General features: G+C 44.6%; 3 protein-coding genes and 1 pseudogene across 5 annotated transcripts; 2 read left to right on the top strand and 2 right to left on the bottom strand.

Moving 5' to 3' along the window:
• Positions 1–45,409: 45,409 nt before the first annotated feature.
• On the bottom strand, positions 45,410–50,108 carry LOC116625350 (annotated as a pseudogene).
• OGT (O-linked N-acetylglucosamine (GlcNAc) transferase) lies at positions 49,938–81,954 on the top strand. 3 transcript variants are annotated; one of them, XM_032393803.1, is made up of 23 exons: positions 49,938–50,066; positions 50,164–50,209; positions 53,071–53,221; positions 54,094–54,337; positions 60,490–60,558; positions 63,871–63,987; positions 66,146–66,225; positions 66,793–66,988; positions 67,241–67,381; positions 67,954–68,054; positions 68,221–68,374; positions 68,460–68,561; positions 68,986–69,165; positions 69,831–69,989; positions 70,961–71,050; positions 72,709–72,834; positions 73,242–73,412; positions 73,530–73,646; positions 73,739–73,909; positions 75,987–76,139; positions 77,865–78,117; positions 78,377–78,500; positions 81,750–81,954. In XM_032393803.1, the coding sequence occupies exons 2-23, from the start codon at positions 50,173–50,175 to the stop codon at positions 81,922–81,924; spliced, it is 3,111 nt and encodes a 1,036-aa protein (XP_032249694.1). In that variant the 5' UTR covers positions 49,938–50,066; positions 50,164–50,172; the 3' UTR covers positions 81,925–81,954. The 3 variants fall into 3 exon arrangements, with proteins under 3 accessions (XP_032249694.1, XP_032249693.1, XP_032249692.1); XM_032393802.1 differs by having other exon boundaries at positions 53,041–53,221; XM_032393801.1 differs by having other exon boundaries at positions 49,938–50,209; positions 53,041–53,221.
• Positions 81,955–101,167: 19,213 nt separating this feature from the next.
• Positions 101,168–119,435, top strand: GCNA (germ cell nuclear acidic peptidase). The gene is made up of 7 exons (XM_032393896.1): positions 101,168–101,529; positions 102,756–102,828; positions 105,744–105,888; positions 107,279–107,417; positions 108,187–108,391; positions 108,659–108,773; positions 119,351–119,435. The coding sequence occupies exons 1-7, from the start codon at positions 101,322–101,324 to the stop codon at positions 119,378–119,380; spliced, it is 915 nt and encodes a 304-aa protein (XP_032249787.1). The 5' UTR covers positions 101,168–101,321; the 3' UTR covers positions 119,381–119,435.
• CXCR3 (C-X-C motif chemokine receptor 3) lies at positions 111,950–114,199 on the bottom strand. The gene is made up of 2 exons (XM_032393894.1): positions 114,139–114,199; positions 111,950–113,044 (listed from the first exon to the last, which is right to left on the bottom strand). The coding sequence occupies exon 2, from the start codon at positions 113,042–113,044 to the stop codon at positions 111,950–111,952; it is 1,095 nt and encodes a 364-aa protein (XP_032249785.1). The 5' UTR covers positions 114,139–114,199.
• Positions 119,436–142,912: the final 23,477 nt, after the last annotated feature.

The following is a 142,912-nucleotide window of genomic DNA, read 5'->3' as shown; positions in this document are numbered from 1 at the left end:
TAATTGGATTATTCATTTTTGGGGTGGTCAGTTTTATAAGTTCTTTATATATTTTGGATACTAACCCTTTATCAGATATGTCATTTGCAAATATCTTCTCCCATTCCGTAGGTTGCCTTTTAGTTTTGTTGATTGTTTCCTTTGCTGTGCAGAAGCTTTTTGTTTTGATGTAGTCCCAATAGTTTATTTTTGCTTTTTTCCCCCTTGCCTCAAAGGACCTATCTAGCAAAAAGTTGCTACAGCCAATGTCAGAGAAGTTACTGCCTGTGCTCTATTCTAGGATTTTTATGATTTCAGGTTTCACAAGGAGATCTTTCATCCATTTTGAATTTAATTGTGTATATGGTGTAAGAAAGTGGTCCAGTTTCGTTCTTTTGCATGTAGCTATCCAGTTTTCCCAACACCATTTGTTGAAGAGACTGTCTTTTTCTTAAAGATTTATTTATTCATTTTAGAGAGGGACAGGGAGAGAGTCCCCGCACACATGAGCAGTGGGGAGGGGCTGAGGAAGAGGGAGAGGGAGAGGATCCCAAGCACACTCAATGCCGAGCGCAGAGCCCAACACAGGGGCCCGATCTCACGACCCCAAAATCACAACCCGAGCCGAAATCAAGAGTCAGATGCCCAACCACCTGAGCCACCAAGATGCCCTGAAGAGACTTTTTCTGATTGGATATTCTTTCCTGCTTTGTTGAAGATTAATTGACCATATACTTGTGGATTTGTTTCTGGGTTTTCTATTTTGTTCCATTGATCTATGTGTCTATTTTTGTGCCTGTACCATACTGTTTTGATTAATACAGCTTTGTGATATAGCTTGAAGTCCAGAATTGTGATGCCTTCAGCTTTGCTTTTCTTTTTCAAGGTTGCTTTGACTATTCAGGGTCTTTTGTGGTTCCATAAAAATTTTAGGATTTTTGGTCTAGTTCTGTGCAAAATGCCATTGGTATTTTGATAGGGATTCCATTAAATCTGTACATTGCTTCAGGTAGCATAGACATGTTAACAATATTTGTTCTTCCAATCCATGAGCATGGAATGTCTTTCCATTTTTTGTGTCTTTTTCACTTTCTTTCATCAATGTTTTGTAGTTTCCCAGTCCAGGTCTTTCACCTCTTTGGTTAGGTTTTTTCCTAGGTATCTTATTATTTTTGGTGCAGTTGTAAATGGAATCAATTCCTTAATTTCTCTTTCTGCTGCTTCATTATTGGTTAGAGAAATACAGCAGATTTCTGTATGTTGATTTTGTATCTTGTGAATTTACTGAATTCGTGTATCAGTTCTAGCAGTTTTTTGGTGGTATCTTTTGGGATTTCTATATAGAGTATCATGTCCTCTGCAGATAGTGAAAGTTTTACTTCTTCCTTACAGATTTGGATGCCTTTTGTTGTTGTTGTTGTTGTTATTGTTGTCTGAATGCTGTGGCTAGGACTTCCAGTACTATGATGAACAAAAGTGGTGAGAGTGGATATCATTGTCCCTGACCTTAGGGGAAGAGTTCTCAGTTTTTCCAAACTGAGGATGATGTTAGCTGTGGGTTTTTCATATATGGCCTTTATTATGTTGAAGTATGTTCCCTCTAAACCTACTTTTTGAGGGTTTTTATCAAGAAGGGATGTGGTACTGTGTTCAGTGCTTTTTCTGCATCTATTGAAATGATCACGTGGTTCTTATCATTTGTGTTATTGATCTGATGTATCATGTTGATTAATTTGCAGATATTGAACCACGCTTGCAAGCCAAGAATAAATCCCACTTGATCATGGTGAGTGCTTTTTTTTTTTTAATGTATTGTTGGATCCAGTTTGCAAGTATTTTGTTCAGAATTTTTGCATCCACGTTCATCAGAGATATTGACCTGTTCTATTTTTTCATGGTGTCTTTATCTGGTTTTGATTTCAGGGTAGTGCTGGCCTCATAGAGTGAATTTGGAAGTTTTATTTCCTCTTCTATCTTTTGGAATAGTTTGAGAAGAATAGGTATTAACTCTTCTTTAAATGTTTGGTAGGGTTTGCCTGTGAAGCCTTCTGCTCCTGAACTTTTGTTCACTGGGAATTTTTTGATCACTGATTCAGTATATTTGCTAGTAATTGATCTGTTCAAATTTTCTATTTCTTCCTGTTTCAATTTTGGTAGTTTATGTGTTTCTAAGGAATTTATTCATTTCATCTAGGTTGTCAAATTTGTTGGCATATTGTTTTTCATAGTATTATAATTGTTTATATTTCTGTGGTAGTTATTCTTCTCTCATTTGTGATTTTATTTGGGTCATTTCTCTTTTTTTCTTGATAAATCTGGCTGGAGGTTTATCAATTTTTTGATCTTTTCAAAAAACCAGCCCCTGGCTCACTGTTGTGTTCTATTGTTTGTTTGTTTTTTTTAATTTCTCTGTAATTTATTTCTGCTCTAGTCTTTGTTATTTCCTTCCTTCTGTTGGTTTGGGGTTTTGTTTGTTGTTCTTTTTCTAACTCCTTTCGGTTTAAGGTTAGGTTGTTTATTTGAGATCTTTCTTGCTTCTTGAGATAGGCCCCTTTGCTATAAACTTCTCTCTTTGAACCACTTTTGCTGCATCCCAGAAGTTTTGGACCATTGTGTTTTCATTTCATTTCCATTCATTTCCATGTACTTTTTTTTTTTTTAGATTTTATTTATTTGAGAGAGGCAGAGAGCTGGAGAGAGAGCACAAGCAGGGTGAAGGGCAGAGGGAGAAGCAGGCTCCCCACTGAGCAGAGAGCTTGATGCGGGGCTCGATCCCGGGACTCTGGGATAATGACCTGAGCCGAAGGCAGACGTTTAACTGACTGAGCCACCCAGGCACCCTTCCATGTACTTTTTTATTTCTTCTTTTTATCTCCTGGTTGACCCATTCATTGTTTAGTAACATGTTGTTTAACCTCCATGTATTTGTGGTCTTTCTAGATTTTTTCTTGTGGTTTGAGACTTCAGGTTTCATAGCGTTGTGGTCAGAAAACATATATAGTATGACTTCGAACTTTCTGTTATTTGTTGAGGCTTGTTTTGTGGCCTACTAATGTGATCTATTCTGGAGAACATTTCATGTGCACTTGAGAAGAATGTGTACTCTGCTGTTTTAGGGTGGAATGTTCTGAATATATCTGTTAAATCCATCTTTTCCAGTGTGTCATTCAGACATTGTTTCTGGGACACCTGGGTGGCTCAGTCGTTAAGTGTCTGCCTTCTGCTCAGGTCATGATCCCGGGTCCTGGGATTGAGCCCCGCATCGGGCTCCCTGCTCAGCGGGAAGTCTGATTCTCTTTCTGTTTCCCTCTCTCACTCTCCCTTTCTCTCTCGAATAAATAAATAAAATCTTTAAAAAGAAAAGAAAGACATTGTTTCCTTGTTGATTTTCTGTTTGGATGATCTGTCTATTGATGTAAGTGGGGTTTTAAAGTCCCCTACTATTATCGTATTATTATTTATTAGTTCCTTTATGTTTGTTATTTACTGTTTTATGTATTTGGGTACTCCTATGTTGGGTGCATAAATATTTACAATTGCTATGTCTTCTTGCTGGATTGTCCCCTTTATTATTACATAGTGTCCTTCTTTGTCTCTTGTTACAGTCTTTGTTTCAATGTCTATATTGTCCCATATAAGTATTGCTACTCTGGCTTTCTTTTGATATCATTTGCATGATAGATGTTTCTCCATCTCCTCACTTTCAATCTGCAGGTGTCTTTAGGTCTGAAATGAGTCTCTTGTAGGCAGCATACAGGTGGGACTTGTTTTCTTATCCATTCTGACACCCTATGTCTTTTGATTGGAGCATTTAGTCCATTTACATTCAAAGTAATTATTGATGGATCTGTATTTATTGCCATTTTGTTACTTGTTTTGTGGTTCTTTCTGAAGATTTTCTCTGATCCTTTCTTGTCTTTCTCTCTCTCATGGTTTTCTGATTTTCTTTAGTGATATATTTGGATTTCTTTCTCTTTATTCTCTGCATATCTATTAGTGGTTTTTGATTTCTGGTTACCATTAGGTTTGTATATAACATCTTCTGCATATAGCAGTCTATATTAAGTTGATGATCATTTAAGTTTGAACTTATTCTTTACTCCTCTCCTCTCCATGTTTTAGGTATATTGTGCCATAGTTTATATCCTTTAATTTTGTGAGTTCCTTGACAGACTTTTTACAGAAATATTCATTTTTACCTCTTTTGTGTTTCCTACCTTCATAGTGTCACTTTTGTTCTCTCCTTTCCACTCAAAGAGTTCCCTTCAATATCTCTTGCAGGGCTGGTTTAGTGCTCATGAGCTCCTTTAGCTTATGGAATGATAGCCTCACTGGATAGACTCTTCTTGGCTGCAGGTTTTTCCCATTCAGCACTTTGAATATATTATGCCACTCCTTTCTGTCTTGGAAATTTTCTGCTGAACAATCCACTGATAGCCTTATGGAGTTCCCTTGTATATAGCTGTCTTCTTTTGTCTTGCTGCTTTTAATATTTTTTCTTTATCACTATATTTTGCCATTTTAAAAAAGATTTCATTTATTCATTTGTCAGAGAGAGAGAGAGAGCACAAGCAGGGGGGAGCGGCAGGCAGAGGGAGAATCAGGCTCCCCGCTGAGCAGGGAGCCCAACGCGGGGCTAGATCCCAGGACCCTGGGATCATGATCTGAGCCGAATGCAGATGCTTAACTGACTGAGCCACCAGGCATCCCTATTTTGCCATTTTAGTCATAATATGTCTTGGTGTGGATCTGCTTTTGTTGATTTTGATAGGAGTTCTCTGTGCCTCTGTTTCCTTCCCCAGATTAGGGAAGGTTTCAGCTTATTTCTTCAAACAAATACTCTGCGCCCTTTTCTCTCTCTTCTTCTTCTTCTGGGACTCCTAGAATCCGAATATTATTACTTTTGTTGGAGTCACTGAGTTCCCTAAGTCTATTCTTGTTTTGCATAATTTTGTTTTCTCTCTTTTGTTCAGCTTGATTACTTTCCATTACTCTGTCTTCTGGGTCATGAATTCTTCTTCTGTTTCTTCCAGCCCGCTGTTCATTCCATCAGGCGTGTTTCTCATTTCATTTATTGAACTCTTTATCTCTGCTATGTTATTCTTTATCTCTATGTTAAGGGTCTCGCTGATGTGCTCCACTCTTTTCTCAAGTCCAGGGAGTATCCTTATGATCATTGCTTTAAATTTAAAATCTGTGTCAAGCATGTTACTTATATCTGTTTTGCTTAGATCTCTGTCTATAGCTTTGTCCTGTTCTTTCGTCTGGGACAAATTCCTCTGCTTTCTCACTTTGTGTAAGTCTCCGTGCCTGTTTCTCTGTGTTAGGAAAGTCAGCCACATCTCCTGTTCTTGAATGTAATGGCTTTATAAAGAAGAGGTCTTGTGGTGCCTGCAGTGTGGGTTTCCCTGTTTCCCAGGGCCTGGCATTTCCAGGAGTGTCTCCAGTTTGTGTGGCATACACTCTGCTATTTTGTGATGGCTGTTTTATCCCTTAAGCCAGTCATCTGCCACGGCTCTCTTTGTTTGTTGTGGGCAGTGTTTGGTCCCTGGCCTGAATGTGGTGAGTTTCAACTAGGTGTGCTGTGGTCTGCTTGTGAAATGAGACCTGTTGCTACTTCCACCAGAACCAAAGCCCTGCAAAGCTCCTGGGGTGGAAGACAGACTGTGGGCATGGTTTGGGCCAGGCTTCTGAGGTAGGGGGCCAGCCACACTGGGACTGAGTCAAGCGTGACTAGCAAGGGCAGTTCTTCTGAAGTGTGGGGGGGGGGGTGGGGTGGGGTGGGACTAAGCAAGTTAGGTAGCAAGTGTGGGCACTGCACCGGTTCCCTTAGGTGGCCCTGTGCTTATGCTAAGGGGCAGGAGAGGGAAATGGTGCCTGTCAGTTCCTTTGTTTCCAGAAGGGTCTCTCCATGAATGCTGTCTCTCTGGGAGGCCCTCCAAGATAAACAAATAACCTCCCCACTTTGTGCCCCAGGGGCTCTTCGGATCACTGTTTCCACACTGTATATTCCTGGGCTGTCTGCCTGCCTTTTCTCCAAGAGCAGCCCACTGTCCTCCAAGCTCTCCCAGAGCCAAACATGCTGACCTTTCAAACTCCAGGCTTTAAGCCTCACTGGTTGGAAGAACTCACAAAATTCAGGCCCTCTCGCTTTTCAAGCCCATTGCTATAGGGATTCATTTTCTCCCGCACTCGCTTGTGTGCTAGTCTATTTCTTGCGCTTCTCCATGACTGCGACTCCCTCCCCACTGCAGGAGCCATGATCTGTTTCTCTCCCAAGCCATGTCTCTGCACGTCTGACCTTCTTCAATGGTCTCTTCTCTGCCTTTAGTCGTGGAGTTTGTTCTTCCTGTCTTCGGATTGATTTCTGGGGTATTTAGGATGATATGATAGTTATTTAGTTGTATTCATGGGATGAGGTGAACCTAGGGTCTTCCTACTCCACCACCATCCTAAAGTCTCTGGTTCACCTGTCTTTTAAGTCCTTTGTAATCTTTAACAGTTCCATCTCTCTCTCTCTTTATAGGATTTTCTTGGGGAAACCAGATCGCTTTGACTTTCTCACAGTATAGCTGATTGCATCCCCAATATTCTGTCCCCTGTATATCCTACAAATTGGCAGTTAGACCAGGATGCTTGATTGGGTTCAGTTTAAAAAGTTTTTTGTTAGGGAGAGAAGGGAACAAGATGCTTCCTGAGTGATGGGTGTGTGTCCTTTGCATCACATCAAGAGGCGCGTGGCATCTGTTTGTTACACTGGCCGATTTCAATGGCTGGTGTCATCAAACTGTGATAACCTCATGTACCCATCTTCTCTATAGGGATGGATCTGATACTACAACTCCTCACCACTAGACAGTGCTGGTGAATACTGATGAATTTGGCTTCTACTGTTGACTGTCTGATGTCTTACAGACTACCCTTATTCTGTTAATATATCATTTTTATCAGATGAAGCTCATTATAATTGCTGAAACCAAAGCTTCTTTTGTACTGGAACAATCCATCCTGGGCTTATCTTATCTCAAATCAACTTAATTGAATTTGGAGTATTAAAAATTTCATAGATCCCTTCCACCGATGGCTTAGTTTACATCCCTTACATTTTTTCCTTTATTGTCTTTTAATTATGAAATAGTTCATGTGTATAAATGAATATAATGGATATACTAGATGTAAAGGAGAATAAAACCATGAGGGCGCCTGGGTGGCTCAGTCGGTTAAGCGTCTGCCTTCGGCTCAGGTCATGATCCCAGGGTCCTGGGATCGAGTCCCACATCGGGCTCCCTGCTCTGTGGGGAGCCTGCTTCTCCCTCTCCTCCCCACTTGTGCTCTCTCTCTCACTATCTCTGTCTCTCTCTCTCAAATAAATAAAATCTAAAACAAAACAAAACAGGGGCGCCTGGGTGGCTCAGTCGTTAAGCGTCTGCCTTCGGCTCAGGTCATGATCCCAGGGTCATGGGATCGAGCCCCATATTGGGCTCCCTGCTCAGCGGGAAGCCTGCTTCTCCCTCTCCCACTCCTCCTGCTTGTGTTCCCTCTCTCGCTGTCTCTCTATCTGTCAGATAAATAAATAAAATCTTTAAAAAAATAAAAAATAAAAATAAAATAAAATAAAACAAAACAAAACAAAAAAAACCATGAAATGTGCCTACCACCTAATTTAAGAAATTACATTTTTTTCTTCAGTAATTGTATTTTGAAGTGATTTTGGATTTACAGAAGAGTTTCAAATATAGTGCAGAGAGTTCCTGTATACCCTTACCTGGCTTCCCCTGATGTTAACATCTTATCATAGTATATTTATCAAAACTAAAAAATTCGCACTATACAATTCTATTAACCAAACTACAGACACATTTTCCCAATTGGACTAGTTTTTTTCACTTATGTCTGTTTTCTGCTCCAAGATTCAATCAAGGATACCATGTTGCATTTAGTACTTATGTTTCTTTAGGCTCCTCCAGTCTGTGGAAGTTTCTTGGTCTTTCCTTGTCTTTCATGACCTTCATGCTTATTGAAGAGTACTGGACAGTATTTTATAGAATGTCCCTCAATTTGGGTTTGTCTGATATTTTTCTCATTAGACTGGTATTATGCATTTTGGGGAAGAATACCACAGAAGTGAAGTGTCTTTCTCGTGGCATCACATCAGGTGGTACACACAATGTCAACGTGACTTATTACTGATGATGTTAACCTTGATCCTTTGGTTAAAGTTGCTGGCTGCCAGGCTTCTCCACTACAAAATTACTATTCTCCCTTTTGCATATACTGTTCCTTAGAAGCAAGTCATTAAGTCTAGTCCACACTCAAGGTGAGGGGAAATTAAGTTCCATCTCCTACAGGGAGAAGTAGCAAAGAGGGTGTGGACATTAATAATTAATGTGTAATTAATAATTAATCAATGTGTAATTAATACACTTTTATTTTTGCTTCTTTTTATAATTTTTATTATGTTATGTTATTAATAAACTTTTAATATATCCCTTACATTTTTTAAAAAAGATTTTTATTTATTTATTTGACAGAAAGAGCGAGAGAACACAAGCAGGGGGGCAGGAGAAGGAGAGAGAGAAACAGGCTCCCTACTGAGCAGGGATGCGGGGCTCGATCCCAGGACTCTGGGATCATGACCTGAGCCGAAGGCAGATGCTTAACCATCTGAGCCACCCAGGCGCCCAGATCCCTTACATTTTGACTCTTCCTAATTTTATGATCATTACCAATATTGCCGCACTACCCATCAACCACTTCATATTTCTTTATCCATCAGTTCATTATGAATTTGTCATTGCCCCCTTGAAAGCTATGGTTGTTTGTACAGCAATTTCCCAGACTTGTCTGATTATCATCATCACCTGGGGCACTTGTTTAACTATAGGCTTCTAAGCTCATCCTCTACAAAATAATTCAGCTTGTCTGGGGTGTGGGCTTGGAAAAGAACTTTACAGCATTGCAGATGATTCTTATTAGGGGAACAAATTTGAGAAACACTGGCTTATAGCATTTCTTTCTTCTCCCTCTTTTCTAGTTAAACATGGACACAGAACTTATTTTTCTATGGGGCACCTACGTGGCTCAGCCAGTTAAGCATCCGACTCTTGATTTCGGCTCAGGTCATGATCTCAGGGTCCTGGGATCGAGCCCGCATCAGGCCCCACGCTCAGTGGGGAGTCTGCCTGAGGATTCTCTCTCCCTCTGCCCCCACCCCCGTTCGCACGCTCTCTCTCTTTGTTAAATAAATAAATAAATCTTTTTAAAAAAACTTACTCTATAGTTTATGTTTATAGTTTCCTTATTTATATAGCTTGTAGTTTCCTTCTTTCCCTTTTTGAAATTCATGAAATTTGTACTTTGCCATTCTTCCACAAAATAAGGGCATTTGAATGTAAACTACAAGAGATATTTCCAGTTGGGGAAGGGCTGGTGGTCTCCCAACTCTTTTCCCTGTAGTTTTGGTCTTTTCCCTTTAGAGCTTTGGTCTTTCTCCTTTTATACTTGAAGCCTCTACTGCTTTTCTAAAAATGCCAGAGGGTTTTCTTTAAGAGTTTCTCTCTGCTTATTTTCTTCTAAGTTTTGGGGGTTTCTGTAGGGATGCCATTAATTTCTTTTATCCTGCTTCCATAATAATTTCAATAGCTACCATTTATTTGACCATGTAATATGCCAGATATCATGCTTTATGTATTAGGTTGAACCATATGGAAAACATTTTTGTAGATCAAAGTGATTGAATGGTGACAATTTCATATGGTTCAACCCCATACATTATCTTCTTTAATCCCCACAATAACCCTGGGGGTAGGTGGTAGTATGTCCATTTTTACAGACAAGAAAACTGAAGATCAGAATAATTAAATAACTTTCCTAAAGTCACACATTTATAAATGGTAGAGCCAGGATTTGGATATAGGGCTGTTTCTGAAGCCCATGTTTTTAAACACAATACTGCTTTAAAGAACCTGTTAGGATGACAATGTAAGAAACAGGCACTGATACCCTATGTGTGGGAGTGGAAGTTGGTACAACTGTGCTGAAAGCCATTTGACACTTGCCTCAAGAGCCTTAAGAACTTTCATACCTTTGCATCTAGTAACTCCATTTCTAAAAAATTATCCTAAGGGAATATTCAGAGATGAACATGAAGATTTATGTAAAATATGCTTATCAAAGTATTATATTTTTAATATTAAAAATTGGAAACAATGATTTTCAACAATAAGGGATTAAATTAAGCTACAGCCACAAGATGGACATGGGACATGGGCAAATGTTCATGACGCAATGTCCAGTAGACAAGCAATATACAAGATTAAGTATGACCACATATTTTGTTAAAAAAATAAGTATAGAAAAAGTCTGGGGGCACCTGGGTGGCTCAGTCGGTTAAGCATCCAACTCTTGATTTCACCTCAGGTCATGATCTCAGGGTGGTGAGATCAAGCCCTGCATCGGCCTCCTCACACTGGGTGTGGAGCCTGCTTAAGATTCTCTCTCTCCCTCTGCCCCTCCCTGCTCATGCTCTCTCGCTCTTAAAAAAAATAGGGGAATATTTCTATAACATTGGTATAGGAAAGGATTTCTTGGACAAAATATAAAGCGCATTAACTAACTGGAATTTAAATTAAAACTTGGGGAAAAAATAATAAGAGAAAAAATATATATAAAGAACAAACCATAAAAGTTTTATATATTTGACTACATTTTAAAAACCAACTTCTGTTTATCAAAAGACATTATTTAAAAAGGCTACAGTGTCTGGCAAAAGATATTTGAAATTTACATAACTAATAAAGAATAACTATCATATATATGTATGTGTGTGTATATATATATTTAAAATATATATCAATAAGGAAAAGACAAGCCACCCAATAGAAAATTGACCAAAAGACATGAATAGGTATTTCACAGAAAACAGGAATGACCAATAAACAATGAAAAGATGAGCTACCTCACTGGTAATCAGGGAAATGCAAAGTATCACCATAATGAGATTAATTTTATATTAATCAGACTGACAAATATTAATAAGTCTAATAATACCAGTGTTGTCAAGGAGGTTGTGCTATGGAAATCCTGCTAGCAGAAATGTAATTTGGTACAATCACTTTGTTCTGTTTTTTTTTTTTTCTTAGAGAGAGAGAGAGAGGAGAGGGAGAGAGAGTGGGGGGGATGGGCAGAGGGAGAGAGAGAATCTTAAGCAGGCTCAATGCTCGGTGTGGAGCCCAACGCAAGGCTCAGTCCCATAACCCTAAGATCATGACCTGAGCTGAAATCAAGAGTTGGACGCTTAACTGACTGAGCCACCCAGGCGCCCCATAATCACTTTGAATACATTTTGACATTTAATAAATCTAAACATGGTTATACTGTATGATTCAGCAGTTCTACCCCTAGAATATATACTACAAAAAATATTGCATAAATGTACAAGAAAATATGTACAAGAATTCAAGTGTGGGGGCGCCTGGGTGGCTCAGTCTGTTGAGCGCCCGACTCTTGATTTCGGCTAAGGTTGTGAGATCAAGCCCCTTCTTGGGCTCTGCACTGAGCGTGGAACCTGTTTACGATTCTCTTTCCCTCTCTTTCTGCCCCACACCCCCACTCTCTCTCTCTAAAAAAAAGGGGGGGGCGCCTGGGTGGCTCAGTCGTTAAGCGTCTGCCTTCAGCTCAGGTCATGATCCCAGGGTCCTGGGATGGAGCCCCGCATTGGGCTCCCTGCTCCACAGGGAGCCTGCTTCTCCCTCTCCCACTCCCCCTGCTTGTGTTCCTGTTCTCGCTGTGTCTCTCTCTCTCAAATAAATAAATAAAATCTTTAAAGAAAAAAAAAGAATTCAAGTGTGTTCATAGCAGCATTGATCTTAATAGCAAAAAGCCAGAAATAGCCCAAATGTCCTTCAGTAGGACATTTGACATAATAAATTGTGGTGTAATCATCAAATGGAAAGCTACACATTGGTGAAAATAGATACCTACAGTTACAAATATCAATGTGATGAATCCCACAAATGTAATGGAGAGAGAGAGCAAATTCAGGGGGAAAAAATCATATGTTATGATTCTATGATGTAAAGCTCAAAAACACAAGCAAGAAAGCAATAAAGAAAAGCAGAATTCCTGATAGCAGTTATATCTTGTGGAAAAGGAGAGGAATGCAATTCAGAAGGGCATATAGATGGTTTCAGAGGCTCTGGTAATGTTCTGTTTCTCAAGCTGAGTGGTGGCTATGCAGGTGTTCACTTTATTATTCTTTAATTCACATATACATTTATGATTTTGTTATTCTTTACATATATATGGTTTAAAGAATTAAATCTTAAGAGTATATACGTATATACTCTTTTGTATTTGTGATACATTTTCTAAAAGTTCTTACGCTAAAAAGTAGTAATTGGAAGGTGTGGACATCTGGGGGAAGATCATTCCAGGTAGAGAGAATAAGGACGCTGAGACGGTAAAGGTGTTTGATGTATTAGAGGAATAGCAAGGAGGGCATTTTGTCTGGTGCAGTGGAAACAATGGGAGAGTGGTAGGAGATGAGGTCATAGAGGTTTCCAGGGGCCAGATTACATAATTCCTTGTGGCATGGGAAGCCATTAGAAGGTTGTAAGCATGGAGTGCATGGAGTGACATAATTTTATTTATGTTTTATAAAGGATCACTTAGGCTTTGTGGTAAATACTAGAGGGCAATGGTTTTGTAAAATGTTACCATTTAGAGAAACTAGGCAAAGTGTACAAAGGATGTCTATTATTTCTTACAATTATTATCTCAATAAAAATTTCAGTTAGAAGAGAATGAAGGATGTGTGTGTGGAAAGGGAGAGACATACACAGTATATTAAGTGCAAAAAGAAAGTTGCAAACAAACAAACAAAAAACAGAAAAAGAGCCATAAATATAGAGAACAAACTGGTGGTTGCCAGAGGGGAGGGAGGTGGGGGGAAAGGGGAAAAGGGGTGATGGGGAGTGGGAGGTACTGGCTTCCAGTTATGGAATGAATAAATCATGGGGATGAAAGGTACCACACAGAGAATACAGTCAAAGATGTTGTAATCATGTTGTATGGTGACAGATGGTAGCTACACTTGTGAGCGTAACATAATGTATAGAATTGTGGAATCGCTATGTTGCATACTGGAAACTAATGTAACATTGTGTCAACTATAATTCAATTAAATCAATCAATCAATAAAACAAAAAGGGGCAACACATGAAGGCATAGAAAGAAAATCAGAAGGAACATGACACTTCTGATTTTTAAAAAAAGTTGCAGAGTAATATCTACAGTATGACCTCCACAAATTCCTATCATATTCTGTCCTGTGTATTTATGGGTCTGTTTCTGCCTTTTTGTTTGTTTGCAAAACTATAGCATAATATAACGAGGATGCTGTCATCAATCTTTATTCAGATTTCCCCTCATTTTTATTTATTTTTTTTAGAGACGGAGACGGTGGGGAGGGGCAATGGGAGAGGAAGAGAGAGAATCTTAAGCAGGCTCCACGCCCAGTATGGAGCCCCACTCGGGGCTCAATCTCACAACGCTGAGATCATGACCTGAGCCAAAATCAAGAGTCGGATGCTTAACCGACTGAGCCACCCAGGCGCCCCACCCCCTCATTACTTTTTAACATCCTACTGACGGAATTTAATTTTTCAATTTTTTGCTCTTAACAGTGCTTGAGTCTCCCAGCTTCCATTCAGTTCTGTTAATCTTTTTGTTTATTTCTAGACCAGTCTAAAACTGTTTCAGTTACTATGCATTTAATTACATCTGGTGGGTCAAATGCCCATGTTATTCATCTTTAAAGTATTTTCTTTGGCTACTGTGGTAAACATATGGCCTCCAATGACTCCTACCTCCTGGCATTCATACCTCTGTATAATCCCCTCCTCTTGAGTCCACAGTGGACTGGATCTAGTGACCTAACAAATAGAATATAGTGAAGGTGATGGGATGTTGCTTCCAAGACCGTTCCAAGACTGTTGTTTCCAACTTACAAAAGACCATGCCTTCCATCTTGATGGCACTCTCTTGCTCTCTCTTGCTTGCTCACTCTGAGGAAACCAGCGGCCATGTTGTGAGCTGTCCTGTGGAGAGGCCAAGATGGCAACTAACTGAGACCTTCAGTCTAATGGTCCACAAGGACCTGAATCCTGCTAACAAACACAGAGTGAATGGGAAAGCAAATCTTGCTCTAGATGAACCTTAAAATGAATGCAGTCCTGAGTGACCCCACTTTGCAGCCTCGTGAGAGAACCTGAGCTGTAGGAGTTAGGTTAGCAGTGCTCAGTTTCCTGACCCATAGGCACAACGAGATAATAAACATATGGTTTTGTTTTAACTTTTTGTTTTGAGATAACTGTAGATGCACAAAGAGTTGTAAAAAAAATACATACGGAGATCCCAATACCCTTCACCCAGTTTCCCTCAACGGTGAAAACTTGCAGAACTATGGCAAACCTTCCAACCAGGAAACTGACATCGATGCAATCCACAGACCTTATTCAGATGTCACCAGCTTTATATACACTCATTTGTGTGTGTGTGTTTGTGTATGCGTTTAGTTCTACACGATTTTATCACATGTGTAGATTTGTGCAATGACCACCGCAGTCAAAATCCAGAGCAGTTCTCACAGGGTGGCTTGTGCTACCCTTTTGTAGCCACGGAGCATAGAAGTCTAGGTTGGTGGAGGGTTTTTTCCTTTTGGTACTTTACTTTTTTAAGATTTTATTTATTTATTTGAGAGAGAGAGGGAGCGTGCACAAGCTGGGGCGGGGGGGGCAGAGGGAGAGGGAGAAGCAGGCTCCCTGCTCAGCAGGGAGCCCAAGGTGGGGCTCGATCCCAGAACCCTAAGATCATGACCTGAGCTGAAGGCAGACGCTTAACCCACTGAGCCACCCAGGCGCCCCTCTTTCAGTACTTTAAAGCTGTTGCTACACTGACTTCTGGTTTGCGTTGTTCCTGATGAGACTCTGCTGTCGTTCTGACCTTCATGCCTGTGTACATGGCATATCTTTGTTCTCTGGCTGCCTTTAAGATATTCTCTTTACCAATGAGAAAGATTAATTGTAAGCACTGTGATTATGATGCACTCTGTTTTTTAAAGCATGTGGTAAATATATATATATACATTAAATGTGATATTTTAGCCATTGTTAAGTGTATCATTCACTGGCATTGAATTACATTCATAAAGTTGGGCAACCATCACCACTATCTATTTCCAATACCCTTTATCACCCCAAACAGAAACTCTGTACCCATTAAGCAATAACTCCCCATTTCCCCTACCTCCAGGTCCTAGTAACCACCATTCTAATTTTTGTCTCTATGAATTTCACTATACCTCATGAGTGGACTCATGCCGTATCTGTCTTGTTTCACTTAGCGTGATGTCTTCAAGGTTCATCCGTGTTGTAACACTGCTATGATTTTTTTCAAGTATCTATGTTTCAAGTTTCCATTTTTACAAGTATCTATTTGATTCTCTGTTTTCAATCCACTTGGGTGTATACCTAGGTGTGGAATTGCCAGATAATATGGTAATTCTACATTAAACTTTTTTAGGAACTGCCAAACTGTTTTCCACAGCAGCTGCACCATTCTACATTTCCATCAGCAAAGCACAAGGGGTCTAATTTTTCCACATCCCTGCCAACATTTGTTATTTTCCTTTATTTTTATTTTTATTTTTTCCTTTTATTTTATAATAGCCTTCCTAGTGGCTATAAAGTGCTATCTCATTGTGGTTTAGATTTACCTTTCTTCATGGGTAATGATGTTCAGCATCATTTCATGTGTTTTCTGGCCATTTATATATCTTTGGAGAAATGTCTACTCAAGTCCTTTACCCATTTTTGAACTTCCTGTTGTTGAGTTGTAGGAGTTCTGTATATATTCTCGCTATTAATCCCTTTTCAGGTATATGATTTGCAAATATTTTCTCTTATTCTGTGGGTTGTCTTTTCACTCTCTTGATAGTGTCCTTTGATGCGTAAAATTTTTTAATTTTTATGAAGCTCCATTTATCTATTTCTCTTTTGTCGTCTGTGCTTTCAGTGTCATATCCAAGAAATCATTGCCAAATCAAATGTTGTGAATGTCCCTATGTTTTCTCCTAAAGAATTTTATAGCTTTAGATCTTACATTTATATGTTTGATCCATTTTGAGTTGATTTTTATGTATGGTATAAGGTAAGGGTCTAACTTACTTAATTGTTTTGCATGTGGACATCCAGTTGTTCCAATGCCATTTCTTACAGAGACTGTCCTTTCCCAAAGATTGGTCTTGGCATCCTTGTCAAAAATCAACTGGCCATATATGCAAGAGTTTATTTCTGGGCTCTCTATTCTGTTCTATTGGTCTATGTCCTTATACCAGTATCACACTGTTTTGAAGACTGTAGCTTTTTTTTGATTTAATTTTTATTTTTATAAAGATTTTATTTATTTGTCAGAGAGAGAGAGAGAGCAAGTGAGCACAAGCAGAGGGAGTGGCAGGCAGAGGGAGAAGCAGGCTCCCTGCTGAGCAAGGAGCCCAATGCAGGACTCGATCCCAGGACCCCGGGATCATGACCTGAGCTGAAGGCAGACACTTAACCGACTGAGCCACCCAGGCACCCCGGTAGTTCATTTACCCACATTCACTAACCAGTACTCAGCTGAAGACTCCAGGGGGATCCTCTGCAGATCTCCAGAGATTTATCTCTCTGCAGTTCTTTTCTCTCCAATACTCTGTCCTGTGAACTTTAGCTACCTTGGCCCCCATGGACTCCCATTTTTGTCTTCTCAGCTCAGAGATACTGCTAGGCTTTGTTTACCTCTCTATATTGTGGCCTAGAAACTCTCTCCAAACAGTATGCTAAGGCAATCGTAAGACTCAGCTTGTTTGTTTCTCCTCTTTCTGTGATCGATGTAGTGAAGTGCCTGATGCCCAATGTTTAAAAACTGTGTTTCATTAGTTTGTCCATTTGTTGTTGTTTCAGGCAGGAGGGTAAATTATTCAATCTTGACCACAAGTGGAAGTCCCCTCTGGATTTTTGTGAGTGGGGCTTAAGATTTCAGAAGTCACATTTTTCTAGGCAATGAGGAAGTCCAGGACATGGCTTTGAGAATGGAAGCTGAAGTAGAACGGAGACCAAAGTTCCTAGACTAAAGGCAGAATAAGAAGTGGAAGGCTAGATTGTAAAATGAGTCATTCCTATGGATGTTCAACAAGCAAACTACGTGGGGGTGGAATGGCATTACAGACAGAGGGATGAGGATGGCAAAGGGCTTGGAGGAATAAATTAGCTGTGGCCTTGGAGAACTGTGAAGCATTTCTTATAGCTGGAATATAAAGTACCTAAGAAGCCATGTCAGAGAATAAAGTACATCAGTGACTATATTTGAAGAATGCTGTCTGTCAGCTAAGGAATTTTGATATTTTCTTGAAGGCAATTGAGAAAGTAAGGAATTGAGAAACCAGGAAGTCAGATGGTCAACCAGATTAATTCTGGTGTCTTCTAGCTGATAATAAGACCAGGGGTAGAAAAGAAAACTGACAGCTCGATTCAAAAATTTTTACAGAAAAGTGAGGCTGGAATGAGGGCTTTTTTAAGATTTATTTATTTATTTGAGAGAGAGAGAGAGAGCGGGGGGTGGGGAGGGACAGAGAGAGGGAGAAAGAGAATCTTAAACAGACTCCCCGCTGAGTGGGGAGCCCGATGAGGGGCTTGATCCCACAACCCTGAGATCATGACCTGAGCTGAAATCAAGAGTCAGACCCTTAACCGAATGAGCCACCCAGGTGCTCCTGGAATGAGTTTGTTTTTTTTTTAATCCAGTTAGTTAACATATACTGTTATATTAGTTTCAGGTGTACAATATAGTGATTCAACACTTCCGTACATCACCCTGTGCTCATCACAACAAGTGAACTCCATAATCCCCATCACCAATTTAATCCAACCCCCACTCACCTCCCCTCTGGTAACCATCAGTTTGTTCTCTATAATTAAGAGTCTGTTTCTTGACTTCTCTCTCTTCTCCCTTTGCTCCTTTGTTTTGTTTCTTAAATTCCACATATCAGTGAAATCATGTATTTGTTTTTCTCTAACTTGTTTCACTTAGTATTATACTCTCTGCTCCATCCATGTCATTGTAATTGGCAAGGTTATGTTCCTTTTTATGTCTAATATTCCATCGTATGTATATATCACATCTTCTTTAGCCATTTGTCTATTGATGGACACTTGGACTACTTCCATAACTTGGCTATTGTAAATAATGCTGCTATAAACATAAGGGTGCATGTATACCTTTGAATTAGTGTTTTTGTATTCTTTAGGTAAATACCCAATAGTGTGATTGCTGGATTGTAGGGTAGTTTTATTTTTAACTTTTTGAGGAAACTCCATACTGTTTTCCAGAGTTTTCCAGAAAGCTGCACCAGTTTGCATTCCCACCAGCAGTGCAAGAGGGTCCCTTTTTCTCTACATCCTCACCAACCCCTGCTGTTTCTTGTGTTTTTTATTTTAGCCATTATGACAGGGGTGAAGTGATATCTCATTGTAGTTTTGATTTGTATTTCCCCGATGATGAGTGATGTTGAGCATCTTTTCATGTGTCTGTTGGCCTTCTGTATGTCTTCTTTGGAGAAACATTTATTCATGTCTTCTGCCCAGTTTTTTTTTTTTTTTTTAAGATTTTATTTATTTGCGAGAGAGAGAATGAGAGACAGAGAGCATGAGAGGGAGGAGGGTCAGAGGGAGAAGCAGACTCCCCGCTGAGCAGGGAGCCTGATGCGGGACTCGATCCCGGGACTCCAGGATCATGACCTGAGCCGAAGGCAGTCGCTTAACCAACTGAGCCACCCAGGCGCCCCTTCTGCCCAGTTTTTAATTGGATTATTCATTTTGGGGGTGGTTAGTTTTATAAGTTCTTTATATATTTTGGGTACTAACCCTTTATCAGATATGTCATTTGCAAGTATCTTCTCCCATTCCGTAGGTTGCCTTTTAGTTTTGTTGATTGTTTCCTTTGCTGTGCAGAAGCTTTTTGTTTTGATGTGGTCCCAATAGTTTATTTTTGCTTCCCCCCCCTTTTTTTAATTTTTATTATTTATTTGACAGAGAGACACACAGCGAGAGAGGGAACACAAGCAGGGGGAGTGGGAGAGGGAGAAGCAGGCTTCCCGCTGAGCAGGGAGCCCGAAGCAGGGCTCGATCCCTTGATCCTGGGATCATGACCTGAGCCGAAGGCAGATGCTTAACGACTGAGCCACCCAGGCGCCCCTGCTTTTTTCTCCTTGCCTCAAAGGACCTACCTAGAAAAAAAAGTTGCTACAGCCAATGTCAGAGAAGTTACTGCCTGTGCTCTCTTCTAGGATTTTTTATGATTTCAGATCTCACATTTAGGTCTTTTATCCATTTTGAATTTATTTTTGTGTTTGCTGTAAGAAAGTTGTCCAATTTCATTTGCTGTCCCGTTTTCCCAACACCATTTGTTGAAGAGACTGTCTTTTTCTGATTGGATATTCTTTCTTGCTTTGTTGAAGATTGATTTTCCATATAATTGTGGGTTTATCTCTGGGTTTTCTATTCTGCTCCATTGATCTATGTACAGCTTTGTAATATAGCTTAGAGTCCAGAATTGTGATGCCTTCAGCTTTGCTTTTCTTTTTCAAGGTTGTTTTGGCTACTCAGGGTCTTTTGTGATTCTATACAAATACTAGAATTGTTTGTTCTAGGGGCGCCTGGGTGGCTTAGTCAGTTAAGCATCTGCCTTCGGCCCAGATCATGATCCCAGGGTCCTGGGATCAAGCCCCATGTCAGGCTCTCTGCTCAGAGGGAGCCTGCTTCCCTCCCTGCCACTCCCCCTGCTTGTACTCTCTCTCTCTCTCTGTCAAATAAATAAATAAATAAAATCTTAAAAAGAAGGAATTGTTTGTTCTAGTTTTGTGAAAAATGCTGTTGGTATTTTGATAGGGATTGCATGGAATGTGTAGATTGTGTTGGGTAATACAGATATTTTAACAATATTTGTTCTTCCAATCCATGAGCATGGAATGTCTTTACATTTCTTTGTGTCATCTTCAGTGTCTTTTATAGAGTATAGATCTTTCACCTCTTTGCTTAGGTTTATTCCTAGGTATCTTATTTTTGGTGCAATTATAAATGAGATTGATTCCTTAATTTCTCTTTCTGCTGCTTCATTATTGGTGTGTAGACATGCAACAGATTTCTGTATGTTGATTCTATATCATGTGACTTTACTGAATTCATTTATCAGTTCTAGCAGTTTTTTGGTCGGAGTGAAAGTTTTACTTCTTCCTCACCTATTTGGATGCCTTTTATTTCTTTTTGTTGTCTGATTCCTGAGGCTAGGACTTCCAGTATTATGTCAAATAAAAGTGGTGAGAGAGGACATCATTGTTCCTGACCTTAGGGGAAAAGTTCTCAGTTTTTCCAAACTGAGGATGATGTGTGGGTTTTTCATATATGGCCTTTATTATGTTGAAGTATGTTCCCTCTAAACCTACTTTGTTGAGGGTTTTTATCATGAATGGATGTTGTACTGTGTTCAATGCTTCTTCTGCATCTATTGAAATGATCACATGGTTCTTATCATTTGTGTTATTGATCTGATGTATCATGTTGATTAATTTGCAGATATTGAACCACCCTTGTAAGCCAAGAATAAATCCCACTTGATCACGGTCAGTGATTTTTTTAAAAGATTTGATTGATTGATTGATTGATTGAGACAGAGAGTGGGGGAGGGGAGAGAGAGAATCTCAAGCAGACTCTGTGCTGAGTGCAGAGTCCGACGTGGATCTGGATCCCATGCCTGAGATCAATATCTGATCCGAAATGAAAAGTCTGATGCTTAACCAATTGAGCTACCCAGGTGCCACATGGTGAGTGATTTTTTTAAATTTATTGTTGGATCTGGCTTGCTAGTATTTTTTTAAAGATTTTATTTATTTTTATTTGAGAGAGAGAGCAGAAGCGGGGTGGAGAGGTGCAGAGAGCAAGGGAGAAGCAGATTTCCCACTGAGCAGGGAGTCTGATGCGGGGCTCCTGGGACCAAGACCTGAGCCGAAGGCAGACGCTCAACTGACTGAGCCCACCCAGGTGCCCCGCTAGTAATTTTTTTTAAAGATTTTATTTATTTATTTGAGAGAGAGGAGAGAAAGAGAGAGAGAACACAAGCAGGGGGACGGGCAAAGGGAAAAGCAGACTCCCCACTGAGCAGGGAGCCTGGTGTGGGGCTCGATCCCAGGACCCTGAGATCATGACCTGAGCCAAAGTCAGACGCTTAGCCAACTGAGCCACCCAGGTGCCCCTGGTTTGCTAGTATTTTGTTGAGGATCTTTGCATCTATGTTGATCAGGGATATTGTCCTATAATTCTCTTTTTTAGTGGTGTCTTTATCTGGTTTTGGTGTCAGGGTTATGCTGTCCTCACAGAATGAATTTGGAAGTTTTCTTTCCTTTTCAAGTGTTTGGAATAGTTCGAGAAGAATAGGTATTAGCTTTTCTTTAAATATTTGGTAGAATTTGTCTGTGAAGCCATGTGGTTCTGAACTTTTGTTTGTTGGGAGTATTTTGATTACTGAATCAATTTCTTTGCTGGTTATTGGTCTGTTCAAGTTTTCTATTTCTTCCTGTTTCAGTTTTGGTAAGTTATATGTTTCTAGGAACCTATCCATTTCTTCTAGGTTGTCCAATTTATTGGCATATAGTTTTTCATAGTATTCTCTTATAATTGTTTATATTTCTCTGGTTGTTGGTTGTTATTTCTCCTCTTTCATTTGTGATTTTATTTATTTGTGTCCTTTCTCTTTTTTGTCTTTATAAGTCTGACTAGGGTTTATCAATTTTGCTGATTTTTTCAAAGAACCAGTTCCTGGTTTCATTGATCTATTTTTTTTTTTTTAGTTTCTATATCATTTATTGCTACTCTAATCCTTATTATTTCCTTCCTTCTGCTGGTTTTAGGTTTTGTCTATTGTTCTTTTTCTAGCTTTTTTTGGTGTATGGTTAGGTTGTTTATTGAAGGTTTTTCTTGTTTCTTGAGGTAGGCCTCTTTGCTATAAACTTCTCTCCTAGAACCTCTTTTGCTGCATCCCAGGGGTTTTGGATTATTGTGTTTTCATTTTCATTTGTTTCCATGTACTTTTTTTTATTTCTTCTTTCATCTCCCGGTTGACCCATTCATTGTTTAGTAGCATGTTGTTTAACCTCCAAATATTTGCGGTCTTTCTAGATTTTTTCTTGTGGTTGACATCTAGTTTCATAGTGTTGTGGTCAGAAAAGATACATGGTAAATAAAAAAAAAAGAAAAGATACATGGTATGACTTCCACCTTTTTGTTAATTTTTGAGGGTTGTTTTGTGGCCTACTATGTGATCTGTTCTGGAGAATGTTCCATGTGCACTTGAGAAGAATGTGTATCCTACGGTTTTAGGATGGAGTGTTCTGATTATATCTGTTAAGTCCATCTTTTCTAGTGTGTCATTCAAAGCCATTGATCTTCTGCTTGGATGATCTGTCCATTGAAGTAACTGGGGTGTTAATGTTCCCTACTACTGTTGTACTTTTATCAGTTAGTTCCTTTATGTTTGTTATTTACTGTTTTATGTATTTGGGTGCTCCCAGATTGGGTGCATAAATATTTACAATTGCTATGTCTTCTTGCTGGTTTGTCTAGCAAGGCAGCGTCCTTCCTTGTCTCTTTATTATTACATAGTGTCCTTCTTTGTCTCCTGTTACAGTCTTTTGTTTTAATGTCTATATTGTCCAGTATAAGTATTGCTACTCTGGCTTTCTTTTGACATCCATTTGCATGATAGATGTTTCTCCCTCCCCTCAATTTCAATTTGCAGGTGTCTTTAGGTCTGAAATGAGTCTCTTGTAGGCAGCATACTGATGGGACTTGTTTTCTTATCCATTCTGTCACCCTATGTCTTTTGATTGGAGCGTTTAGTCCATTTACATTCAAAGTAATTATTGATGGATCTGTATTTATTGCCATTTTGTTACTTGTTTTGTGGTTCTTTCTGAAGATTTTCTCTGATCCTTTCTTGTCTTTCTCTCTCATAGTTTTCTGATTTTTTTAAAAGATTTTATTTATTTATTTGACAGAGAGAGAGACACAGCAAGAGAGGGAACATAAGCAGGGGGAGTGGGAGAGGGAGAAGTAGGCTTCCCGTGGAGCAGGGAGCCCGATGCGGGGCTTGATCCCAGGACCCTGGGATCATGACCTGAGCCGAAGGCAGACGCCCAATGACTGAGCCACCCAGGTGCCCAGTTTTCTGATTTTCTTTAATGATATATTTGGATTTCTTTCTCTTTATTCTCTGCATATTTATTAGTGATTTTTTTTAAAGATTTATTTATTTATTTATTTGAGAGAGAGAGAATGAGAGAGAGCACATGAGAGGGGTTAGGGTCAGAGAGAGAAGCAGACTCCCTGCCGAGCAGGGAGCCCGATGCGGGACTCGATCCAGGGACTCCAGGATCATGACCTGAGCCGAAGGCAGTCGCTTAACCAACTGAGCCACCCAGGCGCCCTATTAGTGATTTTTGATATATGGTTACCATTAGGTTTGTATGTAACATCTTCTGCATATAGCAGTCTATATTAAGTTGATGGTCACTTAAGTTTAAACCCATTCTTTACTCCTTTCCTCCACAAGTTTTAGGTATATGGTGTCATAGTTTACATCCTTTTATTTTGTGAGTTCCTTGATTAATTTTTTTAAAAAAGATTTATTTATTTATCTGAGAGAGAGAGCAGGGCGGGGGAAGGGGCAGAGGGAGAGAGAATCCCAAGCAGACTCTGCACTGAGTGTGAAGCCTGACTCGGGGCCTGATCCCAGGACTACAAGATCATGACCTGAGCCAAAACCAAGAGTCAGATGCTCAACCGACTGTGCCACCCAGGTGCCCCTCCTTGATTGATTTTTTACAGAAATATTCGTTTTTACCTCTTTTGTGTTTCCTACCTTCATAGTGTCACTTTTGTTCTCTCCTTTCCACTCAAAGAGTTCCCTTCAGTATCTCTTGCAGGGCTGGTTTAGTGCTCATGAGCTCCTTTAGCTTATGGAATGATAGCCTCACTGGATAGACTCTTCTTGGCTGCAGGTTTTTCCCATTCAGCACTTTGAATATATTATGCCACTCCTTTCTGTCTTGGAAATTTTCTGCTGAACAATCCACTGATAGCCTTATGGAGTTCCCTTGTACATAGCTGTCTTCTTTTGTCTTGCTGCTTTTAATATTTTTTCTTTATCACTATATTTTACCATTTTAAAAAAGATTTTATTTATTCATCTGTCAGAGAGAGAGAGAGAGAGCACAAGCAGGGGGGAGCGGCAGGCAGAGGGAGAAGCAGGCCCCCCGCTGAGCAGGGAGCCTAACGCAGGGCTCGATCCCAGGACCCTGGGATCATGACCTGAGCCGAAGGCAGACGCTTAACGACTGAGCCACCAGGCATCCCTATTTTGCCATTTTAATTATAATATGTCTTGGTGTGGATCTGCTTTTGTTGATTTTGATAGGAGTTCTCTGTGCCTCCTGGATCTCTGTGCCTCTCTGTTTCCTTCCCCAGATTAGGGAAGGTTTCAGCTTATTTCTTCAAACAAATACTCTGCCCCCTTTTCTCTCTCTTCTTCTTCTGGGACTCCTAGAACCCGAATGTTATTACTTTTGTTGGAGTCACTGAGTTCCCTAAGTCTATTCTTGTTTTGCATAATTTTGTTTTCTCTCTTTTGTTCAGCTTGATTACTTTCCATTACTCTGTCTTCTGGGTCATGAATTCCTTCTTCTGTTTCTTCCAGCCTGCTGTTCATTCCATCAGGCGTGTTTCTCATTTCATTTATTGAACTCTTTATCTCTGCTATGTTATTCCTTATCTCTATGTTAAGGGTCTCGCTGATGTGCTCCACTCTTTTCTCAAGTCCAGGGAGTATCCTTATGATCATTGCTTTAAATTTAAATTCTGTGTCAAGCATGTTACTTATATCTGTTTTGCTTAGATCTCTGGCTGTAGCTTTGTCCTGTTCTTTCGTTTGGGACAAATTCCTCTGCTTTCTCATTTTGTGTAAGTCTCTGTGTTAGGAAAGTCAGCTACATCTCCTGCTATTGAGTGTGATGGCTTTAGGAAGAAAAGTTCCTGTGGTGCCCTGCAGTATAGTGTCCCCTGTTTCCCAGGACCTGGTGCTTCTGGGAGTGTCTCTGGTGTGTGCTGCATATGCTCTGCTGTTGTGTCCTGGCCGCTTCATCCTTCAGACCAGTTGTCTGCAGAGGCTGTCTTTGTTGTGGGCAGTGTTTGGTCCCTAGCCTGAATGTAGTGAGTTTTAACTAGGTGTGCTGTGGTCTATTTGTGAAATGAGATCTGTCACCACCTCCACCAGAACCAAGGCTCCCCGAAAATTCTGGGTCTGGAGACATGGTGTGGGCAGGGATTTGGGTGCTCTTCTGGGGGAGGGTACCCACCGAGCTGGTACTGATGCAAGGGTGACTGGGAGGGGTAGTTCCACCAGAGTGCGGGGCGGGGGTTGGTGTATGCAAGTTAGGTAGCGAGTGTGGGCACTGCGCTGGTTCCCACTAGTGGCCCTGTGCTTATGCTGATGGGTGGGGGAGGAAAATGGTGCCTGCCGGTTCCTTTGTTCCTGGAAGGGTCTCTCTGGGATACACTCTGCTCCGAAATGAGTGAATAACCTCCCCACTTTGTGCTTCAGGTGCTCTTCAGACCACCATTTCCATGCTGTGTGTCCAAGATTGTTTGCCTGCCTTCTCTCCAAAAGCAGCGCAGTGTCTTTTGGGCTCTATCCCAGCCAAGCACACTGACCTTTAATACACCAGGCTTTAAGCCCCACTGATTGCCAGAAGTCATGAAATTTGGTGCCTCTCACTTTTCGAGCCAATTGCTATGGGGATTCATTTTCCCCTGTACTCCCCTGTTTGCTAGTCTGTCTGTTGCCCTTCTCTGTGACCCTGTTCCTTTTCCACTGCAATGGCTACAATCTGTTTCTTTCCCAAGCTCTGTCTCTGCACTTCCTACCTTCTTCAATGTGGCCTCTTCTCTACCTTTAGTTGTGAAGTTTGTTCTGCCAGCCTTCAGGTCAATTTCTGAGGTATTTGGGATGATTTGATAGCTTTCTACTTGTATTCCTGGGATGAGGCAAGCCTAGGGCCCTCTCACTCTGCTGCCATCTTCCTGTCCTTGCTCCTGGAATGATAGCTTAAGGTTGTGTAGAGAATTATAAAGCCAGATGCCATGACCCTTAAAGGAACGGAAATTGTTTATTCATGACTGGTGAACTTCACAATGGGGCGCAAGCAGAAAGCTTCCCTCATCCTCCCCTCCCCATCTTTGGTATTCAGAGTATGGGAGAAGAAGCAATCTCCTCCTGGAGAAGACTCCAGGAAAGAGCCTCAGTTCAGTGAAGGCAAGGGACGGAAGGGAACGTGAAGTTAAGAAAACCAGGGTGTAGTGTAATTTCTCATGAAACAGGGGCTCCAGAGGGCATAGTGGAAAAGGCTCTGAGAAGAGCAAACACGAGGAAAATAGTTTGGGGGTGTATGTGGAGTAAACAGAGCATCTGGGGCTCTCATATAAGATATTAGCTCCTTCCAAATCTTGTGGAAGTGGCAACAGCTACTCTACTGTCATTTTTTTCTTTAATGCAATTCTTTTTTTTTAGAGGGAGGGAGGGGGTGGGGCAGAGGCAGAGGGAGAATCTTAAGCAGGCTCCACGCCCAGCCTGGAGCCCCATGTGGGGCTCAATCTCACAACCCTGAGACCATGACCTGAGCCAAAATCAAGAGTCAGATGCCTAACCAACTGAGCCACCCAGGCGCCCCCTCTTTAATGCCATTCTTAATGTGCTTCATTGCAACCAATTTTAGTTTCACTTGAACATATTTCTAACTCTTACTTTCCTTTCTGTTTAAAATCCATAAAATCAGATTGGCTTGTCTCCAAGTAAATACTCTCTCTAACCCTTATGAAATGTCCTCATTCGATAGCTAAAACCCTGTCATTCCAATATCTTAAATCTGGTCCAAAAGGCCAAATTGATTTTTCCTTTCTTTTTCTTTTTTTTTTAAAGATTTTATTTATTGGGGCACCTGGGTGGCTCAGTTGGTTAAGCGACTGCCTTCGGCTCAGGTCATGATCCTGGAGTCCCGGGATCGAGTCCCGCATCGGACTCCCTGCTCAGCGGGGAGTCTGCTTCTCCCTCTGACCCTCCTCCCTCTCATGCTCTCTGTCTCTCATTCTCTCTCAAATAAATAAATAAATCTTTAAAAAAAAAAAGATTTTATTTATTTATTTGACAGAGCGAGCAAGAGAGCACAAGCAGGGGGAGTGGCAGAGGGAGAGGGAGAAGCAGGCTCCCCGCCGAGCAGGGAGCCCAGTGCGGGACTTGATCCCAGGACCCCGGGATCATGACCCGAGCCGAAGGCAGATGCTCAACCGACTGAGCCACCCAGGCACCCCCCAAATTGATTTTTCTAACGCTATCAAATAGCTATGCATTTACCTCTGTTCATATCCTCCTTGCTCTTCCAAAAACCCTTCCCTCAGTTGGATGAAGGAATGGAAATGCTCCCTTATGCTCTTAAGGGCTTCAGCTTTTGGCCAGGCACCATTCCATACAAGTGCTTTGCAAAGTAGTTGTAGAAGTGCTATTCAACCCTCTGGGAAGCACCAGGAGCAGATAGAGGTCAGAAAGTTTGATAGAGATTCTATGACATACTCCAGATTCACAGTTTGGGCAAACAGCACCTCATCCCCTTTGAGCATTGCTTTATATACAGTATTTAATTTTTATATACATAATGTATAGTACAAAAAGGTATGTGGAAAGAGTAAGTCTCCCTTCCTTTTCTTTCCCCCAACTCACTTACCCTCCCTAGAGACAACAACAGTTATCAGTTTCTCGTATGTTCTTCCAAATATTCTATATGTTTATCAACATATATCTATACATTAAAAAAAAATCCCCACAAATTGTAGCATTAGGTGTCCACAATTTTGCACCTTGCTTTTTTTCACTTACTAGCACACCCTGGAGTTCTTTCCAAGTCAGTCCACATAGAGTCACTCATTGTTTCTGTAATTGCATAATATTACATGCTAACTATACCATAGTTTATTGAACCAGTTCCCTCCTGGTGAACCTTTAGGTTACTTCCAACTTTTTGCTCTTGCAAACGATGTTTCAGTGACTATTTTTGTACATGTGTCATTTCAAACATCTATTTGTAGACTATAGATAGAACAAATATATATATTATATATAGAATAAGTAAATAGAGAAAACATCCCTCAAAGTGGAATTTCTAGATCAAAGTCTACGGCACTATCCTTTTTGACTGGCTACAAAGAGGCTCTATCCAGTGATCTCTTGAACACTGTGGCAACAGGCCACCCACTTCCACAAAGTCTTTGCTACTCCTGCCAAGGGCAACTGTTTCCAGTTCTTTTTGTTTCCACTTACAGAATCCTCCCTCTTCCTTTGTGGAGTATGTGACAAAACATCTTGTCTAGTGAGTATGTACAAATCCCTCATGGGGAATGCTTCATATCTGGGGTGTAATGAATGTGGCTGGTTCAATTTGGTTTTCTTTTCATATTCTCCGACTTATCATTATAACTTTAGTTATGGAAACCCTCTGCTGACCTCCTGGCATCTTCCTTCTCCTTTTTCTCTTTGTCCTATACCTCTTTCTTCTCCCTCGCCTTCTTTTCCTTCTTATTCTCCTTTCCATTCTCCTTTTCTACTCCTCCTCTCCCCTCTTCCTCCTTCTCCTTTGTGATTTTTTTTTTTTTTTTTTTTTGATGTGCCAGTTTGGTTAGGCTTTGGTCCCCAGTTACGGAGTCAAACTAATCTTGGTGTTGCTGCAAAGGTATTTTGTAGATGTGATTAAAATCCGTAACCAGGGGGACGCCTGGGTGGCTCAGTCAGTTAAGCGGCTGCCTTTGGCCTGGGTCATGATCCCAGGGTCCTGGGATCGAGTCCCACATTGGGCTCCTTGCTCAGTAGGGAGCCTGCTTCTCTCTCTCTCTCTCTCCCTCTGCTTGTGCTCTCTCTGTCAAATAAATAAAATCTTAAAAAATAAATAAATAAAATAAAATCCGTAACCAGGGGCGCCTGAGTGGCTCAGTCGGTTAAGCGGCTGCCTTCGGCTCGGATCATGATCCCAGCGTCCTGGGATTGAGCCCCACATCAGTCTCCCTGCTCGGTGGGGAGCCTGCTTCTCCCTCTCCCTCTGCCTGCCTGTCTGCCTACTTGTGATCTCTCTCTCTCTCTGTCAAATAAATAAATAAAATCTTAAAAAAAAAAATCCATAACCAGTTGTCTTTAATAAAGGAGAGTATCCCCCAAAAAGGGAAATTGTGCTAGATAATCGGGGTGGGCCTGAGTCAATCAATTGAAAGGCTTTAAGAGCAGAGCTGAGGCTTCCCTGATGAAGAAGAAATTCTTATATATATAATATACCTGTGCCCAGGTGTTCTAGCCTGCCCTTCTTGATGGCCTGCCCTATGGATTTTGGACTTGCCTAGCCAGCCCCCACAACTATGTAAGCCTATTTCTTGCAATAAATTTCTTTTCTTTTCTTTTTTTAGATTTTGCTTATTTATTTGAGAGAGCGAGCAAACACGAGCAGGGGCAGAGGGAGAGGGAGAAGCAGACTCCCCGCTAAGCAGGGAGCCTGATGGGGGACTCCATCCCAGGACCCCAGGATCATGACCTGAGCCGAAAGCAGACGCTTAACCAACTGAGCCACCCAGGCACCCAATAAATTTCTTAATATATGTCTTCTACTGGTTCTGTTTCTCTGGTTGAACTCTTACTAATACACCTTTTAAAGTGTTTTCTCCATCCAGCCTGGGAAGTCCTTATTTCATTGATAAACATACGGAGGCACTCCCTAAAGGCACTCCCTTTTATCTGTACCTCAAGGAGGAAGATCAACTTCAGTAAATACTTACAGAAAGCCGTCATTGCTTCTAATGGGAAGGAAAACATTCTGCATGTCCCAGGAAAGGTTTCCCAGTGTCAGGAACAATGTGCTAGGGGTGTCAAGTGAACCACCCTATTATTGGTTGGTTGATGCCAGAATGCTGTTAATTGCATAAAAAAGAAAGTAAAAATGATTGAGCATAAAAATGAGAGTGGGGTAAAGTATAAAGACCCATGAGTCCATACTGATATAAATAAGTGATTGAATAAATAGATAAATAGGAGAGAAGAGACAAATGTCCCATGCAGAAGAATTCCGAATAATCTATGTAGTTACTCTGCCCTCAAAGGGGTGGAGCATTACTTTCTATTTGTTATGCTTGGGTGTGTGCAGTGACTTCCTTCCAATGAGTACAGTATGGGAAGGGGGGGAAAGAGTAACTTTATAGGGGAGAAATTTGACAAACACTACCTCAGTCAGGTAAGTGGTCAACATCAGTAGTGAAAACCCATGTTCTATGTAACTATGTAACCATGTAACTATGATACAATGACGATGGCACTTTACATCGTGGTCTTCCTTCTGAAAACTCATAATCCCAGTCTCATCATGAGAAAAACATCAGAAGAATCCAAATTGAGGGACATTCTACAAAACACCTGACCAGCACTCCTTAGAGTTATTAAGGTCAGGGTGCCCCTGGGTGGCTCAGTCGGTTAAGCCTCTGCCTTCGGCTCAAGTCATGATCTCAGGGTCTTGGGATCGAGCCCCACATCGGGCTCCTTGCTCAGTGGGGAGTCTGCTTCTCCTTCTGCCCCTGCCCCTGCTCATGCTCTCTCTCTCTCAAATAAATAAATAAAATATTTTAAAAAAAGAATTATTAAGGTCACCAAAAACAAGGAAATTCTGAGAAACCATTACAGCCAAGAAGACGTGATGACTAAGTGTAATGTGGTGTCTTAGATGAGATTCTGGAACCAAAAAAGGACATTAGGTAAAAACTAAGGAAGTCTGAATAAAGTGTGGACTTTGGCTAATAATGATGTATCAATATTTGTTCATTAACAATAACAAATATACCACAGTAATGTAAGATGTTAATAACAGGGGAAGCTGGATGTTGAGTGTACGGGAACTCTGTACTGTCTTCTCAGTTTTTCTACAAATATAAAACTTTTCGAAAAAATTAAGTTTATCTATGGAGGTAATAAAAAGGTCAGGGGTTTCCAGAGGTTCAGGGAGAGGAAGGAGAGGTTGATTAGGTAGAGCACAAGGGATTTTTAGGGCAGTGAAACTATACTGTATGATAGTGTAATGGTGGATAAATGTCATTATACATTTGTCAAGGTCCATAGAAGGTGCAATACAGTGAGCCCTAATGTAAACTATAGATTATTAGACTATAACAATATCAGTTTGGGTTCATAAATGGTAACAAATGTACCACACTGTTGCAAGATGTTCCTAATTGGGAAAACTACACACGTGTGAGTGAGTGGGAATGGGTAGAGGTGGAGAGAGTAAGTTGGGTACATGGCACTTTATGTAGTATCTGCTCAATTATTCTGTAAATGTAAAACTGCATTAAAAGAATTAAGTCTACTAAAATAAATGGATGGGGACGCCTGGGTGGCTCAGTAGGTTGAGCGTCTGACTCTTGATTTCGGCTCAGGTCATGATCTCAGGGTCGTGAGATCAAGCCCTGTGTTAGGTTCTGCACTCAGTGGGGAGTCTGCTTCTCTCTCTCTCTCCCCCTCTCCCTCTGCCCCTCCCCTCGCTCACATGCTCCCTCTCTCTCTAAAATAAATAAATAAATCTTAAAAAATTTAAAATAAGAGGCACCTGGGTGGCTCTGTCGGTTAAACGTCTGACTTGGGCTCAGGTCATGATCTCGGGGTCCTGGGATCAAGCCCCATGTCTGGCTTCCCACTCAGCAGGGAGTCTGCTTCTCCCTCTGCCTCTGACCCTCTCCTTGTGCTCTCTCTCTCTCTTTCAAATAAATAAATAAAATATTTTTTAAAAATTGAAATAGGGGCACCTGGGTGGCTCAGTCATTAAGCGTCCGCCTTCGGCTCAGGTCGTGATCCCAGGGTCCTGGGATTGAGCCCCGCATCGGGCTCCCTGCTCAGCGGGAAGCCTGCTTCTCCCTCTCCCACTCCCCCTGCTTGTGTTCCCTCTCTCACTGTGTCTCTCTCTGTCAAATAAATAAATAAAATCTTTTTAAAAAATTGAAATAGGGCACCTGGGTGGCTCAGTCGGTTAAACGTCTGCCTTCGGCTCAGGTCATGATCCCAGGGTCCTAGGATCGAGCCCTGCATTGGGCTCCCTGCTCAGCAGGGAGTCTGCTTCTCCCTCTGCCCCTCTCCCCTGCTCATGCTCTCTCGCTCTCTCTCTCTCTCAAATAAATAAATAATTTTTTTTTAAAAAAAGATTATACCTTTTTTTATTTTTTATTTATTTTTTTAAAAGATTTTATTTATTTATTTGACAGAGAGAGACACAGCGAGAGAGGGAACACAAGCAGGGGCAGAGGGAGAGGGAGAAGCAGACTCCCCGTGGAGCAGGGAGCCCGATGTGGGGCTTGATCCCAGGACCCCAGGATCATGACCTGAGTTGAAGGCAGACACTTAACCGACTGAGCCACCCAGGTGCCCCAAGACTATACCCTTTTTTTTTAAAAAAAGAAATTTTCATACAAATGATGTGTGACTTGAGTCAATCAATTTATGAATCAATTATCAAACATTTTGTGTGCATACTAAATGCCAGGTATACATTTATATACATAAGGTATACATTGAGGATATACATAATTTCAGTTCTCATTTTCCCGTCAGAGAGCTCACAATCTAGGTGGGAGAGGCAGATACATAAATGGACAATTACAGGGCCTTGCATTAAGTGCAATAATAGATGTATGCACAAAGTATTGTGGAAATAAGAAGAGTCACCCGTTACAGCCTGGGGGTGTTGGAAAGAAGAGCAGGAAGTGGCCAAGTGAAGGGGGTAAGGAAGGTCATTTTAATCAGAGGTAAGAGCACAAATGCATGGAGCGAAGATATGGAAGATATGTGTGTGTGTGTGTGTGTGTGTGTGTGAATAATTACAACTGGTTCCATGTTGTAATAGCAACATTTTTCACAATAGGAAGTGGCAAGTAATGAGGTTGAGAGCAAGTGAATGACAGCCCGGCTTATGTTTTCTATAAATCCCTCTTTTAACAGAGTGGAGGCCAGGATTGAAAGGGGACAAGATTGGAGGCAGGAAGATTAATTAGGAGGTATAATAGTCCAGCAGAAAAACTACCGGGGCCTGAACCAGGGAAGTGGTAACTGGGATAAAGGGGAAGGTTCGGGGGCGCCTGGGTGGCTCAGTCGGTGAAGCGGCTGCCTTCGGCTCAGGTCATGATCCCAGGGTCCTGGGATCGAGTCCCGCATCGGGCTCCCTGCTCAGCGGGGGGCCTGCTTCTCCCTCTCCCTCTGCCCCTCCACCCTGCTCATTCTCTCTCTGTGTCTCTCTCAAATAAATAAATAAAATCTGTAAAATAAAAAAAGAGGAAGGGTACATTTATGCAATATTTTTTCTAGTGTATATTCTAGGGGTAGAACGGCTGAGTCGTATAGCATAACCATGTTTAGATTTATTAAATGTGAAAATGTATTCAAAGTGATTATGGGGTGCCTGGGTGGCCCGTTGCTCAGTTCCAAAGCAGAGTCTCACACAGGTGTTTCTGATTGGAGGAGCCTAAATTCCCGGATGGTGTCCTATCCACAAGGGGGGCTGGTGAAGTGTTCTAACTCTTACATGAGGGAGGCAGAGCTCATAAGGTGGAAATTCTTCTATATATAGAAAGGCTATTCCAATAATGAGGACAGCCAAAAGTGTGACCCAGATGATGCTGCTGTCAACTAGCATAGGGTGTACAAGAGTTTCGGGGTGCTGGGGCGCCTGGGTGGCTCAGTCATTAAGCGGCTGCCTTTGGCTCAGGTCATGGTCCCAGGGTCCTGGGATCGAGCCCCGCATCGGGCTCCCTGCTCGGCGGGGAGCCTGCTTCTCCCTCTCCCGCTCCCCCTGCTTGTGTTCCCTCTCTCGCTGTGTCTCTCTCTGTCAAATAAATAAAATCTTAAAAAAAAAAAAAAAAGAGGACGAGTTCCATTGTGAACACGGGGAGTGTGAGGTGTCTGTGGAACACACAGATATAGATGCCTAGCGTGGGGGGTGTGTGAGATATTTGAGGTTCTTAGCACACAGGTAGCAGCTAAAACAAGACTGAGTGGGATGGTGAGATGAGAAGACAGAAGAGAGAGTCCTGGTGTGGGAAATAAAACTTGCCCAGGTTTCTCAGTGGCCCTGTAAAAAGCCTTAGCCCCAGGGATGTATACAGTATACAGATCGAAAATATTTGATTTCACTTCCCCTAGACGCATTTCACTTTTCACATACCAAGGGGCTATCTTTAGCCATTTGTCTAGCTAACGGCTCTGATCTGAGTGGATAATAAAACTTCTCTTATCTCCCTAAGAGATTCAAAGGGTCACAGCCAGGATTAAGTCCCCTGCCGAAGCTCCCAAGGTGTCAGGAAGACGAGCATTATTTCCCTAAGTATTAACACTTCAAAAGGGATGAAGCCTAGACCTTAGAGACAGCTCTAGGCTGTAAAAACTGGAGATAACAGGGCTTATCTGGCCTTTGGAAAGACGTTAACATTACAGAAGGTTAGTGTCAGAACCAGGATCCTTTACTTCCAACCTCTGAGGAGCAAAGTTTTCTCTCTCTCTCTCTCTCTCTCTCTCAGAAGGGAGCAGGATGTCTGTCTCTCTTCCATATATATATATATATTTGTTGTTGTTTTTAAATTTTATTTTTTATTTTTCATTATGTTCAATTACCCAGCATATAGAACATCATTAGTTTTTGCTGTAGTGTTCAACGATTCCTAGTTGCGCATAACACCCAGTGCTCATCACCACACGTGCCCTCCTTAATGCCCATCACCCGGTACCCCATCCCCCACCCACCTCCTTCTGTAACCCTCAATTTGGTTCCCGGAGTCCAGAGTCTCTCATGGTTTGTCTCCCTCTCTGATTAAATTTTATTTTTTTAGGGCGCCTGGGTGGCTTAGTTGGTTGAGCGACTGCCTTCAGCTCAGGTCATGATCTTGGAGTCCCAGGATCGAGTCCCGAGTCAGGGTTCTCCCTCTCCCTCTGCCTACTACACCCCCTGTTTGTGCGCTCTCTCTCGCTCTGTCAAATAAATAAATAAATAAATAAATAAATAAATAAATAAAGGTCTAGGCGGACTGGGATGAAGGGGATGGCCATTCCTGATAGAGGGAAAAGATTGGGAAAAGGCATGGACAGAAGTGTGGAACAGCCTGATATTTTCAGGCAACTGAAACCAGCAGGAATGTGAACACAGGGAGATGGCAACAGATGAGGCTGGATTAGCAGGAGGAGCTGACGCAGGATGCACAGCCCCTGAGGAGTTTTCAGCAGAGTATTGACTTAATTCTGATTTGTATTTTATTTTATTTTATTTATTTTTTAAAGATTTTTTTTTGAGAGAGAGAGTGTGAGAGAGAGCGCGAGTGGGGGGGAGGGGCAGCGGGAGAGACAGAGAGCGTCTTAAGCAGACTCCCCGCTGAGCAAGGAGTCCAACGCGGGACTCGATCCCACGACCCTGCGGTCATGACCCGAGCGGAAACCAAGAGTTGGACGCTTCACCGGCTGAGCCCCCCAGGCGCCCCTCTGATTTGTATTTTCGGTTGTCTAAGGTGAAGCATGGAAACTTAGGGCCAGGTAGGGCTGGAGACCAGTAAGAGGGCTGTTGCAGTTGTCCAGGCCAGTACCAGGGGAGTGGGAGTGACATTGGAGGTGGAAGATGAATTCCAGAGCTATTTTGTTTTTTGTTTTTTTTTTAAGATTTTATTTATTTATTTGACAGAGAGATAGACAGAAGAGCACAAGCAGAGGAAATGGCAGAGGGAGAGGGAGAAGCAGGCTTCCTGCTGAGCAGGGAGCCCGATGCCGGACTTGATCCCAGGACCCTGGGATCGTGACCTGAGCCGAAGGCAGACGCTTAACCATCTGAGCCACCCAGGTGCCCCAGAGCTATTTTGATATCACACATGTGTTCTTTCAGTGTGCAGTAGGAAGCCTGGTAGCTTTATCCTCTCCGTTTTGGCTTTCGTGGCCCAGCTCCCCACCCCAGAGGCAGCTGTCAGGACCTTCGAGAATGGGATGTTTTCCTTCACCGTATAGGGCAAGGAACACAATTATCAAAGGCTTTTGGCCTCAGCTCATTTCTTTTTTCCTTACTTGCTTTTGCTTCCCTCTGCCAAATCCTTCAAGTAATCTGAGACAAGAACTTGTTATCTTGAACATTATGGGATTAGGCTGTTTGATTCTTTCTCACTGCTCTGTTGCCCTACTGTACACATGTGGTAAATTGAAGGGGCTCATGCTGTATATGAAAATTGAACTCCGGCTATCTGACAGGCACCAGGCAGCACTCTCTCCTTCCTCAGGCTTACTCTGCCATTCGTGGTAGGCAGAATTCTTTCATGGCCCCCAATCCTGGCCCCCTCCTCCCAGTTATTTAGTCAAAAACCAATCTTGGTTGGGGGTAGGTGGGTAACGCCTGGGTGGCTCAGTCGGTTAAGTGTCTGCCTTCGGCTCAGGTCATGATCCCGGGGTCCTGGGATCGAGCCCCACATTGGGCTCCCTGCTCAGCGGGAGGGGCCTGCTTCTCCCTCTGCCTCTGCCTGCCGCTCTCTCTGTCTCTGTCAAATAAGTAAATAAAATCTTAAAAAAAAATCTAGATGCTGCTGTGAAGGAATTGTGCTGTTGTAATTTAAGATCCCAAATCAGCTAACTTCAAGATATAGGGATTATCCTAAATAAATTGACCTAATCAGGCAAGCTTTTAAAAAAGAATGGGCTGGGGCACCTGGCTGGCTCAGTCGGTAGAGCGTGCAACTCTTGATCTCGGGGTTGTGAGTTCGAGCCACACATTGGGTATAGAGATTACTTAAAAATAAAATCTTAAAAAAAACAAAAAGATTGGGCTCTTCAGTCACAGAAAGACAAATATGGTATAATTCCACTGGTACGAGGTATGTAAAGCAGTCCAATTCATAGAAACAGGGACGCCTGGGTGGCTCAGTCAGTTAAGCGTCTGCCTTCGTTCGGCTCAGGTCATGGTCCCAGGGTCCTGGGATCGAGTCCCGCATCGGGCTCCCTGCTCAGTGGGGAGCCTGCTTCTCCTTCTGCCTCCTCTGCCTGCCACTCCCCCTGCTTGTGCTCTCTCTCTCTCTGACATAAATAAATAAAATCTTTAAAAAAAAATTCATAGAAACAGAAAGTAGAATGGTGGTGACCAGGGACTGGGGGAGGGGGGAGATAGGGAGTTGTTGTTCAATGAATATAGCGCTTCAGTGTTGCAAGATGAAAAAGTTCTGGAGATCTGTTGCACAACAATGTGAATATATTTAACACTACTGAACTGTACACTTAAAATGGTTAAGATGGTAAATTTTAGGTTACGTATTTTTTAAATCACAATTTTTAAGAAGTGAGAGGAACTGGGCCCTTTGAGATTCAAAGCGTGAGAGGAATTTGACACAAGGGAGACTCCCCACTGCTGACTTTGAGGATGGAGGGAGCCACATGACAAGGAATGTGGGATGCCTCTAAGAGCTGAGAGTGGCCTCCAGCTGACTGCCATCAGGGATATGAGAACCTCAGTCCTATGACCATAAGGAACTAAATCATGCCACAATCACGAGTTTGGAAGAGAACCCTACACCTCAGATGGATTTGCAGCCTGGCTGACACCTTCATTTCAGCCTGTGAGACCCTGAGCTGAGGACTCAGTCAACTTGTGCCTGGATTTCTGATCCATGAAAATTGTGGAAAAAGGGATGCCTGGGTGGCTCAGTCGGTGAAGCATCTGCTTTCGGCTCAGGTCATGATCTCGGGGTCCTGGGATCGAGCCCTGCATCAGCCTCCCTGCTTAGCGGGGAGCCTACTTCTCCCTCTGCCTGCCGCTTCCCCTGCTTGTGCTCGCTCTCTCTCTGACAAATAAATAAATAAAATCTTTAAAAAAAAAAGAAATTGTGAAAAAATAAATGTGTGTGTTGAATGAAATTTTTATTTATATACTGTATCTAGAAGCAGATACATAAATTCTTACACTGTTTACTTCCAGAAATGTGCAAGAAAGTACTATTATTTTTTACAAACCAAACCACAAATTACAATCAATGGATTTGGGATAATTCATTCTGTGGGGTTCTAAGGACAAATGGTACATACCTGACTTGAGACATACAGAAAAAGTATAAACTATAGCAGTCTGGAATGAAAATATTACTTTCATGACACTCCATCATGACTCTAAAATTTCTTTAACCCAATATGTGTATTTATTACAAAATTCTGTAAGACCTTTTCATCATCTCTACATGTAGAATTTGTTAACACTTTTCAGAAATAGCAGCTACACATTTTGGCATGTCATGACCGATTGATAAAAAGGATGTTCATAGGGGCGCCTGGCTGGCTCAGTTGGTGGAGCGTGTGACTCTTGATCTCTTGATCTCAGGGCTGTGGGTTGAGCCCCACATTGGGTGTGGAGATTACTTAAAATGAAAACTTAAAAAAAAAAGGATGTTCATTAAGAAAATCTTTACAGGATTAAAAAAGTATTAAAAGGAATTAAATCTGTGATTACTGGTGTACCAACACTTTATTTTAGAAATCTAATTTTATTTATGAAACTGGCGATTTTTCCTTATTAGGCTATTCAGCAAAACTGTGTATTGCTGATAGTATGATTTCATTTTCAAATTAAGACTTCACATCTGATTAAAAGCCATTAAAATTTAAATATATATAAAATATAGTTTTGAATCACTCATAAAGCAACTCATACGTAATGTGAAATGTACAATAATTAAAATCACCATTTCTGAAAGTATTTTTTGAAGATTTATTTATTTATTTATTTTAGAGGTGGGGGAGGGGCAGAGGGAGAGGGAGAGAAACTCTTAAGCAGACTCCCTACTGAGCGCAGAGCCCCACGCTGGGCTGTATCTCATGACCCTGAGATGATGACCCTGAGATCACGACCTGAGGCAAAACCAAGAGTGGGAAGCCCAACCGACTGAGCCACCCAGGTACCCCTCTGAAAGTGTTTTAAAGAATATATTTAGACCTGTAGTGTTAGATATTGTGCATAACCTGTTTAAGATTTTAGTAACAATAATACTCAGAAATTATAATGCATACTTTATAGTTTATTTCATATATGCCAATGATTTAGGCTTTGGCATGTGACTTTATTTAAGAGCAAGATGGTCACTGGTTTCCTTAAAAACTATTTTTAGTTCTATGATCATTTTCTGTGACAAATGTTTTGACCTTCTAAATTTTCAGATTATTTCACTAAGTAAGAGGAGAATAGTTTTTCTTAGACTGAGAGACAGAGACAGAGACACACAGAGAGAAAATTTCTAAATTCTTTCTATAGCTTTCTTATTATTTGTAAAAATGCACAATAGTTTTCTAATAAGCCTGACAATAGCTTGGGCCTTCATCATGGTTTTCTGAAGAAACATTTGACAAAAAACAATTTAATCCATTTATTATGGTGAAGGGACACATTTTTTCTGGGTTTTTTTCTTTCTTTTTTTTTTTTTTTTGCCTTGATCTCAGATTTTTAGAAGCATATATTTAAAAGTCAAGTACGAGTTTTTACATATGTCATTTAAGTTACCATTCAATAGAATCCAAAAATATCTTCCAAATGTACTTAGACCAAACCAGAGGATGAAATTTTATCTCTCTTTTTTCTCTTCCATTTTTAACTAGACTGTTTCTGTATCATGGAAAGCTAACCTTTCGCATTATGTTGTGCTACCTACATCAAATGGCTCTCTCTATATATGAAAGCAGAAAATACTGCAATACCCCTTTCTTTATGTTTATAAACTTAATTTCTTGGCAAATACTTTCACTTTTATCGAAACACTATCAGAACCTAACAATTTCAGATGGCATTTTAATGGCGTCTTTCTTTTTTTAAAATTTTTATTTAAATTCAATTAACATATAATGCATTATTGGTTTCAGAGGTAGAGGTCAGTGATTCATCAGTCTTATATAATAACCAGTGCTCATTACATCACGTGCCCTCCTTAATGTCCATCCCCTATCCCCCATCCCCCAACCTCTCTCCCCTCCAGCAACCCTCAGTCTGTTTCCTATGCTTAAGAGTCTCTTATGGTTTGTCTCCCTCTCTGATTTCGTCTTGCTTTATTTTTCCCTCTCTTTCCCTATGATCCTCTGTTTCGTTTCTTAAATTCCACATATGAGTGAGATCATAGGATAATTGTCTTTCTCTGATCGGCTTATTTCCCTTAGCATAACATCCTCTAGTTCCATCCATGTCGTTGCAAATAACAGCATCTTTCTTTTCTTCTTCTTATTATTTGAGAGAGAGAGAGATAGCGAGAGAGATTACGAGCAAAGGGGTGGGGGGAGTGCGAAGAGGGAGAAGCAGGTTCCTCGCTGAGCAGGGAGCCCAATGCAGGACTCATCCCAGGACTCTGGGATCATGACTGGAGCAGAAGGCAGACATTTAACTGACTGAGCCACCCAGACATCCCAACAGCATTTTTCTTTACAGTATTTTATATTATGGATATCCAAAGGCACATAAAAAATTGGTTTCCTGAATAAAACAGTATTAACATTGGCCCCACCTCCAAAACAACACAAAATAAAAAATTTGAAACACTTAGATTAAAAAAAAACATTTACATGAAAATCAGAATAATTTTAGCTTGACACTAAATAGCTAGATTTTATGTACATGGTATCACATGAGGAAAACCTGAGGAATGGGCTATGTACACATGATGAAATGGGGGGTTCAGGGCAAGTCCAAAGACCTTCGTGTACCATGATTTCACAAATAATATATGTCATTGCTTCTAGAAACATGGAGAAGTTATTTCAATAGTTGTTATTAATATACAGTGGCTCTCTGACAATACCTGCCATCGAATATAGATGCACAAAGACTTTTCCCTCATCCTAGATATATTTTAAGTTGTTTAAGGACCTGAATAAGTCCTTTCCAAAGAAGATGGTACAAACATACAGTTGGTGAACAGACACATGAAAAGAGGCTCAACATCACTCATCATCAGGGAAATGCACATCAAAACCACAATAAGATATCAGCTTACACCAGTTAGATGGGCTAAAATCAAAATGACAAGAAATAACAAGTGTTGGTGAGGACGTGGAGAAAAAGGAACCCTCATGCATTGTTGGTGGGAATGCAAACTGGTGCAGCCACTGTGGAAAACAGTACGGAGGTTCCTCAAAAATTAAAAATGGAGGGGCACCTGGGTGGCTCAGTTGGTTAAGCATCTGACTTGATTTCGGCTCAGGTCATGATGTTGGGTCATGAGATGGAGCCCCACATCGGGCTCTCCACACAGCGGGGAGTCTGCTTCTCTGTCTCTCTCCCTCTCCTTCTCCCCCAACTCGCACTCTTTCTCTCTCTCTCAAATGAATAAATAAACCTTAAAAAAATAAAAAATAGAAATACCATATGATCCAGTAATTCCATTACTGGGTATTTGCCTAAAGAAAACAAAAACACTGATTTGAAAAGATCTATGCACCCCTATGTAATTTTTTTTAATTTTATTATGTTATGTTAGTCACCATACAATACATCATTGGTTTTTGATGTGGTGATGCACCCCTATGTAATTTATTGCAGCATTATTTACACTAGCCGAGGTATAGAAGCAACCCCAGTGTCCATTTTTTTAAATTAAAAAAAAAATTAATTCCAGTATAGTTAACATACAGTGTTATAATAGTTTCAGGTGTACAATATAGTGATTCAACAATTCCATACATCACCCGGTACTCATCACAAGTGCCCTCCTTAATCCCCATCACCTATTTCACCCATCCCCCTACCCCCTTCCCATCTGGTAACCATCAGTTTGTTCTCTATATTAAGAGTCCATTGATAGATGAATGGATCAAGAAGATGTGATATATATATATATATATATAAAGGAATATTACTCAACCACAAAAAGGAGATCTTGCCATTTGTGACAACATGGATGGACCTAGAGGGTATTATGCTAAGTGAAATAAGTCATGCAGAGAACGGCAAATACCATAGGATTTCACTTATATGTGGAATCTAAAAAAAAAAAAAAAGCCAACAAAATAAATGAACAGACCAAAACAGCACAAACAGACTCATAAATACAGGGAACAAACTGGTGGTTGCCAGAAAGCAGAGGGGGTGGGAGGAAGCGCAAAATGGGTGAAGGGGCATGGGAGGCTCGGGTTTTCAGCTAGGGAATGAAGGGTATAGCATGGGGAATATAGTCAGTGGGTATTGGAAGAGCATCGGAGGGTGAAGGATGGTTGCTACACTGGTGGTGAGCATAGCAGAATGTTGTTGAATCACTATGTTCTACATCTGAAACCAATGTAACACTGTGTGTCAACTATACTTCAAAAAGTTGTTTACAAAGAAGTAGCTTTGCAACAGACTTCTGCGTGTTGATTTTACATCCTGCAATTTTGCTGAATTCCGGCATCAGTTCTAGCAATTTTGGGGTGGAGTCTTTCCGGTTTTCTACATAGAGTATCAGGTCTTCTGTGAAGAATCGAAGTTTGACTTCTTTGCAGGTTTGGATACTTTTTACTTCTTTTTGTTGACTGATGGCTGAGGCTAGGACTTCAAGTTCTATGTGGAACAACAGTGGTGAGGGTGGGCATCCGGGTCTTGTTCTTGACCTTAGGGGAAAAGCTCTCAGTTTTTCCCTGTTGAGGATGATATTCGCTGTGGGTCTTCTGTATATGGCCTTTATGATATTAAGTTATGTTCCCTCTATCCCTACATAGTGGAGGGTTTTTATCAAGAAAGGGTGCTGCATTTTGTCAAATGCCTTTTCTGCATCTATTGAGAGGATCGTATGGTTCTTATCCTTTCTTTTATTATTGCGGTGTATCACACTGATTGACTGGCAGATGTTGAACCACCCCTGCAGCCCACAAAGAAATCCCACTTGGTCGTGGGGGGTAATCCTTTCAGTGTACTGTTGGATCCTATTAGCTAGTATCTTGTTGAAAATTTTATTTTATTTAAAAAATAATAATAAGTAGCTTCATGAAAAACTAGTTTAAAATGTCTTACGTTAATTTGACAAGTTTACAACTTCATAATAATTCTTAATCCAAATAGTTTACAGTGAAACCTTAAATTATATTATTACAATATTCCATGGTCAATCTTATTAGGTGAAAATATATCAGAAAATGAAAAAGGAGCCTTCTTAACAAGGTACAATCAACGCTCCACCAAAATTAATTAATTACCTTTTCCCCTTTTAGTACAAACACATAGTACCATGATATTATGGCTTTGTGTCTTTCCTTGGTAATATCTCAATTCTGACTTTAAGAACACAAATAGAGAAAAAAGTGGGGATACAGATATGTTTGAATGACAAAGTCACGGGTTTGACTTAAGACTTCTACCCTTGCGTTCACATGAGGACAAGTAACAAAGGAAGAAACATCTTGAATTACATCTTTCATCTTAGATAGAAACATTTCCCTTTAAGGCTGTGTAACTGGAAACATGTTCTGTACTGGGTAATCTCAAAACACTATATTACAGCATTGTGCAATGAATACACATTCTGCATTTCAAAATAACTAAAAAATATTAGGGATAACCCCCCCCACCACTGAATCAGAGGTAAAATGATTAACCAATGATTCCAAATTAACCAAGACTTAGCTAAATTAAAAAGAAACAAACAAAAAACTTTTTTTTTTAAAGATTTTATTTATTTGCCAGAGAGAGACACAGCGAGAGAGGGAACACAAGCAGGGGGAGTGGAAGAGGGAGAAGCAGGCTTCCCACGGAGCAGGGAGCCCGATGCGGGGCTCGATCCCAGGACCCTGGGATCATGACCTGAGCTGAAGGCAGGTGCTTAACGACTGAGCTACCCAGGCGCCCCAACAAAAAACTTTTTAAAAATGGCACTATATACGGTAGGCAATAAGACTTCCATATATCTGATATGGTTTTAGTATTTTTCTTATAATGCTTCACATTTTCCACATTTTTTGAACTAGAGTATTTGGTGGGGGCAGGGGTCAAATCTAGCACATTTTACTAGTGACTACATTAATGAAAAATATGAATCCAACTGCAAAACAATGTTCTCCTTATATCTAAATCAATTAAAAACTTGATAAAAAGTTTAATGTTGTAAGAGAATCAAATCTGTTTATGAAAGTGAGTTGTACAATCAGGTTCCACCCAAGAAATTGTTGATTAAGTTGAAGAAATTAAGAGAAAATTTTTGCCAAAGGAAAGTGACACAAAAATTTGCTACCATAGGAATCTAACATCATGTAATATTTCTTTAATAATAGTTCTAGTTCCATGGGTCTTTATATGTTATGCCAATTTGTATCAGTTTAATGACAGAAAAGGCAACAATTTCTAAGTTGGTGCATACATTTCTTTAAGATTTTTTTAAATGTAAGGTCATTAAAAAATATACAAACAACTAGATGAAAATGAAGGCAACGGAAAAATTCTCAACTTTTCACAACCAGAAAATTCGCACAATCTTAAAAATAGAGAAAAGAGCGTTATTAATTCACTACGAGATTAAAAATCATTTTCAGTGTTTATGTAAACTCTGCATTTTTGTCACATGTCTCTTTAACACTATCTTTTTGAAAATAAGCCATTTAAGGAGACAACAATTTTCATCCTAAAACTTTCATTCAACTTTACTTTGGGTTGAATACACGTGCAATGTATTCTCAATGCATAGAAATCACAGTGGATAGCAGCACAGGATGGTGGGGGGGGTGGATTAAGGAGAATCTGATAATTCACATGGCAATTTTTTTTTTTTTTTTTTTGCCCATGGTGGATGATAATTCACACTTCTAAAATCTCAAGACTTTCCTTTTTAAAGAACCAAAAGCAAACTCAGGACACCTTGCTGACACTTTCCCACCTCTAAACAAATGGATTACTCTTTTCGTCAAAAACTCTGAGAGTTGGGGCGCCTGGGTGGCTCAGTCATTAAGCGTCCGCCTTCAGTTCAGGTCATGATCCCAGGGTCCTGGGATCGAGCCCCGCATCGGGCTCCCTGCTCAGCGGGAAGTCTGCTTCTCCCTCTCCCACGCCCCCTGCTTGTGCTCCCTCTCTCGCTGTGTCTCTCTCTGTCAAATAAATAAATAAGAATCTTAAAAAACAAACAAAACTCAGAGTTGTAGCAGCAAAAGATTTTAATAGCAATGGAAGTTTGTAAACTGGATTTCAAATTTTTTTCTTGAACACAAAGTGCAAGATGCAGGGTTCTCCTCATTTTCATGAATGCTTCTCCTGTCACTAATCCTTCATTTTGTTTGGCAAAGGCAGTTTTTGAATTAAGTCTGTTCTGGTATACAGAAACATAACAAAATGAGACAGGTATTACAAAGAACGCACCTGCATGAATCATGATACTCAACTGGTAAGTCTGACGGGGTGAATTGCAGATTCAGGCAACGAAGGCCCTGAATAAGACAAAGCTCCGTTTTCAGAGTCCCTGGTTGAATGTTTAATTAGATCAGGAATTGTCCATCCACACATCTGGTTGTTCATCAAAGAGAAACCTACTGTTTGAGTGCTCAATTCTAGTGTGAAGTGTTTTTACCATGGGAGCGAAAGCTCGAGCTTAAAAGATAACAGTCATCAGAACTATCCAGAACAAGAAAAGAACCATCTGGCACATTTACTAGATTCCCTTCTGCCTCCCAGCATGTGACTGGTTCCCAGTACCATCTTTATTTCACAAGTTTTTTTTTTTTTTCCAGCAACTCTGTAAGGCTTGTCACAACCATAAGACCACTACTTTTCATTGAGTCATAAGCTCTTGCAATCCCAGGAGCGGAGTCAGGATCAAAATTCAAATGGTAGCACATAATTTTATTTTATTAAATATTTTTTTATTTATTTGAGAGAGAGAGAGTGTGTGCACGGGTGGGGGGAGTGGCAGAGGGAGAGGGAGAAGCAGACTTCCCGCTGAGCAGGAAGCCTGACGCAGGGCTTGAACCCAGGACCCTGAGATCATGACCTGAGCTGAAGGCAGATGCTTAACCGATTGAGCCACCCAGGCGCTCTGATAGCACATAATTTTAGACACAAGAACATCTGTGCCGGTGAGTCCGCTGAAGTTCCTTTGGATTTGATTATTCTGCATTGGAGGTAGCAATGGTGAGCGTGGGGGGACATCATCATGTCTTGCTCTTGGGCTCTGCAATGTGATGCCTATGGTGTCAACAAGCCATTCACAGACTGATCCACAAAGATTTCTGGGGCAATGACTGTAGGGCTCTGGTCTACCTGACTTCCATTTTCAGAGAAAGAGTCCCCCCCCTCCCCCCGCACTTGAGAAGGAACTGCAGAGGGGCGCCTGGGTGGCTCAGATGGTTAAGCGTCTGCCTTCGGCTCGGGTCATGATCTCCAGGTCCTGGGATCCAACCCCATGTTGGCTCCCTGCTCAGCGGGGAGTCTGCTTCTCCCTCTCCCTTTGCCTCTCCCCCTGCTTGTACTCTCTCTGTCTCTCTCTGTCTCTCTCAAATAAATAAATAAAATCCTAAAAAAAAAAAAAAGAGAGAAGGAACTGCAGAAACTTCCATGGGAGAAGAACTAACCAGACAATAGCTAGATGATCCTTCCACCTTTGGAAGGATCCAGAATACCAAATACAGTATTGAGGTGTGTGTCCACTAACTACAGACACGTTTTCATTGAGGTGACATTGCAGGTCTCCATTTGGGGATTCTGAACTCCTTTATGAATTATTTTGTTCTTGGCAGACGGTGCCAGGCTGAAGACTGTGAAAATCTTTTCAAACACCATTCCGTGCTGGACTTGGATTGGAAGAAGGAACCAAAGCTGTGACTCTCGCCTCCTCCATTTTGATACCCCTCTCCTCAGAGTTCGTGGGTCAAGAGGCCACAAGGTAGGACTATAGTGATGATTGCTAAGGGCAGTGGACCTCATTGGTCTTTGAGCTCTCACATCTTTAAAGACTATGGGTGCTGAAGAGAGGAAAAGGTATCCTCATCTGGCAGAGCTCCCAGAGGGTGTGCTCCCCTTGTCTTTCTGCTTTTGTTCTGCAGAAAGGAGCCCTTTTCATGTATCCATTAAGCTTTGACTCTTTGATCTCTCCCCCCCCCCCTCCTTTTTCATCTCCACTGGTGATAGCACAGACGGTCATATCTCCACCTTAGCAGCTACCAAATAAGGAATCGTGGTTTCCAAACACTGGCTAGGGATGGTTATTGTCCTACCATGAAGTCAGTGTCTCGTTTACTTTGATTCAGGTTCAAAGATTTCTGGAAGGTTTTAAGACTACTTTTCTTCGTGATGACTAGTCCTCTAATCCCCGGGGGCTCAATCTCTTTCTGGAATGTTATTCCCGAACATCTGGAGACGCCTGCGGTGCTACATCCCTCCATGCGTGTTTCTCCGGCTTCCTTTAACCCTTGGAGCCATTTTCCAGCGGCGGCGGGTGGCGAGCGGCGGGCGGCGACAGCGGCCAGATCGTGACTCCCGCTCCGTCGCCCAAAGCCCGCGCCAGGGCTGCGAAATGCGTGCCGTTGTAAGCCGCGAAATTTGTGGCACTTTGCGGCACGGTAACCAAAACCTAATACGCCATTAGCGATGTTAGCACGCAGGCAAAGTTTGGGGCTGGGGGTGGAAGACGGGGCTGGTTTATTTCAGATGATTCTGAATTTAGAATCGCTGCACATGAAAGGGAGGGGGGAAAAATAACCAGAAATCAGGGTGAAAGAGAATACACAAAAGCCCCCTCTTCCATGCCCAGGTCGGGCCTCCAGCCTGAAGTGACTATTCCCTCCCCAGATATTTATAGACCTTAATGTATTTTATCACCTAAATAATACCCTTCTGTTTTATGCTCCAGGGGCTTTTTGTGTCTACCTAACTGGGCTTCAAGTTCCTTGGGGGCAAAGATCTCGTCTTGTTGATTTCTGTGCCCCCCACCGTGCCTTGCACAAAGGGATGTGCTAGTAAATGTTACCTGACTGGCCAAAGAAGGTGTGTTTGTCCAATGAGTAAGTCCTTCAGACTAAACCTTCCGGGTGCTATGCCCGGAAGGTACCTGGAGGGGGTCTTGAGCCTTCAGCTGGGGTTTTTTCCTGATTGAACCACTGTGAGCCTCACCATCCAGCTTCTCACAGCAGTAAAATGTATCATAATATCCCCTGACTCTTCTCTCTCCCCATAAGGAAACTTAGACCACAAGTAGGGATATGCCCAATAGCCGGCCTGACAGGGAACATGACCTGACATTGAACAACAAAAAGAGTTTTACTTAATTAGCTAGCACCGGCTAATGAGTGAGGCCTAAACATCTGCCAGTGGAATCTGAGAAGTCTGTTCTAAAAGCTGAAAAGCTGAGTTTATTTGCCACAGATGGGGCACCTGTAATGAGAAGGGGGAGAAAAGGTCTTCCCAGTTAAATCAATCTGAGAGAAGAGGTTGGTACCCAATTTCCAGAGAGAGTCTGTGGAGTGAACTTTGTCTTTTTCATTGCCTGTGACTATTAATCATCAGATGTGATGGGAGAAATTATCAACAGGAATTTTCTCTGTGCTCATATCCGTAATTAACAGTTTGTGAACTGTGCTGAAGAAATTGAAGCAGAACTCGAGGGCTTAGGGGTTTTTTTTTTTAATGTAGTCCAATGAAAAGGTAGTAAAAACGTTTTGAAGAAATTCACTGACCTGTGTTCTTAGATCAAGGATGAGTTTTTGAAATAAAAAGGCTCTGAGAGATCCAACTTGTTGCCTCCATGGGCTTATAAAAATTTCTTGCTGACGTGGCAAGTTACCTTAAATCCTTCCTACAAGGAGATATAAATTAATACTTATGTTACAAAATATCTGAACAATGGACTTCAAACTACAGGACGATCATAAGAGTTGATTTGTTCAGGGAAGTGGAGGCAAATCAGACTCAATCTGGATGTGTGGTTTTAGGTAGATGGCAAGTGAATTCATCTGTCATTGTTGAACTGCCTTGAGCTAAATGGAATCGTCGATCGTTAGGATCTGCAAAGCTATCTGAGGGAAGCGAAGTTACAACTCAGAAGAGAGTCAAGGATTTTGACGAATATGAATCATCTTTAACATTTTTATGGTTGCCTTTGGAATGCAAACTCTCAGCATGAAGCATTTGGCCCTAAGACCGTGGGCAGAACTATGCTGAACACCAAAACGATTTTGAAATTTCGGACTATATGGCTACGATCTGAGATGTTCGGGTTCATTTGGCCCGGTGAAAGTATCAGGGTTTTTCATCAAAAGTGCTTAAATCAGTGGGTGGAATCAGAATTGAGACTCGTTCAAATTATAACCCTCTCCGCCATCGTTTTGAACAACAGCTCGGTCTTTGAAATATAAACATTTACATTCACTTGCTCAGACTGATCCATCGACCTTGTAACTATCAATTTTTTTACACGAATAAAGTTGATGGAATTTTTTAGACGCCTCTGGCATCGGTACTAAAAATCTCCATTACCGGCTAGGTAATAGACCGTACAACTCCGACAAAAATGTGCCCGTCGTATAGACGGGTTTCTTTTTAACCCTCCGCTTCGCTATTGAAAAACTTGGCCGCTCCTGCCCCAGCCAGTGCCCTAAGCGCGAGTAGGGTTGACAGGGTTGCTCGCATGCGCTTTCGACACAATCGTGTTTGTCGCAATGAGCCCTGGGCGGAAGGTTACAGAGGAGCTGGCGGCTTTGATTACAGTCACTTTGTCGGTAGCGCTGGTTACCGCGCTACTTCCGCGCTGGTACTTGATTGTAACAGAAAGTAGTTCCGGCCCGTGTTGTTTCGGCCGAGGAGCCGTCGCCGCCATTTCAAGACCGTGAGAGGTAGATGGCCAACCAGAGTTCCTAAGGTTCGAAGCCTGTAACTGCTGCCGCCGCTTAAGCCTGCCAAAACACTGGTACGGCTGCCGCCCTCTTACTACTACTACCTCTAGAAACATTCTTGCCAGTAGTGGCGGCAGCGGGTCAATTACTCTCCTCTCGTTCTCCCTCAAGAAGCTCCAGATGGCGTCTTCCGTGGGCAACGTGGCCGACAGCACAGGTACCGGTGTCCGTTCTACCTTGGCAGACGCCCCGTCGGGGTCTCGCGCCGTCCTCTACCTCTCATCACCCCCTTCCTTCCCCCCCTAGCCATCCCCATTACATCAGTGGCATTGCTGAGCTTTTCGTCGTCTACCGGCATCTGTTCGGGTTTTCCGCTGTCGTCCGCTCCTCGAACATTTCCTCTTTTCTTGCTTGCTTTCTGCTTCCATTTTTGCCTTTTTAATCCCATCAATTTTCTAGCTTCCGACTCTCTCAGGACGCCTCTACCACACGTGCGCGCTTAGAATGTCTCGGAATGGACTGCATTGGAATCCCTGCCCTTTCACTCGCCTTCGCAGTCGTTTTCTCCCCTAATTCAGCCCACCGCCCCCTCCTCTCCCCCCTCCCGACCCCCCTCCAGCCCTTTCCCCTTAGCCAGATTTGGTTCTTCTCTGTCAGTCTAGGGCGGGGGTGCCATTCCGATGTAATCATGTCCTCACTTTACATCACCCGAGGACGAGCAAAAAAGCTCCTTGGTGTGCTGTAAGTAATCTCGAGAAGAGGGGCTACTGAGCAGCACCCCGCTGGGCAGCGCCTTTCTGGTGTTGTTTCGGTCGAGCGGCCCCGGTTTAGACTGGAAATTTCCAGGGGTTCCTTTTGCCATCGCCCAATTCCACCCGCTGCCCCCAGCCTGGATTTCCCATTCCGTCTTCCCTCCCCTCCCGCGGGGGAACCACACCCTTTCCTTCGCGAGGTTGCCAGCCCTGCGGTCCACTTCCTATCCTTGGGGAGAAACCACCCTGGTGCCGGTGCTTTGGCGTTGACCACCCTGCCCGCCGAGTTCCTGCTTTGTGTTACTTTCTCCCTGTATTCCTCCGCCGCTGCCTCTGGGTCTTCCATCCCCATTCTTTAGCTTAGTGTCTCTTTATTCATAGGGTGTGTATCTTTTTAAGTTTTCATCCTTGCTTGAAGAGTTTGTAAAGCAACTGGAGTGTAGCTGCACAAGTGCAAGGCGGTTGCCCTTTTAGACAATTCAGTCGAGAGCATTCGGTACTAAAAATACGAGAACCAAATTATAGGAGTGTCCTTCAGCTGCCTTTCCATATTGAGGCTATTTGGGGCGGAAGGGGGGGGGGGGAACTGGGCTGCGGTTCTAAGGTTTCCCACGAGGTTATTTTGTTGTTGTTTCTCAGTTGAGATGTATCAAGGCTTTTATTATTTTCGGACATTGTGCAGGAAGTAATAGGCGAATCTTCCGTTGCATCTTAATCCGTGAGATTGTGGGTAGTGGGATTTAATAATTAGTGTTCCCCTTCCTTCCACAGATTCTTAAAGATGTAAGATTCTGTACTAGCTTGCCCTTCTCTGTGTGTTATTTTGTTTGAGGAAGTTGTCATTTCAAGTGTTAATATTAGCAGCTAAGGGGCTTTGAAAAGTTGATAGTGTCTTAAAATGAGGAGCTAGGAAGTTACAGAGATTTGTCTGAAATGTAATTAATTCACCAGTTTCTACTTGAGATACCACCTCACCCAGATTTGGATGCAAGTCTCTGCGCTTCTGTAGTGGTCAGCTTTACGTTCTCTCAGGAAATTTACTTTGCTTTCCTGAGTATACAGATCACTTCCCAGCTCTAAGGGTTGAGGAGCAGGGCTCAAATTGGAGCTTGTCACTGTGACCTTGGTAGAATTTAAGTAATTTGTACATGGTTTCGCATTCCAACCTCCTAGCAAGTGCTATGATCAAATTCCTAGTAATGTATCATTGTTTAAGTAAGTGTTTACAATTGAGACTTAGGCAGTCTGTGGTTGTTTTTCTCCCCCTCTCTGGGTTTTAGCGATACCGTATATCTTTATGTATCTGAATTAAGTCACACGGAGCGAAGTGCTTTCATTTGTTACTCATTCTGCCCCACTTTATCGAATGGTCTTATATTTGAGCATTTCCCCAGTCCTCCTCAAAATCATTGCAGTTGTAGGTAACTGCGTAGTTTATATAGGGTTGTTTGCAATGTCTTAATCCTTTAGTCAGTGTCAGAGCTCTTGGAAAATGCTAGTCTTGAACCAGCGTGGGTGGGATTTAGCTAATTTGGTCTCCATTGTGAATTTGGGATAATAGAGGAGCAATATAATTTTGGGTCTTTACTTAAAACGTTTGATGACCCCTTTAAATATTTTGGCTCCTGAGAGACTAATTCATCTTGTTTATCAGCTGTTTTAAAAATAGCACCTTGACTTTTAGGGTTTTCCCCTTCCTATGCTGGTTTCTAGTGTATCCCTTAATAAAAAACTAAGTTGAGAAATCTACAAATGCAGCATTGTAATTTCAAGAGTTAAAAACACATCTGGTACTCCCACTCAGATGAAGTGAGAGATTGTTACCAATATCCACCCCCCCCAGTCCAACCTGAAACATGGGACAGAGTATTACGTTTCCAGTAGGTCATTCTGACATTACATCTTTGTGACCTTGCAACTCACGTTGTATATTTTGTTTCTGTATGTTAACTAAGGTATAGGGAATAATGTTTGGTGACTCTTTGGATGCTACCTCTGATTTATGATTTAAAAGTACAAAGTATTTTTGTTCACAAAATGTAATCTGGTTTGGAAGTAAATGTTCTATCTGGTCTTGGAAAGAAAAGTTAATGGTGAATTCTAAAAATGCCAAATCTGCACCTGATGCTAACTTGGAGGTATAAATAACGCGCAGAACACTCACTCTAGTGCTTTACATAGTTTCAAGCGTTTTCATCTTTGAGTTTAATATACCATATTTTTACATTTTTTGGTTTGCATTTCTAACTTTTTGTTTTCCCCCCTCCTTCCCTCAAATGTTTTGATGATTCTCCAGAACCAACGAAACGTATGCTTTCCTTCCAAGGGTTAGCTGAGTTGGCACATCGAGAATATCAGGCAGGAGATTTTGAGGCAGCTGAGAGACACTGCATGCAGCTCTGGAGACAAGAGCCAGACAATACTGGTGTGCTTTTATTACTTTCATCTATACACTTCCAGTGTCGAAGGCTGGACAGGTAGGAGATGTGGGGGTACCTGCTGGTGATTGCTGCCTCTGGGTGCTGAGCTTAAAAAAATGATACTTAAATATTTGAATTTGAAATTTTTCCAGTACTGGGTTTCAACTAAGCCACCAACGCACATCTGCTCTTTTGCCCACTTGGGACATGCCCGGCTGCCAGTTTTTCTCCTTTCTTTTGTGGTGGTGTTTGTATTATCAGTATGACTAGGGACCTTTTCTAGATTTTTCCACCTACATCTGCCTTCTTAACTCTGTTCAGGTATACTAAGAATAATTTATTCCATCTGAGCATCCTGTCTCACCTTTGTAAGATGTGTCAGTTTGAGGAATGGAAATGCTCAGAAATGATGGTGTATATTGCTGTGGTAGGAGGGTGCATATGTGGTTCAAGTTGCAAATGCACAAATCCTTATGATATGCTACTGTCAGCTAATCAGTTGAATTAATCAAAAGGGAAGAATCTGTGTTCTTATCCTCTTAATAAATTGCCATTTTGGCTTACTTAGACATTTAAAGATGAGTGTCATTACCTTTTATCAACAAATGGAAAGTGAGGGTCATGCACATAGCGTTTTCATTCTTGATCTTAGTGTTCATGTCTTACAATGTGGCAGTTTGGTAAGAAGACTTTAGCAAGAATGCTAATCTCATAAGAAAAAAGCATTCCAATTTGAAATCTGGGATACCTCTACTTTTGGAAAAGTTTGATTTCCAAAATTTTTCCTACCGTACGGTAGTTAAAAGATAATGTCTTGTTCTATAGTTAGCAGTAATAGCGCAGGAACTTCAGAAACTGAGTTGCATATGGGCCATACCTTCTCTCTGTAACATGCATACCCACGTATCAACACTTTTCGCTTTTTCCAGATCTGCTCACTTTAGCACTCTGGCAATTAAACAGAACCCCCTTCTGGCAGAAGCCTATTCGAATTTGGGGAATGTGTACAAGGAAAGAGGGCAGTTGCAGGAAGCAATTGAGCATTACCGGCATGCATTGCGTCTCAAACCAGATTTCATCGATGGTTATATTAACCTGGCAGCCGCATTGGTAGCAGCAGGTGACATGGAAGGGGCAGTTCAAGCTTACGTCTCTGCTCTTCAGTACAATCCTGTGAGTAACATTTTAATAGTTATTATTTCCCTTTTACAAAAGCCCAGAAAGAAACAGCCTGCTACTTCAGACATTAAATAGGTTTTTGCGTGGAATAAAGTTAAGAATTTAGAAATGTTTGTTGACTTAAAATTGTGAAATTGCTTGGACCAGGTCTGCATTATGTTTTAAAAAATTCGTTTTATCTAGCAAGGTACATTTAAAAAGCACAAAAGTTATCCTTATAGCAAGAAGTTCTACATCTATTTTTATAATGCCTGTAAAAGTGCAGAACATATGACATTGTTTCTTTGGGTTGTTTTGATTAAATTTGGATATGTTCTGATAGGTATTTGTAACAGTTAATTGATTTTCAAGGAGTAGTGGATAAAGGGCCTTAATCTGTAATAGGAAATAGTTATAACAAGTTGCCACTATGTGGATCAGTGACATGAAAACCAGGCTGTGAAATTTGTTCCTCAGTAGCTTATTCTTTTTTCGTTCAACATAATTAAAAGTGGTAGAATTGAGGCGATAGTATCCAAACCAGGTTTTTGATTAGTTTTTCAATTTTTTGGTCTGAATTGCAGGTATTTTCTGGTGAACAAGTGAGGCCTAGCTGGCAGAAGTTAAGGTCACACTGTGGTAGGGTCTCTGAAAGATTCATAAAAGAAGTAAGACTGGCCCTCAGAACTTTTGATGTAGTTAGGGAAAGAAGATAGATACAAACTTAAGAGGTAATGATAGAAGGAGTGTAGGTCTCCAGAAAAAATGAGGAATACATAACCAAGCTAAGTGGTCAGCATTTAGTTTTGCAATAAGTCTGGAAGTGGTTAATAAGTAATTATGTTAGCTACCATTTATTGAAAATCCGCTATGTGCTCAGATACTGTGCCAGTTGTTTCAGATGTTGGTCTTACTTAATGCTTACGATGATCCTTTGAAGTAGATGGTATTATTGTCAGTTTTACCAGTTAAAAAAAAGAAGTCAGGGGTCATGTAACTTTCTTGGGATTACACAGGTAGTAATAGAGAAGTAAGATATTAAAACCTGAGCCTGAATATAACTTTTTTCTCTTGGTAACTGTTTTCTTTTTTTAATGCAAATATAATTAACATACAGTGTTATATTAGTTTCAGGTGTACAATATAGTGACTCAGCAATTCTATACATTACTCAGTGCTCATCAGGATAAGTGTATCTTAATCCCCTTCACCTATTCCACCCACCCACCTCCCCCCTTGCAGCCACCGCTTTGTTCTCTGTATTTTTAAGAGTCTGGTTTTTTTCGTCTCTTTTTTTCTTTGTTCCTTTCTTTTGAGCTTGAATATCTTGAAAGTAGACACAGAAGAGAGAAGAAATAAAAGATTAAAAAAGGCACCCATCTCTCAAGGCAACTCTTGAGTACAGTTTGAAAACCATTGATCATATCCTACTATCCCTTAATCCCTATTTTACAGGTTTGGAAACTGCAGCTTAATTTAGTAGTTTGTGCGAAAGATCTGAAATCACTTTTTATCATGACATCTGTTAATGATTATTTTTCCAGTTAATTTTAAGAGTTTAATATTTATTATTATTATTTGTTCATTGCTTTTTGTACGGATACAGTGAAAAGGTCTCCCAGCTACTCTTCTTGGAGGTAGCCGATGAAACTAATTTCTTATATGCATTGAGTATCTCTGAAAGGATACATAATATGTAGATTTGAGTGGTTTTTTGTGATTTTTATTGCAGTATTATCTAGCTAGTTACCACCAAAAATTATGGGGGGAACCCTGTACTGCCTGCCACTGGGGCTTGGACCCTGTTCTTAAGAGCCAGGGCTCAGAGTTCACTTGTGCACCTAGTTGTCAGAGGAAGTCCTTACCCTTTATTAATCAGGGTTGGTTCCACCCTTCTCTTGTTGATTCAGTATAAACTCACTTGTGCCCTCTTATATAGCTATGGCTCCACATCTTGAACTCTGATCCCCTTGGCTCAGGTCTTCGATTGTTTACATGTGTAGCAGGGCGGTCACTGCTGCTGACCTTATACCAGACTGTAGGAGTAGAAAAACTCAAGGGGAAGGGAAAACTGAAGTGGGAGACAGAACCATGTTTTTCCATATCTAACCTGTTAACAGAAAGCTTGTCATTGTACCCTACCAAAGAAGTAAAAATGGTCCTAAAATACATCGTGGGGCTACCCCCTTAAAGACATTGAACCAGCTATGCAGTCCCATCTGGTTCTGTTTCTACTAGTGGAAGGTGCTGTTTTATTTCTGTGCCTTCACCAGTAAGAGTGTAGAAAGGACTGTGCGGACTGCTTCGATTTCACCTTAAATATACTATACCAGTAATGTTTTAACTTATTTCAGGATACCTAGTCTTAACTAGATTTCACTTATTGTCAAATGCCTTTGTCAGTTCAGTACTCACAGAGTCTTGAGTCTGTTCCTAAGTTGTGCTCTTGTTAGCAGTGCACTGTTGTCCTGAATCATAGATGTAGTTGGCCTTCTATGAAAAATAGTTAAAATCAGGTTATTTTGGTTTTGCAGCAGTGAAAAGGCGAAAGTTGTGAAAAGGCAAAAGGTTATGGTAGTATTCTTGGTTATCTGTTTTAGCAGTGTTTATCCTTTCCAGTTAATGACAGAAGTTATTCTGTGACTTGATTATAGAAATTTTAAGACCTAGAGCTGTTTCATATTTTTATGTTCTGAACTGTCTTCTGTAATGTTGGATGATTTAATAATTTCACTGAGATTTTAATCCGTTGTATTTGAAGGTGCTATTGCACATGGTAATCTACATGATGGTTCACTAGAGTTGCCTCATACCCAGCAGTCCCTTTTATGAATTATGTATAAAATTGTCCTTTGTAAAATGGCTGTAACCCCCTACTTACTCTAAGGAGCTCTGTTGGTTGAAACGTTGCTTTGGCTTTGATTGTGGATGCATAATGCTGAGAGCTACTGGCATCCTGACCATCACATGTTACAGTCACGTTATTTGTTACTGTTGTGAGCTAAGCTGTGGAAAACCATATATTTCTATTTCTCTCTGCTTTTTATTATGTTTGCTGTGCAAATGTCACATTTAAATATTTGAGTGCTTATTGTGTGTGCAGTGCTTTATTAGGAATTGGGGTGATGTGCTGGGGAGAAAAAATTGAGGATTATAATATGAGATAGGACCTGACCCGTAAAGAGAAAAAGGGCGTAAGTTCTTTGGATGATTATTGTTAGAGAGTATTAAATCAGAAGATTTTCTTGAGTGGGTGCTTATAACCTAAGCATTCTGTAGGAAGGTAAATAGCAAGTAGACTTCCTTGGCTGAAGTGGTGAGTCAAGTAGTAACAAGAAGTGAGTGTAGTAGAGGAGAGTCAATTTGAAGATTTAGAAAGAATAGAGGCTGAGGAGTTTAAATTTAAATTGAGAGGCAATTGAGAACTACTGTAGGTTTTTATCAACCTGATTTTACTTCATGTGTATGTGTGTATATAGATGTGGGTAGGGGTGGGGGCTCTAGGAACAAAGGCAGGAAATAGTAAGTGCTGTTTTAGGAGGGGTGGTTATATAGGAAATTCTTACTTATTTTGAAGCAGTCTTAGGTTTTGAACTTTTGGGAGAATAGTGGTATCCTTGAAGTTCCTAGAAATCTGCTGTTCGTGCATAAACGTTTGGATTCCCAAATGGGAGAATGGGATTTCAGTATTATATTTAATAGGAAATGTTTTACCTTTTTCTAAAACTGCCTTGTTGATTATCTTCTAGTGATCTTGAAGATAATCTATTTTTAACTGTGGGCATTGTGTTAACTTGATTTAGTATGCTGTAATGGATCAAGATGATATTACTAAATATAGGTAGGCACTGTCAGCACTTGGATGCCATCTGTCCACGAGTTTATAGAAATTAGAAAGTATAGAAAGTATGCAACAGTTGGCTAAAATACATAGCCCGTTAGGGTCACTGTTGGAGAATTATTGCAAGATTTTGATTATTATGGCTCAGAAAAGGCATAGGAATTGGTAAAAGTCCAAAGATAAATAACTGCAATAATCAGGTATAGTAGAAGAGCTTGTATGAACAGATTGGAATGTACGGTTAATGGTTAGCCAAAACCGAAGGGTAACCCTTAAAGTTGAGGAAGAAAAATTATACAAAGTAGATAGCAAGGTTATAGAATCATTACTTCTGAGTATAAATAGGGTTAAAAATGCTTAGACTCATTAGAGGAGGATAAATTTGTAATAAGATTAATGATACCTGTGTTTTTTTTGTTTTTTGTTTTTTTTTTGAGGATTGGTATTAGCCTTTTGTACTTGAGGTCATGGGAGACAGTCATTCTCTCCCAAAACACCATTCATTGCTCAAAGGACAGGACAGATCAGGTAGATCATGGTACTGAGCCACTATGGTCAACCATAAGGGTATTCTGTGGCAGCCTGTTCTTTGCTGGCTGACTTTTGGTTCACCTGATGGATGATAGTATACAATCATAAAAGCTGTTTATCAGTAAAATTAACCACCTGATTCTGGAAACCATAATACAGTTGTGTGTAGAATAATATATATGATGATACTTCGGCACAATTGGCAAAATTTCCCTTACTGGGACTTAATAAGGCTCTTTTCCCCCGTGGAACAGTTTGGAATGATAAGCTTACTCCCTATTGCCATTGTCTGTGCTTGTTGACTGATAGATTTGAATGACAAAGGCAAACAAGGACAAATAAAAATTTAAGCTCACTGTTCTGACGAGTCTTTCATACTGATGAACGGACTGGTGAGTCAGATGACTAACAACACAATTGTGCTGCTAATAAAAAGCAGAGTCAACTGCTTTTCATTATTCACCCACTCAATTCTAATGGCACTTAATACTAATGAGTAATCTAGTGGCAGGTGCCAGGATTGAAGCTTTGGTTGGATGGTAATCCTTCTGTCTAATACTGAAATGAAGTCAAGGTTTCTAAATAGGCCTGACAGCCTAAGGGTAGGTTTGCTGATAGCCAGTCACAGCTAAATACTTTTTTCACTATGGAGAATTTTTGGCCCTTGATACTGGAGTGATTCATCATAACCTTTGAACAAAATAGTTGAACAAATATTTGGTGCCTTTTTTTTTTTTTTTAAGGCAACTGACATTTAGGGAGAGGAGAAGCTATAGTAAGGTCCGTAGTCTTTTTTCCCCCCATTTTTAAAAATTTAAATTCAATTAACATATAATATATTATTAGTATCAGAGGTAGAGGTAGAGTTCAGTGATTCATCAGTCTTATATAACACCCACTGCTCATCGCATCATGTGCCCTCCTTAACGTCCATCACCCAGTTACTCCATCCTCCCCCCCCCGCCCCAGCAACCCTCAGTTTGTTTCCTGTGTTTAAGAGTCTCTTATGGTTTGTGTCCTGCTCTGATTTCATCTTGCTTTATTTTTCCCTCTCTCCCTGTATGAGCCTCTGTTTTGTTTCTTAAATTCCACGTATGAGTGAGATCATAGGATAATTGTCTTTCTCTGATTGACTTATTTCGCTTAGCATAATACCCTCTAGTTCCAAGGCCCATAGTCTTTTATCTGAAACTGGTGGGATTAAATGCATTTCAAAATTCAGAATTTTTAGGATTTTAGAAAGATGGTAATACCATGTATAAAACTCAGGTGAGTCTGGAGCAGCACCTTCTAGTAAAACACATATTTCTGCAGCAGAAGGTATGAGTATTCACACTAAGTGGGATCAGTAAATTCTGTGTCAGTTCTGGTCAGGTTTAATCATCAGATAAGCTTTTGGAACTTTTTGGAATTGGAATTGAGGATGTAGGATTGTGGTTCTGTACTTTATTTTTATTTTTATTTATTTATTTTTTAAAGATTTTATTTATTTATTTGACAGAGAGATAGAGAGCACAAGTAGGCAGAGAGGCAGGCAGAGGGACAGGGAGAAGCAGGCTCCCCGCTGAGCAGGGAGCCCGACGCGGGGCTTGATCCCAGGACCCTGGGATCATGACCTGAGCCGAAGGCAGCCGCTCAACCAACTGAGCCACCCAGGCGCCCTGGTTCTGTACTTTAATTTGTCAAGCAGTATCTTTAATTGGCAGAATAAAAGGACAGCGAGCTAGATGCATAAAAGTAATTTCAAGGTGTTTTTGGTTGACAGTATAATTAAGGAGTATCTCTCGGTTTCTAGGATTTGTACTGTGTTCGCAGTGACCTGGGGAACCTGCTCAAAGCCCTGGGTCGCTTGGAAGAAGCCAAGGTAGGTGTTTGATAGAACACATTTAAACATCAGTGTTATGAAAACTTGTACTTTTTGCCAAGTCTTCAACTCTTCATTGAGCTATCTCCAAAAAACAGTCCTGTGAAACTGAGGAAAACTGACGGCATGAATCACCTCAGACTAGAGCAGGGCCAGGCTTTGGCATATCTGTTCTAAATCTGGGGGTAAAGCAAGAACCTGAACATTTTGGAGCCTTTCTGCTGAGCTAGATCATCTTTATAACAATGGGCTCCGTCATGATCTTATGTGGGAATAAGTAACATTCCTTTAAATCTGAGGCTTGCCTGCTGGTGACAAGCAGAGCGCCTGTGATTTGGCTCAAGACTCCTATATGATGCAGGTGCCATTGAAAATGCTGCTCTTCTAAGTCCTTTGTGGCTTGTAAGTGGAGAAGAATTTCATCCAAATGTTACCCTGTAATACTGGCATTTAAAATTCTTATTTAACCTTCCTCCCTTCATCTTCCTTACCCTTTTTACAGTGGAAGAAAGGCTGTTAAAATGATTGTAAATTCATAATTGGAACATCCTGCCCCTTGTCCCCCACTCCCTCCCCTAAGTTCCTTTTTCCTCTTTTCCAACCCTTAGTTGTCTGCCTTCTTTTCTTCCTTACTTCCTTCTTTTATTCCTCCCCGCCCTACCTCCTTTAAAAAAAAAAAAAGTCAGAAGGACAAAAAAGCTGGTTTGTTTGGGAAATGGACTGATCGAAAGAAAACTTGCCAAAGTGGAAAGGTGGCTTTTAGCATTCTGTGTTTCCAAATAATGAATTTGAACACCAGGTTGGGTTATTAAAGCTTTTGGTATAATTGTAAATTAAATTGACAAATGAAATTGTCTTGTTACAAGCCACCTTACGCAACCGCGCTGCAGGGGTGAGGAGTGGGGAGAAACCAGAATGCTTCTGAAACTCCCACCTGTTGCTCTGAGCCCCACGCGCATGCTAATGCGTGGAGTGTATGCGCAGCGTAGCTGTCTGTTTGACTGCTTTATCCAGGGAGGGCGAAGGCTTTTCAGCACCATCTAATGTTAAAAGGCACTAGTTTTAAGTGCATAGCTCATAAATTCTGCTGACACTTTGGATTAACCTTTATGTAGGTTTCCAGCTAATGAATTGTAATGGATTTCAATCTTAGCTGATAAATCTAATTGGTAATTTATAGAACAAATATTTGATAAGCTCCTATTAATTGTCACCCCACCAAGCGGACAGCTAACATGAATTGCACTTCACTGCAGCTTTAGAGATCGGTTTAGGCTGAGACATTGCGCCTGCCTTAGGTTGCTGACTTCTTTATTTCAGAGCTCTGGAGACACCTAGTTTGAAAAATGTTTATTCTGTTTTTGTGAGAACTTAGTGAACAAGAACATACTCTTGAGTGAAATGCAATGTATTTCTTTTGTAATCAGTGCATTTGAAAATTCAAGCCAGCATATTCCTAGTAGATGGAAGCAAAATTAAGTTGTCTTTGTAGAAAACGAAGAGCCTTTCTTCCAGCAAAAATCCCTGCTGTATGCAATAGCCCTGATTAACCCTCTCCCTTCTGCATGTTTCCCATGTTACAGACTTGAGACTGTCCTCATTCCCATATGTAATAGACATCCAAAGAATTTCAATTGCTTTGTTGAACTTTTACTAATGATCTTGTTTTTATTTTCTCTCTTGTTTTTGGTTTTTCACCATTGATATTGTATTTAGAAGGTTTCAGGTGGGTGAAACCTCCTATTCCATGCGTAAGGTGCCTCGCTGAAGGGAGCTCGAGGCCTGGATCTAGGGCAGACACACACCTCCTCCTCTTCCAGCAAGGAACGCACCGAAAAGTCACATGATGAGAAATATGGTAACGGGTTTGTAACTGCCACAGCAAAACAATTTGCCTCCATGCCTGAATCTTCTGTCTTGTGGCTTCAGAAACAGCTTAAAATAATTTTATTTACGAGCAAGTTATGTAAGAGAATGTTTTATACTATAGCCACAATTCTGTCAAAGATAAGTAAAAGTTAATTGATATTAAAAATTATTAGAGATAATTTACTAGTAAAAGCTTCTAACTCTCCTTGTTGTTCATTTTTTTCCTTTTTTCTTCTTTGTTTGGATTGCAGCATTCTGCTCTTCTGATGATGCGCTGTGACCCTGCAGTAGCGCAAAGGCTGCGCCGCGTTAATGCGCAATGCGTGCAAATGAGCCCCTGTGAACGGTTGACTAGATGAGTAATCTGATTGACTGGCTCCCTCAGTCCTATTGTGTAGCCTTTTTGGATAAAATTGGGTTTTAACGTACCTTGAGTCCAACTAATCTCATTAAACAAATATTCTCTCTGGGCCTGTCTAGTAGATTAATGGATCTGGTTGGCCGTTTGCTGCGTCTGGGGGTGTTCTACGTAGCGCAGCAGTCCGCAGCGATGGCGCAGTGCGATGCTGTTAGGTTGCGCAAGCGATGTTTGCGCTCGCATTACAGGGACCTCAACCTAGGTGCAATCCTGTCATATGAGGTTTCAGCTTCGGTCCCCCTTGGGAGTCAGGGGTGTGGCGAGGATGGATAGCCTGGCTTTCTGATACCCGACACGGCGGAAGGGCGTTCTTCTCCTCAGTAGCACAGTTTTGATGTTAGTGAGGAACGGTATCGTTTAGGGCAGCGTTTCCCAAAATGTGTTTCATGGTATTCTAAGAAAATGGTCAATGAAAAAGAGTTCCATGGTCAACTAAGGTGAGGGAGGACCCCCCCCCCCCCCGCCCCGTATAAACTGTTAGAGGCTTAGGCAAGTTCTGTAGCAAAGAAACCTGTTTTCTGTTTTCCTCATTTATTTGATCATGAAATCCTTTTTTCCCCAGTGATCTCTATTAACATTTTGTACAACACGCTTTGGGAAACTGGTGGGGATGGCGTGGGGTGGGAAAGCTTGGCTTTGTGTGGCACCCTCTAGCTCTGACTTGAAAACGTCGCAGCGGCCCTTGGGGTTCAGATAAGAGACGTCCAGCATGGAGTCTTCAGGCAGCTGACTTCCCAGATAAGTGCCGGTGTAAAGGGCTGGTTATCGGCTGGCAGAACTGAACATGGTGGTTTGCACTTGGGTTCCGGTGGCGCAGGCGCAGGAGCAGCCAGCTGTGGCAGCGCATTAGTTTTGGCGCAAGCGAGCCTATGCTGCAGGGTCACTTTTGGCTGGTCAGAGAAGGAATAATGATATCACCTTCTTCCCCCCCCCCCCCCGATCTTTTTTTTTTTTCCCCTTTACAAATTTTCCCTTTTCCCTTTACCTCCTTCCCCTCCCATCTTCTTTCATTAACCCCTCCTAAGGCATGTTATTTGAAAGCAATTGAGACGCAACCGAACTTTGCAGTAGCTTGGAGTAATCTTGGCTGTGTTTTCAATGCACAAGGAGAGATTTGGCTTGCAATTCATCACTTTGAAAAGGTTAGTCATTAAATTAATAATTGGTACTTGTGACGTGCTTATGTGTGCAGGGTGTTTTTACTTAGAACCAAGTAATAGGCCTTTACTTCATCCGTCACTTAATCTTTGTTTCTCTGACAGTATTACAGCATTTGCTGGATGGCATATGTTAGGGCAGTTTCCAGTTTTGTTGGTTTACTTTAAAAGATTAAGAAACAATCTCTATACCCAACGTGGGCCTCGAACTCACTCATGATCCCAAGATCAAGAGTCGCACGTGGCTCCATCAACTGAGCCAGCCAGGTGCCCCCCCCCCCCCCCCCCCCCCCGGGCTGTTTCCAGTTTTGCATTGAAAATGTACTTTAATTAAATATCCTTTTTTAAGATGGGCAGCTTTAAAGAAACAGGGTTTCTTGGTCAAAGGCTGATTCCAGATTGGGGTAGGAAATGTACAGAATTAATCTGGAGTGCCCAGAAAGTAAGGCAGCTTTGATATATATTATGTCAAAAGGACTCAAAAGGCAACTGGAAGAGGCTCACGCTGGCTAAAGATGGGACTTGAACATTTAGCAGGAATACTAACTGAGATATATTGAAACTTGTCAAATGTGTTTAAATCCGTGAGTTTATAAATATACTAAGAAGATACTCATTTGTTACCTTTGGAAGATAAGGAGTAATTCATTTTGAAAACTGGTTAAAAGTGGGGAGAACAAAGCATTTGTCTTCCTTCTCCTGTATGAACTGGACGTCAGGGTAACCCAGTAGTTGATAGGAGGAAGTTTCTATTTATAGCAGTGTTCCAGCTAGTAAATGAAAAAGGAATGATAAAATCAGAGTATCACCATTAATAGATTTAGGCATTTATCAGTGGCAAAGAAGACACAACCAGACACTATGTACTTTGTGATAGAAGTAAAGAAAAGTGAAGAGGAAGCGTTCTTTATGACTCTTCAGTATGTTCACAATTACTCATTACCTTCACCTTTTCAGTATTTCAGTTAAAGTTCGCATTTATTACACTGTGCTCCCTTGCTCGGTGGTTCTCTACCTTGATTGCATGGGAGGGGCTTATAAAAGATAGGAATTCCTGGTCCCATCTTCAGAGGGTCTAATTTAACTGGTACGTGAGAGAGCCCAGGCACCCTTTAGGAGGTGAATTCTTAATATTACGGCCAGGGTTGAGAATCCCTGCTCTGGGTTTATCTGGCCATATTTTAAGACAACTTCAGATTTATTTGGATGAAACCATTTAATGGTTAGTATCTCCTTAAGTATCTTACTGAGTGTACAGCTCTAATTACATATTTTACTAAGGTCTTACTGGGTATGTAGTTTAATGTATATTAATGCATATTAAATATATATACATATATAGATATATATTTTCTGCTGCTGCTTCTTGCCATTATGTTTTAGAAGAGTTAGGCTTTTTTTTTTTTTTTAAGATTCTATTTAATTTTTTTTGAGGTGGGGAGAGGCAGATGGAGAGGGAGAGAATCTTAAGCAGGCTCCAAGCCCAGTGCAGAGCCCGACGCAGGGCTCGATCTCACAACCCTGAGATCATGACCTGAGCCAAAATCAAGAGTTGGACACTTAACTGACTAAGCCACCCGGGCGCCCCTTTAAGATTTTATTTTTAAGTAATCTCTACACCCAACACCGGGGCTCAAACCCACAGTCCTGAGATCAAGAGACACATGTTCCACAGACTAAGCCAGCCAGGCATCCATAGAAGAGTTAGGCTTATTAATCTTGAATAAAATAGGGCCAACCATTAGAAGTTTTTAGCTCAGTAAAATTGGAGCCGACCTAGTTTAAAATTTTTCCCTTCAGGACACATTTTGCTCTCACATAACACAAGTTATTTTAACATTGAGGTTTGTGACTGAGTGGGTACTAAAATAACGGGGGTTATTAAAGTTTATTTGTTTAGTAATCTCTACACTCAGTATGGCGCTCAAACCCACAACCCCCAGATCAAAAGTTGCACGCTTCTCCGACTGAGCCAGCCAGGCACCCCATCTGGTTTTTTTTTTTTTAATGAAAGAAATAAGATTTAACTATACTAGAATATGTAAAATTTGAGGCCTAAAATTATCTCAGAATAAAAAATTGTAATTGGCAAATTAATCTGAAATCCTAACTTGGCTCTAAGTAGCTGTCTTGTAATTTTTAGGCTGTCACCCTTGACCCCAATTTTCTGGATGCTTATATCAATTTAGGAAATGTCTTGAAAGAGGCACGGATATTTGACAGGTGAGAGAATGTTCTATTTGATACATTTTCTTGAGTGTTTGTTGTATTGGCACTTGAGACTTTGGACTAAAATTATGACAGTGGTCCATTGAAAGACATTTTCCTTTTCTAGTATGTTGCTTTTCCTTCATCATGTCTGCTGTGTGTTACCTTTTATTTAGAGGCCTTGTTGCCTGACTTCGTTGTTGGCTTTCCTCCAAGCCATTATCCTTCTCAGTGGGAATTTAATTGAAATTTCTTTTGTTGTAAAGCTGTTGAAATGGTTATCTTCTAGACTAAATTATTCCTTTGATCTGATTCAGAAAGCTGAGTAAATCCTGACTTTTGACCTTTTTTTTCTTTTGTTAGGGGAGAGCTGATTTTCTTATGTGGAAATAGAAAATTTTTCAGTGTAAAAGTACATGTTTTCTTAAGGTGGAATTTTGATGTGAGGTTAAGTATAGTATAGCATGAATTAATTATAATTAATTGATATACTTTGGCATAGTATAGCTTGAATTAATTGTAACAAAGCATCCATTAAAAGTTAGTTGCATTGTGTGTGTGTGTGTGTTTTTTTATTTACAGAGCTGTGGCAGCTTACCTTCGTGCCCTAAGCTTGAGTCCAAATCATGCAGTGGTGCACGGCAACCTGGCTTGTGTATACTACGAGCAAGGCCTGATAGATCTGGCAATAGACACCTACAGGCGAGCTATTGAACTGCAACCACATTTCCCTGATGCCTACTGCAACCTAGCCAATGCACTCAAAGAGAAGGGCAGTGTAAGGACATTTATTCAGTCTATTTCTTTGTTACCTGGTAGGATTAAAAAAGTTGTTTTTGTACCTATTGTTATTAAGTATCAAAGTGGTAAATTGTTTTACTTTAGAGTTTTGGTTGAGAGAAGAGCAAAAATACCTATTTTCTAGAACATTACCAGCCATTAGGCTTAACTAAGCAGTTGTTAGAATAACATCTGTGGTGACTCTGTGATTCTTCCATATAAGTGTTGAATAATTTCTTTTGTTTTCTAGGTTGCCGAAGCAGAAGATTGTTACAATACAGCTCTCCGGCTGTGTCCCACCCATGCAGACTCTCTGAATAACCTAGCCAATATCAAACGAGAACAGGGAAACATTGAAGAGGCCGTTCGCTTATATCGTAAAGCATTGGAAGTATGTTCAGGGTGGTGTGGCTGGATATTTTTTCTATGTGATAATAGAGGAAAGGCAGTTAAAGTTTGCCATGTCATCCACCTCTTTTGTGAAAACAGTGGTTGAATCATTCATTGAACCAGTAATTGAGTATCTAAGGTATGAGCGAAGTCCTGTGTGACATTCAAGAAAGTCTCTACGTTGAGTTATTTTATGGGTAGATAAGATCTGCATGGAAAAGTTGAACAGTGAGTTATAGTTCAAGACAGGTTACCAATAAGTGTATAATTTTAGTGCCTGATGGCTGTAATGGTGGTTGGTGGGTGTGGTAGGAGTTTAAGAGCGATTTCAATTGGCATAAGCTAGGATGAGGAGAGGTCTTACTTCCTCACCTTTTGAAACGAGGAGGGTTATAAAATAAAGGAAGAGGTAGAATGTGAGACACTCGACTTTGAAGAATGAGGAGACTTGGAGAATGTAGACAGAAATGTAGGGATATAAAGATACTTGAGCAAAGTTCTTACCGTGGTAAGTTATTACTGCTGGTTTAGAAGTTTTTTTTTTAAACCTCGGATGTCATCTTGACTCTGTAGGTCTTCCCAGAGTTTGCTGCTGCTCATTCAAATTTAGCAAGTGTACTGCAGCAGCAGGGAAAACTTCAGGAAGCTCTGATGCATTATAAGGAGGCTATTCGGTAAGATCCTCACTGTCTATAATTTTTTTTTCCTTTACATTTTTAAATGTTTGGCCTGTGGCACATTTGGCTTGTGTTAAGATGACTTTTAATAACCACAGACTAACATTACAGGGAGTTAAAGGTTTTTGTACTAGACGAAGAAAATCTTCGTTTTCTCTTTTAGAATTAGTCCTACCTTTGCTGATGCCTACTCGAACATGGGAAACACTCTAAAGGAGATGCAGGATGTTCAGGGAGCCTTGCAGTGTTACACTCGTGCCATTCAGATTAACCCTGCATTTGCAGATGCCCACAGCAATTTGGCTTCCATTCATAAGGTACTACTGTTTATTATAATATGTGTGTCTAAGCACCTAATGTTTAGTTGTGGGACAACTTTTAACCATCCCGCTTTATTTCCAGGATTCAGGGAACATTCCAGAAGCAATAGCTTCCTATCGCACTGCTCTGAAACTGAAGCCTGACTTTCCCGATGCTTATTGTAACTTGGCTCATTGCCTGCAGGTAAAGAGTAACAGGCCAGTAATTGGCTTTCGGTGTTGCAATCACTTTTTAATTGTTATGTGCCACATTAATCCAGGCCTGGCTGGAGACGTGTTTTTTAAAGGGTTATCTGACGTTACATTAGACCAAAGACACACAAAATGTTAAATCTTGGAATAGGGTTTTCTGGGTAATAACTTTTTTTCTTTTTTCCCAAGACTTTATTTATTTATTTGACAGAGAGAGCCAGAGAGCATAAGCTGGGGGGTGGGGAGGGTGGGGGTGGCAGAGGGAGAAGGAGAAGCAGGCTCCCCACCGAGCAGGGAGCCCGACAACGGGGCTCAGTCCCAGGACCCTGGGATCACGATTTGAGCCGAAGGCAGACGCTCAATCGCCTGAGCCACCCAGGCGCCCCTGGGTAATAACTTCTTTTTGCCTCCTCTAGATTGTCTGTGATTGGACGGACTATGATGAGCGAATGAAGAAGTTGGTCAGTATTGTGGCTGACCAGTTAGAGAAGAATAGGTTGCCTTCTGTGCATCCTCATCATAGTATGCTATATCCTCTTTCTCATGGCTTCAGGAAGGCTATTGCTGAGAGGCATGGGAACCTCTGCTTGGATAAGGTGCGGTTGTTTTGTTTTAATCTTTCTGTTTCAGAGTAAAATACAGATAAAGAAAATGATGCAGTTCATATGTATGTGGTTTAATGAGTTACCATAAGGTGAACAGCACCCACGTTGAGAAATGAGACTTTGTCAGCCACCCCAGAAGCCCTTTCCATTGTGTCTGTCTCGATCATTTCCATCCCCTAAGTTGGAATCCTAACAAGAGATGGGTGGTGTTTGAAAACCATAGTGTTTAATAAAAGTGTTTGGTATTTTATACTCTGAGAATTAGAGCACTATTTGATCAAAGGTGGGAATTTGCTCAGCAGAATAGAATGGATTGGAGTGCTAGATGTAATTCTGTGTTTTAAAAATGCTTCCCTACAGAATTTTCTAAAATGCAGGGTGTGTCGTGCTCTGTCCACACTGCCTGGGGCTTTCTCCAAGTTTGAGATTTGCTCAGGCTACTTCTTAGGCCTCAGGAATAGGTCAGAGTATGAAGCATATTTATATAAACTGCTAAGATTGCTTTGAATTGGCTGTATGACTTAAATGAAGTATTCTGGGCAAACCATTCCCAACAGATGGGAAGTACAGGCTTGTTTTGTTTTTAATTAATTTTCCTAGATGAAGATTTATGTATAGATTCAACTGTACTAACAAGCATTGGCTTCCATTGGTAGATTAATGTCCTTCATAAACCACCATATGAACATCCAAAAGACTTGAAGCTTAGTGATGGTCGACTGCGTGTAGGATATGTGAGTTCTGACTTTGGGAATCATCCTACTTCTCACCTTATGCAGTCTATTCCAGGCATGCACAATCCTGATAAATTTGAGGTAAGACTAGTATTTCCCTAGAGACACTTGTCTGTTTTATTAAAAAAAAAAAAACAAAAAAAACCACAAACATTTCTGACTTTATCATCACCATTAGGTGTTAAGCCCAGTGTGTCTTTTTGAAAGGTCTGAACCAAGGTTTTTACTTAGTTTTACATTTAATTTTAATTTTTTAATTGAAATACAGTTGACATACGATATTAGATTAGTTTCAGGTGTACAACATAGTGATTTCACAATTCTGTTCATTATGAAATGCTCACCACAGTAAGTGTAGTTACTGTCTGTTGCCATACGAAGTTATTAAATATTTTTGACTATATTTCCTATGCTGTACTTTTCATCCCTGTGACTTATTTTATAACTGGAAGTTTGTACATCTTAATCCCCTTCACCTGTTTTACCCATTCTCCTCACCTCCTCCCTTCTTTCTGGCAACCACCAGTTTGTTCTCTGTACTTAGGAGTCTGTTTCTGTGTATTTTTTGTTTGTTCGTTTGTTTTGTTTTATAATTCTGTATATAAATGAAATCATATGGTATTTGTCTTTTTCTGTCTGACTTATTTCACTTAGCATAATATTCTCTAGGCCCATCCATGTTGTTGTTAATGGCAAGATTTCATTCTTTTTTATGGTTCCATTGTGTGTCTGCATGTGTGTGTACACACACACCCTCTGCGTATTCATTATCCGTTCATCTCTTTTTTTTTTTTTTTTAAGATTTTTTTCTTTATTTATTCATGAGAGACAGAGAGAGAGAGAGGCAGAGGGAGAAGCAGGCTCCCAAGGAGCAGGGAGCCCGATGCGGGACTCGATCCCAGGACCCTGGGATCATGACCTGAGCCGAAGGCAGACGCTTAACCATCTGAGCCACCCAGGCGCCCTATCCGTTCATCTCTTGATGGACACATAGGAGGTTGCTTCCGTATCTTGTTGAGCCAAGGTTTTTAAATATATCTGCTGCCTTTCAGGTATTCTGTTACGCCCTGAGCCCAGATGATGGCACAAACTTCAGAGTGAAAGTGATGGCAGAAGCCAATCATTTCATCGATCTCTCTCAGGTAGGTGAAACTCTTATACTTCAAGCTTCTAATTTTGAACAAATAGTGAATGAAACTATTGGTGGTGTGTAGCTTGTATTTTTCATGACAGGTATTTAACATCAGCCATTACATATGGGCAATTACTTTGATCTTATTTCCCTGATCATTTACATTTATAATCAGCGTGGATTGTGCTGACGTTGCAGATGAAATCGAAATGGGGTCTATTTGTGCTTGGACATAAAACTCTTCTCGGAAGTGCTGGCTAGGAAGAGGAATAAATAGGTTATTTAAAGAAAATAGAGGAACTAGGGTTCTTCATCATGGTTCATCTGTGTTTGTGGGCCTTTGCCTTTGGTTATCTTTATTTCTGTACTTGTTCTGTAGCTATTTCTAGAAGCATAAATTTTATGATAAATTAAGATTGAAACCTGTGGAGGAATTAATTTGCTGAGTCTAGAGGTTTTTCTTTATAGATTCTGTGGGCCACTTTGGTGACTAAAAGGGATATGCAATGTATGTGATGTATCTAGTAATTGATACATGAATCATTGAAGTTCCAGCAGAAGGGTTGTGAGATCCTTGTCATTTAATAAATAGTATGTACCAACATCTTTGGCAATGTAGCTGTTGCTTTGGGAGTATAGTTAACCATTTTTGATACAGGGTTTGGACTCTTTGTGATCAGGAAGCATACTGCCCTCCACTTCTGAGACGTTCAGGGACCCACTGCTTATTGACTGGAGTCTAAACTCTTCAGCGTGACCTTCACAGTCTTTTTTATTTTTAATATTTATTTTAGGGAGAGAGGGCTTGAGTGTGTGTGTGTGTTGCGGGGGAGAGGCAGAGGGAGAGAATCTTAAGCAGACTCTGCGCTGAGTGTGGAGCCCGACACAGGGCTCGCTCTCATGACCCTGAGATCGTGACCTGAGCCGAAATCGAGTCGGACGCTTAACTGACTGAGCCACCCAGGCGCCCCCGCCTTCACAGTCTTAAGTCTGAGCACAGTCTTGTTTGCCAATACTTTTCACCCACCATTTGTCCTCATACGTACCTTGTACCAAATAGAAGTGATCTATTCACCATTTTTAAAATCTACCGTGCACTTTACTCTGGTTCTTTATTTGTACTGTTCTCTATTGAGATTCTATTCTGTCCAACTGCCTCAAGCTCTTCTCCATCTTTGAAGGCCCATTTCAAATGCCAACTCCTCTATGAAGCCTTGTTTTTGTTTTTTTTTTTTAAAGATTTTATTTATTTATTTGACAGAAAGAGACACAGTGAGAGAGGGAACACAAGCAGGGGGAGTGGGAGGGGGAGCAGGCTTCCGGCTGAGCAGGGTTCATCTGTGTTGTGGGGCTCGATCCCAGGACCCTGGGATCATGACCTGAGCCGAAGGCAGACGCTCAACGACTGAGCCACCCAGGCGCCCCTGAAGCCTTGTTATTCATACGTTCAATCTAGAAGTAAACTCTCCTTCCTGTGTATTCTGTTTCTGTAATGTTTTGGGCCCATTTTAATGGCACTTAACCATATTTTTATGCTACATTAATGTAATTTGTGTTCTTATCATGTTATGTACCTGTGACTCTGAATTCTATTTGATGCCATTAAAACTAATTGAATTAGTTTGAGGTTATACATAGTGAGTTCTTATTTTTTTTTTTATTCCATAGATTCCATGCAATGGAAAAGCAGCTGATCGCATCCATCAGGATGGTATACACATCCTTGTAAATATGAATGGTTATACCAAGGGTGCTCGGAATGAACTCTTTGCTCTCAGGCCTGCTCCTATTCAGGTAAAGGAATTAATAGTAATTGCTCACAGTGTTTACTGAGCTAAAAAGACAGTGATTCCCCACCCCCCTCTGGTTACCTGGCATTTGAAACAATAGGGCAGACATGCTTGACTTAAGAAAAAAAGTATAGTTCTTGAAATGTACAGGGACAGAGAATTTTGAGTGTAAAACACAATGCCCACAGGTACATGTGTATAGAGATACGCATTTCATAGTTGAGTGCAAACAGTTGTTTGGTCTTGTAAATTAGAAAAATGTTAAACACTTAAAAAGGTTAGTCTGAAATACTACGTCATTCCTCTTGGCTAAAGAAGTCAACCCTCCTAGTTTGTTTATTTAATTAATTTTGAACTCTTCTGATGAAAATTTTTAGGTTTTGGCCTGATTTTTTTTTTTTTTTTTTATAGGCGATGTGGCTGGGATACCCTGGGACTAGTGGTGCGCTTTTCATGGATTATATCATCACGGATCAGGAAACTTCTCCAGCTGAAGTTGCTGAGCAGTATTCCGAGAAACTGGCTTATATGCCCCATACTTTCTTTATTGGTGATCATGCTAATATGTTCCCTCACTTGAAGGTAGGTAGAAAAACAGTGCTATGTGGACATGGCGAAGAACTGTAGTCATTTATTTCCTTGCTATTGTCCCTATGCATCCTGAAAGATTTGTCTCAAACTTTTTTTTTTTTTGATTAGAAAAAAGCAGTCATCGATTTTAAGTCCAATGGCCACATCTATGACAATCGGATTGTTCTTAATGGCATCGACCTCAAAGCATTTCTTGATAGTCTGCCGGATGTGAAAATTGTCAAGGTCAGAACCTGATCAATATTGTCATTGAAACAAAGTTATCTGCATTTGGGATCTTTTCCCTAATGATACATTTTGTCATTTTTTTCTTAAAGATGAAGTGTCCTGATGGTGGAGACAATGGGGACAGCAGTAATACAGCTCTTAATATGCCTGTTATTCCTATGAATACTATTGCAGAAGCAGTTATCGAGATGATTAACAGAGGGCAAATTCAGATAACAATTAATGGATTCAGTATTAGCAATGGACTAGCAACTACCCAGGTGAGAAGAGAATAATAGAGCATAATACGTACCACCAAGTATTCATTTGGCTGGGATACCCTGGGACTGGTGGTGTGCTCCATAATAACTGCAGGAGGTGTAAGTCTATTATCCCTGTTTTATAGCTGAGGAAATGAGTTCGGTGGAAATTGGCATCTTACATAGATTTGTCTTATTTTAAAAGTCTCTTGGATTCAGCCAGTAGGTCACTTAATGAGGGTCTACTGGGTTAACAGTATGTTTTTTTTTTTTTAAAGAATTTATTTGACAGAGAGAGAGACAGAGAGGGAACACAAGCAGGGGGAGCGGGAGAGGGAGAAGCAGGCTTCTCGCAGAGCCGGGAGCCCGATGGGGGGCTTGCTTGATCCCAGGACCCTGAGATCATGACCTGAGCCGAAGGCAGACGCTTAACGGCTGAGCCACCCAGGCGCCCCTAACAATAGGTTCTTATTCCTTGCCTGTGGCTTTCCTCTTATCAACTGTGAATTATCTGTAGACTTCATACAGTTTCTTACTTCTGTAACTCATTCTTTCCCTAGCTAAATCTTACTCCCTTTTAAGACTTTCCAGTTCAGACAGCTCCTCGAGGAATCCATTCCTGTCCTTATCACTAATCTCGCCTTTCCTGTTCTGTTGGTGCCTGTCTTTTCTGCTTCTATAATATCTGGGATGTATTTTACATCCAGCACAGCATGTTCTAATTCCCTGTGTTTGTGTATTCTCTGCTGAATTGAATTACTTTAGGGTCCATGTCTTAGCCACAGTAATGTAGTATGTGTTCAATAAATATATATTGCATATTGAAGTAAGTGAATATGTAGTTCTGTCGAGATTACAAGGCAAGGATCTCTCTCTTAAGAGTTAACAGTTTTAGTTGTGTAAGTTTATACCAAGGGTGCTCAGAATGAACTCTTTTCTCTCAGCCAGCTCCTGTTAAGGTAAAGGAATTAATAGTAATCAGTTACAATGTGTATTGGGCTTAAAAGACAAGTGGTGTGTTTTTTCTTAATCTTTGATTAACTGTCATTTGAAATAGGACAGACATGTTTGACTTAAGAAAAAAAACGGTATATATATAGTTCTTGAAATACACAGGGACAAAGAATTTTGAGTGTAGAACACAATGCCCAAACATATGAAATGTCTGTACATACCTGGAAGAGTTACGTAACAATTTAAGGCAGTACCCAGATGTATGGGAATTGCAAGGTAAGACTATAATTGATTGTGTCCGTAGATACTTAAAAATAGTGGTGATCAATGTGAGAGGAGATGCAGTAGAGATCGTTTGGAGGAATAATTTAAGTTTAGCCTTCAAGGGTGGGGTGTGATTTAGAAAAGGCCATTTCATTCATTAAAAAATGAGCAAAAGCTTGATGTTGGATTAATAGGGTTTTAAAAAGAACTTTTTGGCTTGGACACCTGGGTGGCTCAGTTGGTTGAGCAGCTGCCTTCGGCTCCGGTCATGATCCTGCAGTCCCTGGATCGAGTCCCGCATCGGGCTCCCTGCTTGGCGGGGAGTCTGCTTCGTCCTCTGACCCTCCCCCCTCTCATGTGCTCTCTCTCTCTCATTCTCTCTCTCTCAAATAAATAAAATCTTTAAAAAAATAAAAAGAACTTTTTGGCTTGAGTGGTAAGTTTCAAGGTGGAGTCTCCCCCCCCACCACCATTAAGTTAATGCTGTAACATTTTTCCGTTTTTTAACTTAATATATCATGAATATTTTCTCATAGTTCAAATGACGTGACTTTTAATGGCTATCCTATTTGGCATCTTAAGGATTTTTTTTTTTTTTTTAAGATTTAGTTATTTGAGAGAGAGAGAGAGCGCTTGTGTGTGAGCAAGTGGGGGGAGGGGCAGAGGGAGAGAGAAAAAATCCTCAAGCAGACTCAGCTAGCCGTGGAGCCTGATGCAGGACTTGATCCCACAACCCCTAGATCACAACCTGAGTTGAGACCAGGAGTCAGACGCCCAACTGACTGAGCCACCCAGGCACCCTAAGGATTCTTTATTAGTTCAAAAATGTCAGATGCTGCTGACTTTAAATATAAACACCATATTGTTTTTTGTGTTCCAGATCAACAATAAAGCTGCCACTGGAGAGGAGGTTCCTCGTACCATTATCGTAACCACACGTTCTCAGTATGGGTTACCAGAAGATGCCATTGTGTACTGTAATTTTAATCAGTTGTACAAAATAGACCCTTCCACTTTGCAGATGTGGGCAAATGTGAGTATGGGTAGATTAATTATTTATGTCTAAAGACTGGTAGAGATTATGTAGACCGTCTTGCTGAGGCTGCCCTCCACCCCCATTCAGGAGCTGTTGTGCTCATTTCTACAAAAGAGTAGTAGATTTTTCAGCCATTTTGGATTTCTCGCTTCCAGTGTCTAAATATCATGTTATGAACCTTTTTAATTTATGTATTCAAAACCAGGGATCAGCAAACTTTTTCTTCAAGGGCCAGATGGTAAACATTTTTGGTTTTGCAGTCCATACTCTGTCACATTTGCTTAACTCTGCCACTGGAGCAGGCAAACACCATAGACAATTTGTAAACGTAGGAGTATAGATGTGTGTTCCAGTAAAGTTTTACTTACCGAAACAGGCAACATGCCAGATTTGGCTTACAGGTTATATTTGCCAACCCCTGGCCTAACCTGATAGCAAAAGCATCACGTCCACATCCACCCAGTGTGTAACAGTCTTGCAATACTGTAGAGTTGTAATCATGAAGGAATCGGTTTATGCCATTACCTCTCAGTTGGTTCATCGGACCAGTTTGCATAATAAGCAGGACCTCTGAAAGTTCTAAACTTGACTATCCATAACTGGCTCTTACTCCATTGGGCTAAAATAGAGATAATTCTTGGTTGATTTTCTTTTCCATATTGGGGTGGGGTTTTTCTTTTTGTATTTTTTTGGGTTTTTTTTTTTTTGAAGGAGAAGTATGGGTGGAAGAGGAAGGAGATGTACAGGCTTACTATCCCTTAACCTTTACTTCCCAGTGTTCAAAAAAGCCCAAATATCAAAAGCTTTTTTTCAGAAGTTTGTGGCAAATTGATTTGGCGGCAAAACTACCTGAACTGATGTTAGGCTGTCTTTTGGTCTTTTATCTATTCCATTCAGTATGAATATTCCTACATTTCAAAGCAGAGGTACTAATGTGTGTGTTTACAGGGAGTTGCTGCTGAGAGTGCTAGATGATATATATGCGCTGTACTGTTTTTTAAAAATCTGAAGTATCCCGGATTCTGAAATTCATCTGTTCTCATGCCTTTCCGGGAAGGGATGGTAAACTTGTGTGGTAACACTGAATAGATGTAGATCTAAACCAGGGCTTGGCAAAACTGCGGCCTATGGACCAAATCTGGCACACTGCCTGTTTTTGTAAATTTTATACACACAGTCATGCCTACTTGTTTACATACTGTCTATGGTTGTTTTCCAGTGGCAAGGGCAGAATTGAGCAGTTATGACAGAGTCCATGTGGTTACAAAGCCAAAAATACTTGTTCTCTGGTCCTTTACAGAAAGTCTGCTGACACCTGATCTTGATTAGGCACATAAAGTCAGGCGAGTGTGAGCTAACCTTATTTGTTGTGTCATGCTGGGGGATTTAAAAATTGAAATGGAAAATTTCTCGCTCATCGACAAAAACCACCATCAGTAACGATTCCCACAGGACACGGCTGCCTCAGATTTTGCCAATTAGTAACTTGTTTTGTGTCTTACGTCAGTCTTCTCTTTCTTTGAGCTCTGGGGACCGCTAAGCAGAACAGGCACCTATAATTGAGTTGATCTAAGTCATCTATGAGGGAAAGACAAAGTTCACAGTAGGCTGCTATCTGGGTGACAAGAATAGACTGGTAGAATTATTAGAGCTCTATGGGAGCCTTTCTTGAGAGGGGCAGAGCTGCTATTAAAAATTACTCTTTTATTTTCCCTGTTTTAGATTCTGAAGCGTGTTCCCAACAGTGTGCTGTGGCTGTTGCGGTTTCCAGCCGTAGGAGAACCAAATATTCAACAGTACGCGCAAAACATGGGCCTTCCCCAGAACCGTATCATATTCTCACCTGTTGCTCCTAAAGAGGAACATGTTAGGAGAGGCCAGCTGGCTGATGTCTGCCTGGACACTCCCCTCTGTAATGGACACACCACAGGGATGGATGTACTCTGGGCAGGAACACCCATGGTGACTATGCCAGGTGAGTTGCTCATAAATCATTGGAATCTTCCTTGTTCTTTTTAAAACCTGCTTTGGGGGAAACATTTTTTAGGTGAAATTATGTGGTACTAGAAGCGGCACTTAGGGCAAGGTGATAGGATAATGAGCTTTGTTCAAGTCTGAGCACTCTGCTCCATTCTTCTCATCTGCATTGTGTGGGTACTTAGCATAAATAACATTAATAACTGTGCTATTTACATTCTCAGATGTCCAGTTTGTTCTCTCTTTTTTTATTGCAGGAGAGACTCTTGCTTCTCGAGTTGCAGCTTCCCAGCTCACTTGTTTAGGTTGTCTTGAGCTTATTGCTAAAAATAGACAAGAATATGAAGACATAGCTGTGAAACTGGGAACTGACCTAGAATAGTAAGTAAACTTTTCTATGAACAAATTTTATGGTAAAGGAGATAGATAAGGAAAATTGGAGAGAATATAGATGTTACAAAATGAAATCATAAGTAAGGATAATATGAAATAAGTGATTTAGTTGTATGATCTCTAGATGAGAGAACTTTCTAAACTTCCATGAATGCCGTGACCAATAGGTGTGACTGTGTAAAGAGTAAATGGCTGAATAAAAGTGAATCAAGAAAATTAAAAGGCAAGCAAAGAGGGAAAGAAAATCTTTGTTTCTATGTCAAAGATACAGCTTGGCTATATAAAGACCGAAGAATATTCACATCTTAAATTCCTTAAAAGGAAACTAAACACGGAAATAAATGAACAGACAACTCACTGAAGTAGAAATACAAATGGTTAATAAGAAAAAGTTTCAACCTCTGTAGTAGAAATGTAAATATAAAATAACATTGTGGTATAGCCATTATTTGCCTAGAAAATAAAATATTTTTAGTATGATACCAGTGATGAGGGAGCATTGAGGTACTGGCCTTTTCATACCTTTCAGACAGTGAGTAAATTGGTACAACCCTTCCTCCAAGTTTTAAGAGCCTTAAAGAAAACAGCCAGACCTTTGACCCTGTTAGGGTACTACAGCTTCACTGGAGCAAGGGAAAAAAAACCAGCATAACTTCAGTGCCCTAAGTGGGTGGGAATTAGAGGGGTGGTGCTTAGATAAGCAATGCTTTAGCCATACAATGAAGTAGTGTTTATCTCTTAAATGAGGCTTTTCTTTGGGTGTTAGGGGTGATTTTTTTCTTTGTGTTTTTCTGAGAAGTAGCATATTCTAGAGAGTCAGACTGCCTGGGGGTTTGAATCCACGCTCTCCCACTTACAAGCTTTGTGACTTTGGGCAAGTTAGTCTCTGTGCCTTGCTTTTTCCATCTGTAAAATGGGGATGAATGATAGTACCTACCTTGCAGAGATGTGAGGATTAAAAAAGGTGTTCCATGTAAAGCACTTAACAAAAGTTTTTGGTAAGCATTCAGAAAATGTTCAGCATTTATTATTTTCAAAATTTTCTCCATTGAACATCATATACATCTAAGAAGAATGAGTGAAAATTTTGAGCTCAGCCATTAAAAAAATTAAGGTTTGTGTCCATCATTCCAGAGATAACTACAGTAAATATTTTAGTGTATTTAAAAAATTTTTTTGGAGCTTAGTTGATTTCCTACAATACTTCCCCCCCCAACATTTTGTTATAAAAATTTTCAATCTTATAACACTTCTCTATCTACTGCCTAGATTTTACCACTAACACTTCACTATCCTTGCTTTATGACATATCTGTCCGTCTATTTATCCCTTTATCCATCTAGCAATCCATCTTATTTGATACATTTTGCAGTAAATTGCAGACATCCGTACTCCTGAGTACTTCAGAATGGACATCGTTAACTAGAGTTTAATATTTATTTATTTTGGAGACAGAATTTATATACAGTGGAAGGCACAAATCTTAAATTTGAGTTTTGAGACCTACCTTTATAACCCAAACCCTGTAGCAGTATATAGAAACATTCTCATCATTCTAGAAAGTTCCTTCATGTTCCTTCTCAGTTCGTCCTCCACACCAACCATCAGGACAACTACCACTGTTGTAAATTTTTTTCCCCATAACTTAGTTTTGCCTTTCTAGAACGTTATACAAACCATACAGTATGCACTCTAAAGGTTTTTTTCACTTAGTATAATGTTGTGAGATTTATCCATGATGTTGGCTTATATCAGTACTTCATTCTTTTTTTTATTGCTGAGTAGTATTTCATTGTATGGATGTACCACAGTTCAACCATTCTCCCGTTGACATAGAGAACTTGGAAAAATAGAGCACAGAAGTAACGTTTATTTGGAAGGTAGCATTAATCTGGTCATGGTTGGGTTGAGGCCCACATAATGTGTAGCCATTTTACTAGTTCTGTCACAACAAATGTTCAAACTTTTTTTATTGCTTTTCAAAAATGCACAGGAGTGTTCCAGCTTCTCGCTCTAAAGTAGTAATTCTCTCCATAGAAGAAGAATCTCATGACAAATTATATATTCAGAAGAGGAATTGAGCAGTCTTTCCCCCTCTGTTCCCAGAAGAATTAATTGCTTTTCCCTATTTTGAACAGAACCATGGTCTTGGTGATACCGGGAACACTTTTTGTTAATATCTAAATAAGTAATTCACGTGTAAGTGGAAAATTATGGCAGTAGACGTAGTACGTTTCATATCCCCTGGGGTATTTTTCCTATTTCATTAAAATATTCATAAACTGAATACTTCATCTTACATTCGTGCCTTAGCTATTGTAAATGATGCCTCAGTGAACATCTGTGCATGGCCAGGTTTGCCTGCAACTCTCTTTCCTTTTGAATAGATTTAAAAGCGTTACTGATCAGAGGGTTGTGAACATTTAAGTTTCTTAACACACACATTGCTAAATCGCTTACGAAAAGGGTAAGCAGTGTACATTCCCACTGGTAGTACATAGGAATAGATACATGTGACTGCCAATTCTTCTGCTTATTTATTTATTTATTAAGATTTTATTTATTTATTTGAGAGAGAGAGCACAAGCCAGGGGCAGAGGCAGAGGGAAAGGGAGAAGCAGACTCCCCGCCGAGCAGGGAGCCCGACGCGGGGCTCGATCCCAGGACCCCGGGATCATGACCTGAGCTGAAGGCAGACGCTTAACTGACTGAGCCACCCAGGCGCCCGCCAATTCTTTCTTTCTTTCTTTTATTTAAAGATTTTATTTATTTGAGAGAGAGAATGAGATAGAGCATGAGAAGGGGGAGGGTCAGAGGGAGAAGCAGACTCCCTGCCGAGCAGGGAGCCCAATGCGGGACTCGAGCCTGGGATTCCAGGATCATGACCCAAGCTGAAGGCAGTCGTCCAACCAACTGAGCCACCCAGGTGCCCCCAGTTCTTTCTTTTAAAGGTAGAAGTGAGCTGAAATGGAGAAGGCATGGGATCTCGTGGATATACTTCTTTAGGAAAGAACTGAATATTTTCAGAGGACGTGGAGGCGACCTTGATTATAAGTGTCAGCATTATATGTGACCCTTCTTGTTCAGCGTTGAGGTCAGGTTGGCCAGTCGGAAGAGAAACCTGTGAAGTCCAGTCATGTATTTTACCACAAAGGTGACCGGGAATTTGTGAGGGGCTAGTTCTGAGTTTTTCTGCTCTGATTTGTAAACTTGGTTCTTTTTTTGTTTGTTACCTAGCCTGAAGAAAATTCGTGGCAAAGTCTGGAAGCAGAGAATATCTAGCCCTCTGTTCAACACCAAACAATACACAATGGAACTAGAGCGGCTCTATCTACAGATGTGGGAGCACTACGCAGCTGGCAACAAACCTGATCACATGATTAAGCCTGTTGAAGTCACTGAGTCGGCCTAAATAAAGACTGTATGCACAGGAGAATGCCCCTATACCTGAGCCTCAACCTTCTGGGGAAAGGGAACTAGATAACGTACTTTTTACTTATCTGTACGGTATCATGTTGCAGATGGGTGACAAACGATAATAGAATAGCACAGCCAGACTTGCTTCCTGCATGATAGGGAGAGACACAAGAGATGGGAAACTGCTGTTCCACAAGGAATCTCCACAGAATTTTGCAGCAACCAGGTGGTGCATAGGTCTGGAAGGTCTGATCTCCCTTGGTCTTCCATGGGATGGTTAGTGTGGAGGGGAGATATAGATTGTCCAGCCGTTTTGTGATTCCATGGATTGATTGAGTCTTCTGAATTTTTTTCTTTATATTTTGGGTATTGGAGCTTTTAAAAATGTTTGGTTTCAGGTATTTTTATTCATGTGAAGTGTATATGATTCTCTTGAGATAAGGTTTTAAGCTAAAATGTTGCTCCTTGTTTTAGTTTCTGAACTCTACAGATTAATGGGGACTTTGCTGGTGTAGTCTTTTTATAGGTTTTATAAACCACTTGAGCCTATATCAGTCGTTTTAGTGTCTGACCTAATGTTTGGAGCTATCAGTGCTTTGTTGGTTTAGATGATGACTCAAAATTTTTTTCTGGTCCGTTTCCCATTTCCTTCTCTTCCCTTCCCCTACTTTAAAGTTTCTCCTGTAACTCAGCTAACAAAACGAAGTCTGATTTTAAATATCCCAGAGTGTTTCTCTTGAACACATCATCTGGTGCCAAATGAAAATTCTTAGGAGTGATTATTAATTATGCAGGGCGTAGTTGTGGTACTGTCATTGATGATAATAATATAGATTTTTTTGGGCCTAGTTTTGACCTATTTCACCAGTGTTTTACCTTTGACTGCCCCTCTATGCTGCTTCCAAAAGTGATAGTGTGTGATAAGATTTTTACCTTCCTTTCTCAAGTTTTTTTTTTTTTTTTTAAGTGAGTCCTGTTCTTCCTATTTCTTTCAGCAGAAATGAAATCCCAGGTAAGTATAAGTATTCATGTATTTGATCAGTAAGTCACAGTTATCTTCAATACATTAAATAACTTTCATCAAAAAACATGTTAGAGGTAAAAAGCTCTGAAGGACCAGCTATGTAAATGAGTAATTATTTTTCAGACCTTCTTGGGTATTATATAATAACTGTCTTCTGGACTTGGTCTTGAAGTCTGTACGGATCAGCCTCAGTGGTAGCAAACGGCTTTGCTACTTGGTTTGGAGTACAAATTAGACTTTAGCCCTCCTGGAGCTTGAGTTCTTGGTATTAAAACCCATAGGAATAAAATTATTGAATTTCGACAAAGGATCGAGGGCTTGAGGCTTAAACAAGCCAACATATGAATATATGTTTTGTGTTGCTGTACTGTACTTAACGCTATCCAGTAACAGATAATTTTTTGTCTGCTAGTAGTGTTCTAGATTATAATGTCTTTCCAAAGCGCTGAGGCAGTGCACCTATTCTGTAGTTGCAGCTGATGCCTGAATGTATCCTAGCTGACAAATTATTGATTAATAAGAACTTGAATTTCTGAAAGATTCTTACTGTTAACCAAAATCGGAGCAAGGAGTCTCAAATGTAATTCTTGCCAGAATTACATGTTAATGAACTGTGTACCTTTTAACAATGTAAATCAAGAAACATCAGTTTAGGGATTTAATTTATTTTTTACCCGATTGAACTACCAGTCAAAGGTTGCCAGCATGGTTGCAGATAAACTGATGTTTGAAATTCACCAAACTACTTACTGTGGAATAGGAGAATAGACTTCCAGTGCCCTCAAGGCTGTGACCCTACAGCCATCTTACATAGCACATCATTCCTCCTATAGGGATGAACTTTTTTTCCTGGCACGAAAAGTAGCCGCTCTGGTTGAAGCTTTGCTTATTGTAATAGGCTTTTGTTTCCAGGTAACATGTCTGTGGAAGATTTAATTCTGAATAGAGATATAGATATTACTGGAAACTAATTGTTTTTTCTATTATACTCTGCTTTATCAAAAAAGTAAAACATTTAAATTGTGCTACAGAAATCCAGATGTTGTCTTGCGATCTTTAAACAATAAATGAATGATTTGCCCTTAATATGGTTGACGTATTTTGTGTTCTGTGAAATTGAGCATTGGACAGAATAACAGGGTCACCTGATGATGAAACTTCTGTTTGAATGCCTCCAAATGACTGGAGGACCACATTTCCCTAGTGGAGCTGTATGATCTTAAGAACTATTCTGTTTTCTCAGCCAGGTGTGGAAGAGGGGTGGGGTTGGGATCTGATCCATTAAGAGGTCGCTGAAGCCTGTGACTCCCAGCACACCTCTTCGTGATGGTTTTTGTTTGGCCTACGACTGCGACTGCTCTGGCTTCATCTACCGCTGTAGTCTTCCTCTTTGTGTGAACTGTTCATGTTCTGTGTGGTGGTTGAACTCAGCCACAGGTATGAGGGAGGGTATCAGTGCAGCGGGTACCAGAACAGGCTGTTTAGCTGCCTGTTTTCTCAGAGATGATAAATTGAGAAAAAAAATTTTCAATATAATTTCAGGGGTGCCTGGCTGGCTCAGTCTAGGTAGAGCATGCAACTTGATCTTGGGGCCGTGAGTTCAAGCCCCATATTGGGCATAGAGCTTTACATTAAAAAAATAAAATAATATTTCAGCTAATTTACCTCCCAAGCTCTGTGGGTTGTGCCCCTCAAAGCCCTGATGTGGATTGGTGTTTGTTTCCTAAAAGGTGGTGGGGGAAGAAAGGTGTCCGGTAGCCTATTCAAAGGTTCTCACCCCTACCCTTTGTATGTTAAGAATCTGCCTTCCATCCTTTGCAGTCCACTTCAGTTCCTCCTGCCTAAACGCTAAAGGAGTTGCTTGTGCATCTGGAATAAGCTTGGGTTAACATGATTCGATTCCAGTCCTAACCCACTTTTTACTTGAAGCCCATGCTTCTTAATATTAACCACCGCTAACATTCAGGTTCTTTGCCCAAACCTCTGAGGCACGCAGTTATGTAACCCCCATTTTTATAGAAGGGGCTTGTAGAGGTAAACTTTGAAGTTTGTTGTAGAGATCAGGGTTATAATGATAAGCCCCTTTTATCCAATTCCCAATCCATTCAGAAAGTACCTTTCTATATGTAGGCAGTTTGGTGCTTAAGAGTTTAGATTTTTTTTTTAAGATTGATTTTATTTATTTGAGAGGGAGAGGGAGAACGCACGAGCGGGGGGATGGGCGGGAGAGGGAGAAGCAGGCTCCCCGCTGAGCAGGGAGCCCGATTTTCGGGGGCGGGGGGCTTGCTCCCAGGACCATGACCTGAGCGAAGGCAGACGCTTAACCACCGGAGCCAGTCAGCCGTCTCTTAAGATTTTATTTTTGAGTAATCTGTAACCCGGGGCTCGAACTCCGGTGCGGCGCTGCTGGAGTTTGAATCCCAGCGCTGGCGCTTTCTAGCCATGTGATCTTTGTAAAATGAGTGGTTAACATTGTCTACTTTTTAAAGTGTCTTAAAGATTAAATCCACATAAAACACTTGGAACAGTGCCCAGCATGAAGTAAACACAATATTATTAATATCTTTAAATGCAGAGGTTTTATTTGTGTTCTGTTGGCCACATACTTAAATCATGAAACGTACCAGTGTCTGCCGGAGAAACGGCACCGTCTAGGAAGCATTTACTTCCCCGGTTTTTCTTGGTGTGTTCGGAGCGAGTGCCAAAAAGCTTCAAGTAACCAACCCCTCTATCTCCAGGGTTTGGAGGGTTCTGGAAGCAAGCGTCATAGTTCAGTGTTGCCAGGCACTGTCGGATTGATGCCTTGTTCTTACCTAGGGGTCTAGGTGGCCTGCCCCCAGCCCCCAGCCCCCCTAGCTCAGAGTAGTTGCGGGGGGGGGGGGTGGCAGGCAAACAGGCTTAGAGGTTTGGGCGATTCCGGCAAGGAACGGAGCTTGCTTATCCACATTCTCACAAAGATGAAACTTGGAGATTCAGCCCAGTTCTTCCCTGTCACCCAGAGTTAATTTGGGCATCGGCAAACTACAGAAACCGGCTCGGGTACCAGAGCTCTGCATGAAATGGCGCTTTCCGTGACAAGCAGCACCCGTGGAAGTGATAGACCTGACTCCGGAAGCACTGCGGCTGGGCGCCAAATTTGAGTTCCTAGCCGCGAAGTTTAAATTTGCCCCGTGAGCATCCTGTGATAGGTGGGTACGGGGAGCACGAGAACGCGTCAGTTCCTATCTCCCCCTTCCGTGGAGCCCGGGCTCTATAAAAGGTCTCCCGCCTGGCGTCGCCTCGCAGTTGCTCAGGAGCTCCCACACCGTGCACGGCCGGTTGGAGGTGAGCAACGATCGGCCACGCTAGAGGCAGCCGGAGCAGGTAGGCGCTGGTGGGGCTGAAGTGGGGTACTGAAGCGGGAACGGTCTTGAAGCTCAGCCTAGTCGAGCGGACTTAATTAAAATCAGGACTACCACATGCCCTGACTGACCGTGAACCTTGGGACAGAAATTCTGGCAAAATATTTTGCCGGCTTCCACTTTTAAAAAAGGCTTTTGGAAGAAGCAATTTTAATTTTTTTTTAGCGATATTAACTCCGCTAAAGCAAAGATGAGGAATGGGGGCGTGGAGATCCCAGTGGGGGCATGAGGGAGAAGGGGCCTGGGGGAGGTGGCTTGCCGTTGGGGGGTCGTCTAGGCCTGAGCAGTGGAAGGAGGACTAGCTGAGATTGCGGCGTGGGGGTGTTAGATGCCTGATCCGGGAAGGCCGTTGGGCAGATTGAGGTCAGAATAGGGGGTGGTAATGTGGGCAAATGGAGGGTGGGTAGGAGTGCATGTGGGGGGTGGGGGGTGTCTGATCCGCTAGCTGAGGTGAGAGGGTTGTAAGGGCCCGGTGAGTGGAGGTTTTGAGGCCGGATTGGTGTAGGACTGTGAGGGGGGGCAGGGTGGCTGGGGGCGGGAGCTGGGAGGGGTGTCTGGGCCTGTGGGTATAAGACCTGGGATTGTGAGGGAGGAGGGGGAGCCGGGGGGGGGGGGGGGGGTGGTGAGTGGCAGTGTCGAGGCCTGATTGGTGCAAGACTGGTTGGGGGCAGGGTCTGGGCCTCTTGGTCCAAGACTTCCTGGGGTTGGGGGAGGTGGAGGGGGTGTGGGGGAGGGTGAGTGGCGGTGTCGAGGCCTGATTGGTGCAAGACTGGCTGGGGGCGGAGCCTGGGCCTGGTGGTCTGACTTCCTGGGGGGGGGGGGGGGGGGGGGGGGGTGGGGGGGGGTGAGCGGCGGTGTTGAGGCCTGATTGGTGCAAGATTGGCTGGGGGTAGGGTCTGGGCCTGTTGGTCTAAGACCTCGTGGGGTTGGTGGAGGTGTCGAGACCTGACTGTGCAAGATTGATTGGTGTCGGAAGTGTTGGAGGTGGGGTCTGGGCCTGCTGGTCTAAGACCTCGTGGGTTGGGGGAGGTGCAGGCGGGAGGGTGGGGGTGGCGAGTGGTTTCGAGACCCGATTGGTGCAAGATTGGTTGGCGGCAGAAGTGTTGGGGGTGGGGTCTGGGCCTAGCGGTGTAAGGCCTGGTGGGGTTGGGGGAGGTGCAAGCGGGAGGGTGGGGGTGGCGAGTGGAGGTGTCGAGACCTGATTGGTGCAAGATTGGCTGGCGGCAGAGGTGTTGGGGGCGGGGTCTGGGCCTGTCGGTGTAAGGTCTCCTGGGGACCAGAAGGGGGCGCAGGGGGGTGGGGGCGGGGGTGAGTGGAGGTTTTGAGGCCTGATTGGTGCAAGATTGGCTGGCTGCGGAAGTTTGGGGGGCGGGGTATGGGCCTGTTGGTGTAAGGCCTCCTGGGGACCAGAGGGGGGAGCGTGGGGGCGAGGGTGAGTGGAGGTTTCAAGGCCATATTCATGCAAGACAGGCTGAGGCAGAAAGCGAGTATACGGAGATAAAGGCATGGGGGGAGGGTGGAGAACGGTTGGGGGTGGGGGTGACCTGATCCCGTGTAAGACCAGCGGGAGGTGCGTACTGTAGGGGGATGGGGAGAGTAGAGGTTGGATAGCGGTATGTAGTGGCCTGGTCTGTGTAAGACTGCCTGGGAATAGGAGTAGAGAGGTGGAGGGGTGGCGGAGTAGAGGGGTCAAAGCCTGATAGGTGGAAGACTTCTGGGGCTTAAGGCAGGAGTAGGGAGAGTACAGGTGTGGGGAGAGTGGCGGGCCAGCAGGGATGTGGGGAGTGGGAATCCCTTTTGAGAGAAGCTGTCCCTGGGCCAGGGACTGAATAGGAGTTAGTGCATTATAAATCCTTACAATGGGGAGAAAATTTCTCTGGGGGTTAATAAATGAATGATTGGATTGTTCTTGCACATCTTATAATGTGGTGGTTGAGGTGGCCACCATGTGCTTTGGGCTTTCTGACTGATCTGCAAAGAACCTTTGCGGGGCATGGTGAGAGAGGGTGTCTCTCTAGTTTTCTCCATCCAGGAAAAGCCTGCAACAAACATTTAAATACGTCTCGTTTTGCAGAGCAAAGCTTTGGCCTAAAATTAGGGTGAGTAAGCGGCTCAAAAGATAAATGCAGATTGTAGAAATGTTGGTTCTTGGGGCACCTGGGTGGCTCAGTTGGTTAAGTGCTGGACTCTTGATCTCAGCTCAGATCTTGGTATCAGGGTCGTGAGTTCAAACCCCCCTGCACTGGGCTCCATGCTGGGCATGGGGCCTACTAAAAAAAGAAAAAAGAAAAGAAATGTTGGTTCTGGGTTTTGGTTTTCTTTAAAGAGTGTATTTTTGTCTTGACTATAGACATGGACATGTCGGAAGAAGCAGCTGGCCAGTCTAAGATCCAGGATGATGATTGGTGAGACTTGAAAAATTGTTTTCTTTTAGTTTAGTCCTTCTTGTGTTGGCAAAATGACTTTCTCAAAAAGCATATGTTTCTTTCATTTCGAGTTTGCAGAGTTAGTCATAAAATGAGAATTGTAAAAGGGATCTTAGAATCATATAGGAGTCCAGCCTCTTACTCAGTGCACGAATCCTCTATATAACGTCTCTCTCAGTGGCCAGGAGCATACAACTCCATGAAGCCACACAGTGCATTGTTGAATATGTGTAATTTCTAGAAAGTTCTTCATTCTAATGAACTTAAAACTTAGGTTACTTCCATCCCATTGATCACAGTGCTGCCCTCTAGAGGTACACAGATGAAGTGTTTTTCTTCTCCATGATAAGGGGGTATTTTAAGATAGTTGTCTCATCTCTTAAGTCTTCTCTCTCCTGGAACACTGCCCTGATTGCCTCCTTCACAGATAAGCGTGTAAGCATATAATATGGGAGAAAGTAGAAACCATAGAACAGAGAGTCTGGAAATAGACCCAAATACCCAAATGTGAAAATTGAGTTCATGATTAAAAAATGACATTTCAAATCAGTGGGGAAAAGATGGATTCATCAACAAATAATTTGAAGATAATTGGCTAACCATTTGGAAAAAAATAAGAATTGGATTCTTACCTCCTCTCTCCTTACAACAAAAGAAATGACACATGGATAAAATATTTAAAAATAAAAAAGGAAATCATTTAAAAATGTTAGAAAACAGGTGGATTTCGTTTCTAATAATTTTGGAGTGGGGGAAGCCTCAGTTTGATATCAAACAAAAGTATAAAAATGACAAACTGGAAAAGTATTCACATTACTCGTGATAAAAGGCTATTTTTCTTAATCTACAAAGAACTTTTACAGGTCAACAATTAAAAAAAGGTGAACCACACACATGAAAACTGGGCAAAAGATATCAGAAGGTAGTTCTTAGGAACAGTTGACCCATAGACATTAAAATTTATTCAGCTTTACATTACTTATATATGAAGAAATGAAAAAAATTTTCATGAGATACCATTTTTCATAGATCAGATTGGCAAAGATTAAAAAAATTGGTAATAACTGGAGTTGGCAAATTTGTAGGAGAACAGGCAATTTCTTATAGCCATCGTGGGAATATAAATTGGAGCAACCTTTTTGGAGGGCAATCTGGAAATATCCACATTGTAAATGCCCATGTCCTTTGACCCAGTAATTACTAGGACTTTTTCTTTCCCTGTTAGAACAATTTTATTTAATTTCTGTGTGTGTGTGTGTATATATATATATATATATTCACATATACTGAAATGCATAAATGTGGTTATGTCATACATTCTTTCTGTGTATTCACTCTTACTTGTTCTTGACTCCTTTGCCCCTTCTCCCATGTCCCTTTTCCCTATAACTCATTTATTTCATCACATATGGACATTTACAGGCTGATTTGGTCTTTGTTCAGTTCTGGGGAAGAAGGATGAATGACTTAATTACTAGTCCACAGAGAAATACATACAAGGATGTTCATTGCAGCATTGTTTGTAATAGCACAAATTTGGAAAGAGTTTAAGTGTCCTAAGGGTGTAGTTGAATGGATTATGGTTCATCCAAAAAAGTGTGGTAAGAAATGTTGTTCTGGTAACGGAAAGTTAAAGTTAAACATGAAGTTAAAAACCACCAGTGGCTGAACAATCCATGTAGCACAATACTACATATTTTAAAAGATGTGTGCACTTGACTTGTGCTGGTATGTGCTTATGTTTAAGAGCTTTCTAGAAGAATAAATAAGACACATTGTTTATTGCTGGTGAGTGGGACTCTTGGAGGAACAGGGACAAAGTGTTCCTCTCCCTCACTCCTCTTTTCAGTGTTCTTTATCACTCAGAAAGCTATCTGGTGAACATAACATTGATAGTCAATAAAATGGAAGGGGGGATTAGCAAAAGAATGCAGCAAACGAACATTGGAAAATACACATCTTAAGTAATAAAAAGAAATGCGAATTTCAATGTTATTTACCTACTAAATGAGCAAATGAAAAAAATTATCCTATTATAGTAATGTTGAACTGTACACTGCTCTAACCCTTTGGAAACGATTAAGCAAATGTACCAAGAGCTATAAAATTGGTCATACCTTTGATGAATTTGACTTTTGGGAATTAACTTTGGGGAGATCCACTTTATAAAAGTAATTGAATGCACAAAGATGCTCGTTGCAGCATTCAACTGAAAAATTAATGTGTGTTATCAAAAATGCAGAGGGTAAAATTCCAAGCTCTCTCCCTGACCCTCAGTCACTTGCCCCAAATAGTGCCCTGGGTGGGTGGTTGGCATTAGTTCTCCTGAGAAGTAAACAGGCAGTCTGCTTTATTAGCCCCTTGCAAATCTGGTTAACAGGAGTCCTTCCTCTAGCATTTGATGAAGCATTGAGAGACCCCAGTTCCGGAAGCTACAGCTGCGAAGACCAGATCCTAGAGTTCTGGGTGGAAGATGGCTCTTGAGGCTGGATAGTGACCGGCCAGGCTCTCCACCCACCCTCGCTGCAAGTCGGGACCATTAACGTTTCAAGATCTGGGCACTGTGTTTTCATCAGTGCAGATGATGCTGTTTTTTTGTGTGTTCGTTTTTACTTTGGGCTCACTCTGTACCTCACATAACCTTCACATAAGGTTCACATAAACTGGTCATGTGTAATTTTTTAAATGGAGAACGTTTAAAGAGATTTTTAAATGGTGAGATCTCGTAGGCAAAGTCTTTTAAAAACAAGGTTCCTCGGGGGTGTGAGTGGGAGGGTGGAAAATAATAAAAGGGGTCCTCGGAACCACTTTTTGAGATTCGTTCATTCTATTATTCAGCCAGATAGTCGAGTACTGACTTTGCACTGAACAGTGTGAAACAGGTATATTTCCAAATCCTTGTATGGTTTACTGTCTGGGATGGGAGATAGAAACATGTAAGCAAGCAGTTACGGTGTAGTGTGATAAATGCTGTGATGTGGGAGAGGTATGTGATCCTGTAGGAGGGCAGACATTATCTTATTTTTCACAGTAGCCCTATGAGATAAGTGGTTCTTTTTTTTAAAGATGTATTTATTTTAGAGAGAGAGTGGGGGGAGGAGCAGAGGGAGAGGGAGAGAGAAAGAATCTCAAGCAGACACCTCACTGAGCGCAGAGCCCAACAGGGGCTCGATCTCAACGACCCCAAGAGCATGACCTGAGCCGAAATTAAGAGCTTAACTGACTGAGCCACCCAGGCACCCAAATTCTGAGACTTTTTTCCCACAGTTTCGAAATTGGGATCCATCACACATTTGATAGCATGTCATCCCTTCCTAGTGTTTTTTTTTTTCTTTCTTAGAGGTACATAGGTCTTAGATGAGATGGAATGTATTCTAGAAGTAGAGCCAACAGGTTTTGCTGATGGATTGGATGTGGGAGGTGAGCGAAAAAGAGAGGAATCAAGGATGACTCCTCTAAGTTTTTGGTTTGCGTTACTGGGTGGATGGTGGTGCCATTGACCGAGATTGGTAAGTCTCCTGTAGGAACAGGATTGAGGGAGGAAATCAAGAATTCTGTACTGGCTATGTGACGTTTCAAATGCTTAGTAAATGTCCAAGAGGTCACGCAAACAGTTGGAGCTCAGTGAAGAGTTTGAGGCTGGAAATAGAAAATTGGGGGATTTGGGGTCTTAGGATAGTAGAATGAATGATCCAGGAGAGAGGGGACAATAGTGCAACACAGAATGGAAAATTGCAGGAATAAAATCCTTGAGAAGGCGGGAGGGGGATGAGATCCAAAGTGCAGGGGAGGGTTTGGCCAGAGACAGGGGTAAGAACATTGTGTTCATTGTTAACTGTAAAGACATAAGAGAATCGGGTGTAGTTGCAGATAGGACAGTAGATTCCCTGGTGGGAGGACGAGGCAGTTCCTGTCTGATGGCTTTATTTTCCCGGTGACTTATGAGACAAGGTCGTTAACAGAGTGAAGGAGGTTTCCACAGTTTGAAGGCAGAAGGACGGCTGAAATGCACAATGCAAGGGGGAGGAGACTGGTTTTCATTGATCAGCCAAAGCCCAGTTAGTAGGCTCTGGTGGCCTGGCCACTGACTAGCCTTTTTTCAGCCCAAGATGCGTGGTTTTGTTAATACTACAAGATGGATGAGCAGAAATACCATATTTTAAAAATTACCAGGGGCGCCTGAGTGTCTCAGTCAGTTGAGCCTCCAACTCTTGGTTTCAGCTCAGGTTATGATCTCAGGGTCCTGGGATCGATCCCCACGTCGGGCTCTGTGCTCAACGTGGAGCCTGCTTAAGATTCTCTTCTCCCTCTGCCCCTCTCCCCCCCCTCACCATGCGCACACACTCTCTCAAATATATAGATAAATAAAATCTTTAAAGAAAGAGAACCAAGGTCACGTTTTGACCCGTACCTGGGAAACCTTACACCCAGCAAGAGTTTTCTTTGCTGATTAAGAAAAAATTTTGGTGCTGAAGCCAATAATACATTATATGTTAACTAATTAAATTTAAATTTTAAGTAATTGGAAAAAATTTGACGTCTACTCCTGAGTAAGTCCAGTGTACAGTGACAGATACATGAACAGGAAATTGAACCAAGGGGGTGAGTCAGCATGTGTCTTGAAAAACTGAAAAATATTATCGATCCAATATTATAACCCAATATAAAAATATTATCAATCCAATATATTATCAATCTAATAACCAACCTCAAGGTTAAAATGAATGCCCTGAAGAAGTGGTGAAAGTTAACTTGATATATGTAAGACCTTATACATAAATCCTTATAACTATTAGGTTCACCTTTAGCACTTCTGGTTTCCTCTCTGAGCTCTGTGTCACGCAAACTAATGCTAAGATAACCTGTGGTTAGGTCCAAGATTGTAGCCCGGTGCATTATTGGGGGGCAGAGAAGCAAGAGGTCCCAGCACCATGGTTCACTGCGGGGAGCAGCTGTAGCTGGGCAATCACCCTTCGTTTGCTTCCTAAGAAATGGATTTCAGCATTTGCCCATTTAGCCAGACAGCAGTCCCAATAAGTAGGCCCTCTTCAAGCCAGTAAAGCCCTAAAAGGTGTCCTCCTTGCTCTTTTGTCCTTCTGATTTTTAGCTGTAATCTCTTCATCCTCGAGTCCTTTCACGTGTGGCCCCTTTCTCAGAATTCACTTTCATACCTTTCTTTTCCTCTTTTTCTTAAAGATTTATTTAGTTATTTTAGAGACAGAGAGAGTGGGGATGGGGAGGAGCAGAGGGAGAGAGAGAGAGAGAATCTCCGGCAGACTCCCCACTGAGCATGGCGCTCGACTCATGGGCCGGATCTCACGACCCTGAGATCATGACCTGAGCCGAAACCAAGAGTTGGACGCTTTTTTTTTTTTTTTTAAGATTTTATTTATTTATTTGACAGAGAGAGACACAGCGAGAGAGGGAACACAAGCAGCGGGAGCGGCAGAGGGAGAAGCAGGCTCCCCGCGGAGCAGGGAGCCCGAGGCTGGACTTGAGCCCAGGACCCTGGGATCATGACCTGAGCCAAAGGCAGATGCTTAACGACTGAGCCACCCAGGCGCCTCCTCACTTTCATGTCTTTAAATAGAAATAAATCACTTGGCACAAAACAGGCTTCTCGCTGGTGCTGATGGTACTCAACTAACATTCTTCCCCTGTCTTCGATTCTGCGGTAAAGACTGAGCAGCTTGTTGCTCCTAATTTTTCTTCACCTCCTCTACTGTGATCTTAATTTCATAACTCCCTAAAACTTTTTATGCGTATCAGAAAGTCTGACGTGAGATTCTGCCTGTGGGCTTGCATACACTATGTTTAGTGGCCTGCCTTTATAACAGTGTGTATCTCATTTTTTGCAGTTGCATTCTTACTGTGGACTCAAGCGGTGATGAAGAATTTGAGCCCTGTAAGTAGCGTCCCCCCAAAGCAGTAATTTCCATTTCAAGGCGTAACTTAACCCTGTCTTTGTGGAGATGACTGAAACGTGGTTTGGGACAGCTGGTGTGAGCGGGTCCTGGGTTTGTCTCCTCTAGGGACTCTCTCCAGATTGATGAGACAAAGACCATTTCCCTGCTGTTAGGAGCAGAGACAGTTCTTTGGGCTTGTTTTGCAGTTTCCTACCTTGACCTTTTTCATGCTAGGCCTCCTGACTTTTATTTCCTCTCTAGCTCACATGGGGCAGGGTGGGGGGTATATAAGTCTCCCATGGATTTTAACCAGCCCTAACTTCTGGACTTGGGCTTGAGGGAGTTAAAGATGTGGGTAACCAGGTTTTTATCCTCCTTCAGATGCTTCCTGAGACCCTTTTTCTTTCTCTGATTTAGTTGGAACCAAAAAGAAGGGGCAGAAAGGGAACACGAGGTGAGTAGGAAAATTAGCGAAATTTGACGTTTGTTGAAGAATGATGTTGTGGGTAAGAAGTTTTATGAATGAACGTCACATTTCCTCTCTGAGCACTATGTTCAGGGTCATAGTGGGTATCTGATCTCACAGCCAGATTCAAAGTATTAGATCTTTATGCCAGGCCCATTATCTAATTGGTCAGTTTCTTCCTCGGAATGTCTTTGTGATTGATTCGTCCTCTAATTTCCACTCTCCACTCTTCAGGCCCTTATAGGCCCACGTGCCAGACTGTAGGAGGTGCTAAGAAAATTGACTGGAATAAATCCAAAATAGGATGTTAGTTAACTGATGTTTCCACGTTGACTCCTTGAATTACCGTAGTGGGTTTGTTGAGGTATGATTTACATAATTAATGGCAAAGTTCACCCTTTTAGGTGTACGGTTTGATGAAATTTGACAAAGCTATATGGTAGTGTAAACATTACCACAATCAGAGAGGCGATGCAGGATATTTTCCTCACTGTCATTTACATTTTATTTTATTCTTTAATTTTTAAAAAAGTTTTGTGCTTTGACAATACTTTTATTTTTATCTTTATTTATTTATTTTTGTGAGTAAAGCAATAGAAGTTTATTAAGTGAAGACAGAAAAAGCTCTCAAGAGTGAGAGGACTCCCCACAGGGTTGCCCTTTATTTTTATTTTTTATTTTCATCTTTTTTAAGACTATTTTTTTTTAAGCTACACACAATGTGGGGCTTGAACTTACAACCCCAAGATCAAGAGTCACTCGCTCCTCCGACTGAGCCAGCCAGGTGCCTCTACAGTACTTTTTGTTTGTAATTTTTTAATTTTTAATTTTAATTCCAACATAGTTAACATACGGTGTAATATTAGTTTCAGGGGTACAGTGTAGTGAGTTGGACTTCCATATGTCACCCGGTGCTCATCACATTTGTCATTTACATTTCAAATGCTTTATCGTGGTTTCTTAGTGGTTTCCAGTGTTATACATAATAAAGTCCTTATTTGATAATACATTTAAATATCCCATTTTTAAATGGAAAAATTGGTTTCTTCCTGCCTCCACTAGATAGATGTCGAACAAATACGTTGAGAAAATCTGTTTTAATGGGCCTGCTGGGAATGCCCACAGGTCTTGGTCCAGTCCCTGGAAGCTACTATAGTGGGATATTGGAGGAAGGGTGGAACTGGGGAGGAAGGGGAAGAGTTCAGTTTTGGGCATGTGGAAGTGGAGGGGCCCATAGGCAGGGCCGATACTCAAGACATTTAACGACCAGTAGAGTACAGATGGGGACAGTCAGGATGACTGCCCGACCCGTCGGAACAGACCCCATCAGTAAACAGCGGCTAAGGCTATTCCTGAGCGTGCTGCCAGTCAGCCCTACCCATAGGATATCCAGGTAGGAAGCTGGAACTGTGGAGCTGGAAGTCAGGTGCATGGTTGGGCTGGATATAATGGCTTGTGCTGGCGGATAGGTGACGGCCATGCAGTCCTTAGGAATTGATTAACTTGGTGTGAAGGCACTGTGGAGAAAGCCTGGGAGTGAGCTGAGGAGGAGCGGTGAGTGAGAAGGAGTGGATGGAGGGCGGGAAGAGAACCGAAACGGAACAGTAACTTGGAAATCCAGAAAAGAGTTTTCAGGAGGGAATGACCAACAGGAGAGCCAAGGCCCCTCAACCTGGCAGCTTAAACGTGGTGAAGATGAAAAACGGAAAACCAGGAACAACGATTGAGTAGTTCCAAAGAAGGGGAACAGAGTTACTGTGGGGAATAAGCCAACAGAACATTTCCAGGTGCTCATGTTCATGGTAGAGGAGTCAGGAAAGGCTGTGAACAGAAGACCGTGGTGCTGACGTTTCTCTTTTGTTTTTTCCCTGTCTCCTCACTCAGCTATGTGGTGATTGACTCGGACTCTGAAGACGAATACTGCAGTGATAAAGTCAGAGCTCACATATCTGACATAAGCCGCGAAGGCAAGTATACTAGTAACCGAGGGAAGTAGCTGAGCTTGCAGCCCCATCACGTGGTGGCGTCGGGTTACGCGTCAGCAAACGTTTGATTCCGGCACCCGCTTAGGAGCAGGTGCCGCCATTTCTTCCCTCGTGGGTGCTGGATGTGGTTATGGCCCGATTCCCCACACACACCCCCTCCCTGGTGAATTTCCAAAGACAGCAGCAACTGTTCTCGGCGCTTTAGACCTTGACCATCCCCCTCCATAGAGTTCTGACCTACCTATATATAGGGTCCCCCCCCAACCTATACATAGGGACCGGGGAGGGAAGAAAGTCAGGAACTGACACTAGGAAGGTATGAACGCTACTCTGCTACTCCCCCCCCCCCCCCCCCAGTCCCTGCCACTCTTTTCCTCCTTCTCTGTGTGTGGGAATGACAGAGAGGGAAGGTGAGAGGCTTGGGCTCATTCTTTCCAGCCTGGTGGAGACTTAGGTGGGTGATGGTGCTGAGTCAGCCCACAGTGACTTCGGGGAACCCTTGGTTTCTCCAGCTAGCTGTGAGTCTTTGCCTTTCACCATTCTCCGCCTATTTTCTAGAGATTTCTGTTCTTCTCAGAGCCCATCGCCCACAGCTGATCTTTGCACCTTTGGCTTCAGAGGCTCTTTTAAAAACCTTTCCAGAGGCATGGAGCTATACTCGTAGTTCAGAACCTGTTCAGTGGGGGTGAAACGTAGGAAGACTAGGAGCTTCTTTTTTTTTTTTTTTTTTAAGATTTTATTTATTTAATTATTTGAGAGAGAGCGAGAGCAGGGGAGGAGCAGAGGGAGAGGGACAAGCAGACTCCTCGCTAGTGTGGAGCCTGATGCGGGGCTCGATCTCACAACCCCTGAGATCATGACCTGAGCCGAAATCAAGAGTCGGATGCTTCACCCATTGAGCCACCCAGGCGCCTGAAGACTAGGAGCTTCTTAACCCTCAGGGATGGTACTTTTTTGATCCTTGTTCGCTTAGTACCAGATACAGGGCATGATACATAGGCCTTTCACTAAGGTATCGGCACCTCTAAGGTACTGGCTGCTTCTTTAGTAACTACCAAAGAGCTACCATTGGTCAGATTCCTGGCTAACCTGGGTTATCAGAGCAGGGAAAGGAGAGGTGGCTTGGAACCCTAGTCTACTGTTTCACTACCTGTCCCCTCTCATTGATTTTTCCTCTCCTCTCTAGCTCGGAGTGGATGTGCCTGAGTAGGACAGAGGTCCAGGTGCAGAGTAGGGGGCATGACATGACGAGCCACTGTAAGGGGCCAAAGGGAGCCCTAAGAGAGGTAGCTTTAGAGTAGGGCATAAGACGGGACGCCTGGGTGGCTCAGTTGGTAAGGCGTCTGCCTTCGGCTCAGGTCATGGTCCCAGGGTCCTGGGATCGAGTCTCACATCAGGCTCCTTGCTGAGTGGGGAGCCTGCTTCTCCCTCTGCCTGCCACTTCCCCTGCTAGTACTCTCTCTCTCTCTCTCTCTCTCTCTGTTAAATAAATAAATAAATAAATAAAATCTTAAGAAAAAAATAGAGTAGGGCATGAGAGACAGCCAGAAAGCAGTTCATCACCATAGGTGACCACTTGCTGACTCATTTCATCAGAAAATCCTTATTTTTTTTGAGGAGGAACTTTGACCTGAGGCCGCTCTTACCTTTCTGACTGGTGGACTCTTACCTGTGGGCGTTCATCCCCGTAAAGGAGAGCTGGAGAATGCTCCAGTAGGACTGTCTTTGTAGGTCTCTCTACTGTTCTCCACATGCCACTTCTTTCCTTCTTGTCATGAATTGAGGTGATGTTACAGAAAAAGGGCTTGAACACAACACTTCTGAGGTCACTTCTAACCTTTGTCAATGTATAGTCATTGTTCTTTTGTAGATTATAAGCAGTGGGCCCCTCCCCCTCCCCCTCTCTTTTTAAAATTTCAACTTCAGTTGGGTGCCTGGGTGGCTCAGTTGGTTAAGCGGCTGCCTTCAGCTCAGGTCATGATCCTGGAGTCCCGGGATCGAGTCCCGCATCGGGCTCCCTGCTCAGCAGGGGGGTCTGCTTCTCCCTCTGACTGTCTTCCCTCTCGGGCTCTCTGTCTCTCATTCTCTCTCTCAAATAAATAAATAAAATCTTTAAAAAAAAAATTTCAATTTCAGTTGAGAAATCTTTAAAATTTCTAGGAAGGATGACTTTTTACCATAGCAACACCCACTCCTTTCTCTTTCTTTATTGCATATCCGAAGTTCTTTGATAATGAAGTGATAGATGGGACTCTCAAAGTGTGTGATCCCAAATTTGCAAGTGCAGGATAAAGACTTTTTGCACCGTAAATATATTGTCACATCTTGCCTGTGCCGTGGTTTATATATATATTTTTAAAGATTTTATTTATTTATTTGACAGAGAGAGAGAGAGAACAAGTAGGCAGAGAGGCAGGCAGAGGGAGAAGCAGGCTCCCCGCCGAGCAGGGAGCCCGATGCGGGGCTCGATCCCAGGACCCTGGGATCATGACCTGAGCCGAAGGCAGCGGCTTAACCGACTGAGCCACCCAGGTGCCCCGGTTTATATTTTTTTTTTACATCCAGAACCCAAGGAACCTGGAAGGTGAGCTCTGAACAGACTCCAGAGAGCGTGTGTGGGGGTAGATACGTCACGCCTCATTTCTAGCTGAAGGGACCTTTGGCGAACATTCCAAATGTTCCCAAGGCTTCTCAGTGCTGGCATGAGGACTGACCTCCTCACGCTTACATCAGTGGCTCTGAGAGCTTTGCATTTGTGGACTAGTTAGAAAATTAAATTTTGCTGGCTATCATAGAGTTGCCACTTTTTCATTTGTCTAACGATGGGAATAAATTCTAACTAACATGTGCTATCGCCATAATTTCATAAGGTAAAGAAACCAAAAGCTTAGGGAGGATATACTCTCAAAATAAAGGACAGTCCTTTAAATTATAGAGATTGAACTTGATAGGGAAAAAAAAAAACCACTTTGTTTTTCTGATTTATTTTTCTGTGGACCAGAGAAAACATACAAGTCTGCAGAGCTGTGTTTGGGAACTACTGGGCACCTGCAGTGTGCGACTTAGAGAATGTGATTTGAAAATTGACACTGGGCTTGGATTGCTATTTTATCTGTTACTGCTCTCAGTAAAGTAAAAAAGTTATAGAGCGAAAACAATCTGAAATAATTGATTCTTCTTTTAATTTTAATTTTTAATTTTTAAAATTTTTTAAAGAAGATTTTATTTGAGAGAGCAAGAGAGAGAGCACGAGCAGGGGGAGCGGCAGGCAGAGGAAGAAGCAGGCTCCCCGATGAGCAGGGAGCCCGATGCAGGACTCGATCGCGGGACCCTGGGATCATGACCTGAGCTGAAGGCAGACTCGTAACTGACTAAGCCTCCCAGGCACCCCTATTTTTATTTTCTTATTTTAAATTTTAGTTAGTTAACATACAGTGCACTATTGGTTTCAGGAGTAGAATTGAGTGATTCATCACTTACATACAGCACCCAGTGCTCATCCCAACAAGTGCCCTCCATAATACCCATCCCCCCACGCACCTCCCTCCATCAATCCTCAGTTTGTTCTTTATCCTTAAGAGTCTCTTACGGTTTGTTTCCCTCTCTCCTTTTTTTTCTTCTTCCCCTTCCCATTTGTTCATCTGTGTTCTTTCTTTAATTCCTCATGTGAGTGAAATCATATGGTATATTTCTTTCTCTGACTGACTTGTTTCACTTAGCATGATACGCTCTAACTCCATCCACATCAGAGAACAGTATGGAGGTTCCTCAAAAAGTTAAAAATAGGCCTGCCCCATGACTCAGCAATGGTATTTACCCAAAGGATACAAAAATACGGATTCGAAGGGGTACGTGCACCCCAATGTTTATAGCAGCCTTCTCAACAATAAAATAACTGATTCCTAACTGTGATTCGTGATGTCACCATTTCCAGCTTGTTTAATTTGTGCTCAGTAATCTGAAGTTGAGTGTATGGGGTGGGCGGAGGGAGTATATTTATATGTGGTTGTGTCTCTTGAATTTCAGATGAGATTCTGGATGTATCATCTGATACTGAGGAGCAGCCTCCTACCAAGGAGCCTCCAATACTTATCACTGATGATGATAGTGATTTTGAGGGCCCTGTGCTCATAATAGACGAGGATTCGTGTGATCAGGGCCCAACTGCCCCAAAGGAAAAAGAGATGGAGGTCTTCGATGTCTCCCAGCGCAATTCATCTCACGACGTTGGTGAGCCGAATCTTGGTGAAAATGTCGGCCAGCCCGTGAACGGCACTGAGGCTGCAGTGGAGATTTCCGATGAAGAGCCTGCACGTGTGGTGGAACAACCACGGAAGAGGAAGAGTAAGACCAAGAACATATGTGTGACACCCAGTAAGCCGGTCATATCAGGTAGGCCCGACCTCCTGAATCTGCCCCGCCCACCCCGCATACCAGCCACGCCTGCCTCGCCCTTTGCCCTGGACATGTCTGTCTGGTCAGGTCGGCCTGTCCTGCCTACCGACCTCGGGCCATCTCAGCAGCTTCCTAGTGGCTAAGGGAGACAGCCATCCCAGGGAAAATGATCTTTCTGGAAATGGGGAAGGAACACCCGTGTCTTAGGAGTCACACTTCCCTCATCCTGGCACGCTTTCTCTCTGTGCTTTTTGTCCTGAGGAGATCCTGTTCTTCTTGGGACCCAGCCCAGTTGTTGGTTCCTGTGGGAAGCTGGACGTCAGAGACGCTCCTCCCTCCTGGGTCCTCGTAATTCTCAGACCCCGTCTCTGCTAAAGCACTTACCCAGCTGTCTGACAATATGTTTCTGAATCTGCCCCCCCCCCCCCCCGCAGTGGACAATGAACCTCTTGATGGGAGGACTCTTCATTTTTAAGTCTCTCCCAGGGTCTAGCCTGGTATCCGGCACATAGTAGATGTTTAATACTTCTTGTTTTTCAATAACTGAATGGATGACACTACCGTTACGGAAGTCTCTGACTAGAGGAGTGAGCAGTATATGGAGGCTAAGCAAAGATGGATAGACTGGGCGTGTATATCGAGTGAAGGTCCTGCCTAGGATCTGAGCCACTTCCTTCTTATTTTTTTTTAAAGATTTAATTTGTTTGGGAGGGAGAGAGGGTGAGGGAGAGACAGCAGCAGCAGAGGCAGAGGGAGAAGCAGACTCCCCAGATGAGCAGGGAGCCCGACGCGGGGCTCGATCCCAGGACCCCGGGATCACGACCCAAGCCGAAGGCAGATGCTTAACCGACTGAGCCCCCCAGGCGCCCCTGAGCCACTTCCTTAGAGCTAGTGTGTGAGCTTTGCCACACCGTTCCTTATAACGCCCGTGCCTCAGTTGCCCCCACAATCTAACCTCTAGCGGCAGGCTCACATAACCTCGTTATATAGTCCTTGTACCTATGACAGACTCCTACCCAGCTTATTCTGCTGGCAGCCCTGGGATTCACGTAGGGAGACTCTGTCTCACGGACCGATGGAGAGTTTGCAGGCTTTAGACAGGCAGTTACCTTTTCTAGATGGTGCTCTGGGTGTGGCTGTGGGGGCTCCTCCTGGGTGCACCTTTCTGCCAGTTGCTGGGTGGGCCCAATTTTCAGGGTCCAAACGAACTATTCTCTTTTCAGCTGTGAGAGTCACCAGAAGGCATGCGCCTTCAAAGAAGCCCGGTGTGGGGAAAATTGAAAAATGCAAGACCGGGTACGTGCTGTCCGTGTTCAACTGCACGGGAATTGATGGTACCGTTGTCCCGTCCGTGTTAAGCGGCCCATGGGGCATGTGGGAGGGTCTTCAAGGGCATGAAGGAGTCCGGTGGGGGAGGGGGAGAAGGCTTCCATCCCCGACTTGGGAGGGCATAAGTTGGAGAGGGAGGAGGAGGAGGCACCCCACTGCTCCCCACCTCCCTCCGCCTCAGCAGAGCCCTGCGTGGGCACCCCACAGCAGCCCACAGCAATCCCCGCGCTTCCCCGGGCTGGCTGGAGCCCTTTGGCCCCCACGTCGGCTCTGGCCTTTCCTTGGTCCTTAAACTCAGATCTGCCTTGTTGCCATCAGTTGGCACAAAACCAAAGCAATCCCAGCGGAGATTGAGGGCGGGGCGGACACGTCCCCATCCGCTGGAATTGTGGGGAGGGCAGTCAAGATGGTCTTCCAGGTTTTTGCGGTGCTTTGGCTGCATCCAGTTACTCCTACAGCTTGTAGATGTTCTTGCACATTTCGAAAGCTTAAACATTAGCGTGAAATAGATGGCTCGTGGTTCCTTTATTTTTATTAAGCTACATGGAATTGATCCTGAGAACAGCAGGTCATGTAGACCAAAGACATGTCCATTCTTTAAAGGACGCCAAAAACTGACGCTTGTTTTCATTCAGATTCCAGGAAGTTCTGACCTTTCCGCTTAAAAAGACGATGTAGTAGGGCATAATTTTCTTCATTCTTCCTTGCATTCAGGAGTAATATATACCTACATCCGAATTATCTTACAAGACAAGGAATGTATTTGAAGGACTGTCTGTTTGGGTTTGTTTGGTTGGTTTTTTTTTACCTGTACTTCGGAGCAATAAATGCACCTTAAGGGGAGCAGAAGAACGATGTGTCAGGCACGGGGGCAACAGAACCCCTCGAACCTGAACTGGGAGGCTCTCTGCTTCTGCACTTCTTGGCTCGGTGAGGTAGCTCACGTAGTTCGGTGTGTTCTCTCGCAGGTGGATCCCCGGTCAGCCACGGGTCTTCTCTGGGTTCCTGCCTTTGCCTCGGTGTCTTGGGTAGCTCCCAGGTCGCTTTGCTGTGGTGTGACAGAAGAAGGCCCATGAGCCGCCCCTGTGTGTCGTCGTCCTCCACATCATCCAAAGGGGGCTAGTGTGTCTGGACTCCGCACAGTTGCCTTGGCGCTTCCTGTGGCAGTCTGTAGGCTTCCTGTTGTGCTTCGCCTTGTTCCTGCGTAGGCTGCTCGCTGGTCATGGTGTTTGATGTACCCATTTGGGGTCTTGCTTGTTCCTCTGATGTGGAGATGCTCTGCCTGCAAGCGAAGTGGCACAGACATCGAGGGGAAGGCAGGCCAAGCCACAGGGCCTGCTTGACATAAGTGCAAACGAGGGGGGGGTCCCCCTTCTCTGCTGAGGTCTGCAGATGGTTTGGGTTTTCATCTGCTACCTTTTTGGATGCAAATTTGCTTTCAGAACGAAGTAATTTGAGGCAGACCGTGTTAGTCACCAGTCTGAGGCTCTGGGGGTGAGGACCCTAACTTTAGCTGCCTTGGCCTGGTTTTGTTCTGATTTCCTCTCCCCACCCCAGCCCCCTCACTGATGGCTTATTTTGTGACTTCGGGGTTCATGAGTGTCCCGGCAAAATCCCCATCTCAGGAGTTCTGTGAAGTCAGAAACTCAGCTTATGTGTGTTTGCTCCTGTTTTTATCTTTCCAGCTCGGTAGGCTCATCTCTTGGGACCTGTGGGTGGTTGTAGCCAGGATAAAAGGGTGAAATTAATTATTATTACAAGCGTGAGTCCTCCGTGTGCTTAGCACTGTCCTTTGTGTGGTGGAATTAGGCCTTGAAAGATGGGGCAGCGGTAGGGGTCTAATGGGAAGACCCCGAGATTTGGGTCCAAAGATCCAGGGTCTCTGTGAACTTTGGGGAAGTCGCCTAACCTCGGACCTCTGGTTTCCTCATCTAGCCAAGTGGAGATCGTGAGAAGAGTAATCGCTTCTTTGGAGGGGGGTTGTGAGGATTAAACAGGATAGTGCAACAAGAAGTTCTCTGCAAAGGAGAAAGCGCTACACAGATGGTGGTTCTCAGGAGACCTGGAGACGTGGTCATTCTAGGGCTCAGGGGCAAATCGGTTGTGCCCAGGCACGAACGGACTGCAGGGAATCACAGTTCTGTCCAGAGAACGTTTAACTTGCCCACCTTGGCCGCAGTGGAAATGGTACCTGGAGACAGAGGTTGGGGCCCGATTGACCTGGGCCTTGAATGGCCAGGCCACACAGTGCCAAGCCGGGGAGGGGCGGAATTGGGATGTGACCTAGGAAAATGAATCGGAAGTGTGGGGTGGGGGAGAAGGAAAGAAAAAGGGCCTGGAGGGAAGGAACACAGGGGAATGCCGTAGCAGCAAGGCCTCGAGGGGGAGGAGATGAACTTGAACTAGGCTGGTGACCGTGGGGTGCGAAGGAGGGCTGGCTGGAAGAGATGTGAAGGAGATCGCCGTCTTTGAGCCTGTTTGAATATGGGGCGAGGGAGAAAATGGACTTTAAGATGTCTCTGAGGTTTTCAGCCCGGTATAACAGAAGTCCGATAACTAAACAAACTGAATGGAGGTCGTACTCAGGTTAATCAGTTGGCAGCTCGGACCCGGATCCCCCAGGAGAGAGATCGAGACTGCGGATACAGGAGTGGGATCACTCCTGCTGAGGTTGAAGCCACAGGCTTCATATCTCTGAGAAGGCAAGTAGCGACAAGAAAAAGGCTATGCGTGGAACTTTGGGGAATGCTCTTCTACAAGGAGCTGGAAGGAAGAGGGACCAGCACATTTTCTGAGTCTCTCTGGATATGACCCGTGTGTGTGCATTTCTCTTATCTCTTCCTCCATAGCTGCACGTAACTCAGCTGAACTTACCTTTGCAGGAAAGTGATGTGCAAAATACCTGGATGTTTCCTGCGTGACCTGGAAAACGCAAAGCAGTATTCTGGAAGGAAATTCAAGCAAAATAAGGACAGCCTGGTTCAGAAAATCTATGCCCTGTTTAACAGCTCGGTGTTTGATAAAAAGGTACCGTCGACGAATAAGCATTGGATGAGCACCTGCTATGTGTCTGGCACTCTCGGGTGCTGTGAGGTGTGCGGATGTGTTAGCTGTGTATTTCCTGCTCTGGAGAAGTGTCAGTTTAGATGGAGAGGTGATGCATGCATAGGTGAAAGAAATAGAGCATGTTTGTGGGTAATCATCTATGGTACAGACTGTTACCAGCACAGGAGATCAGCAGAGGCAGAAAAAAATCACTGAGAGCCTGAGTGGTCAGGAAATAAGGTTGCCTGCAGGAAATAAGACTTCTGGCTCTTGAGGGATGGTAGGCAGAGAGAGCAGCAATGGGCGGGGGTGGAGAGGGAATGTGTTGATCCTTGACTATCTGGAAAGAGAGGCTTTATGTTGAAGAATAATGGGAAGGAGCTCTGTGAGCCTGGAGAAGTTACTTGGCTCCTCTCTGCCTCAGTTTCCTCATCTGCAAAATGGGAACGATAATAGTACCCACTACTTTGTAGAATTATTGTTTTTTTTTAAAGATTTTATTTATTTGTCAGAGAGAAAGAGCACAAGCAGGGCGAGGGGCAGAGGGAGAGGGAGAAGCAGGCTCCCCGCTGAGCAGGGAGCCCGACGCGGGGCTCGATCCCAGGACCCCAGGATCATGACCCGAGCCGAAGGCAGACGCTTAACCGCCTGAGCCACCCAGGCGCCCCCACAGAATCATTGTGAGGCTTAGGGAAGGTAATACATGTAAAGTGCCTAGAACAGAGCCTCGGTGGTTCTTGGGGTTTTCAGACTCTATTAATAATTTCCGCTGACACAACCTTCTGCAGGGAAAGTTCTTAGATCTTTCTGAGGTTCCCCAGCCTTTGGGGAAGTCACTCCTCATGACGGTGTTACATCACATGGCTGATGAGGGGACTGAGGTGCACGTGCAATTGCACCTCTGTGCTCTTATGCTCAGGGGGAGGGGGGAGGAGGGGGCTCCAGCTCCCGCCTCAGCAGGCCTGCACCTCTCTCCTTGGCTGCCCCTGACTTGGGTCCTGCATGCGTGCGCCCTCATCTGTCTCCCTTGTATCCTGATGGCCTGTGTGTTGTTTTCGCCTGGGCTTCAGCCTGGCTTTTATTCTCCCCAGAATGTTTAGATTTGCAGAACTCTTTTCTTAAGGTTTTATTTATTTATTTGAGAGAGAGCGAGCACGAGCAGGGGGAGGGGCTGAGGGAGAAGCGGACTCCCCACCAAGCAGGGAGCCCGATGCGGGGCTCGATCCCAGGACCCCGGGATCATGACCCGAGCCAAAGGCAGACGCCCAACGGATGGAGCCACGCGGGCGCCCCTGCAGAGCTCTTGAGTGAGCAGTCTTTGGTCTCCTTGAAGCTGCTTACTGACTCACTCTGCTGGCTGTTTTGTCCTCAGCTGCCGGAGAAAATAGATATCGGCTGGAATAAAAAGATGCTGAGTACTGCTGGCTTATGCACCACCGGCGAGACCCGTTACCCGAAGAAGCAGCGTTACGCGAAGATCGAGATTTCTCTGAAAGTTTGCGACTCTGCAGGTGACGGCAGCTTCCCTCCTGCGCCCTTTCCTTGTGTGGTGACTCGTAGGGACTGCTATTTCCTGGCAGCCTCTGCCACAGCTTTACCTGTCCTTCCTGGGTAGATAGGCCTTCTGCGCCTTGCTCGGGGGACATGATCTTTTCTTTTTTTAGAATTTTTGGAAAGGATTTATTTCTTTCTTTTAGAGAGAGTGATTTATTTATTTTAGAGAGAGAGAGCACGAGCAGGGGGAGAGGGAGAGAGAGAATCTGAAGCAGACCATGCCGAGCACAGAGCCTGACGTGGGGCTCGATCTCACGACCCCGAGATCGAGACCTGAGCCCAAATCAAGAGACGGACGCTTAACCGACTGAGCCATCCAGGCGCCTCTGCTCAGAGGACATGATTATCAGATGTCTCTCGAGCCCCGAGAATCCAGCGCGGCCTCTTCCCATTAGGCTAACTGTCTCTCAGCAGGTAGCTCCCTGTTGCTGCAGTGTCTCCATTCACCCGCTAACTGAGGTTCAAGGTTCCCCCCCCCCCAAAGCTAGCCAATCACCAAATCTTCCAAATGACCCTCCTGTCCTCGGTCCTTTGCCTCCGCCCAGGTGTGGGGCCCCGTCACCTCACTCTTCATCTCCATTCAGTCTCCAGTGCACCACCACACCGCTTCCTGCTAAGCCGCCTGGGGCTGGTGTGTGGCGGGGGCGAGAGTCTGGGGGTGGTTGAGTGGCAGACAGGAGGGAATTGGTTCAAGTGCTCATGATTTCTTTCCATCCCTCTTCCAAGACCGTCTCCGGGATACTTTGATCCATGAGATCTGCCATGCAGCCTCCTGGCTTCTCGACGGCGTCCGTGATTCTCATGGTGACGCATGGAAGTATTATGCCAAGAAATCGAATATGGTGCACCCAGAGCTGCCCATGGTCACTCGTTGCCATAACTACAAGATTAACTACAGGATCCATTATGAGTGTACTCAGTGCAAAACCAGGTAAGACCGTCCGCCTCCGACTTTCTTCGGTTACTTTTCTGTTACGGCCTCCAGCCCAGTGGCCCTTTGTGCTTTTGTCAGTAAGTCCATGGCTGGCCGACGTGAGGAGTAAACCTTCTCTGCTCCTTTGCACGTCTTCTTTCTCCATGCTGTCCTACTTGGAGCCGGCCGGAGGGCCTTGCTCTGGGCCCAAGGCCAGCAGCTCCGAGAGCACGCTGAGGTACAGTGACTGATCTCTTTGCTGTGTGCTGTCTCTCTCCTCATTAGGGTCGGCCGCTACACCAGATCCCTGAACACCGATCACTTTATCTGTGCCAACTGCAAGGGGCCTCTGGTCATGCTGCCGCTAACTCGCAAGGATGGAACTCCCATTGCACCCCATGTGAGGCCCTTTGCTAAGTATGTGCAGGAGAATTACAGAACGATTAAGCGTGAGACAGATGGGATAAGCCATGGGGATGTGATGAGGCAGCTGAGCAAGGATTATGCCGAAAAGCAAAGGCAGGATCGTTGAGGTTATCTGGGGGTGTATTTCTGTGGGCTGAGCCCCCCCGCCCGCTAAGAAGTTTTAGAAAAATATCTCTGTTTCTGATAAGCGATGAATATTAGGAATAATAGGATTTAAACTGTTTCTTTATAGCCTCATACTGTTAATGATTGTTCTTAAAGGATTCTGTTGCTAAGCGATTTTGTGCCCTTGACGGTACTCACAAGCCCTTTGGATCCACTCTGGGTATCAGTTAGTTTTAACATAGTTCTAACACGTAGAACACAATGCAGACACAAACTGCGTTTTCAAGATTGGGGGCAGGTGGAGAGAAGGAGAAGGATGCTGGGAGGTGAACCAGTTTTATTTTATTTTATTTTGAAGATTTTTATTTATTTATTTGAGAGAGAGAGAGAACATGAGGAGGGGGTGGGCAGAGGGAGAGGGAGAAGCAGGCTCCCCACCGAGCAGGGAGCCCGATGCGGGGCTCGATCCCAGGACCCTGGGATCATGACCTGAGCCGAAGGCAGACACTTAACGACTGAGCCACCCAGGCGCCCCTGAACCAGTTTTAAAGGCAGCACTCCAAGACCAGGGCTGCCGGCAGGTGGAACCTGCGAAATTTACCTAGACATAAAAGACAAGCATATTTCGTGAATTCAGCTGCTCTTAAGATTGAATAAAGCCGCGCTGAGCCAATGTAGTTGTTACTAAGACAAAAAAAATAAAATGTTTTCTGCAATTTGCTTATTAACGGGGTCTGTTCATTGACAACCTGTGCCTCGCGTAGAACCGGCCCTCAGGTCTTTCGTCCAAGACCCCAGACCTCGGAAGTGCTCCAGAGTGTGTCTGCAAGAGCACTCTCCATTCTGGGCTTGTCTAGGAATTTTGTGACTGCCCGTAAGCACTTCGGCAGCCTCCCCACTCCTGGGAGATAGCCGGGATGCAGACTGGGGTCAACGTATGCATTTCCTACTGCTGCCCTAACAAATTACCACAAGCTTAGTGACTTAAAACAACACAGATGGGTCATCTTACAGCTCGGGAGGTCAGCATTCAGGCGCGGACCACACTGGACTGAAGTCAAGGTGTGGGCAGGGCTGTGTTTCTCTCTGGAGGCCCTGGGGTTTGGGGATCCGTTTCCTCGTCTTGTCCAACATCTAGAGGTCACCTGCATTCTTTGGTTTGTGGCCCCCTTCCATCCTTCAAGCCAGCAACATCTCCCTCTCTCTCTCTGTCTCTCTCTCACCCTCCCTCTCCCTCCTTCTCCCTTTCTTTCACTTTTAAGGACCCTTGTGAGGCCATTGGGCCCACCTGGATAATCCAAGAGAATCTTATTTTAAGGTCTGCTTCTCAGCCACGTTTTTGCCATGGAAGGTTAGCCTATTCACAAGTTCTGGGGATTCGAGGGTGGACATCTTGCTCGGCCTGCCACAAACATCGATACTAATCTAGCATCACTGGACATCACTGATACCTTCTGTCCTTCTTCCTTCCTTCCATCCTCCCGTTATTTCGCAGATGCTTCATCTTTTCGTGGCCGCGAACTGAAGCCTAACTGCAAGTCTAAGGGATTGGGTGTGGGCCCAGGGTACTATGAGCTTCCCTAGCTAAATCCTCAGGTTCCTCCTTACCAGGCCTGCTGCCTCCAGCCACGTCTGCAGTCTTGGCAAAGGCCCAGCTGACCCACGAAACTGGATCGTGGCACGTTGGTGGCTTAATGAGGGGGAACTGACAGCGCAGTGGTTCCTACTCTTGCAAAGGGAAGGTCTTAACCCACTAGCCCTGCCGCCTACCTTTCTGGGGAGCCCTGGTCATTTCCTCTACGTGCTTCCACCTCAGCTGTAGTGCTCCCCCAATGCCCCCAGGTGGCTTGTGTGCTAATGACTGTTAGCAAGCCATATCCGATCTGGGCGCTTTGCTTCGATCCAATGTCATTATCCCCAAAGGAGCCCGTACCCCCTCTCACGTGAACAGCTGGCTGCGGCCTTCTAGCAGGATCCTCGGATACCATCACTTGATCCCAAACCAACTTGGAGTCTCATTTTCAACCCTTCCCTTACCTGAACCCCTAACTCTAGCCAGTTGGGAGCACTTCCCGGTCTGGTAAGCTCTGCAGTTTTCAGCCTGCCCACGTTTTGCCAGTGCCTTCCCTTCTGCCCAGAAATACCGTCTTCCCTTCTCTTTGCCCTTGGCCCTACCACGTGTCCCTTCAGGTCTGCTCATTTCTGTCTTCAGGAAGCCTTCCTCGGTGGCTCCAGCCACAGGGCTCTGAGCGCCCGGCTCATGGTCCGTGAGCTACTCCTTTGCCTTGTGGCCTAGACTGACCACGTCGTCCCTGCTGGCCTAAGCTTCCGGAGTGCGGGGACTAGGTCTTCATGTGTGAAGAGGCCCGTCCCCAAATTATGCCTCTACAGTGGCCGGCCAGTCCGGGTAACTGTTAGCGCACACCCACGCACCCGGCTGCTTCCCCGTGAGGGGCAGGGGCACCCAGGAGGGCCCAGAGGAGGCTCGACGTAGACGTTAACGCAAGCAGCGCTGGCTGGCACAGATCTGGGGCCAGGCCAGGAGAGCAGGAAACTCATCCCCGAAGCCTGGGCCGGGCTGGCTGTAATGATGCGCGACGAACACGCCCTGGGCCTGATTATCTTGTTTATTGCAACCTTGTAAGCAGAATTTAGGCATAAAAAAATAAACCAGGAGCAAATACACAGGTCTTGGGGACCACAGCTACAGTCGCTGCTGAGTTGGAGGCCTGGGCCAAGGCCCCATAGGGGCAGCCCTCTACTATGCTTTCCGCTTCGTGCTCCCCGAACATGGGGAAGGCCAAGGTCTAGTTACCGGATAAGAAGGGCCGGGGGGCTCTGGGCAGCCGCCTCCGAAGTGGCAGTGGGGCGTGGCAGCTAAGGAGCAGCAAGGGCGGCGGCGGGGGTGGGGGTGGGGAGGAGGGGTGCCTCCCTGGGAGACCCCGGAGCGCGCGTGGGGCGTGAGGCCACGGGGCGAGGGAGGGAGGAGCCTGGGCTGTGGGGGCGGTCGGGGCCGCGTGGCGAAAGGAGAGCCCGCAGCCGGCCTCACAAGCCCGAGTAGGAGGCCTCCGTGGTCTCGGACCAGGACGACTCCCGGCGGGAGGACGACGGCTGCCGCTGGTGCCCTCTCTGGCCGGGGCGGCGCAGGCGCGCGAGCAGCCCCCACATGCGCTCTCGGAACTTGACGCCCACAAAGGCGTAGAGCAGCGGGTTGAGGCAGCAGTGCATGTAGCCCAGGCCGGCCGTGACCGACTTGGCCACGTCCACGCGGCTCTCCCGGCCACAGTTGCGGCCCAAGGCCCCCAGGTCCATGAGGGTGTCCAGCAGCACCACCAGGTGGTAGGGGGTCCAGCAGAGGGCAAAGGCCGCCACGACGGCCACGACCAGCCGCATGGCGCGCAGCCGTCGCTGGCCCCGGGAGACGAGCAGCACGGCCAGGATGCGCGCGTAGCAGTAGGCCATGACCAGCAAGGGCAGCAGGAAGCCCGCGACCAGCTGCAGGACGCGCAGGGCCGTGCGGCCCCCCTGCGGGAAGTCGTACTGACAGTGGGTGGCGTCGAGGCGCTCGTCGCGGTGGGCCGACAGGAAGATGAAGTCGGGGATGGCGAAGAAGAGGCAGAGCCCCCAGACGAGCACGCAGGTGACGCTCACGCGGCCCGGGGGCCCCCGGCGGTACAGCTGCGTGGCGTGCACGATGCTCAGGTAGCGGTCGAAGCTGATGCAGGCCAGCAGCAGGGCCCCGGCGTAGAAGTTGATGTTGAAGAGGGCCCCGGCCACCTTGCAGAGGCCAGACCCGAAGACCCACTGGCTGGCGGCGTCCACGGCCCACAGGGGCAGGGTCAGCACGAGCAGTATGTCGGCCGCGGCCAGGTGGAGCAGGAAGGTGTCGGTGGTGCTCCGCGCCGTCCGCTGGCTCAGCAGCACGGCCGCCACGGCGCCGTTGCCCAGCAGCCCCAGCACGAAGAGGAGGCCGTACAGGGCCGGCTGGAAGGCCCGGTCGAAGCTCAGGCTGAAGTCCTGCGGGCACGGCGGGGACGGGCAGCAGGACTCGCTCTCGTTCTCCCCGTAGTCATAGGAGGAGCTGCAGTTTTCCAGGAGGAAGGTGAGCTCGGACCCTTGGAACACTTGGCGTTCGCTCATCTGCGGACGGAGGCAGGGAACGGACCACGTGAAGGCCTGGCACTCACCGTTGGAGCGTTGCTCCGAGTGGCCCCTCTGTCAGGCAGGCCCCGCGCCGGGGCCATCCCCCGTCACCGTTCCTGCCTTTCTTCCGAGGCCTCGCCTGCGGAACTCAGAGCTTGGTCTGCCGGGCCTTGGCCATCACCGCCCACCGCCCCCCCCCCGCAACCCCGACCTCCGTGGGTGGGGGGGCGGGGTAAATTCTCATCTCGAAGCCAGCTTCTCTCTCACCCTTCTGGGCCACCCCATCAGCCCGGGCATTGTGCGCCCGAGGGAAAGCTGCCCTCCCATGCCAAGAGCCCTCCCTGCCCCCTCTCCCCTCTCCCGGCTCTTCCTTCACCCACTCGCCCTTCTGTTTCCGCGGCCACGCCTAGTTCTACCACCTTCCTCCCAGGCACCTCCCCACAGTCCCCTCTCTTAGTCAGTCGCTGGCCCTCTACTTCCCTCCTCAGCCCTTGCCTAGGGACCCCAACTTCCTGCTCCCCAGGGGGCCCCTCCACAAATCACTGAAGCCCCCCCCCCCGCCCGCCCCCCCATCACATGCTTTCGGCTCCTGTTCTTCCCTTCCCAAACGCGGAGGCCACCTGCCACCCACTGGGGGTTGCCCCAGCCCAACTCTAGTAGAACTACTCCTTACCCCATCAGCCTGCAAACCACACCAGAGCCGCGAGCCTTCTCAGTGCCAATTCAGTCCCGCATGGAAGAGTAAGTTCTAACTCAGAGCTGAAGGCAGCCTTGGAGGCCGTCGGGGGTGAGCCTCTATGGCCCGCATTTTGCAGACGAGGCGCCAGAGCCAGACAGGACAGGGGACTCGTCCGCGGTCCCGCACAAGGCGGGGGCCACGGTGGGCTCCCAATTCCCCGGCCCCGGGCTCCTTCTACCACAACCCCTGCCTTGTCTATCTACTCACCCAAACCCCAGGTGGCCCTGGCTCGCGGTGCGGGGGGGGGGGGGGGGGGGGTGTTGGGCAGCCCTGACTTTTCCCCTAGTATCCCGGGCTCTGCGCTCTGAGCAGCGTACCTGTGTCCCTCCCGGCCTGCTGGGGCAGCGCTTACCTCCGGGACCGTCGCCGGGCTGGTGCTCTGGCTGCCGGGCTGTGTGCTGCCTGCCCCTCTGCTTTGGTGCTTGTGGTCAGGAACTCGCGCTACACAGAGGAAGTGAGGGTTTCACATGATTCTCGGCAGCAGCCTCTTCCATGGGGTTGTCTGTACCAGACCTCCCCAGACCCAAGGCCGCGGGAGTTTCTACTCCAGCCATTCCCCCGAGGCCAGGGGAAGCTGCTCTGGAGGAACTGGCTGCCAGCCTGGGACCAGACAGCCTGGGGTCTGGGGAAGGGCAGGGCCTCTGAGGGGAGAGATCTGAAGGAGAAGCGGCGTGTCTGGGAAGTGGGGGGGGAAGCCCCACTGCCAGGGGCATGGACCGCTGCTCCCGCACTGGGATAGTCAATGCTTGATGCACCTGGACTCGCCTTCATCGGCCCCGGGCTGGAGCAGATCCGTGCGTGACTGTAGATTGCATGGCTAAACGTCTTCAGTCTGTAAAAGAGATGAACCTTCCCGATAAATGAAAATATTTACTTATTTTTAAAGGTTTTATTTATTTATTTGAGAGAGAGAGGGAGAGCACGCACGGGGGGGGGGGGGGGATGCAGGGGCAGAGGGAGAGGGAGAAGCAGGTTTCCCACCAAGCCAGGGAGCCCGATGTGGGGCTCGATCCCAGGACCCCGGGATCATGACCTGAGCCGAAGGCAGACGCCCAGCGGACTGAGCCACCCAGGCGCCCCTAAAAATGAAAATATTTTAAAGCACTCCATCACACTGAATCTAGTCTTCCACTGTTGCCCCTCCCTGCTAGTCAACAGGGGCCGAAGAAAGGGAACTACTAGTAATGAACTTGGTATGTGCTAGACAGTGCTTTAGGTGCTTTCTCTGACACTGCCTCATTCAAACCACACAACGCCCCTGTGAGGTGGGGGGTTATCCCCAAGGCTAATCCAGAACCGGGGTGGGGGGTGGGGGAAGGCCTTCGGCAGACGCAGCAAGTAAGGCTGGGTGCTGGGAATGAAACCACGGCTGTCTCTTTTTACCACTCACCCCATTGCCTTCAGTCTTTTTATGTGGATAAGCTAGGATATATTTATGCAGTTAAAAACAAATGACCTGCTGGGACACCCGGGTGGCTCCGTGGGTTAAGCGTCTACCTTCGGCTCAGGTCATGATCCCGGGGTCCTGGGATCGAGCCCCGCATCGGGCTCCCGCTCAGCGGGGAGCCTGCTCCTCCCTCTGCCTCTGCCTGCCGCTCCCCCTGCTCCTGCTTTTCTCTCTCTCAAATAAATAAACAAAATCTTTTTAAAAAATGACCCCAAGCTCTATATTTTGACGTGGCTGTGGCTAGAAAAATCCAATGACCACATGGTGGAAAAGGCCAGTTATAGAATACATCATGTAGACCTGGACACCACTTATGTAAATTCTAGAAATCACACACAAGAAACAATACCATGTTGTTTTGGAGGCAGCTATTTGTTCTAGAAGTTTAGAACGGGCTGGAGGGGCGCCTGGCTGGCTCAGTCGGTAGAACGCGCAACTCTTGATCTCGGGGGTGTGAGTCCGAGCCCCACATTTTCTTAACAAAAAATTAAAAAAATAAGACAGGGACTGGAGACACTAACAAATTCATGAGAGTAGTCGCTTCTGGGGCGAGAGGGAGGAGGATAGGGTTGGGGAAGAATACACTGGGGCTGCACCAGTTTCTCTCCCCTCCTGGCCCTTGGCCCTCTGCCCCCTTCTCCCCTCCCTATTGCCCTGTTCTCCTTATCCGCAGGGAAAGGCTGCCCCTAGCTTGCGTCTTGTTAAGCAGTTTCCTCTTTCCCTCTCTCCCACCCAGACGAAAAGGAGAGGCACAGAGAGAGAGAGAGAGATTGAGGCAAAGCCAGTCCTTTGAGGTCTAGTTTTCAGTCAGAGGGCTTCGCCAGAGCCTCCAGGCTCAGGCCTGGAATTTGCCTCAAACTTCTTGACAAGATGCACGCTTGCAAGGCAGCGGGCCCTTTCTCCACCTTCTGTGGACAGAAGCTGGGACTCTTCTTGCTCTAAACAGCTTGTCGCCCGCAATGTCCGGGCCAGCAGGAGCTGAGGGCCCGGGGGATGTCGGGAGGAGCAGTGCGGGTGGGCGGGACTGGTGATTCCAGGAGCCTCGGCAGCTAGGACGGGCTGGACTTGGCAGTTGACTGCCTGCAGAGTGAGGAAGAAGGGTAGGAGCTGGGACCCCCGTTTCTGGCTGCCGGCCCGTGAGCAAGAAGTGAGGCTAACAAAAATCTCTGTCTGTTCGACTGAAAGGAGGGTCTCGTATTCTGCAATGAGGTCCTTCATCCCCTTTTTGGTATTGAAAGGATCTTTTCGGTATGAAACGGTGGGGAAAAATAGCCGACGGATTCGGAAACAGCTTGTGTTGGCCAAAGTGGACCACCCGCTATGGGGCCTCCAAACAGAGGTTGGGAAGTCACGGGGCCGCGTGCCATTTCAAAGTCTAGGCATACCTGGTCCCCTTCCTGTGCCCCCAGTCCCCACTGGTCACGTGGGGCCATGCTCCCCACCTTCCCAGGCTGCTGGCGAGGAGAAATGAGAGAAGGTCGGGCACGAGGTTTGAAAAGGTGCGGAGAGCTTTTCTGAGTTGGGCCGTAGCCTCCCGCGTGGCCATGATGGGGTGGGAAGAAGCCCGAACTTGTCTGGCTCCAGCTCAGACTCGCCCCTGCTCCAGCCGGGGGACCTTGGACAAATGACACACGCATTTTCGCGCCGGCCCCTTCAGCAGGGCTGTTCGTGGGATGAACTGAGCTCACGGGGACTGGAAGGTCCCTGCCAGGGCCCAGCACGTGCGTGGTAGGAGCACAGCGGAGAATGCTGAGCGACGGGGAGGTTGGCTACACCCTCGGAGGGACTGGGAGCCTCATCGGGTCGAGGGAGCCCCCGGGGTGGAGTGCGCTGCCCTGCGGGGCCTGCGGCGGGGTGGCCTCCAGAAAGGGCAGCCCTCGCCTAACCCTCTGGCTTCCGTGCTGTGTCATGTCAGGCAAATCATGCCCCTTCTCTGCCTCAGGTTCCTCCTCTGAGAAGCAGGGACAAGCCCAGTTGGCGTGTGTGATAGGCAGGGCTGCCGTGTGGCCCGCTAGGCATACGCAGGTGCGCGGCCCGGGCCAGGTGCCCGGTGAGCGGCGGGTCCCTTCCCGCAGCGGCGCCTCCCGGGCCTCACAAGGGCAGGTGCACGCTGGACGGCTGCTTTCCTTCCAAGCTCAGACGCCTCGGGGGCCGGCCCTCGGCTTCGGTCCGCTCCTGTCCCAAGCAGCCTGCAGAGCAGGTCAGGGGCGGGCCCAGCCCTCGGGGAGACCCACCTAGCCTGCACCCAGAGTTCTGCCTCTGCCCTCCCGAGCAGCCAGTGGGGAAGCTTGAGGAGGAAGTTAGTCAGAGCGAAGCTGCTCCGGGCCCCACCTGTGGTCAAGGTGTGAAATGTGCACCTGTCTCTTCTCTGCCACCCATCCCCCTGTTTTTTTTCTTTCTTTCACACCTCTGGGCTGTGGTTTGGGGAGATGGGAGGCTCCGAGGTCTGAGCCCTGGGCCCAGGCCCTCACAGGAAGGAGGGCCTCTACAGCTCTCTGTCGGGCCGGCCAGGGAAGGGGGCCATTTCCTCTTCCTTCCCCTCAGTGTCTGCTGCCTCGCCATGCCCCTTGGGACCCTGCTCCAAAAGCCCTGGGCTGGCGGGGGGATGCAGGCTCAGCGAGGCCCGAGCTTCTTGCGGGGCTCAGGCAGTGGCCTCGGCTGTGGTCGGGCCTTTCTTACACGCAGTTAAGAGGAGTCCTAGCTAGCCCCAGGAAGGGGTGTGGGTCCGCCCCAGATGGGGCTGGGACTTGGGGATTCCTTCGGCTGGCCCTTCTCCCCAGAGAAGAAGAGCTTAAGTCACAAGGAGGCCCCAGGACTGGGGACCAGCCCCCCTCCCTGACCCTCTTCCACGGCTGTCTCCTGCAGCTCTGAGTCCTACTGGGAGGCAAGAACATTCTGAGTGCTGGGGCCATGGGCCGGGGTGAACGCAGGCCCGTGAGGGTGACTTCCCAAGCTTCGGGGGCCCTCATCCTTTTTGGGACCAGGGCAAGAGGATGTTGCCGTCATTTGTCAAGGCGATTCAGGTGGTGGGAACAGCAGGTGTGAAGGTAAGGAAGTCAGGAAGAGGCTGTCAGCCCAGGCGCAGTCAGTCTGGCTGGGAACGCAGGCACGTGTGAGAGCAGGAGGGTGGTGGGAGGAGGCTGGAGAACAGCTCAGGACCCAAGCACAATGACCTTCCCATCATCCCAGCCGCAGCAGTGCCTGGGAACTGGTACGTGAAATATCTCCCATTCAGCAAACCTTTACTTTCATACACACGTGTCTTTTATTTTTATTTTTTAGAAGCAGGGGAGAGGGACAGAGGGAGAAGGAGGGAGAGAATCTTAAGCAGGCTCCACACTCAGTGTGCAGCCCGGCGTGGGGCTCAACCTCACAACCCTGAGATCCCGGCCTGAGCCGAAACCAAGAGTCGGACACTTCACCGACAGAGCCTCCCGGGTGCCCCCACATGATCTCCCCTGAGGAATGGAGATGGTGGTTCAGAGAGGCGAAGTGACTTGTCCCAGGCTGGTTGGCCAGTAGGCTTGGTGACAAGATTCCTATCCAGGCTGCTTTCTAATATGCTCTTCTGCTTTTTGGGGCTGGAGACCCCTGCCCGCAGCCCCCCAACCCCCAGAAAGCACACTTCTGCCCAAGGACTGGTTCTTTTGTTGTTGTTGTTGTTCTTGAAATTTTAGAGTATGACCACATGAAATTTTTCTGTTTGTAGGCATGTCAGAAGAAAGCTGAATATTCTTCTAGCTTTAAATGCTTTCAGACTCTGGCTGATGCCTGATTTTTTAATTTGTTCCTTGGATTCTTTCTCTTCTTTTTTTTTTTAAGATTTTATTTATTTGTCAGAGAGAGAGAGAGAGAGCACAAGCAGGGGGAGCGGCAGGCAGAGGGAGAAGCAGGCTCCCCGCCGAGCAGGGAGCCCGATGCGGCCCGAGATCATGACCTGAGTCGAAGGCAGACGCTTAACCGACTGAGGCACCCAGGCGCCCTCAAGGACTGGTTCTTCTGAGAGCCACGCCTTCCTCACCGAACGTCCCAACCAGGCATCTTGTGTCCTAGAGTGAGCTTTGGCAAAGCTCACCACATCCCCATTCTTCTCACCCTGTTCCTCCCCACTTACCAGGGAGAAGGAACGTCAGAATCTCCACGATGAGAGGCCCGGAGGACCAAGCAAACATCTGCCACGGGTCAGACACCTTTTGCAACGCCCCCAGGAGAGTCTGTGTGGCTCCCAGAACTCGCCACCCTATTGCAGGCCAGCCCTGGAAGGCCTGGCTTGGAAACTTCCCCACGCGTGGGTTCAGCGTGCATCTGTCTCCATCCCGCCCCGTACCCGGGACGCCCACCTCAGCAGAGGTACTGGTGGCAACGTTGCTAATGCCCACAGATCCGACTATGGAAGCCTGACCTCGAGGGCTGCTTGAGTCCCAGGTGTTCCCATCGTGAACAGTTGGGGGATGTCCCTCTGCACTGGGGAGCTGGGCTGCCCCTTGGAAACAAAGCCATTGGCAGGCCCGCCGTTTGGTGGTTGCGCTCCCCTGGGTTGCCCCACAGAGTAAGGTCAGACAGGAGGAGAAGAACAGCCGACATGTGCTGATTACGTAACCCCGTGCCAGGTGCTATTCTGGGAGCTTTGTTGGGGTGAATTACTTTGATCACCATAATCACGTAGTAGCTTTGACATTATTACTCTTTTCATCCCCATTTTACAGATGACAGAAGCACAAAGTTTAAGGAACTCGCTCAAAGCCGCAAAGCCAGTAAGTGGCAGAGACTTCATCCTCTTATCTTTTTTTTAAGATTTTATTTATGGGGCGCCTGGGTGGCTCAGTTGTTAAGTGTCTGCCTTTGGCTCAGGTCATGATCCCGGGGGTCCTGGGATCAAGCCCCGCATCGGGCTCCCTACTCAGTGGGGAGCCTGCTTCTTAAATCTTAAAAACAAAACAAAACAAAAAAACGCTTAAAAAAGATTTTATTTATTTATTTGAGAGAGAGAGCACACGAGCAGGGGGGAGCGGCAGGCAGAGGGAGAAGCAGCCTGCAGATGCTTAACCGACTGAGCCACCCAGGCGCCCAAGACCTCATGCTCTTATCCATTACGACACTATAATACCTTTTAAGGTTTGAGGGACGGGGATCGAGGGTGGTGGGCCAAGAGGACTACTTTGGCTTTATCTGTAAGGTTTTACACAGAGACTATTCACGTCTTAGCTGAGGGATTAATTTCTTATTTCCAAAAGAAAAATAAAATTAAGCTAAAAACCTGGGACAGTCAGTGAAACTTGAATATGGCGCGGAGATGAGAGAAAAACCTTATATCCGTGCTATTTTGCTGATTTCGACAATGTAAAAAAAAAGGCTCTGTTTGTAGGTAATACACACTGCGATATTTAGGGGTAAAGGGCTATCACGTCTGCAACTTGGAAAACGAATACGCAGAGCGAGAGAAGGCACACAAAGAATAAAGCAAACAAGGCAAGACGCGAATAATCGCTGATATGGGTATCAGGGAGTTCTCTGTGCTCTCCTGGCAACTTTTCTCTCAGTGTGATATTCTATCGATATAAAAGTTACTGAAGGAATCTCCCTCAAGCAGGATGGGTTTGGCATCCGATGCTATTCCCACGAGCGGCTTAGAAATCTTGCGTGAAGACAGTGGGAGGCCAAGGCTGCCTGGGGAAAAAAGGCTCCCTGGCTGTGGCCAGTGGCCTCCTTCCCAAATGGAAGGAGGCCTGCCAAACTGGGCAAGGCCGCTGCCGGGAAGGTGGACTCCGCTCTCCCTGGAGTCTGGGCTGGGGCTCTTGGCTGCTGCTGGGCTCCCACGGGGAGGAAAAGATGCACCCTGGAAACCCCGGTGCGCCCACCCCAAAGGTAGCCCACTGAGCAAACACTACTGACTAGTGTCCCTCCTTGGCTCCTTACCTCGGAGGGTACCCAGTTGGGCCTGAAGCTGCCCTCCTCCTGGGAGCCTGCACCGGGCCCCTTGGTGATGGGCCCCATCCGGTCAGGACTCCACCCGCCCAGACTCTTGGGCCTTCTGGAAAATTCCTCAACTAGCCAAAGAGATCTCCTAAAATCCCAACAGGGTGTGGCATTGGCCTCGGGGGCTTTTCCCACATGTCCTGGGCAGGGCTGCTGCGGGTCCGGACCCTGCCTCCTCTTAGTGTTGAGCCCACAGCTCTCCGCCCGGGCACCGAGGCCCGTACGCAGGCGCGGCCATCGGTGCGGGATGGTCAGAGCTGAACTGGCCCCGCGCGAGGCAGCGTGGCGGAGCAGGTGAGCGCACGGACCGTGGCGCAGACTGGACTGGAGTCCCGGCTCTGCCATTTGCTGGCCGTGGGAGCCTGGGCGGGTCATTTCCCTTCTCTGTGCTTCGGTCTCCTCTGGGGATGAAAGGAGGCTGTCTGGGTACATGGGCTCAGACCCCTGCCTGGCGCGCGGTGAGTGCGAGGTGTGACTCGTTGGCTCCCTGCCTCGCTGTGGCTCCCAGCCTCCCACACCCATGGGGGCAGCTTCATTTGCATGGAGGTACTGCACACCCCAAACTGGAAGGCCCGAGCCTTGGCCCTGCCTTAGTTGCAGAATTGGTCAAAGTGCTGATGTCTTTGACTGCGGGGCCTGGGAGCCAGTTTTGAACCCCGTGCCCAAGTCTTCATGGGTAATGGGGTGAGCGGTCCCTTCCAGAAGAAGAGCCTGCCTGGGTGGGCTGTCTACTCGGAGCTGTGGGTGCGGCGTGTGCCGGGCCTCCAAGTCCGGCCCAGCTTCCGGGGGTCAGGCCTTTAAAGGAGCTTGAGGGGGCCACCAGATAGCCTCTGTGGTACCCACAGTTTCCTCGCTCACACAATACCACGTTAATTGCTGACTTAGCCGAAATACCTGTCAATGATGACACAGACGGACACCAACGATATTAAGCAGTCACTTAGGTAACAGGACGTGCCAGGTGCTGTTTTATTTTTATTTTTTAAATTTTTATTTATGTGAGAGAGCGAGAGAGAGCGAACACGAGCAGGGGGAACAGCAGAGGGAGAGGGAGAAGCAGACTCCTCGCTGAGCAGGGAGCCCGATGCGGGGCTCGATCCCAGGACCCCGAGATCATGACCTGAGCCGAAGGCAGACGCTTAACGACTGAGCCCCCCAGGCGCCCCTCCGGGCACTGTTCAAAGCACCATTACACATACATATCCTCATGATAAGTCTTTCACATAGGTTCTATTTATATTCCTGTTTTAAAGATGAGGAAACAGACGTAACTAAGTTAAGTAACCGGCCCACGGTTCAATGACTAAAAAGTGACGGAGCCTGGATTTCAAACCAAGCAGTCTGGCTTCAAAGTCCACGCTTTCAACCATCCTCCTCTACGCCTCAGGTTTGAAGAGGCCATGATGTGAATTTAAGAGGAGCAGAGGAGCCTGAAGCTGACCCCCCAGCTGGGCCCGGCGGAAGGGGTGTGCTGCTCATGATGCAAATCCCCAGCCGAAGTTCCAGAGTGGCTGAGCCCCTGGCAGGGACTGGGGGGGTGGGGGAGGAACCAAGGCAGGGCCCCTTCCTGGAACAAGGGAGCAAGCACCTCGGGCACACCACAGCTGGGTGCTAGCACAGAAAATGAAGGACAGGAGTCTGGAACCAGTGGTGGTTACCACGGAAACCAACTGTGTGGTAAACTCAAAGCTGAGCCTGCCTGGGTCTTAAAAAAAAAAAAAAAAAAAAGGCAAATGATATTTAAAAAACATTCTAGATTGTTTTGGAGGATGGCTTAGGACAAACCCTCTGTGGAATTCAGATGAATTTTTAGCATATTTGCTAGTGAATAGAGGTCTTTCACACAACTGCCCAGAGTATCTGTAAGTTACTGTAGCTTCTAGTATAGTTGGAGAAGGACTTGCATAGGAGGAAGCCCGGGGTGGGACACGTGAGGAGGAGGAGGAGGGAGACGGTGGGGTTAGCAAGTGAGTTGGAAGAGGAGAGAGAGTTTGGGGGCAGGTAGGTGCAGGGAAACAGGTTGGAGGGAGAGTGTTAGCCGAAGTGGGGGTGGCAGGGGTGGCAGGGAGGGGACAGAAGGTGATTCAGAGCCGGAGTCCACAGCACTGACTCGCCACCTGCAGCCCAGTCTGCCTCCAGTGGGTCTCCGTCCACCTTCACCACGAGGATGGCATCCACGGCGGCCTCTCCGCTTGCCCTCTGCCCTCGTGTCAAGTCTGGGAAGTCCGGCATAGAAGAGGTCTGTTGAGGGGCGCCTGGGGGGCACAGTCGGTTAAGCGTCGACTCTTCATTTTGGCTCAGGTCGCGATCTCATGGGTCCTGGGATCGAGCCCCACGTCAGGCCCCACGCTCAACACGGAGTCTGCTTGAGATTCTCTCTCTCCCTCTCCCTCTGCCCCTACCCCAACCCCTGCTGTCCGCCCCCAAATAAATAAATAAGTAAATCTTTTTTAAAAAGGAGATCTGTTTAGTCTCTTTGAACTCCACCTTCCTGGCAAGGAACCTTTATTTTCTCACATAACGCCTCTTCCTGTCACTGCTATTACTATCCCAAACCACGAGTTGTCTGCCGCACATGCTTTGGCAAGCGCCAGCCCAGAGAATGAGGCTGTTCTGTGATCTGGCCCCAGCCTCCTGCCCAGCCCGATTCTTCACTCTACTTTGGGCCTTCCGTATCCCAGCCAAACCGGGCCACGTGCTGTTGCAAGCACACCCCAAGTTTCCAATGCTTGGCTGGTCTCTGCCGGCATCCTACCCACCATCCAGGACCCAGAAGTGCAGCCCAGAGCCCTGAAGCCATAAAAACTCAAAACTCCCTTTATCTCGGTCCCATGGCCCTGCCCCGCGGGCTACAGCTGATGGGGCAGGACACAAAGGAGAGGTGAGAAGACCCAGGGGAGCGAGCAGGAAGTTTTAGTACCCCGTGCCTACCTTCCCAACACAGAAACAGACTGAAAGGGCACCTAGGTGCCTCAGTCGGTTAAGCGACGGCCTTCGGCTCAGGTCATGACCTGGAGTCCCAGGATCGAGTCCCATATTGGGCTCCCTGCTCAGCAGGGAGTCTGCTTCTCCCTCTGACCCTCACCCCACTTGTGCTCTCTCTCTCTCTCTCATTCTCTCTCTCTCAAATAAATAAATAAAATCTTAAAAAAAAGAAAGAAACAGACTGAAGGAATTCTGCAAGGCAAGTCTCTGACGAGAAGTACCCGTTGCCAATCCAATCTCCAGCCTTCTCACCGTACTGGTGTAGAAAGGTCCACGCAGTTTCTGGAGAATCTCACTGGGAGTCCAGCTGAGCACAGACACGATGCAGCATGTTGCTGGTAAGTGGACCTTAAAGGCAGTCATAGGTGTCTGTCAGGCCTGGGTTTCAGGCCCGTAGTAGTCACGTGACAACTGGATGCTCTGGGCAGGTCACTTCACCTCCCTGAGCCTCAGTTTCCTCATTGGCGAAATGGACTTACCACACATGGGAAAGATAAATTGGTTCTTGAGAGGATCCATGCGATTACTGTAGGGAATCACCTAGTGAAACGCTTTACCCGCTCTAAAGGAGCCACCCCCATCCCTCTCTACCCTTTCAGCTCATTTTATGTTCTTTATAGCATTAGTCACTGCCTGTTACTCATTTGCTTCTTTGTTTATTGACTGATTGTTCCGTTAGAATATACTTTTCACAAGAGACATGATTTTCGCCTTTTATTTTTATTAATATTTTTATTTTCGCTATTTCTTTATTTTTAAAGATTGATTTATTTGAGAGAGAGAGCGAGAGTGTGAGTGGGGGAAGGGGCAGAGGGAGAGAATATCCAAGCAGACCCCTGCTGAGTTTGGAGCCCGACACGGGGCTCAATCTCACGACCCTAAGATCATGACCTGAGCTGAAACCAAGAGTCGGACACTTAACCGACTGAGCCACCCGGTGCCCCTATTTTTGCTTTTAAAATCACTATATTGTTCGTGGCTTGAATAATTTCTGATACATTAGTAGGTGCTCATAAACATTTATTGAATGAGTTTATAATAAGCGAATGCATAGTAGGCTCACGCATGATGCATGTGTGTGTGCTATAACTCATGCATAAACGTCTTGCACACACATGCAGCCTGCCATGCTGTGGGTTCCGTTCACCGCTGCTTGGCCAGCATGTGACCTAGCACAAGGCGCATTCTGGGGAGCACTCGTCCAGGGCCTGTGCTTGGGAAACAATGCCTGTTAGCATAGGAAACGTGTTTCAGCTATAAAGACAAGAGTTACCAAACTTATTCGGTCTCTGTATCAGCTTCCCAGGGCCACCATAACGAATGACCACACACCGTGGGGCTTAAAAACAACAGAAATTTATTCTCCCGCATTCTGAAGGCCAGAAGTCCAAAGTCAAGGTGTCGGCAGGGCCACACTCCCTCCAGAGGCCCTAGGGGAGAATCCATTCTTTGCCTCTTCCAGCCTCTGGTGGTTGCTGGCCAATATCACTCTAATCTCTGCCTCCATCTTCATATGGCCCCCTCTTCTGTGGGTCTAACCTCCCTCTGTCTCTCTCTTATACCGACACTTGTGATGGCATTTGATGCCCACCCAGATAATCTAGGAGAGTCTCCTCGTCTCAAAATTTTCTTTTTAAAATTAAAGATTTTATTTATTTATTTGAGAGAGCGAGCGAGCGTGAGAAAGAGAGAGAAAGCATGAGCGGTGGGGAGAGGCAGAGGGAGAGGGAGAAGCAGGCTTCCCGCCGAGCAGGGAGCCGGACGTGGGGCTTGATTCCAGGACCCCGGGATCATGACCTGAGCGGAAGGCAGACGCTTCACCGACTGAGCCACCCAGGTCCCCCTCATCTCAAAATTTCGAACTTAATTACATCATAAAGACCCCATTTCCAGGTAAGATAATGTTCACAAGTTCCAGGGTTTGGGACTGGACATTCGGTTTCCCACAACTCCCCTGCTATCACTATAGAGTATTTTGAGAAATGATGACTTGTGAAGAATGCGCTTCTGGAAAGAATGGGGGTGGAGGCGGGAGTAGAGTACAGGAAGAAACAACTTCTTGACATTTTTTAAAGTATACTACAGCTTGTCAGACCCTCCTCAGCACGGGAGGGATGGGGCTGGATATCGACCGAGCTCTCCTGCTAATTCTTTTTGTGGGTCAAGGACTGGGACCCACTGCTTAAAAAGACGTGGAGAGGTAATTAGCCTGATGGAGAGTAATGACTGGGCCGTGCTTCGCATTTAATTAGCCTGGGGAGGGTGTCTGGGTATGGGTGGCTTTCGAGAGCTCTCCAGGTAATTGTAATGCATAGCGAGAGTGGAAAACCACTAGACGATAGTGTTGAGGAGATGCGCGTTTCAAACAACGCTGTTAATGAATATTATCTTGAAGAGTGGTAACAAAGTTCACAATGTTGACATCAATTATTAACCCTCTTGACCTTCTCAGTGAGATAATAACAGATGTGAAAAGTGCCAGGAACACTAGCCGCCTGGGGGGAGTGGGGGCCTGGGGTGGGATGGGTTGGGGGGGATGCTGGGCAAGGGGGAGGTGCGGAGAGAAAGCAGAAAGCAAGGCTGGAGCCACCAATGGTCAAGAGCCTCAGTCCCCAGATGGAGACTACAGGGCCGAGGCTGGTGGGTGGAAACAGGGAACCAGCAGAGAGCTGCCAGGACTTGCGAGGAAGAAAGAGGAGGTGTTGTTTATTTAAAAACATTTTTTTTTTTTTTAAAAAGAGAAAGCCCTTGGGCTGGGCCCAGTGGTCAGTGGCCTCTATTCCTTCCTGGCCCAGTAGGATAGGGCAACCCGGCCGTGGCTGCTGAGGTCGGAGTAGGGGCTGGTCAGCAACTCTGCTGGCTCTGAGAGAGAGAAGCCGGCCTTTAGGAGAGGCCAAATGCTTTTGGTGCCCAAGTTTTTTTTCAAGTATTAAATGTGAGGTTCAAGCCAACTGATCTGAGGCCTTACAGAGGATACCCGAGCCCTTTTTGAGGTTGGGGCTGCCAAAAAGGAACACTCTTCCCTTTCTCGATGGGGTCTCTCTCCAGGGCTATCTCCCTATCTCCTATCTCCCTAAACTCCCCAGCTCCCTGGGGAGATAAACCAGGTAGGTATTACTGTTATTTTTTTTTCTCATTGTAAAAATTACAGAAAACTTGCCATTTTAACCAGTTTGGGGGACAAAGAATCACAGATACCTTTTTATGCTAGGCAATGCATTCCTCACATAGAGAATATCACATTAACTTCAACATGTCCAATCATTTCGGTATGTTGGAAGGATAAAATGGGATGATGGCTTTGAAGCTAGTTTGTGTAAACTTTAAAGTTCTAGAATAGGGCACCTGGGTGGCTCAGTTGGTTAAGCGACTGCCTTCGGCTCAGGTCATGATCCTGGAGTCCCGGGATCGAGTCCCGCATCGGGCTCCCTGCTCGGCAGGGAGTCTGCTTCTCCCTCTGACCCTCCTCCCTCTCATGCTCTCTGTCTCTCATTCTCTCTCTCTCAAATAAATAAATAAAATCTTTAAAAAAAAATAAAGTTCTAGAATATGTTGAATACTTATAAATACCAAGAAGAATACACTATTACCTCTCATGTCCCTCAGCCTTCTTCCCCCACAACGATGGGGTGGAGCAAGACCTGTATGTCAACCTGGAATCAGGCTCTTTGAGGCCTTTAATTGAGACACTTAACGATTTTAATGTGAGTGCTTTTACTTTAGTAGCCGGCATGCAATTTTTAAAAACTATGGCAAAATACCCATCACTTAAAGTTTACCATCGTAACCATTTTTTCTAAAGATTTTAAGTAATCTCCACACCCAACGTGGGGCTCAAACTCACAACCCTGAGATCAAGAGTCGCACGCTCCACCGACCAAGCCGGCCGGGAGCCCCTCATCTGAACCATTTTTTTTTTTTTTAAGTTTTTATTTATTTATTTGACAGAGACACAGTGAGAGAGGGAACACAAGCAGGGGGAGTGGGAGAGGGAGAAGCAGGCTTCCCGCAGAACAGGGAGCCTGATGTGGGGCTCGATCCCAGGACCCTGGGATCATGACCTGAGCCGAAGGCAGACGCTTAACCGCCTGAGCCACCCAGGCGCCCCCATCTGAACCATTTTTAAGAGCGCAGCTCAGCGGCCTTAAGTATATTCACAATTTTGTGCAACCATCACCACATCCATCTCTAGAGTCCTTTTCATCTTCCTCAGCTGAGACTCTGCACCCATTAAACACACATTCCCATTCCTGTCTCCCCCCAGCCCCTGGCAAACGTCATTCTACTTTCTGTCTCTATGCATTGGACTCATCTAGGTGCCTCATGTAAGTGGAATCATGTAGTCTTTGTCCTTTTGTGACTGCTTTATTTCACTTAGCAGGTCTTCAAGGTTCATTCATGTTGTAGCATGTGATAGGATCTCCTTCTCTTTTATGGTTGAATAATATTCCCTTGTGTGGGTAGACCACGTTTTCTTTATCCATTGGTCCATCGATGGATACTTGAGTTGTTGCTACCTTTTGGTTGGTATGAATACTGCTGCTGGGAGCAGGGATTATTAATTTTCAGGAGAGTAGAGTGAGGTTCGGAATGATCACACAGCAAATAAAGGGCAGCGCCAGGATTCAAATGCAAATCCTCCTCCTTGGCTGGGTACATGGTCCCCAAAGACACAGTTGCCCTGCTCTCCACCCTTCCACACCCAACAACCCTAGCAATCTTGCTTTCTTTTGAGCTGGCCGTTTATACCCCCTGGGAGGTTGGAATGGCCCCCCCTGGTAAGACTCTCCTGGGAAAATCTTTATCTTGCAGAAGCCCCAGGGGCCAGATAGCTGGGTTCCTCTCTGTGGGTGACATTTGTGCCTTTTTCCAGCCAAAAGGAAGATGTTGGGGCCTCCTTGCCCAGTCTGTGTCCTGCATCCTAAGGCTTCCTAACACTCTGGTCTCCTGCAGGGCCCATTTATTCTTGAACAAGCATCACCAAAACAGCCCCCAGGAGGTGCTGGAGAGAGGAAGAGCCTGGCCAGTGCCTGCCTGGAATTTTCTGTCCAGTCTAGGTCTGAGAAGCCAATCTCTTACAAGCCCTATAGCCCTCCTTCCACCCGCCCCCTCTGCTGCTACCCGACAGGTAGAAAGCACAACTTTGCGGGACGCTTTTTGAAAGCTCCGTCGCATTTAACGTGCGGGCAAACTCCCTATCTTTCTTGGCTGCCTCTAAGGAATGCCAGCCTCCCCAACAAGCTCAGAAGTTAGAGGCATCAACCTTCTCTAAGGCTTGGCATTAAACCTTCATTTGAGTGGTGTTTCAGACACGAGGCTCGCTCCGTTGTGTGTTGCGGCTGCACCATAACCCAGGGGGTCATCGGACCAGGGGTGGGGGAAGGAGGGAAAGACCCACAACTCCGAGTGAATCCAAGTGTCACAGCTGGTGCGGGAGGAAGCAAGATATTCAGCTCAAGATGCTCTCGTGGAGCCGCAGGGCTAAAGCTTGGGCAGACGGTGGCCCTGGCACACTGTTCGTTGTCTGCCTGACAGCCATGCCCTCCTCCTTCTTTTCCACTAGAAAACCCTTTCTCCCACAATGGAGGTTGACAATGTCAGGTACTCACTTTCCCCGACTCGCTTGTAGGCAGGAGTAACCACGTATGACGACTGAGTTCTGGACCATGCTATGTAAGGAGAAATCAGCTGGATGGCTTTAGGGAAGGGGTTCTCCTGTCTTAAAAAAGAGAAATAGGTAGAGTAACGTTTCCCCTTAGCTTGTTGTCTTTAGACATGGCTGGAAGGAGGACCTGTTTGCAGATCCAAAAGCTGTCAGCACTCCTCTTTGGTCAAGACTTGGCTTCTAGATGGCTTGGAGGGCAAAGAGAGGACACCGATTTCTTAAAAAAATTTAAAAAAAAACAACGTTTATTTATTTGAGGGAGAGAGAGAGCGATAGTGAGAAAGAGAGCATGAGCAGGGTGGAGAGGGAGAAGCAGGCTCCCCGCTGAGCAGGGAGCCCGATGTGGGACTCAATCCCAGGACCCTGGGATCACGACCTGAGCCGAAGGCAGACGCTTAACCGACTGAGCCACCCAGGCGCCCCTAAAATGACACAATTTTATCTTACACTTTTGGAGGCCAAAAGTCCGAAATGCATCCCACTGTACTAAAATCAAGGTCTTGGCAGGAGGCCCTTCTGGAGGCTCTAAGGAAGAATCTGTTTCCAGCTTCTAGAACCACCCACATTCCTTGGTTCATGATCCCTTCCTCTACCTTCAAAGCTGGCAATGTCAGGCTGAGTCCTTTTCAGGCTGCCATCTCTCTGGTTCCTTCACTCTGGCTCCCTCTTACACTTAGAAAAATCCATGTGAGGGACGCCTGGGTGGCTCAGTCGGTTAAACATCTGCTTTCCGCTCAGGTCATGATCCCGGGGGCCTGGGATCCAGCCCCTCGTCGGGTTCCCTGCTCAGCGGAGAGCCTGCTTCTCCCTCTCCCTCTGCCCCTCCCCCTGCTTGTGCTCTCACTCACTCTCTCTCTGTCAAATAAGTAAATAAAATCTTAAAAAAAGAGAGAAAAATCCATGTGATTGTATTGGCCCACCCAGATAATCCAAGAGAATCTCCCCATCTCAAAGTCAGCTAATCAGCAGCCTTAATTCCATCTGCAAACCTTAAGTACCCTTTGACATGTAATATAACATATTCACAAATTCTGGGGAGTAGGACGTGGTCATCTTACTTCATCCACCACACAGGCTTAGGAAGAAAAGTGTCTCCCTCTTAGGAGCAAAAGTGGATGTCCCCTGAGTACATGATATGGGGCTAGAAGCCACTTTAAATGTTTTAAAGTTAGATTGCATGCTGGAATTTTCAAATTATTTTTTAAATCCTAAGCTCCCGTATCACTTTACTCTGATATTATATCAGTTTTCATAAACCCACTCAGCAGCTAATCGGCTCATCTCTGTAGGCACCTTAGGCTCAAGGGTGGATTTTTCCTTCTTGTATTTTTCTCCTTTCTCCCCACACCCCACCAAAGTGAAGCCAGCTCTGCTTCTCGCAGCCTCACTGCTTTGATACCTCAGGGAAGGTATTTAGCCTGGCAGGCGAGGAGAGAGAGCACCGTGGGTCCCCAGACCCTGCTTCCTAGCAGTGCTCTGAGGAGCTGGTGATTCCCCAAAGTGTAGTGCCCGCCCCCGCCCCGTTCACACAGAAACACAAGGGCTCCCAGCTGTCTGGCAGATTTCCTTAGCTGTCCGCAGAAGCAGCCACGGACAGGGACAATGAAAGGCTTAGTGGCAATTTACAGACTACAGACAATCGATGACTAGATGGGGCTTCCTCAGATGTCAGGCACTGTGGAAGTTTCCAAGACCTAGTCTTGATCTCGGGGAGGCAGGAACTGCAAGAATGACTCAGGTAGAATTTCCCAACACTCTGCTGAGATGGGGTGCCAAATCGAAATTGAGTTGATTTAGAAAAACAAGAGAGAGGGGCACCCGGGTGGCTCAGTTGGTTGAGCGGCTGCCTTCGGCTCAGGTCATGATCCCAGGAGCCCCGCATCGGGCTCCCTGCTCAGCAGGGAGTCTGCCTCTCCCTCTCCCTCTGCCCCTCCCCCCTGCTCGTGCTCTCTCTCCCTCTCTCAAATAAATAATATCTTAAAAAAAAAAAAAGAAAAACAGGAGAGAGGGGTAATATTTATTACATACCTAAATTTATGGACCGGGACTAATAACAAGCAAGAAACATGCCTTTCAATCTGCCAAAGAGCTTGGGCACACAGTTACATGGGAAATCACACGCTTAAAATGAAGCTTTTGAGTTTCTTCATCCACAATCAGAGAATACGATCTCCTTCATGGAGCAGCGTATACGAACAAGCGTTCTAGGAAGACTGAGGGAGAATGGAAGAGCATTGGGGTGCTCTAAAGAACTTGCCTGCATACACTGGCCAGTGTTTTTGGAGAGCAGTTGGGCCGTATCCACTAAACAGGGGCATCTTCTGTGATTCCGCAACCCAGACAGCACGAGAGCTCAAAAATACATGTACAAGATGTTCTCAGATCGGTTTCCTCCTCTCTAGCCTTCCTCACATGGCTCAAGCCAGCATCTCTCACCTGGCCCACTGTGGACAGCCTCCTCTCTGATTTTCCTGGGTCCAGACTTGCCTCTCCATGGAAAAGATTGTTGAGAATACAAACCTAATCCTATCACCTTCCTGTTCAAAACCCTACAGGACTCTTCTCCACTGCCCTCCGTAAATAGGCCGATGTTCTGAGCTTGCCACACAAGGCCCTGTGACCTGGCTTCTTTTTTCTTTTTTTAGACTTATTTACTTATTTGAGAGAGAGAGAGATTGGGAGAAGCAGACCCCCCGCGGAGCAGGGAGCCCGGCGCGGGACTTGATCCCATAACCCCGGGATCATGACCTGGGCCGAAGGCAGATGCTTAACCGACTGAGCCACCCAGGTGCCCCTGTGTCCTGGCTTCTTAACAGTGACCCAGTTTTGCAAGCATGCTGCAAGGTTTGTTCACCAAACGCGTCTGCAGGCTCCTGTCTGTGTCTCTGGGCGCACTGTTCCCATCTGTTATGCCCGAGCTCAGTTGCCTTCTTACCCATCAGGGGGCTCTTCCTGCCAGAAGCTGGCCTTCAAGGCCCAGCTTGGGAGTGGTTGTTTCTCCTTGGGGCTCCCAGAGTACAGCGTCTACCAGGATGGAATAGAAGTTAGCATACTGGATTGCAATTTTAAAGACAATTCCGTCTCCACCTCTACGCTGATGCGTTCTTCGAAGGTACCGGTTATGCTGTTATGTCTGTAGGTCTGCCATTTTAGAAGATTCTCAAAAGTTCTCTGCAAGGATATGGTCTCAGGCATGCAGGCCTCCTCATTTTCCTAGACCACCCCCTTCTGGTCCCAGACAATTCAGGCTGAAGTTGCTCGAGCTAGACTTTTCTTCAACACTTAAGGGATGGTGTGGGGGCGGGGGGGGGGCAGTAAATCCTACTTTCAACACAGTGTCTGGACTGCACGCCTTCATCTGTCACTTCCTGTGTGATCATGGGCAAATCACAGTCTTCGAGCTTCTGTTTCTCCCCAGGAAAGCGAGCATAATAATGCTAGCTACCCTCAGAGACTGTCGTGAAGGCGCTGAGCAACAAAGTGAAAGTGCTCTGCAATTGTCATGTGCTACATGCCGATAACCTCCAAAGAACCGCCTCTGTTAAAAGTGGCCCGGGGAAAAAAAAAAGCTATAAAAAAATGAAGTCCCAAGTTTAGGAACCTGGTTCATATAGACGAAATCTTTCTTTTTCTTTTTAATTTTATTTATTTATTTATTTATTTATTTATTTATTTATTTATTTAAGAGAGAGAGAGAGAGAAAGCACAAGAGGGGGCGGGGGGGAGGAGCAGAGAGAGAGAGAGAGAAGCAGACTTCCCCGCTGAGCAAGGAGCCCGACGTGGGACTCAATCCCAGGACCCCGAGATCATGAGCTTAACCGACTGAGCCACCCAGGCGCCCCCAGGCGAAACCTTCCTATTCCTTTTCCATTGTCTGGACTAACTTTGTGCTTAACTCTGCCTTCACCTGCCCTCACCTGTGGGACATCGTCCTCCCTCCATGCCATCTGTTTTACTCCAATTCCCGGTTGGTGACAGAAGAGCACCGGGTCCCTTTCATGACGGCAAGTCATAGAGTCACTGATCTGGGTTCAAGTCCCAACCCCACCATTTCTTTGCTGCAGGACTCTGGACCGGCCGCCTCACCTCTTCAGGCCCGAGTTTTGTCACCTTCTGTGTCCTAGGTATGTGATGGGCAGTAAATGACACCGTGTAACTGTTCCTTTCAATTTCAGTAATTTCCACCTCTACTCTTATTTAGCCTCCCACGGGTTTAATCACACCTAGGATGCCTTCTTCACTCAACTCAAGTTTCAGGTTTCATTTTCAAATATTTAAACTTGGAAATCCTCTTTTCGGAGTACCACCTCTGGTTTTTTTGTTTTTCAGTTCTCTTCCTTCTGCCGAAGTCACTCTGCCTTCAGCTTGGCTTCCAGCCCCCTGAAGCCAACCTCGTTTTCCCAGACAGCCTCGGGCTGGCCTCAGTCACCTCTCTGCCCGGCCAGAACCTGAAGGCTTAGCCGCATCACCATGCCCTCAAGGGCCGCCTCGCATTTCCACACTCCCTTTCCCTGGATGTCTTCCGGGCCCAGATAACGTTCTGCTTACTGTTTCAGCTTCCAAATGTTCAAGTTTGCAATAAACAGGTTTTTTCCTCCTCTGCTGGGGGAGCACCCTCATCAGCAGAAAGCCCGTCTGCCTCTCCCTGACCTCCTCTTGCCAGCGCTGAGGAAGAGTCGCCCCCCGCCCTTCCCCACCAACAGTCTCCTCTGACAGGCACCCTGGCTCCCACCCCGAGGCACCTCCTCCAGGCCTTGATCCAGAATGATCCCCTCTATCACTTGCCTCTCCAGTTCTTCTCTCTCCTTCTCCTCTCCTTCAGCATATAGCAAACCCAGATCTCCCCCATTCCAAGATGACCTTCTCGGCCTTCCACTCCAGATACCACCTTATATGCACCCAAAGTACCATAGTACAGGTTCTTCTATGTGGCCATGGATTTACCTCCACCAGAGAGGCTTCCATTTTGACATGGCTTCACGTAGCTGTTTACCATCCCTTGGTTTCATCTTGAAGGTCTCCCTTTTAGCACATTTTATACAGCAGGTCTCATGGTAAGAAACTCCCTCAGCTTTTGCTTATCGGGGAAAGTCTTCCAGCCTTGTCGACGTGGGGGCCAGGACCTGAGATGACTGTGCAAGGGCAGTAATGGCCACCGTAGGGGCGAGGGTAGCTTCCTTTCGTCTCGCTCTCTCTCTCCAGTATCTGCTTGGATGATTGACCCTTCTGTGTGGACAGGTTAAAAAACACATACACCTTTTTATTTATTTATTTTTAAGATTTTATTTATTTATTTGAGAGAGAGAGAGGAGAGAGAGAGAGAACACGAGCAGGGGGAGGAGCAGAGGCAGAGGGAGAAGCAGACTCTCCGCTGAGCCGGGAGCCAGACGCGGAGCTCAATCCCAGGACCCCAGGATCATGACCTGAGCCGAAGGCAGATGCTTAACAGACTGAGCCACCCAGGCGCCCCCACATACACTTTTTTATTTTTTATTTTTATTTTTATTATTATTATTTTTTTAAAGATTTTATTTATTTATTTGACAGAGAGAGAGAGAGACAGTGAGAGAGGGAATACAAGCAGGGGGAGTGGGAGAGGGAGAAGCAGGCTTCCCGTGGAGCAGGGAGCCCGATGCGGGGCTCGATCCCAGGACCCTGGGATCATGACCTGAGCTGAAGGCAGACGCTTAACCAACTGAGCCACCCAGGTGCCCCCCCACATACATTTTTTTTAAAAAAGATATTTATTTGAGAGAGAGCGAGAGAGCGGGGACGGGGGAAGTGGGGGTGGGGATGGGGCAGAGGGAGAGGGAGAGAGAATCTCAAGCAGACTCCATGCTGAGCATGGAGCCTGACATGGGGCTGGATCTCACAACCCTCAGATCATGACCGGAGGCGAAATCAAGACAGTCAGACACCCAGCCAACTGAGCCACCCAGGCGCCCCACATGCAGCTTTAAAAATAACCTAACTGCCCTATCCTACAGCTTTGGGTGGTACAGAGCCCACTTTCTGAAATACCACAGGCAACATTATTTGACCAAATGTTTCACCACCAAATAACTAAGTGTGACAACTTTCTAGTCTGTCATAGTTTTACCATTATGACTCCAAGCCTAACCCTATTTATTTATTTATTTATTTATATTTTTTTCCTTTTTATTAACATATAATGTATTATTTGTTTCAGGGGTACGGGTCTGTGATTGATCAGTCTGACACAATTCACAGCGCTCCCCATAGCACATACCCTCCCCAGTGTCCATCACCCAGCCACCCCACCCCTCCCAACCCCCCTCCACTCCAGCAACCCTCGGTTTGCTTCCTGAGATTAAGAGTCTCTTATCTAACCCTCCTTGTTGAGCCAATTCTAAAACTTTAGATTTTGTACCTTGCAGCTCCTACTTTGAGGTACTCCATTCCAAATCAATTAGAATCTGAACTTAGCTCCAATAATTGGAACTCCAAAAACTGGCTCCAATTACATAAAAAAATATCTTCCCATCTAAGGAAAAGTCCCAAGACGGGTAATCAAGGGCTGAAATGGCATCTTCGTGATGTTTTCAGAAATTCAGACTCCTTTTGTATTTCTGCTCAGACAACGTTAGAACGGTCATTTAACCTTCACAAGATTGCTGCCTGACTGCCAGCCTTCACATCTGCCTTCAAAGCAGCAGAGAAGAGAAGTTAATGACACAAGGAGATGGGTCAACTGATTCAGCTCTCCCACCCATGTTTCTTTGCTACAAAATATATTTGTGTGAGCATTCAGTCACTGTTAGGTGGGAAAGATGATACTCAGATTTCACTGCTAGGTTCGGCAGAATATAATGTCAAAGAATGACATATCCAATGTGACACATTGAAAAGAATGTTGAATAAAGAGCACTTAATCTTCAAAAATTTATAAAAATAATTTAAAGCTTCATGAATTAGGAATATGCCAATTTAAAACACTAAGAAATAGGACTATCATGAGAAACAAAATCAACCTCTGAGGGTATGAAAAGGAATGTAGGGCAAACAAGAAGAAAATTAGCATTTGTTGAGTTATGAATATGAGCTGTTCATATGATGAATATTATTATTCAATGGTAAACCTTGCAAATACAAAATAAAATCCAAATTAGTGGTTACACAGCAAAAAAAATCTACTTGCAATAAAAGCAAGGTTATAGATTCAGGTTCTGGCTTGTCAGACATTTCTTGCACTAACATTGTCTCCAGAAACATCTGGCCAATTTGTACCCAGCGACTCCTTTTTTTTCAAATATTTTATTTATTTGAGAGAGAGAGAACTTGAGAGTGAGAAAGAGAGCACAAGCAGGGGTGGGGCAGAGGGAGAGGGAGAAGCAGACTTCCTGCTGACCAGGCAGCCTGATGCGGGGCTCGATGCGGGGCTCAATGAGGGGCTCGATCCCAGTACCCTGGGATCATGACCTGAGCTGAAGGCAGACCCTTAACCGACTGAGCCACCCAGATGCCCCTGTACCTAGTGACTCCTTATGCACGCTGAATGGGATTCAGGTAAAATCCCACTGTGTACAGAGCTGAAAGAGTGTTTTCCATTCCCTGGGGGAATGATCAGTATACAGCAGGAGGTCTAAGGGTTCATATCTTTGTTGCCTTATCATAATTCAAATGCATTTTAGGGTGTGATTTTCATTTTGCCCAAATGAATATGTGCCTTGAATATGTGCCCTATGGTCACACTTAGCAACAAGAAGAAAACAGAACTCCAACTTTGAGGAGCTGATGCACAGCACCCCAGCTGCAAGACATTACCTTGTGGGACATACTGAGGTCACCTTGCTTCCTGAGGAATTTTCCCAAAAGCTCTATGCACCAACTTCTACTTCCGCTTCCAAATGTTCAAGTTTGCATCAAACAGGTTTTTTCCTCCTCTGGCCAGAATTTAGCCATGTGGTTATTTCTCTTTGAGGGAGCTTGGGCAATGTAGCTTTCTAGCTGACACGTGTTGCTGCCCCAAACAAAATCAGGGTTTGCTAACGAGGAAGGAGGAAAGAAAAGATCTCAGGTGGACTCTAACTAGTTGGGGCAGAAAGAAATTTATCCCCTGCAGAAATGTGAGAAGAGCTGTAGAAGCAGGTCTAGGTAAAGCTCTCAGAAACAACACTGCTTAATTAGTCTGATTAACCTCAGAAACACTGCCTCTCCTGCCTTCCATGCCCGCAAGGCCAGTGACCTCTGCCCAGCCGCATCCCCATGGTAATTCCGAATCCAAGCCTTCCATGCGGGCATCTTATTGGTAAGAACTACATCACAGGCCCGCAAGGGATGTTGGGGAATGTAGTTCTGCCTGAAGAAGTGGTATTCACAGTAGTGGTGAGTGGCATATTTCATTGATTCTAAGACATGCATTTTTCCACATTTTTATGCTTCTGAAATTAGCATACGTTTGACAGGTCAATGATGGCTGTTGGCCATCTGGCAGTTTTGTGACGTGGCTGTCATTGTTTGTATGCACATGACACCCCCTTATAAGAATGAGAAAGCATTGCCATCGAAAGGGTACAAATGGGGGTCTCAGTAGCTTGGAAGGAAATCCTGGACCCAAGAGCGAAGCGTTTGGTTTAAATGTTGTCCCGCCAAAGAATCCCATAGGGTCCAAAATCAGCAACACAGACAACTCTGAGTTCATAAGAGTTCTACACTAACTATAAAGCACTTCTAGAAATAAGTTAACTGATTTCTTTTGCTTTTTAATGTATTCACAAGAGATTGACACCTAAACAAAATAAAAATTCTAAATGATAAGAAAAAAATAGACTATTGACCCAGTTACACCACTCTCAGGAATTTAGCCTGAGAAAATCATTTAAAAGAAGAAAATTCTCGGGGCACCTGGGTGGCTCAGTCAGTTAAGCGTCTGCCTTTGGCTCAGGTCATGACCCCAGGGGTCTGGAATCAAGCCCCGTGTTAGGCTCCCTGCTTAGCGCGGAGTCTGCTTGTCTCCCTCTCCCTCTGCCCCTCCCCACCACTCGTGCTCTCTCTCTCAAATAAATAAAAAAATCTTAAAAAAGGAAAAAAATTCTGTATGTACAAGGAAGTTTGGTCACAGCCGTGTGATTTATAAGGGCAAAGCAGACTGATAACAACTTAAATGTTCAACAATGACAACAATAAGACCTACTAATATCTGTTGATATACTCTGTGCCAGGCCCTCGACATACATTATTTCATCTGACTCTCATCACAGCCATTATGAGGTAGATTCTAACCTTATCCCCATTGTGTAGACGAGGCACAAACTCATGGTAACTTGTCCAAGGTCAAACAGCTAGTAGGTGGTAGAATCTGGATTTAAACTCTGGTCTGTGGATTTATATAGATTCAAACCTGTGCCATGTAATGATTAGAAAATGAAGCACGCTGTCATAAATATGTTGCACCGTTCTGAGCAGATAAAAGGAAAACAAATTTGTGTACACACTATAATCACAACTCTGTAAAATATGTGTATGAAAGGTTAGAAACTCAAGAAGTCTGCGAAATATCTAGAGCATGTTGCAGTAAAACATGAACGTCCAGGATGGGTTTCTGGGGACCAGTGGGTCTATTGGCTCTGAATCTTTTTTGTGCTATGAGACCTGTATTAGTCTCTTCAGGCCACCAAAACAAAATACCATAGGCCAGGTGGCTTAAATAATTTATTTTCTCATAGTTCCAGCAAATTCAATTCCTGGTTAGGCTCTCTTCTTGGCTTGCAGATGGCCCCCTGCTTTGCTGTGTCGTCACATGGCATTTTCTCTGTATGTTATGGAGAGAGAGATCTCTGGTATCTCTTTCTCTTCTTTTAAAGATACCAATCCCATCAGATTGGGGCCCCACCCATATGACCTCATTTAACTTTCTATTTCTTTTTAAAGATTTTATTTATTTATTTGAGAGAGAGAGCGAGAGGGAGCGCATGAGCTGAGGGAGAGGCAGATGGAGAAGGAGAGGCAGACTCTCCGCTGAGCAGGGAGCCCGATGCAGAGCTCGATCCCAGGACCCCGAGATCATGACCTGAGCAGAAGGCAGACACTTAACCAACTGAGCCACCCAGGCGCCCCTCATTTAACTTTCTGAAGGCCCTATCTCCAAATACAGTCACAATGAGGGTTAGGGCTTCAACACAGGAATTTTTGAGGCAACATGATTCACTCCATAACAGGACCCCTTTGAGAACCTGATGAAAAGCTCTGTGTACCCTCTCCGGAGCCTGCCTACATCACCTCCCACAACGTTGCACACCATTTCAGGAAGTTGATGGACCCCAGATTGAGAACTGCTGTTCCAGGCCAACTTCCTCTTTCCACAGATGGAGAAACGGTGGTTCAGAAAAGGGAAGTGATTTTCCACAGATTTGGAGAGAGTCAAGTCTCATGATTCCTCATCTAGTGCTTGCCCAAGTTTACTCTGCCTTCTTCTAAGCCTGTTGGATCAACCATCCAGGGTGACGCCAGCGTACCACAGGTCCTCTGGACAGTAGCTTGGAAGGAAAGCCTGGACCCAAGAGTGAAGTGCTCGGTTTAAATGCTGTCCCACCGAGGAAGCCCATAGGGTACGAAATCAGTAACAAAAGGTGCAGCCACTTCTTCATCTGGGATGCTCACATGGGTTAACAAGGCTCTAGCTATAACCGACAGCAAGGGGGATGGATTTCAGTGCCTCAAACTAGTCAGGACGTTGTGAGGGAGCTGCGCCAACTTCAACATCCATCCACAAGAGACCTGAGGGTGAGGAGATGGAGGGGCTCCCGTCTTGCTGAAGGACAAAGTGGAGACTGAAGAGGCACAGCCTTGAACTATCTGGTGGCCGTGACGCGGCATTGTCCTGCTAGCTCTGATTCCTCACCTGCACACTGCCCGGGAGTTGGGCTGTTTGATTTCTCCAAGAGTTCTTCTAGCTCTCATATTCTGTACTTCTGTGATACTGGGGCAGGAAGCATGGGGAAAAACGAGTTGAGGCATTTGGGTCCTAGAATTATGGGCAAAATAATTTTTTTTTCAAAATGTCTTCTAATGGTATCATAGAATTAGAATAAAGAAAATGTTGTTTGGGGGCGCTTGGATGGCACAGTTTGTTAAGCATCCGACTCTTGATTTCGGCTCAGGTCCTGATCTCGGGGTCGGGAGATCGAGCCACCTGTGGGGCTCCATGGTTAGTGGAGAGTCTGCTTAAGACTCTCTCTCCCTCTGCCCCTCGCCCCCTCTCTAAAATACATAAATCTTTAAAAAGAAAATGTCGTTTAAAGAGATGAAAACGACCTAAGGAGAATCTGAAAAGACCCTTTAAATACTTAGTCACTTAAGGTAAAGTTTTGACAAATGTTTCCTTTATTTCTGCTTCAGGCCCATCCTTAAGTAAGAGAGGTGAATTAGTGTAGCTGGACTTCTAAGTAAAGGTGTCAAGAGAATGGAGCAGTATTTAGAATGGGAAATGCTATTCATCTTTAGGCAGAGGTGGTGGCCCAGAGAATCATTTCGTTTCATTTCATCGGTCAATGAAATAAATAACCATGACATTCTTCCTACTGACCCTCTCAATGCCACAAGGCAGTGTGGAGCCTAAACTTGGGCCACTTTGGGGGGACGCAAGACTAGAAACAAAAGCAGGGGAAGCTCATGGGGTGAGGTCTAACTTTTCAGGAAAATTCTTCTAGCTTTGCTCCCTACCAACAATAAGGCCCTGAAGGGCTGCACACACCCACTTGCTGTTTCTTCTGCCTGTCAGTGCCCCACGCCCAGTCGTCTAACACATCAGTTTCTGTCTAGGGAGAAGAAAGAGGAAGAAAAGAGCTGCTGATGCTGGGGAGCAGGGGTGAAGGCTGGTGTTAAGAGGGAAGTGTCAAACAGGCAAGGGAGATGCAGTGCACCAAAACCACCACCACCACCATCATCACCACCACCACCACCATCACCACCACCACCACCATCATCACCACCACCACCATCACCACCACCACCACCACCACCACCTTTATTGGCACGAATAACCCCTTCAGTCCCAGTGGCCCATTGGCTAATTACAAAGAACAGGAGGAACTCCAAAGGCGTGGCATCCACCCCTTACTTCCTAAAAAACAGCCTTGAACGGCACTGCCCTCAGCTGGACAGATCAGCGTATTACAATGCACGTCCTTTTGTTGTGGATTTTTGGCCTTCATTTCGTTTCTCTCAGGTTCTTGGTCCTCCACCTCTGAGAGGAAGTGGATGGGGAAGGTAGAAATCTCTGAAAAGCTGTAACCATAGTGCAACACCTTTGTGGGTTTTCAGCACAAATTCACAATTAGATTCTGAATGAAAACATACCACTCAAATATGGAATACTTGTAAAAAACAGATTGATATTATAATTATGTAAACATCATTCCCATCATTTTTAGTAAAATCTATGACATTTTGAACATAAGGCTATTAATAGAAATGAAATGAGATTACTAATCTTAATGAGGCCCGTTGTAAATAAAGGAAATAATTTCAGTTTTACTTCTGGTTATAACAGAATTACAATATGTTCATACTACTATGTTATTTCTCTCTTTGTTTTTTAAGATTTTATTTATTTGACAGAGAGAGACACAGCGAGAGAGGGAACACAAGCAGGGGGAGTGGGAGAGGGAGAAGCAGGCTTCCCACTGAGCAGGGAGCCCGATGCGGGGCTCGATCCCAGGACCCTGGGATCATGACCCGAGCCGAAGGCAGACGCTTAACAACTGAGCCACCCAGGCACCCTTATACTACTATGTTACTTCTCTTAGCGTTATTTCCCCCCATTTATAGTGAAAGGTAACATAGATAGGGAAAATGTCACAACTGTATGCATATTTTAATAAATGATTATCAAGGGAATGTCTATGTAAACTCCCCAGGTCACAGAAGAGAATGCTGTCAATATCCTCCAAGGCTCTTGAGGTTGCCCCATCTGGTTTCAGCCCCATTTCCTCCTCCAAAGAGGAAATCCACAGCCTTACTTCTGTGGCCAACCTTTCCTCACACTTCCTCATGGTTTTACACACAATACATGCATCTTTATTTTCTTTTATT

Source organism: Phoca vitulina, unplaced genomic scaffold, assembly GCF_004348235.1.
Source record: "Phoca vitulina isolate PV1807 unplaced genomic scaffold, GSC_HSeal_1.0 scaffold77, whole genome shotgun sequence".
Classification (NCBI taxonomy): Eukaryota; Metazoa; Chordata; class Mammalia; order Carnivora; family Phocidae; genus Phoca; species Phoca vitulina.
Note: the sequence above shows the minus strand (reverse complement) of the source record. Positions and strands in the feature narration are given on the sequence as shown.

Bases quoted from the DNA above. Each gene is read 5' to 3' on its own strand.
- OGT (XM_032393802.1), top strand. From the start codon at position 50,173: ATGGCGTCTTCCGTGGGCAACGTGGCCGACAGCACAG. The intron at 53,222-54,093 runs GTAGGAGATGTG...CGCTTTTTCCAG, and splicing joins CAGTGTCGAAGGCTGGACAG to ATCTGCTCACTTTAGCACTC. The intron at 78,501-81,749 runs GTAAGTAAACTT...TTTGTTACCTAG, and splicing joins CTGGGAACTGACCTAGAATA to CCTGAAGAAAATTCGTGGCA.
- GCNA (XM_032393896.1), top strand. From the start codon at position 101,322: ATGGAGGTCTTCGATGTCTCCCAGCGCAATTCATCTCACGACGTTGGT. The intron at 101,530-102,755 runs GTAGGCCCGACC...TTCTCTTTTCAG, and splicing joins CAGTAAGCCGGTCATATCAG to CTGTGAGAGTCACCAGAAGG. The intron at 108,774-119,350 runs GTGAGGCCCTTT...CCCACTTACCAG, and splicing joins GAACTCCCATTGCACCCCAT to GGAGAAGGAACGTCAGAATC.
- CXCR3 (XM_032393894.1), bottom strand. From the start codon at position 113,044: ATGAGCGAACGCCAAGTGTTCCAAGGGTCCGAGCTCACCTTCCTCCTG.